This window comes from Sander lucioperca, chromosome 4 (genome assembly GCF_008315115.2).
Source record: "Sander lucioperca isolate FBNREF2018 chromosome 4, SLUC_FBN_1.2, whole genome shotgun sequence".
NCBI lineage: Eukaryota > Metazoa > Chordata > Actinopteri > Perciformes > Percidae > Sander > Sander lucioperca.
In genome coordinates this window covers 43052172-43158589 of record NC_050176.1, presented here as the reverse complement: position 1 = coordinate 43158589, position 106418 = coordinate 43052172, and the positions used below count along the sequence as shown (strand labels likewise).

The following is a 106418-nucleotide window of genomic DNA, read 5'->3' as shown; positions in this document are numbered from 1 at the left end:
CCAAAGTCCACCCCAAAGGGACTTACCATCTCCAACAGAAAACACTGTTCACAAACTGCTCCAAACTCCAAGCTCTATTGTAGTTCAGCCTTTACTTCTGTGACGAACGTGCGTCACTTTGTAACACACGTTATAATGCTTGCCTAGGCTAGCTGCTAGCGTGGCATGTCCTCATACTCTGCTTCTGACTGGCTAGCAGTGCTTACCTAGGTACTGCACATGTGCGACTCCCAACAGGATGGAACAGAAGTGTGATGCCTCACTCTGTAGCTAAAACGGAGAGCTCAACACACAGTGAAAAGACAGCTGCAGCAATGTGCAGTACAACAAAAATGTAGTGTTTTTAAATATTAAAACACATAAACCTATGCTGATACAACCTCTAAATACAGTTATGAACCTGAAAATGAGCATAATATGAGCACTTTAAGTCATTTTTAAAGCAAAAATGCAAAATATTCCCTCTCTTACACTCTATACTTTTGCTGGTTTCCATAGCCTTTATGATAATAAGCTGAATACTTGTGGTGGTTTTGGCAAGCAACTTGAGTATAAGAAAATTGCTATGGGCATTTTTACTATTTTCGGATTAGAGCTAAAACAATGAATTTATTAGTTGATCAACAGAAAATGCGAATCAGTAGCCAACTATTTTAATGAAGTAAGTTGCTCGTGGTATCTATTAGCTTTGGATTTGTCTGAAAAAAATCGTCTGTCAAAAATATAAATTTTAATGGGCATTTTTACCTATTCCCAACCATTTTATAGACCAATTGATTAATTTTGAGAAATGATTACTGAAAAGTGAAATAACAATTGTTAGTTTTTGATGTATGTTCAAACTGAATAATCAGGTAAATAATTGACAGATTAATCAAACTTAAAATAATTGTTAGTTGCAGGATTGACTTTGATTCATATTTTCTTTACGTTATGTAATTTTCTTAAGTGTCACAGCAGATTATTTATCAATAACTGAATGTGACTGCATGTGCAGTATACAGGATTTACTGGGCGTCCTCACATGATGCTTAAAGGTGCAATATGTAATACTGACAGCTAGTGTTTAAAATAGTTACTGCAGTACAAATTCAAAATACTGGAGAGTCATCTCCCCCACCCCCTCCTCCCCAACAATGTTGCTAGATGCTTGTCTCACATAGACAGACATACTTCACAGTACAGCGTAGTAGCTAACGTTAGATGCTGGCTATATTCACAGTCATAAAAGCCTGTGCTCACACGGAGCTCTGTACCTAATTGACAGACACATTTTTTTCATTTTAGGATTATGGTAGGAACCGCCAAAAACACAGCAACCTCGCTGTCCTGGTCCTCCGCTAACATTAGCTAGCAGTTAGCAGGGTTAGCATGGCGGCGTTAGCCAGGACCAGTCGGGATCACTTTACTGGCTGTGTCTCAATTGTTTTTGCAAGTAACCAACTCGGGTACTCTAGCTATGTAATTCAATGTGAGTACACAAATTTTGAAATTACATAAAATGCCCGTCCATTGTAGCCGTGATAAATTAGCCTGAAGCTAATGCTTAGCTACCTGTTCAGGAGGAAATTAGCCAACTCGGCGTCCTTTTGGGCTCTAAGCTGTCTCCATCTTTCAAATACATCTCCAATATTTACCCGGGGTTTGTTACGTCTCTGGTCACGCAACTGTTAGAAACATGCCGTTTTTTTAGGTCGGGTAGAATCTATCTCCGTTGATCCTGTTCGTTTGTATGCTGCTTTCATGGCGTCAACATTACAGCTATAGCGCGCTGGGTTTACGTTTTTACAGGTATATCTGGCAACCCGGCCTGGCTGTCAAACTGGGCAGTTGATAACAACACACAGGCCAAAACACAAACAGATATTCTGTCACAGAACATAAATTTCAAAAGGAGAAAATACTGACATTAGCATTGTTGTCAGAAAATATAGTATTTCAACTTGCATGTTTCCTTAATATCTGATGATGCATTGGGGTCATTTTTTGGATTTATTACAGTAAATATATTACATATTGGACCTTTTAATATACATGTCGCTCATTCACTCTATTTCACTTTGGCAAAACCATTCCTTCATAATGAAAAAATCACTCTTCAGCAGCACATCAACGTTGCATATGAGGGAGAAGAACCCCCCACATACTAATTAACCTGGGCATGTTTTGTCATGATCCTTGTCAAAGATCTTTCTTAACATGATACACTGAAGTAAAACAGAGCTGTCTGCCATTGAAATTTTGGCACAGCATGGGCAGAAAAGTGTGCATCTGGTGGAGCGACACTTCTGTGCTCCTCGCAGTGTAACCTGGCACCGGCTGCAGAGAGATGGCAGCAGGATGGCAGCTTAGCAGGCGGACAAACAGAGGGAGCGGGCATGGTATCCAGGACGAGCAAGGTCACCGGCACAGGTTGATTGAGTGCTTGTAGGAGTGGGTGACCTCCTTCCCTTCCCCTCAGTGGCAAATGAAAGAGGAGAACGACAGGAGGATGGAGCAGGAGAGGAGGGAGTTAAGAGCTGTGTCGCTGCTGTCTGTCCCACTTTCTCGCTCTCTCTCTCTCTCTCTCTCCCTCTCCCTCTCACACTCTCTCTCTCACTCTCTCTTTCTTTGTTACTTTCTTTCTTTCTCCATCTCTGTCCCTGTGGACCCACTCACAGACACGCTCTCTTTGCCCATACACATATTTACACCGTACAATACAATATACTTCCATACATACTTATCAGGGCACAGTTAAACTCTCTGCTTCTATCTTCCACATTTATACATACAGTGTACATGTTGAGTGTACTTTGGTGTGCCTACACACCAAACGCCTTGACCAGGCGTATATAAACGCCTTGACCATTTTTATTATATAGCATCAAAGCAACGCCCTATAATTTAGAGCCTATGTTGAGATTATCTCTGACTTTCTCTTTGTCTCAGCCACCTCATTCCTCTCAGCCAGCTCCTGTTGTACAGGACATATTATTGTACATTAGCACAGACACGTTTACCGCGCAGCATTGATCACACTTAATCACTGTGACAGACGAGCAGGTTGGTGAGTCAGCGGGCGTGCACGTCCATGTGTGTCAAGAGGGTCTACCACTGAAATGTAACAGGCAGGCTTAAAACCTGGCCATCATGTGCCAATGTGAAAAGCACAGCAGGGCTGATCTGTGGAGGGCAGAGAGGAAGAGGGGGAGTAAATCAAAGATTTAAAGGTGCTCTTTGAGTTCAACACAGGGGTCGTAAACGTCAAACACTAAGGGCACAGGCTGTGCACCAAAATACAACAAACCACATTCCAGCCAGTCACCGACAATATGGTTGGGGGAGGGGTGGGATTAGTGCTCACTGTCTTTCTCTTTTGTTTTTCCAAAATGATTGATACCACTCTCATGTCTGTACAGTTACTGTTAGCTTAGCACAAATACTGGAAACAGGTAAATACAACAAGCATCTCTTTCTGAAGGTCGCAAAATCTGCATACCGGCATTAAAGCTCAATTAATTGCTTATATAATTTTCCTTGTTTGTTTAATTCATGCAAAAAGAGTGGCGGTTTTTTAAAACTTTGGACAAAGTCAGGCTAGCTGTTTCCCCTTTGTTTTCAGTCTTTATGCTAAGCTAAGCCAATCAGCTGCTGGCTGTGGCTTCATATTTAGAGTACCGACATCAGAATGGTATGGATCTTATCATCTTAACTCTCTTTCTCCCAAAATGTCAAACTTTTACTTTAACAGTGCAGTCTTTGTCGAAGGTTTTTTTCTTTTTAAATTAAGTTTTTTTAGGCCTCCTCTTTGATTCATGCCTCGTTTTCCCTTCCTCTGTCCTTGTTCTTCAGCCCTTCGCTCCCTGATTGCTGTCGTCTGTCTCTCCTCTCACAAATCTCTCTCCGGTCTCTCTACCGTTGGGCCTTTGAACAAGCCTTTAAACTCCTACACTCACACTCCTTGTTGGACTTCATTGCTGCACGAGTTTGTTTAGCTTGTTTTATCTCCTCATGCACAACCTCCCAGTGAAATTCGGTTGCAAATCCTTGTGTGCAGTGCTCCATCGTCTGCTGGATTCGAGGAGCCTTTCTGGCTCCTTCTCCCCTATCACACATTCACTAACACCTACCTCCAGGCTGGGTTTTTAGGGCCACGACAGGGATGCATGCTTCGTTTGGAATCTAGCCTAGCGGATGTTTCTAACAGGTGCCCTTAGACACCCCTGTATCTATGTCTGCTGAGATATGTGGCTTGGATGACGTGTGTGTGTGTGTCCGTGTGGGTGTGTTTGTGCGCGTTGGCACTGACTCCTGCATCCTCTGTGGGGGGAGGCGGGGGGGGGGGGGGGTCATCAGGGGCACTCACTGAAAGCAGATCTTCGTGGGCATCAGCAAATCCTCTGGCTGGAGCATGTGCTCCATACAATTCTATCATTTTCTCTAACACACACACACAGGCACATAAACATTCTCACTCATGCATTTACACATATATCTGTTGAGCAGAGGTTTCAGTCTCTCTCTCTGCTCTCTTTGACACACAGTCTCTCTCTACCCCTTTCCCTGACAGTGGGGCCTCCCGCTTGTTTTACCGTTTCCAGGAAGCGGGTAAAACTAGTCTTGAGTTTCTCTCCCCTCCATTCCAAGCTTCCAGGTGGTGAAAATAGACTCCGCTGTCACCCTTGTCCAAATCTGTCCTCACGTTGGAGTGGAAAACAAACAGTGGAGCTGCCTGACAGGTCCAGGAGGACATGAGAACCTGCGGACTGTTTGAACAGAGCCCAAGAACTGAAATGTACTTCAAAGCTGCTGCATTTCACCTAGTTAACTTTCTTCTGCCATGCCATTTGGCTTTTCGTCCACCTTCTACCTAATGCCAGACAAACAGGGTAATAAATCTGCCGCCATGACTGAGTCTCAACCTCATGTCTTACGTCACAACCTACTGTTACTGTCACATCACTTTGAGCCACAAAAAAATCTCTTACGCTCTTAGCTGGTACGAAGATGCCAAGCTGTCAGATGGTTTAGTTTCTTTCAGGGTGTCAACATAATGATATGCTGCTAAAATCAGTATAACCTCTTATATTTAAAACTATTATACATGAAGATGTGATGATTCCTGCAAGGTGAGCGATGTTCAGTTGCTACTTAGAAACCATTGTTAATCATGTGACAGCATTGTCTATTTCCTCTTCCAAGCAGCACCTACTGCTGCTGGGTCCCACCTCTAGTAGTAAGCTGGAATGCTGACAGCGTTTACAGGCAGCACTTAAATTACCGTATTGGTCCGAATATAAGACAACCCTGATTATAAGACGACCCCCCCTTTTTCAAGACTCATTTTTGGAAAAATACTTTATAAAGGCCAACTATTGTTTTCATAAAGAAAATAATTTTATTTGAAAATAATTCTAACCACATTGAATAAAACAAGGTAGGCTGTTGTTTTTAACATCTTTTAAATGAAATATTTTCAATATCTCTTTAGTTGAAAGTGTCACATTTAAATTAATGGTAAATATTTTCAAGGCCTTCAGCTGAATGACTGCTCTGGTAATGGGCATCTGATCATTCCATTTTTCTGTCATGTAATCACACACTCTCCTGTCAATCTCTTGGAAGCGGCCGGTTTGAGGACCACGGTAAGATTTTCTCTGGCTGTTTGCATTTTTAGATGGTGTAACATCTCCATGACAACGCCTCGTTGTACTTCTGTTCTACTTCCAACTTCCATGCTTTTTGTAGCTGGATAGATCATTTGTTTCATCTATATATGAATGTGGATAACGTTAGTGATAGTAAGATGCTTGCTACAGTTACATTACTAGTAATGAATCGGCGAAAACACACACACAACTTTGTTCTAATGTTGCCGTGCTTTTAGGCGCTCGTTGAGGCTCCGTCTAAAACTCAGCTTTTTCAACCAGCTGTTTGTAACATTAAAATAAAATGGATTATGGATCATTAACATTAAAATAAAATGGATTATGGATCATTTCATTTCTATAGTTTATAGCTGACTTCTCTATTGGCTGTTGAAACAGGTGACGTCCCTTACGTTCTGCGACTTGAACAGATTGAAAGTCTAGACCCCGATTATAAGACAACCCCACTTTTTCAGACTTTTTTTCTATATTCGGACCAATACGGTATATATTTTAGCCACAGTTGATGCAGTTTAATGGAATAAGTGTACACAAAGTCCTGTTAAAGGTGTTATTTGCAGGCTCCCGGATAGCTAAGTTGGTAGAGCGGGCGCCCATATATAGAGGTTTACTCATCAACGCAGTGGGCCCGGGTTTGACTCTGACCTGCGGCCCTTTGCTGCATGTTGTTCCCCCCCTCTCTCTCTCCTTTCAGTCTTCAGCTGTCCTGTCAAAGTCTGTTTCCGTCTGTTTCCGCCTGATTCCGCGGTAGCTTTTGTAAAAAATTGAGATAAAAGTTGCGGGAGACAGTGAAAGTTGCAAAAAAGTTGCGATTTATTTATTTTATATATAGTTCTTTAAAAATAAAAAGGAAACCTGAAATTTCGGGGAGAATAAAACTACTCTGGGCTGAGATTTCCTAGTAACCTTACCAAAAAAGTTCAGGATGCTGCAAATGTTGGTATAATATGAAAATGGCTAGTGGATTTAAGACAAAAAAGAATAATTTATTGAATGAATCAAATTTAAACATATGTGTCAGTGGCTTGTTGATCTTTGCATTGTTAGTTAATTTCCTAACCTGGCCTGGGACACACATTCATACGGTTTGATAAAGTACTGACTTTAACTTATCATTGCACTTACAATAACGAGCGCAGCTATCCTCAGTTTAGGTCATTGTGTCGTCTCATCTCCGGTTTTTCCTGCATCCATTGTGTGTGTGTGTGTGTGTGTGTGTGTGTGTGTGTGTGTGTGTGTGTGTGTGTGTGTGTGTGTGTGTGTGTGTGTGTGTGTGTGTGTGTGCAAGCAAGCGTCAGTCGCGGGGGGAAAGGAGCAGCAGCCCCACCTGCTGCAGACAGCCGACAGCCAGGATTGAAACGGCAGCAACTTCAGCGACTTTTAAATCGTTACAGTCTACATTGACGTTAAAATGTATACAGGTTGGCAGGACGGTCTGAAATGTTTTGCGCGGCCTTTTGCTGTACGTTTTGTTGGTAAATGTGAGATGTTCGAGTCACACACACGTCTTGTCTTCATATCACAAACAAGGAAATGATCAATCCGTTCTCACTCCCGCTTGGTCATTGGCTCTCAGAGTGTATGTGGGACTGCTGTGATTGGTTGAAGTCGCAGGAAACTTCAGGTTATTGGTCAAATTTGTGGAAAAGTTGCAGTGATTGGTCAAAATTGCGAGTCGCGCCAAATTCGCGGTGATTTGGTTGAATTCGCGAGAATTGGTGCGATCGCGACATCGCGAAATCCTGGAGGGACTGATATAAAGTCTGAAAATGCCCAAAAAATAAGGTGTCATTTGTTTACTTAGAGCTATGTATTTTTGAGGATTAATAATTTTAATATTATATTATATTTTTTTGTCACACGCACCATCTACCTAATCGCTACACTGAGGCAACACTAATCTAACTTGTCATTAGAGACACATTGAATATTATATATTATTATTTTTTCATTTCAGTCACAATGCTTTAGGGAACACTTTCTCATCGGTTTTGTTTTTTGTATGTATGTTTTGTCAGGCATCCAGGCAAAGAAAACAACAGATTCTACGAAAGTAAACTTCACTTTGGCGTGTGTGTGTGTGTGTGTGTGTGTGTGTGTGTGTGTGTGTGTGTGTGTGTGTGTGTGTGTGTGTGTGTGTGTGTGTGTGGGGGGAGTTTCAGGAAGGCTCACTTTGCCAGCGGATCTGAAACAATAGAGCATGGTTTTCTCAGCTTGTTGCTGCTCAGTGTAGGCCTTCGCCTGCAAGAGTGAGAGGGGAACTCCGGACTTGCCACCTCCTGCTTCTCCTCCTCCCCCTTTTTCTTCTTCTTCTCCACCTCCTCTTTCTCCTCCCCCCTCTTTGATGACTCAGAGAAATGTGCTTGGCTCGGCTCCTGCTGCCAAAGCGCAAACCAAGGTCTGCTGAAAATGGAGCGAAAATGACAGAAGATTCCTTTTATAAGAATTTGGCTGGATCAAGGCCTTAAGCTATTTCAGATGTACTGGGCTCAATAAGTGCAATAAAAGAGAAAGATTTGTTGATCGACCGAATGGGTTCATATTTTATGAACTCATACATGTTTATGTGCTTGCGCTGTCATGCTGGAGCCGGTTGCTGCCAAGCACAGTTGCAAACTTCGTAGCACAGTTTCTAGGCTGTGAGTTCTTGAAAAGATAAGATTAAACATAGAGTAATGTTGAGTTTTCAATAATGCCTTTCTGACACAGTGATGTCCATCTTTTCAAATATCTATTTGGCTGGAGAAAAAAACATGGTAGTATTTTATATATTTTATGACTATAAAATAGATATCTCATATTGGTATAGTAGAAAAAGAGCGTTGCTTTCCTTAACAAAAATGTCTTATTTTTCTTTATACTTAATTTATTAATGAGGGCTTCCATTTTTGAAGGTACTATTATCTGTCTAAAATGGTTGACTGGACAGAAGAACGTAATGTAGAATAATCACTGGTATATGAATTTTTGTGTAATACTTTACTAAAGACTAAATAAAAATAACATAATCAGCTCCTAGAACTTTATTTCACTTAAACATAGAAAGAAAAACATAGGCTAAATGCTGTTTGAGCTGAATCATTTAAAAGCTACAAACTGTCTTGCTTTTAATTACATAACCCAGTATGTGGAGCAGACTTTTAAAATGTGTTTTCTCCCGTAAAATGATTCCCTTATATAACTTAAGGAAATGATTGCAGTCTAATATAAAAATTTAAATCATTATTATTATTAAATCTTTTTTTCACTGTTTAATAAGACAGTGTAGGCTATACTTCATTTTCTTATCACAGGTACAATTTGCAATTTTCTTTTCACAGATTAATAACAGTATCAGTTATTATGTTAATAGTAGTAATAGCCAATATATCACACAACATATCTCTAATTGTATCCCATGTGATCCCCATTATACATGCATTTTACACCTATTTATATAATTTAAGTTTATTTTTATTTTTTATTATTAGGTTTAAATTTGAAATAGTTCTAATAAACGAAATGTAAGTATTATATAATGTCCTTACTTTTTTAATGTATGTATGTATATATATATATATATATATATATATACTTTTTTTTTCTTCTTAAGCAATTTCAATGTGATTTCGATAAATATTTAAATTACTCAGACTTACTGGATGCCAGCAGGATTTTAAATGATTTGCAGAGTGACTCACAAACGGTTTTTTGATGACTTCTCATTCATGTTGCTTCTTGTCTGACCACTTGGCTTTTTTATTCAGGTTTAATGTGTCATCGTGGCTAAACTGTAGCTCCGAAATATTAAAATGGTAGCTTTGGCATTCCTGTCCAGTCAGCCTTCTAAACTTTGGCGTTTCTTAATTCAGCTCTGGCACGGTTGGACTGTGTGCCATCAGTGGTGTAAAGGTATGCGTTATGTATTTGTGACGATACATAGTTTTTGTTCTTGTTTGTCCTGTGTGTTTTTGTAGTTATTATTTAGCAGTGAATGAGATGCCTTGACTCCCCTTAATCTGCTGACTGACACACTTTTTTCGTCCATCTCCTCTTTACTCCTCTTTTGATTTCTTCGGCTTTATCTTGCTCTTCTCCTCTCGTACGTTCTGTCTTTCTCCATCTCTCCTAACTGTTGCTCTTCTAAAATAATGCCACTTGATCTTTGTCTCATGTATGATCTTGCAGTCTTTATCTCTGTTTATCTTTTAATTCCGCTCTGCTTTATCTTTTATTTATTTTTATTTTTTTAATTCATCACCCACTTCTGTATGCCACACACTCAACATAACCAAAAGCCCCTGATAGTTTCTGTCAGAAATATCAAGTCCTGATCATTAAATGTGCCAATAATAGCGCAGCAGGTTTTCTTGGCAGTGCTTTATAGTGAATGAGGTTCAACTGTTGGCTGTAATATATTTGGCCAACTACAATAGCTGCTCTGAAGCTAGCATTGTTGGGGGGTCCTCCAGGGCTTGTATGTTGGCCCCGCACAGTTCCTTTTCTGGAACAGCATCTGCTTTGTTCTTATTTCTGAAGTATCATCCTTCAGATCACATATCTAACCACTATACTGATCTTAATAGTTTGAGCCTACGGCCCTCTGATCCACACTCACAGACACACAGTAAACACCCACAGAGACACTATCACAGAAGCTCAGTTCGTCACTCTTTTATAAAGGGTGCACACACACACACACACACACACACACACACACACACACACACACACACACACACACACACACACAGAGTCATGCACAGAGCTAATTGAATGGCTTGTGCAACACTTGTGATATACCTGTTTGATGAAATGACCCACTGTAAAGGTTGGACAAATAAGAAGACATGCTATGTACACAGGTTGTCTTGTCAGTCAGACTGCACATTGGTTTGTTAAGACATTTGGACTTCTCTGATGTTAGCGTATGTCAGGTCTGGAAAGGGATGTAAGTGGAGCGAAGGCATTCAGTGGATTAAGACCAAATAACTACCATTAAAGGCATACTAAGCAGCATTTTTATAAAAAAACAACAACCAATGTATAGACTCATACTCATAAAAGTAATCCCTCTCAATCATCACTTATGACCCACTAGAATTGTGTGGTGGTATCTCTATCTGCTGAGATCCTGCCCTCTGCCTGTATTTTCTTATTTTGCACTGTTCGGGACTTTTCTGGGCGTCAACCATAGTCTTTAGGCCCCACATGAGTGTATAACCCCCAGCCAATAACAGCCCACAGGGTGTGTCCAGCCCATTCACATCGCTGTCGCTGTGTGTTTGTGCTGCTTCTGTTTGACCGACACAAACACAACCATGCAGCGACAGGATGAAGCTCTCTGTTCACACAAAATCCAGCAATAGGGCATCTTACCGCAGGGTTGTGCGGCGGTGTGGGTGTGTTTATTTGTGCTTTAGAATGTAAACGCTGTGAAACACTCAGAAAATAACGTATAATTCCTCTGATTCACTGCTGCCAACTTTGAATGCTGTTTACAAACACCAACAGACCAACCTGCTTAGTACAGTACTTTTTAAGTAATAAATTTAGACACATTTTTTATTTAAATAATTGTCTGATGAAACACTATACTCATAGGAAACTAGTGCAGATTTATACATATTTAGATGATTGCTAATATTGAGTAAGGTGTGTTTTCAGTAAAGCCAAAACTTGTAGGCCTTGGTGCACATGACCTAGATTACTTGATGCCACACATCTCCAATAGGAAGTAGAAAGTAAGAAAGATTGTCTTTGGTTAAAAATATGTCAGGAAAATTCCTTTGTGACTCACACTAAGTTGGTGCTGGCTTGTTCTGAATCTGGGTTGATGTAGGGTTTGGTGAAGTCCACCACCCTCTGGTCTCTTCCTCGCCCTGTCTGGGTGGATGGGAGAGATGGAGAGTGGGTGTGGGGAGACAGGTTTTAACCCCAGCCCTTTGTAGTGAGATACAGTCTGGGTGATGACACTGAGTCATCCTTGCTTTCTAAGCTCTCCTCTTTCTTATTGGTATTCTGCATCATGGCTCCTATTCTCACCACACCCTGCCAGTGTTACACACACTGTACACTGTGCTGTAGGTCTACACAGTCCCCTACAGGCTTTTTTTCTCTAAATCTGGGTCAGGACCCAATTGAGAGTTAAAGGAAGATTGCCTCAAATATTCTGAGAAAATTGGCATGTAAAACTTTGCTTTTTAACAGGGGCCTAAAGCCTTCCTGTACCCCTGCTATGTAAGGATGAAATACACTGTAGCCAGTAGATGTGTATTTTTCATGCGAGAGAGTTGCATCATTTGTATGGTACATTACTTTAAATGATGCAACTCATGCCGCAGATAAGCAAACACAATAGTCTGAAAAATATGTCTGGGTTCACAAGAAAAAATATGTTGAAATTATGTACAGTCAACCACAGTCTCTCTAACTGATTGCCAGCTTTACTCAAACAGTACTGTGCTGCCATTATACTGTGTATAGATCTGTGCTCCAGGGGTACTAACTGTAGACCTTTTCTACACCATGCTGTATATTCATTCAGTTCATAGAAACATAGGCATTCTTTCTTTGGCTTCAGGGATGGTCGTTCCACCACTTCCAAACTGAAATATCTCAACAACTACTGCAGAAATTCCCATGACATTTTTGTACAGACATTCATGATTCTCAGACGACAAATTGTAATAACTTTGGTGATCACCTGACTTTTCTTCTAGCACTGCCATGAGGTTCACATTTGTGGTTTTGTGTGAAACAACTATTGGATAGATTGCTATGAAATTTAGTACGGATTAATTTTAATAACGTTGGAATAGCCTGACTTTTCATCAAGTGCCATCATCACATCAAAATTTCACTTTCTCCAATACTTTGGTTTGTGCCCAAATACCTGCAAAATGAATGACATTCCCATCAACCTCAGCTGCAGTTCGTGTTTAGTTCTAATTAGCAAATGTTAGCAAGCTAACATGCGAAACTTTGATGGTGAAGACGGTAAACATTACCTGCTAAACATCATCATGCTAGCATTGTTATTGTCAGGATGTTGGCATGCTAAAGCAAGCATTTAGCTAAAGCACCACTGTACAGCCTCACAGGGCAGCTAGCATGACGTTTAGCTTATTTGACACAAAAGCTATAACATCTGGACTGTATTACATAAGCGTACACACTCCTAGCACATACATTTTCCTGAGTAAGATCTCCTGCGATTAAATATTTAATTTCTGCCATTAATGCCCATCACTTTATAACCTAGATCATGATTGTAAGGCTGTGCATACACTGGGCCTTAGCCAATGTAAATAAATGTTTGGCTGTGCCGCCGCAGTTTATTGAGTTGAGTGAAATATCTGTAATAACTACAGTATTTCACTAATGTATGTGTTGGGAATTTGTTCTGCAGTATATTCAAACCTTTTTTATATGAATATGAAAATCTGCTATGGGGAAGCTTGACACTTCACATGTAGATGTAGAGACTTAATTGAAATGCTCTTTTATATTAAACATAATTATGTGTAGCATTTGGCCTGTATAAAAGTAGATGATTTTAGTATGTATGTTTTTAAGCAGGTGGCAATAGAACATGCAACGACAGTTACCCTACAGGAATGGATGTTGGCAGTAGAAGCCTTGTGTGTTTGAATAATAATCTAATAACTCACAGGTAGACAGTTTCCCCCAGGGATTGCTCCTGCCCCCGAGCCCCTCCTCGCAATATCAAAGCAAATGTGCTGAATAATCTACTCACTTTTTGACTGGGAACTTGACCCCCATGCCCAGAGAAAACTATCATGCACAGAAGGAAGCTTTTCCAGGCAAATTATCTTAACTGAACTCTTCGAGAGGCCTCTTACTTTTCCATGCCTAATTTCCTTTTGTTTGCGGCTGTCTCTCTTGGGAGCGCACTTTTAGTTTAAAACTGAGCAGCAAAAGATAAACTTACCATTACATTCAAAAGTAAAGTTAATTAAAAAAAAAAAAGTGTCTGAATAATAACATTTTCACCAACTCACATCTGCCAGGATTCCTGTTCAAAATAGAAGGCAGTTCAGAAATCAATCAAAAGGCCATAAAGGTGACAGTGAACTGTCTCTTTATGAACCTATTGTCACAGTCTATATATGGCATACACACTAGTGTGTGACTCAAATATTGTGACCCGCAGAGACACTCGTATATAGACTGCTGATGTGAATAATGGCACAGTGCCTAGAGAAAACATGTTTAATACTGCTGTCACGATAAAGGCAAAATGGTGGAGATCCTGTAAATCTCCTTAAAATAGCACATAGGCCTTTACAAGAATTTGTGATTTTTTTTTCCCACCCCCCCATTAAGTAGTAGTAGATACAGTATATTATCGTTCATATACCATCATTATTATCATGTGTGCAGCTTATCCTTGCATTTACGGAGAAGAAATATGTTTTGAATTTTTCTAGTAAAATTTGGAATACAGGACTATGACTTGAAATTGAGTATTTTTACATTGCGGTATTGCTGCTTTTACTCAAATAAAGGTTTTGAGTACTAACTTCTTCCATGATTTACATTAACATCATTCATGTTGAAACCTTGGTTTTTCTACTGAGTTATTAGATCAGCTTAATATAATACACACTATAAAAAAAACGAGAAGACACAAAACCAGATAACACAAATTCATTTTGGAATCACTAATCAAATATTGCCAAAGGGAAAGAAGTAGAACTTAAAAAAAAAAAAAAAAGCTTAGCTGACCAGCCCTCTGGTGAGTTGCAGTTTTGACTGAATATTTCTCAACGTTGTGAAAATAAGTCAATAAAATGAATGAATCACCCCTGACCAGAGTGTGTGTGTGTGTGTGTGTGTGTGTGTGTGTGTGTGTGTGTGTGTTTTGAATGGAGCTTTTTGTTCCAACGTGACTCAACATGTTCAAGCCACGGTTGGTGCCTGAAGGTAGACATGGAGGGAGGGTGAATAGAATGAAACGAAAAAGAGTTGATTAAGTCATTAGAAGACAAAGCTCCGGCCTACTTATCTGAATCAATAATCAAAAAACTTGCATGTGAAAGCGACACAGAGAGTAAGTTCTATCTTCTGGTTTGCCTGGCACCAGATCATTTTAACTGTTAGCTAACTCCTCCACAGGTTGTGTGTGCTAGCATGGCTGAAAGTACCTTCAATGCGACATCAGTCAAACCAGATGGTGCATGTGATTGCTCACTACTGCCTATACATTTGTCAGCAAAATGTATTGGAGTTCAAGTTCATAAGTCTGTTTGTCATGATTCTTACTACTCACACAAATTCTTATTTATTTCTTAGAAACCACTGTTTGCCATCTGAATCTTTTGAGCTTTAACAAATTTAAACTTTAAACTTTTGGGGTACTGTAAGCAATTTTACCCCACACTTTCCTTTAAAAAATTTCAGTAATACCCATACGTACAAACTTGTACTATACTCAGAGAGCCAAAGTGAATCCTACTTCCCAGTTCTGTTCCAGAAGTAAGAAAACCTTATACAAAATCCCATTGACATTTGTACCAACACTAACAAAAAATCCAGCCTTGGAGCAGAGCCTTTCTCAAAATTATGTTGTCTGGCTCCAGTCATATATTTAGATATGGATGGTAATTTGAAGAAGAAAAAAAAATCTAATATTATAGTTCATTTGATTTTGCTGGTTATCAGCGGCCTTTAAGGAACAGCACGAGCCCTAGACCATTGCGGGCTACACATCACTGCTCCATGGACGAGTCGAGGGGCCAGGATTAGTTCAGACATTTCTGTAATAACAGCAGGACAGAGGGGTACAAGTTTTTAGACAGCAGAGATTACAGATATAAAAAAAATTGGAAAATTACTTAAAAGAGGGTCTTCCTGAATATTATGTTTACGGACGAAACTAAACTTGCCACGCAGGTATATTTTCTTGGGAAGTGTACTTTTTTGTATGCTCTCAAAGTAATTGGTAACTTTTTTTAAATCACGAAAGTTAATTTGTCTAATAACAAGTGCTGAAGTGGATGCTGATTTGTCTAAAAATATAGAAAGTAAACCCCAGTCCTGGGGTTTACTTCATGCTTAATTTTTAGAGTAAAGAAATGCTCAATGAGAGATTGCATTAGGCATGGGCCGGTTTCCAGGTATACCGCGGTTTGAAAAAGTCATGGATTCAAAACCACTAACATTTTCTGTCATACCGTTCTTAAGGTATGAGATGTTTTTTTTATGAGTCTTCAAGGACAGAAAATGCAGTTTAGAAATCCCTCTCCCTTCCAGTGTGCAGTGTGTTCCAAAATAAAATACATTGTGTTCAAAGGGGAAAAAAAGTTGTTTTTTACCCAGACATTTAAAAAATAATACATTTATAGCTGTAATTGCAATACCATAATACCGTGAAACCGTGATATTTTTGCTGAAAGTTATTATACTGTCAGAATCTCATACCGGCCCATGCCTAGATTGCATTGATTTACAGAAGCTAGTGGAATAGCAGCTTACCCGGACGTGGCGTCATGACTTTGGCTCTCTATATATACATGTATATGTTAAAGTGCTCATATGCTTTTTGGCTTTTTCCCTTTCTTTTATTGTGTTATATATCTTTTTTGTGCATGTAATAGGTTTACAAAGTGAAAAAGACCAAAGTCCACTCTAAAGGGACAGCTCTATTGCAGTCCAGCCTTTACTTCCGTGACAAACGTTCGTCACTTTGTAACACACGTTATAATGCTTGCCTAGCTGCTAGCGTGGCATGCCCTCATACTCTGTAACTGTCTAGCTAGCAGTGCTGACCTAGCTACTGCGCATGTGCGACTCCCAGCAAAGATGGAACAGAAGTGAGATGCCTCACTCTGTAGCTAAAACAGAGAGCTCAACACACAGGGTGAAAAGAGGAGCTGCAGCAATGTGCAGTACAACAAAAATATGGTGTTTTTTGAAAATTAAACCATATAAACCTATTATGATATAACTTCTAAATACAATTATGAACCTGAAACTGAGCATAATATGAGCACTTTAAAATGTTATGAATCAAATGCCCACCACCTGTTGCTTGCACACGCACACAATGCCAGGTTTTCTTAGATACTTCCCAGCACTCATTGTTACCAAAGTGTGAAAGAAACCTCCACTTGAGAACCACCCATGACTGCCTCTCTGGCGCTCTCCAAGAGGTGGTCACACACTTGTTGTCCCCTCCACCCCTCCACTCCAGCACCATTTGCTATGGATGTTTCAAAACCATCTGACCTGGCTGTGCTAACAGGTGGCTATTTTGGGAGAGGGATGGCAAAACCGTCTGCTACTCGCGGAGGCCATCAGAAAAAAAGGGATCACTAAGAGACCGTGCTCGCCGAGGGAGTGGGGGGTCCTCCTGTGTATGTGTGTGTGGGTGTGTGTTCACTGCAAACTATACCAGTGACCAAGTGCGGTGTTGGGGTCATGTGTCACTGTAGGCCATAGGGATTGATGTTGAAATTGGAGATTTCATACTCTTGCAAAACCCAGACAGACACTGTTCATTCTCTGGCAACTGCTTGTTGTCAGTTCAGCCTTTCACCCACATCATTATCAACATCTTGCTTTTATAAAGGCAAAAATAGGTTGTTTTGCTTACTGCGGCTCAAAACTCTGCTCACTTTGGTGATTCAATTCCGCGTGCAGATTTGCACAAACTTAACCAGTTTGTAAGTGTTTGATACCTACAATTTGCCCAGCTTATGGACATTTTTAAATAAATGAATCCCTTTTAGCTCTGGGCCCTTGGCAGACAAACCACCTTCCACTTTTAACAGAAACAGTGAAATATGCATTTCAGGCCCTTTTGAGAAAGAGCCTGATTAACAGGTTAGACAATGGAACATGCCAGCGAGTGAGCATTGCACCGCTCTCTGTTTGCATCTGAAACTTCATCTCCCTCTGTGGGACTTGACTAATATAATAATAATAAATATAATGCAAGCAAGAGAATGTGTGATGGTCAATAACTTGGCAAGTTGAAATCAAGGGGGTAAGCCAGCCTCCACAAAGCATACCTCCCATGGAGCCATTTTGATGCTAATAAGCCATCAGGTACCGTTAGCATTCCGTTGACTGCCATTCATTTTGGCGCCACTTTGACAGTGAATAACTTTACATCTGAAGAGTTTAAAGACTCAATTTGTCCATTGTTTATTTCTAAAGAAACACGACAATGTATAAAAGGCTCCATTACCTTGTATCTCACATTATGGCTCCATAGCAGACGTTTTTGAAAAAATAGGCTAATGATTGTGTCATAACCACGCGACTTTCTGTCGCATAGTAGACAAATTACTGTACAGTACAGGAGAATCTTGCAGGCAGTTTCGACTTACCTTAGCTGTTTAAGTTTAATTACTAATGTTAACTAGCATTTTAGTGATAAATAATTAGCCTGTGCCTATGTTATCTCCTTACATATACCTACACTCTCCGTCTCTGGAAGATTCAGAATGATTGAGATTTCTCTTGGCACAGCTACCAGAAGACTTACAACTTTCAGACACGTTGCTCACGTCACATCTACGTAGTCAAGCTCAGTTGGAGGCTGCGCAGTAATGCTCAGCTCTCACCGGAAAAGTGCTTCTAATATACGTCACTGGTCTCCGTTGAAAACAACGGCGTCACTTTGTCCATTTCTTTTACTGTCTATGGTTGAAATTGCATTTCAACTTGCAAGCTAGTTCGCCTGCATTAGTTAATTTTAAATTTTTGCTTTTACACTTTGCAAGCATGTTCTCATCATTTTGACTTGCTATAAGATTTTCATCCTACTTTAAGGATGAGGAAATTTTACATTTAACACTCACAAGTGTATACACACACACACACACACACACACACACTAGGATCTGGTGTGTAGAGTGAGTAGGCCAGTTCCTCCTCCTATTTCTCGTAATGTGTCCCTTGTGCTGGAGGTGTGGAGCTGCCAGCATTGTTCACTAGCTACACTGGATGCTAACAGCTGTGTATATTTACCGATGATAAACACACAAGTTACCGTGGACATTTTAGCCCATTTAGTTATTGTTAACAGCTGGTGTTTTGAATATAGGATACGAGGAACTGTATTTTAAAGTTTGTAGGTGTGAGTTCATCTGGCTTTGCGCCTTTGCTGTTTTATCTGCATGTGTCTGTTCAGTGTCTGGCAGAAAAGCAGCACGGATAAGGCGTGTCTGCATTGTTGCAAATCCTAGACTGGTCCCGCTGGACCGTGTGAGCAGTTCCTCCGATGCAGCTCCAGGGTGTGAATCGCAGGCTGTACGACGGGGCCTCCTGATGCAGCTCCTGGGTCAGGCCCGTAGGCATTATGGATAGGCGTGAGATGCAGCTCCAGTGTGTGGCTCATAGGCTTTATTAATGAGCCACATGATGTAGCTCTTTGGGTGGGGTGCATTACCCGCCTCCCACAGTTAAACTGCTTTTCACGTGTTTGGTGGAACCACTTGTTTAAAAAAATAGATAAGTAGGATAATTGGCAGTTAAATTATTTTTTTCTCCTTTTTTTCTCTTTGAATTCATTAGATAGGTGCTTTCCCACAGTGAGGTTTCATAAGGTTTAATTTCAAAAGAGTGAGGAATTGATAATAAAATCAAAGGGACACTGCTCCCTGTCAAGGTGATGAGATCCTGCTTGTGTCCATCAGCTCTCTTTTTTAATTCAAACTAAACTTCATGTGACATTTCCAAGCAGCTAACAATTTGTTTTGTTCGGAGCAGTTAATAATTTGGTGGAGGGATTTGAAGGAATTTTGTGGTTTGCCTAACTTAGCCATAAGAACAAAACTCACACAAACACTCACCACAGATGCTGAATAACAGTGATATCAGCACATACCAGATAAGTTACTGAAAACTGCTTCAATTAAAAAGTGTCTATTTTAAAACACCTCAAAGTTGCAGTATTTCTGTTGTTCCTCTTTCTCTGAGAAAACAGTAAAGGGAATGTGTTCTGCTGGCAAACAGCAGCAAGTAACATACCATAAAAACTCTAACACAATGACCTAGCTTATCAAACATTTGTGTAAGAGAGAAGTGTATTTTATATGCATGGAATGTCTGACTCATTGTGTGTGTGTGTGTGTGTGTGTGTGTGTGTGTGTGTGTGTGTGTGAGCGAGACATCACACCTAACAAGGTCAGTTAGATCTTTAGACCAGTTGCATGTTTATTCTCCCCACTGAGTTCAGGGGACTGTCTCTTTAGCTGTTACTTTGCATAGAGAATGGAGGCCCAACTACTTTTTTACATAGCATTTGAAGCCTGATAACGTGTATTCTCTGGATAAGCTTCCTGGTTTTACCTCAAATATGCTTGTGTGTGTGTGTGTGTGTGTGTGTGTGTGTGTGTGTGTGTGTGTGTGTGTGTGTGTGTGTGTGTGTGTGTGTGTGTTATACTGTAAACGATTCTTTAGTTGGTCAGTGTTTTGCATGTGACCCAAACTCAAGCAAATGAAGGAATCATACTTGTTGCCTTACTGTATTTAATAGGAGCAGAGGACCCACATTTTAGAGCAGTTATCTTATCAGCAACTCAATAAACTATGTATTTATACAAGTAGAATGTACACAAATGAGCTGATCTATCGGATGTGCTTTTTTCTGGGAGGGTAAGTCTGGTAAGTCTGGCGATATTCTATTTTTTTTTATTGTCAACAAATCCTAAGATTGATCCTACTATCAAGTAGGGTCCTTGTATCCAAAGCTTTATTCCTTTGTGCCATAGAGCTCCATTGTTGTCCGAAAACTATTATAAACACATCAGTGTACTGAATAACATTTTCCTTCCCTTGCCGCTGAACATGAGCACTGTTGTTGGTTTTGAGTCAATACCACATACACCATCCTGCTGCCATAAATACTCAAAGATCACGAAATGTGTATTATTTCGCGGCTGAAAGTAGTGCCCCAACAAATGTGCCATTTACTCCTATTTGAGTGTTTGCTAACAACTATAGTGCCTGTGTGTGTGTGTGTGTGTGTGTGTGTGTGTGTGTGTGTGTGTGTGTGTGTGTGTGTTTTATCTTAATGTGAGGCAATTGAGACATTTTCCATTTTGTCAAGTTAAAAGTTAAAACACAATTTTCTACACAGAGACAACACAGTTAGTTTATTTTTAACAGAATCTTTATTCAACATGTTTCACATAATTAGTATACATAATCCAAGAATCAAACATTTCACAAACCTTATTTTACTCCACTTATTCTTTAACACTGTACACCACACAGTCATTAACTCCTGAAGATAGCCATCCCTCAAAGGGACAGCCATCTATCTTTGCATCTGCCTTTACATCCCTCGATTCATACTTTGATTCATTCCACAATTAGCCATGGTCGCAGCATATACAGTAGGCTTGCTGATTCAAAGCCTTTGCACTTGATTTTTATGCAGCCATCAGCACTGCACCAGACAATCGGTCCTTTTCATATCTCAGTGGATGAACCCAGTAAGCTTGTATAGTGAACACTACACCGATTTAGAGTGCCCTAAGTGGCCAGCTGCCTGAGGACACTCTCTCAATGACGCTACCATGTGATGTGACAGCCGGCTCTCTCTCTCTCTCTCTCACACACACACACACACACACACACACACACACACACACACATATATCTTCAGACATTTCTGCTCAATTTGATTTCACCCTTTTGGTTACACTTTACCAGCATGTTTCAGCGATCAACCAAATCAAAGGGGGAACATTCTGAGAGGATGTTCAGTAGTTAACTTTTAACCCTCATCTCCTCTCCTTTTCTTATCACTGGCCTCCATTTTACTGATTTTCTAAAAGATACCTTGCCCTTGTTGACGAACAATTTGTTTTATTAGCAGTGTGAAACCTACCATGCAACATTAAAATTAGGGCTGTCAGCATTAACGCGTTAATTGCGATGCGATTAAGGGCCAAGCATAACGCGTACATTTTTTTTAATCACATGCCGACATTTATTAATTTATTTTACACTTCGCTCGGCTTCGCGTCGTGCCTAACAGGCTACTATTTTGACCCTTTGCCGCACCTTTACTTAGCATCAAGCTGCCATTCTTCCTCATAACACATCCTACTGCTGCAGGCATGATGGAGAAAGACAGCAGCAACACAATTCTGAATGGTGCTTATTTTCCAAAACTCCCGGACAACTCACAAGTCGAAGCTAAGCATAGTAGTTAACTGCAGACCTGTCAGCATCGTAGAGGACTCGGGTCTTAAAGACGTACTACGGTTGGCATGTTCTGACCCGTCTTATACATTGCCGTCGAGGGGGACAGTAGTTTCACGCATACACAGCCTGTACGACACGGAGAAAGCAGCCCAACTGGAACTGCTGCAAAGTACAAACGCTGTCTCATTAACCGGTGATCACTGGACGTCAGTGAGTAATCAATTATTTAAGTGTTACTAAACACTATATTGACTCTAGATTCAAATGTGTGACTAGATTCACACATGTTTACAGTAAATAAATAAATAAATAATAAACAAATACAAATCTTAAAGTCAACTTCATAAAGTAACTTTCTTTGCATTCATTTGATTCCCAGTCAAGATACACTGGTAAGAATTGCTTTTCATTGTTAATATGTACTTGTCTGAAATGCAAAATAATAGAATTTTAATCATGTGATAAAACATGCGATTAATCGTGATTAACTAAAAAATTAATCGTTTGACAGCCCTAATTAAAATATATAGTATTCGCCCAATTGGGGTCCAAAACTGTTTCAGTGAAAACATCAGTACTGCTGGGAAGTTAGTACTGAGATACTGGTGAGGTATGACTAGCAATGTTGAGGAGGCAAGAAACGATCCCTGAATGATATGACTTTTTAAAATAACATACAGATATTATCTCGTTATGACCGTTAAATGATACAAACTCATCAGTAAGACACTAAAAAGAGATCAGTAAATGAGACAAAACAGTATACACTATTACTTGTAATATTTGCATTTAGCTCTGCATGACTGCATAAGCATGTCGAGGCTTCAGGGTAAATGTGTGAAATACAAACCAACCATTGAGAGAATCTCACTGAGATATTGGGCCCTGTAGGTATGACATTTATAGGACGTGACAACAATATCCAAAGGCCTCATTCTTGCTAAACTCCTTAAAAAGAAGTATTTTGCACTTCCTTTCCCCAAGTTAATGCCGCTCTCCTAAGGCTAAGCAGCTGATTATTGACAACATGCCGCCAAGATTTTATGGTCTTTTAACCACGAGACACGGCGTGGCGAACAGGATCGAGACCTCATGACTGCCGACAGACAGGACAGGCAGGGAGGCACAGTCTCCTCCATCAGCTCTCTCTGTGGGATGCTTTTGTCCGATAAGAGGTCACACACCACACCCGATTTAAGTCATGTGCTCCTCATTGACGAGCAACACAAGACAACAAGGATGTGTTCTGCTGTGTATGTGTGTGTTCGTTAGAGCTAGGGACATCGAATGCAACGACATCTGTGGCTGGGTACTTTTTGTGCTCATCTTCATCTGAGAAAAGTATGTTTGTTGTTTCAGTTCATATCTTGTCTTTCTTCTGTCTGTTTTTTTTTCATGTGTATCCAAGTGTGTGTGTGTGTTTCTTTGCTGCATAGCCAAAGTATGAAAGTATGTGCTTTGCTGGGAGAGAAGTGCTGTGTCCCTGTGAGTGGGTGCGTAGGGTCTGGGTCAAAAGCTTTTTAGTACTTTAAGACCTTAACTCTGCTCCAGGGGCCTCTTACTCCACACCCACGCCTCATTCTATTAAACTCTGGGCCACATCACTGTTCCTGAGATTAATGTAGACACAAGCTCTATAGCAAACCACGCAGACACTGCTATGAGATACATTCAAACAGCGTCCAGCCAAAAAGACGGTTTGTCAGCCCTCAAGTGAGTGTAAATATGATTATGTCAAGATACAGCGCCAATATAAACTACAACTATATTCTATAATTGAAGGCAATGCATCACTCAACCTTCTTCAAGTTTTTTCTACCAGTTTTGTTGTCTAAAGGCCCCGATAAACTCCACACCACACATGTGCACTCAGTGTGTAAAGTCAGTGCATACTAGCCTCAAGCAGAGATGAGGAGCAGCTACAGAGGTCTGGTAAACTCGCTTCTTTTTAACTCCACACCCCCAAATTATTTTAATTTTCAAACTAGTAGTCTTCAGACCCAACTGCCGCTGACTCAAGTAACATCACTTGAGTCAATACATAAGATTTTGCGCAGATCCCTCTGGAGCCACAAAATACAACTTTTTTTCATGTAGTACTCCCCAAGACCTGTAAACAGACTTTGATGTGTAAAATCACATCATCAAGTGTTTTTAGTTACCCAAACTTAACCTCACCCTAACCATGTAGTATATTTACCATGAGTACAATCTTCCCCTAGTCTTAAACAGTTACATAATTGAACCATACATCAACTCTACTACAGTTGCCACAAAAGTTATTGATTGAATAACATTGGCATGGAAAGTTCCACTTCATGTTGTCACAGCAGAAAAAAAAAACACGACCCAATGTGCCTTATTAATGATGATCATCTCATTGTGGTAATATAGTATGTACAATACAATTCATTCTCCTTAGTAAATATGGTTGTGGGGCGGTAGCCACAGAAAGATTTTACCTCATACTTTGAGCTAAGAAAAACGGCCCTTGATTCCCTGTCACTAATTAATTTTCAAAATGAAATTAATTTGTAAGGGCATGATGCCATGGAATGTATTTAACTCATAGGAAACCTGTAAACACATAACTGTAGTACAATATAAACATGGAAATCACCATGGTTGAGTTTACAGGGTAGACGCATACATGTATAATTAATCATTAAAGACTTTTCATTATTATAAATAGACAATTCACTGGCTTACATGTGGTGTGGAAGAACTTTTTTCCCAGGAAAAAAAAAATCGGAAACATGGACACTAAACCAGGAACTTGTGGGATTGATTACCCTCTCTAAACTTAGACTACTTGCTTCATCTCATCATCTTGAGACGGGGTGTAGGGGATCCTGTCTGAGCCATGATGAAAAAAGATTAAGTGAGAAGCACATACTGACACACCTATGCAGCTAAAACATATTGTTTACACGGTATATATACAGTCACATATTGATGCCGTGTGTCACTTACTCACTCGCTCACACACATGCACCTTCTGCTAAGCTCTTGCACTTAACAGTATCTATATAAGTAGCTGTGCATGCAGTGGCCTTCCTGATGCATTGACTGGTCCAATGGGGCAAAATATACTGTTAGTGGGGTATCATTATGTATGAGAATATGGTTGTACTGGCAAGTGTGTGAATACATTTGCATTTATCTGCATTCTTACATATAGGATTTTCTTTCTTTTCTGTCTGCATGTGTGTATAGGTTTATGGTTGTACACATAAGCTTCACTATGTGTTCCACGTATGCCTACATTCATGCATGCATACTGTACATGTTTAAGCTATCCGTATGTGTGTTTCAGGATTAGCATGTGTGTGTCAGGAGCATGGGTTTTAACTCACTCTGACTGTGAGCCGAGGCCCCTGGCAGGGGAAGCTGTGGGTCTGGCAGGTCTCAGCAGCTCTGCAGCTCAGCTCAGCTCCGCTGGTGGTTGCAGGCCCGACTCCATGTCACACTAAAGAGGTATTCAAGAGAACTCCTTACTGGGAGGCCTCCAGCGTGAAAACGGGACAATGTCATCATGTCTTGTTGTTGGCAGCCATGGTGGCTCCACAATAGGTTCTGAGCCACCGAGCTGAGAAGAAGCATGGACATTTATGCCAGTTGATTTGTACAGTGTTTACCATTTTCCCCATGATGAATGGTAGCAAGAGCACTGTTACAGTTGCAGCAAGCCTGCCAGGTCTGCCTTAGAGCAGTGGTTCTCAACCTGGGGGTCGGGACCCCCAAGTGGGTAGCGAGATAATTTCTGGGGGTCGCCAGATGGTTGGGGAGAAAAAAATTGACATACCATTCTAGACTGGGGAATGGTTTTTACATTACTGTGTGCGTTTGTTACATTTCATGTGTTATATTCAGAGCTTCATTTGTAAATCAGGAGGTCCTTGAACACAGAAAGGAGTCTGAAGGCTGATCAGGGGGAGAGAAAAAGTCACAAACACATCAAGAATCCACAGAGCCTGATGCACATTGGACAAGGCTAGGTGCAAGCTGCTAAAACTAAACTCATTAAAGCAAAGTATTATTTGTTTACATGTATTAATTAGAGCATTCACAAAAAAATCACTCAAAATCAGCAGAGGGAGGCGTATAGAAACAGCTGTATACACTGGTTTGTAACTCGAGGGGGATGGGGGGGTCGCGGACACCAACCTTATTATTCTGCGGGGTCGCGACTTGAAAAGGTTGAGAATGACTGCCTTAGAGAATAAGCATCAGTGTGGCACCTCTTAAATCTTGAATCAAACTCCATCACTGGCTCTTTAACAGTTTTCAAGCAGCAATACATCGGATTTCCCAAAATGCAGACTATCTGAAGGACTGGGGTGGTGAATTTACAATTTCATGGCTTAAAGAAATACTCCAGCACTTCAGTCGATAAACGTGTGTGCTGTTTGGCCAGGAGTTGGATGAAAAAAATCTATTCAATCGCTTTTAATACAGGGATTGACATGTTTAGCCTTACCACACCACCTTATCTTACCACAATGTCTGAGAGCAAAGGTTAACTGCTAGCCTAGATGTATTCAAGCAAGTTGAGTTATGTATTGGAGCAATTTACTAACTCACCAGTGACTGTACAGTATGTAGCACCGTTAAAATAAAACTGACATCAATTTTCAAGCCAATTAAGCCTAATTCCCAAATGTTAAGAATTTCTTAAAAATACATCTCATTACCCCACTTCCCACATTTGTTTTGTCTTGACTTGTTTACCAGATAATATAAGTACCTGGATTTTTAAGTCTTGTGTAAGCACTGCAGCAACAGCTGTGCCTGTTTTTTTCTTAAATGTTATAATGTAGAACTGAAAAATTGAGAAATTTTCCTAATTCCTCATAGCAATAGTTTTAAAATCCAAGTTTAAAGTGATATTTTTAGATTGTTACTACATTTTTAAATGAAAGTTCATCTTCTCATTCATTTACAATTCAACTAATATGATTTTAATCTGAAGATGCTGCCTGTGAAACATAACACAGGCAGACGCCAAAGCTGCTGCCTCTCTGGATGTCAAGCACGGCATATGGAGAGAAAGAAAGACAAGAAGTAGTGAATGAAATAAAGATGTGAATATGTAAAGGGAGAGAAGAGATAAAAGTGTATGGAAAAGAAGAAAAGACCAAAAGCCGGTAGTGGGATGAGATGAAGAAGAAATGGGATGCAGAGGAGGGGAGTGTAGTGCAACAGCGAGTGAGAGAAGTTATGGCTCGGACTCCTATGGTCAGATTTTAAATATGGTCTCTGACAACCTGATCTGACCATGCTGCTGTGTGGTCTTCTTTTCTTTCCATTCGTTATGGATGCATGACGACTGCATGCCTCTCCTCTGTGCAGTCACTTGACGAGTCAGAGCACGTTCACTTAATGCAACGTTAAAATGACGACAAGCTTGGGGTCAGAGCCTCACGAGGTTCTTTTACAAGGTTTTTTAAAAAACAAACACATTGCTCCTTTTACCATATGCATGTGCTCATCAAACACGTATTACACCTCAGGCTCACAGAGAGGGGGCTAGAACATGTAGGTTCATGTAATTCTATTATACAGTGTAGCTGCATAATAGAGTTCTTATTCAAGTGTTGTGAATAAAAACATGTTTTCATACAGGCAAAAAAAAATTCTGTGATTCAAAGAAGTAGGCAGAAAATGTCTCTATGTACCACTAAGAGAACACTGGGTGCAAGCTGAAGTCTTTGGCAGAGGTTGTTGGCATTCATCTTTTGCTTTTGCTGGTTTGCTGGTTTGCTGGCAACGCAGACGCCTGTTTGGTTATTTTACGGCCAAGCAGGAGCTACAACTAAGCCAATTCTTTTAGAAGAAGAAATCCAGATTGTGGGTGTTTGGCAGGGTTAATGGGATTATTATTTTTAATAGCCAGTATTAATAAAATCCTATCAAAGAGACACCATATCACAATAGTTTGTTGTAAAGCTGCAATTATTATTATTCACCAACTAAAAAGGAGGATGTCTTTACATTGGGAATTTATTCTAGTCTTGTTAGCACGGCAAAGTGTCGGTGTAGGTTTCTTGAATATATATCCCGCCTGCCTGCATAAACATGAGCATATAAACACACACACACACACACAGACACACACACCTCCTGCACTGTGTGTTAAGATTGTTGGGAGTTAGGTAACAGATGCTGAGAATGCTTGGACCTAAATTAAGCCCACTGCTTCATCAAAAACATCCTGCCTTCCTGCTTGGGCCAAGCTTGCATTGACTTCTTATGGGAAGCGCAGGTAAACTATTGGAAACAACACGTTTTGTTACAGCTTCTTCTTGCCTTTATTTTTAGTAACAGAACAGAATATCACATACTGGTGATTATATATAGTTATATTCTAGTTAATTTCAACATTTCTATTACCACTCCCTATTACTTATATTGCGAAATATACTTCAGGAAGGGACTGCACAACGTGGGCAAATTCCTCAAAATAAATGTACTGTATTGATCCTATACTGTAAATGATTACTTAGGGCTAAGGCTATTCATGCCTCAACACACACACGTATAGTATATGCTGCATGCAGGTATCAGATGTGAAAAGAGCAAGGAGCATTGGGTACATTGTACCCAAGTTCAAAAAAAATGTTTTATACAGCAAGCTCATGTTTGAGTTAACATTGTATAGTTAAACTAGCTAAAACATTAGAAAAACTTCTTACTGGTTAATGAATCAAGGCATCGATTCTCACAATGAGTGCTCTTTTGACACACAAGTACAATTTAACTAAGTTATAAGCATGACCTTTTACTTTAAATGCAGGCACAGGTTTGAGTACTTCTTTCCATACGCTCACTGGAAAAGAGAACTTATTTACCTGCATGTACACACAATCGCAATATGACCCATATGCAGTAACAAGAGAGTAAAAGAAATTGGATGGGAGCAAGGAAGGCAAAGGAGGCCAGGAGGGAGGAGGAGGAGGAGAGCTCTGCACCACTCTGCTCCAGCTCCACTTCCACTGGTGACCCCATGGCTGTAAATCTCAAAGTAGAAGACCATTCCTTACACTTTTTTTTTCTTCTCCCTTTTACTTCCTGGCACTGCACATATCACTGACAAGTAGAGTGATTGTCAGTGTTTAATATGAACTTATAATATCCTTTTGCCAAGTCATAGATGTTAATCTGTCTTTGACAAGTGAGTTCAGAAGGTGAAATCTCGATGTCTGGTTGCAGATGTGTCTGACTTTGTTTTAATAGGAAGTATGAAATTAAGCACATGATGATCTTACTCACACAATAACAAATGTCACTGTTTGTCTCTTCGCGTTAACAGACAGCTTAATTAAGCCACCACTTTGACATTCAGATCAGTAAGCAGAGCTACATTGCTAAAACAAGAATTGAGCCATTTTTACTCTTGCTTATTAAGCATGCATGTCTTCTTATTCACACCCAATACAAAGCTTTCTATGTGACAGTTGCCAGTAAGAAAAAAAAATTAAAGAAGAGGTGAGAATAGAGAAGAATCTCGCTAATACAGTCAACTTCCAGGAAAGCTCGACTGTGACTGCTTAATTATCTTGATGCCTGCAACACAACACATCCCTCTGTGCCTGAGCCAGGCAGATCCTACTAAGAACAAGACAGTTAACGCGGTGGTTACCAGCTTAAGAGGATACAATTTGGTTGAGGCGTGCTAGAGTTTTTCATACAGCCCCCACTTACTTTGACCACCAAGAGTGGATTTGTATCTGCAGCATTGTTACAGGGCCTTGTCAAAGTCCTCGTAATGTAACGTAGTCAGATTAAAATACTGTTGGCTTCTAGATGTGCAGCCAACATACAATTCATTATTTATTCTGACAACAACATTAACTACGTTAACATGTACGTAATATTCCTTTTTTTGCCCTTATTCCAAAAAAAGACGATATTCTGACTAGTTGTTTACATGGAAAGTGAATATTCAACTAATATTCCCGTTTACATGTAGCTGTGCAAAATAAGATTTTTTCAAAGTTTACTTGTTGGACCGTGCGAACACAGCGTCCCTCTTTCATTCCTTCAGCCACCTTTTTGAAAAGGTCGTCGTAGCGATGTGTGCACATATCCAAAAACTTGTTGATATCCAAGTCTTTGATAATGTTTAAAAGTAGTTGTGTTTCTCCTTATCAGGTCTGCAGCCTTGCAAACTGTTGGCTGGTTGGTTTGTGTACAACAAGCAACCATAGCAACGCACAGAGCTGACCATAAGCTGTTAACAGGCAAGAGGCCGTAAACTGCAGTAAAAACCCCGATTGAGAGGCATATTCCGAATGCGCTGTATACATGTCCAAAGAATGCTTCTAAAACCCGAATAATACCGGAATATTCCACGTCTTAATTTGGAAAATGCTATATTTGGAAAAAGGCCTTATTCGGAATATCCAACCGGAATATGCTGTTTACATGACCTGTATCAAATTCGGAATATTGTCATATTTGGAAAATAGTGGAATATTGGTGTGCATGTAAACGTATTCAGTGTGAACACTGGCAATGTGAACATCATATGTAAAGGCTATTTAAATCTTTCTTGCTGACCGCTACAAGTTGAACACTGCCAGGCCGACGGCAACACCTCAGCAGGCCTTTGAAAACAACAAATGGAAAAATTCTATACGTTTTTGAAATAAATCATCAAATTGCTTATTCTCCTCAGCACTTGCTTTATGTGGTCCCACCAAGATCTTGCAGAGATTATTTTGATGTGTGGCTAATGTCCTGGAGGGAAAAAAAGTTACTTTGCAATAAATTTAGATCATTTTTAAAAATGGCAAATAAAACGTTTAATTGTGAGCAGGAGATATAAAAGGTCTTCAGATGTTTCAGCTGGTGTCACATACATGTATGTTGGGATCAGGCTACAGCATACATTATCAGCCCAATAATAGCCCAGTAGAAACCTAATTGAGCTTTGGGTGCGACATTAACTTGTTTTATTCCATGTAGTGTGGCATAGTGGAAGTCAACTCACGCAGCATGGAATGACTCACAGCATCTCAAAAAACACACTTGTGTGTCCGAATTGTTTGGTCTTACTTTACATGTTCCGTGATGGTAAATATATATAAAATAAAGTGCATTCAGCACCACAATTCAAATTAAATCATATATAATCATCCTATAACATCCCTGCACGCCCAATGCAACTCCCAACAAGCTGCATTAATCAAGTAGTTAGCTTCAACAGGGCTCCAGACTGTGACCAAATGGTTTGAGAGTGTGCGACTGAATTTTATATCCATTCGCACATGTGCGACCAGTACATTTTTTACACATTAAACGTGGAAGGGGCGCATCAATGAATCTGGAATCTGTGGCAGGCCAATGAGTGTGGGAAAGATAGGGAATGGCCACTGTAAGTGGCTAATGTGTGGAGGGGGAGGGTCCTAGAGATAATCGAGCGAGCGTAAACATCTGCGGGAAGGAGACAGATATAACAACCTGCTGTGCATCTGAACAATGAGCAAGCGAACTATAGACTCGTTTTTCCGACCTGCGGCTAGTGTGCTAGTGCCAGAGTCTACAGTGCCACAGTCGGATGATGATTCAGAGTCAGAGGTTTGTGTGGCGAAAAAGGCCCGAACCCACCATTTTTGGGAAGACTGGCTGCGAGAATTCAGCCGGTTGAGGTACTGTAAGGAGACGAACTCCATGAACTGCGAATGTTGAGTCACTACCCCAGAACTGTGGGGAACACGAAGTTTGCCGACAGTGCAGGCACTTCGCAGTTTAAACACAATACACTAGTTAAACACAATCTTAGCCTCAAGCATAAAGTATGCCATGACATGTTAATAAATGAAAAAGCAACACCACTGCCGGCTTTTGTGACGTCACACTCATCGTCCACACATGCTGTTGCACAGCGCTGTTGTTACAGTGTTTCCGTGAAAATCATGATGTTGCCATCCATAGTACCTTTACGAGTGGTGATCCGCAGCCGGAGATCATCCATTTGTTTGCTAAAGACATCGAGACGTACATTGGCGAAGAAAATGCTGCATAGTAATAGCCGATAAGGAGTTAGCCTTAGCCTGCCATTAGTCCTCCTCTCTTTCCCTCACTTTGTTTAAGCCTCAACCCGGCTTGCATGCACTTCCGGTCGGCAGAGCTGTGTTGATAGACCTCGGCAGTGCTGTAGTGCATTCACCGATTTATTTGCATTTTTAGCTCCGAAATTTGCCACACGCTGCTACTGCTCCCTCACTTGGGTGAGAGAGGTAGAAATGTGACAGCAGAGAGTGGAGACCGCTTCTATGAAAAAAAATACACATAGGATGCTAAATATATAACTACCTCGTAAAAACAAATAGTGCTTGTGTGAGTGTTGTGAGCTACTCTCTCTCTCTGGCTCCCTCATTACTCAATATTTCCCAAACTGGGTGTTAGATACTTACTTAGCCTAAATACTGGCGCAGTGGATATGACACATGCCTTTGGTGTGGGTGACCCGGGTTCGATTCCCATTGCGATACATCAACCAATGTGTCCCTGAGCAAGACACTTAACCCCTGGTTGCTCCAGAGGCGTGCGACCTCTGACATATATAGCAATTGTAAGTCACTTTGGATAAAAGCGTCAGCTAAATGACATGTAATGTAATGTAATAATACTCCCCATTCCATGGAAGTTTAAACACCTTAGATATGATTATTTCAGTGTAAACAAAAAAAGAGAGGGAGAGCCTGTATGAGGCAATAATACAATATACTGACAATAAAAATACTTTGTTAAGCACCATTCAATTAAAATGTGACTGAACTAAAATAAAACAGCAAATTGTAGTTTCTGTATTTATTACCAAAGCATTTATCAGTAAAACCGTTAACGTGGGGGAAATGTGAAAAATTGCGTTGCAGGTCGGTTAAGTTGTGCGCCCCTAAATTTTCTGCCTGTGCCCCTAAAAAGTTTTAGTTAGGGGCTACAGTGTTCCTAGTAAAAAAAGTTAGTCTGGAGCCCTGTTCAAGTATAAGGTTACAAATGGCTTGCTTTGATTTCAATAGGTAGAGCTTGTTGAGGTTGATTCACAGTCTTTAAGTAAGCAGGGCTTGAGAAGCCAACTTCAGGGGACTGAAAATCCTCTAAAATTAAGTTTGTTTGCCTTTAGCGGTGGTCCTGAATTTGATTATTTTATGTGACAAAATGCAGTCACTTGTAAGATCTGCCAGCGCCCTTCAGACAAAACTGCAAACGTACACAAATAATGTGAGGAATTGTTAAATTAGTGTCTATACTGGGATGGTTTATTGTATAAAGGGGTGCTTATTCAAGCTTCTGACATTTTAAATAATGAAATTAAGTCACTCAGGTTCTTTAATAGCGTCTTAGATACAGACCAAGTTAGCTTGGCACATTGTATTAGATCAGGTTAATAAGGATGAGGGGATGGGGACTAACAAAGTTGAGCTGAGTTTATCCTTCAAACTCTATCACCCTCTGACCCCCATCCTCCTATACAGCCTTGGGAAATGGGGAGTGTTTCTTTTATTATGTACATGTTCCTTTAAAACATGACTGTAGCTGTTGCTAAGGCTCTGCTGGCAGGATAAGGACTCTATGCTTGTTGCATTAATGTTAGCCTCCAAAGTATCTCTTTATTTGATGTTGCCTTTTATCCTCCTCTTGCTTAATAAAGCCATTGGCTGTTTGAAAATGTAGCGCACAGGGAGTTTAAAATGTCACCAGACGTGAGCAAACTGAGAGAATGAGAGATCAGACTGTGATACAGGTGGTCAGAATCTGAACAGACAAAGCATTAGTACAACTCACAGTGTTATAGTTCCACATAAAGGTGTCAGTATGCTACAAACAAAGTTGAACAGTGTTAATCAGTGAGCTTTAGAGGTGCTGGTAGGTGGATTTTGTTACCTTTGGGCAGAGCCAGGCTAGCTGTTTCCAGTCTATATGCTAAGCTTACAACTGCTTGCAGTAGCTTAATATTTACCATATATAGACATGAGTGTTATGGATCTTCTCATCTAACGCTCGGCAAGAAAGTGAATAAGTGCATCTCCTAAAATGTCACGTTAAGAATAAACAAATTCTATATAGGAAAGTAGTCAACGTCAAAAGAAGTATGTACACTGTTCCTGCATATAGTCATACTGTATGTCATACATATTGTTTACATACTGCCCAAAATAACCCACTGTGTGCCGAGTAGATGAGTCAAGATAAAAACATCCAAGTATAACAAGAAAACAGGCATAAAGGAAGAAAAATAAAGCACTGTCAACCCAAATAAGAGAGTCATTAAAGTGTATCTGAATATTTGGGATGCATATCTAAAAGATATTCCTGAAACTGTTGGTTTGGGAGTCAGATGGGCACTGCCCACTGCTCTTATGCCCAAGGAATGAGAAGGAAGTTCCAAGAAGGCACATTACTGGGCTTAAGGTCGCCTCGGGTCTGCCTATTACATTGTGGCTCCCATTGCTCTGATGCAAACGCAAAACAGCTCTTCATTCAACACTTAACCAGACATACTCCACACACAGAGACAATTTATTCATGTCCACATCAGTTAAAAAGGTTATATTGAAAAGCAATGCAGATGCTGATATTTCACAGACCCTGCTGCTAATGTGCTCTGTAGATCAACAATACTCGCATACAAGACTATAGAGTATCAAGGGTATAAAAACACATGCGTGCACGAACACACACACACAATCTCCCTTTCTTCTGAAAACCAACTATGGCGTGATCATGCTGTCCCGTGACTGACAATTCTGCCAAAATGGAAGACCAAAAGAAGCAGCAATTTATGTTTTGCAAGCGGCTTGAAAAACTTCTATTGACAGCTTTTGATAGAAGCGAAAAACCTGTTCTGTAATGTAAGAAGGTTTTGGGGAAGTTGGGTTTTCCCTTTTTGTAATCTCCTCAGAGCCAAGCTTGGCACAGATGCCCTCTGGATGGGAGGATGTTGGCTTGAGCCAGACAATGGGACTTCAAGTGAGCCACAGCAAGGAGAAAAAAAGATCAGAGCAACCATTAGGCTCTGTCATGCCCCTGATTAGCTACAAATGTTTACTTCATCCCCTTGTTAGCTACAAATCTTACATAGAAGTTTGGAGAAACAGCAGCTTACCTCCACTGCTGTCTCTGTTTTAAAGAAACACCACACTGAAATAGGCCGACCACAGCTCACCATTAGCCCCCTTAGCTTACAAAACAATAGTGAAGGAGGTGGGTGCGGGGAAGTAAAATGGCCACCTTTCCATTATGACTATTGAGGAGGTTGGACAGATAAGACACTCACATTTGGCAGTGGAATCATTTCTTTGGCAAATGATCTTAAAGCCAAACCAAACACCAGCTTTTCCTCACCCCTTATACACACACACACACACACACACACACACACACCACTTGCTGACTCCGCACAATGGCGTGACTGTATCTGCAGCACCAAACAGGCATCTGCCAATCGCCCTGCGGAGCTCATTGTTACTCAATACCGGGGCACGACTAACACTGAGCCGAGTTCAGCCTCCAAAAAATTTTGCAATGCAAAGAGAAAGTGCCGAGGACGTCTGCCAACATGCATCGTTGACCCAAAATAGCCAGAAAACAACTTGAAACCGACGTGCCCCTCTGTGGTTAGCAAGGGATAGAGAAGACACTTTTCAAAATATTTAGGCTAAATTCAAGCTCAGGCAGTGGAGCACCTCTCAACTATTTCTCCTCATACTATAGCAAATAGTTTCATATTATACAAACATCAACACTCTGCTTACATATATGCAAACATAATCACAAAGACAAACAGTGGTAGATCAGTCCTGGCTGCCGACTGAACTGAATGCAGGCCAACGCAGAAAAGTTTGACAGTTTGACATTCCATATGAAAAGCAAACAGTGAGTAAAGTAGAGGTCGAGAGGTAGAGAGATAATGTATCTGACTGTGTGCATTTGTGTGAGTGTGTACACAGTGCTGACCCCTGAGTCACCGACAGCTGAATACGGATTCGTGTTTTTTTAAGCGCAGTTGACCTACACTCAATACTGTGCCTGAACGCATCCTACATAGACACAAATGGAGCACTGCAGCTGCTGCATTGCTAACGTGCTGCTTTCGCTAAGCAGGCTATACAATAATTCTAAGGTTATTGGCATAACATTTTGTCATTTTATGTATATTGCGTTATTTTTGAGAAATTTAATTTAAAATCATTCTAGTTTATATAACTTTGTAAACAGCATTTTAACAAGTATCTGGACCACATTTAGCTAATATATTTAATGGCTAATATATTAGCAAGCTAACGTTGGCTTTTTGTTCATTCATTTAGCTACGCAGCAGTTACACCTGGCAGTTATTGGGGGTAAATATTTAGTTACAACTAATTTCTACGTTAGAACTAGCTTATGTGGTGCAATCTGTTTAATTTATTGATTTATAAATGTCCACTTAACGTTAGTAAACACTTATAACTAGACTAAGTTTGTGCTAACAAAGACCTGGTGCAACCAGCCACAGAAGATCCACAAAGGCAGTGAACAGCAACAATGGCATCTCATTTATTTGGCTGAAGAAGGTATTACTAAGATGGGGAAATACTGTACTATCAAAGATATATGATGGCTCACTGCGATATCATGACTTTGCGTAAACATACACGCCACTTTCCTAAAGCCAAGTGGCGTGTTATCTGTACGCATTTTGAGCTACCCGCGTGTATGTTAACGTTGTATACAGCGGACGGCAGTCTGCAACGTCACAGCGTAAACATACACGCCACGTGGCACTTTCTAAAGCCACGTGGCGTGTTATCGCGAGGCTACGGTTGGGTTTAGGAAACGTCACACGCGGGGTGGGTTTAGGAAAAGAAGAACCGGTTGGGTTTAGGAAAAGAAGAGCGGGGTTGGGTTTAGGAAAACAACAAACGTGGAAAGAAAGTCCCCGCTCTCCTGGGTGAAAGTCCTGTGTTTTACCCATCCTCCACCCCGACCAACCTCCCTATTTTCACCCTTTCATACTACTCGCTATGGCGTCAATTCACACGCAATCGCAAGGTAACATATGTCAATGGAGGCCAAACGGCGTTGATAAACATGCTAAAAAACGAGTATGCGTCTTGATAACACGCCAATAATGGCATACGAATTGGCATCTCATACATACGCCACTTCATGAGATCAGTCTGGATGGCTGATTACCCTCCTCTCTGTTTGCTCTAATCATTCCAAAGCCTGGCAGTCTCACAGGCTGATGGGCTTAAAAGCAGGTCTGGAGGGTTCATTCTAATTTTTTAAAGAGGGCTGCTGGAGGTATTGACAGGGAAGGTCTGCTCCAGTTTTTCTTGCCTTCTCGCTTTTGTCTGCAGTGTTTGCTCTGGATTTGAGTGGTTCTTCTGGTGTTGGAGCACTGTCAGTCCACACCCTAATGGCAACCTATGTGTGAGCGAGATCTGGGACTGTGCCGCCACTGGTAAGGGGACGTCTAAACTAGTCTTATGGGTGTGCCCCTTTCACCTGTTGAGTCATGCCACTATGGTGTACTCATCACCATCTTTTTTTTTTTTGCTGCATATGCAAATATGCAAAGTAAAAAGAAAAAGCCTACTAAAAATCTTTGTGACAGGTGTATAATACACATAGGCCTACACATAAAGTATACCTGGGTGCATGGGTCACACAAACTTTCTGCTGACTCCTCCCCCATCCGCCATTGAGCTACATGTTAACGTTTAATTCACCACTACTCACATTAAAGGACATCTGCAGGTTCAGCTGCTAAGTCTCCAGCAGATAAAGAGAAGCCATGTTACATGTCATACCTGTAGCCCTTTCACCCGTTTAAATATTCTCTGTCTTGTCGTCACTCAGTTCAACTTTGTCATCTACAGGCTCGCTGTAGTGTCACATTTATCACTGTGAAGAGAGATTTGCACAGCCATGAAAGAGCTGTTTTGTAAGCCAAGCTACAGAGAAGAAAAGAAGCTACTGGACTTAAAATGTCACCCTCTGTTCCTCTCCATGTACTGTCGATACATAGTCTCAGTTTCAGTCCTTTTGAAAAGTTTCTTTGGTTACATATTTTGACAGTATTGCCTAATTCAGAGAAAGAGCAGATAGGCCTGCACCAACTTGTTGTAATATTAAACCCAAATGTAAGCAGACAGGGACTGAGGTGAAACTCCTGTTTAAAAATGCCTCAATATTTACACTCAATAATACTTATCTTTCTTGATTAAAACCAGGACCTGAGCCAGGCTGGCTTCCTACACTCTGGTGTTTCTATAGCTACTCGACTTGGCCTAAGATTTGACATATTCTATAACACCCAGAATCGGAAGGGCTGTTATAGCCTCTGCTGAAATTCAGATGGTTTTGTTTTCAGATAATGATGCAGTATATTCAAAAAGTACTTGTCAGTCACATGGAGGCTGCAAAAAGCCAGGTGACCAAGACATTTGGGGAAAACGTTGTGTGACTCGGACATGCTGGAGTGGATTCAGCTTTGATACAAATCTATCGTCAGTTTGTGCCTCATGATGCCCTGAGGTGCCCAAATTGGAGAGGATCTGGTCTTTATGAAAGAATAAAAGAAAACCTTCCCGGGCTCACTCTGTTCTCGGTTGGTAAAAGCGAGGCTGATTGGTGTTGAGCTGGTGCCTGAGGGAGTGATGGCTATGTAGCAGCCATGGGGTAAGCACACTGTCAGTCCTGTGATAGCCGTATGAGATTCCACATGCTCTGATGAGTAATTCCCTCCCTCCCTCCATCACCATGTGGTTCGTGGCCCTGAGTCATCGTCCACACTTTCCCTCTCCCCTCGTCTGTCTGTCTGTCTGTCTCTCTCTCTCTCTTTCCCTCGATGTGAGGAGGATTCTTCCTTCCTTCAGCAGCGGCCGTCCCACTGGGAAACTCAACAGAATAGCCTCCCTCCGATGACTCACTGACCAACATCGAGAGCTCCACTCCACACCACCCGCTCTCCAGCCAGGACAGCCCACCTCACCACACCCTGGATCCCAGTCCTCCACGGCCTGCTTACCTCAATGTCTCTTTCTTTCTCTCTCTATCACTGCCAGTCTTTTTCTGTGTCTGCCTGGTTGCCATTTTCTATATCTCTCTGTACGGCTGCTGTCATGTCAAGATGTCTCATTATTTATCTGCCTTTATGCGCCCATCTGCCTGCCTGTATTTCCACCAGCCTGTACTGTGTATCTATACTCTCTGAATTTGTGTTGGTCTGCCTTCGCAGCTTGCCAGCCTGTCTTATTTGCCACTCTACCTGCCTTTCTGTCTCTGTCTTTCAGTCTGTCTCTTGGCACTTGATTGCAAAGTCAAAATACTGAAGGACAAGGAGCGTTGACTCCCCCGTCTGCATGTTAAACTATGAAGTCAGTAATACAATGACAGCGTAATTCATAAGTCTGCCAAAAGGGAAACATTGGTATTGTTAGTATATTGTTCATTGAGCCTGTGCAATTCCCAGATAGAGTTGTTAACATTTCTAACTTTGTGCTAATCTGCATCAGCAAACATGTTGTGAAACCTATGATGAAGGTTACTGTTGTTACTGTTCGATTTCAACAGCTCCCGTGAGACTGCATCATTCCATTCATGTGTTCTGCAATTCAATAAGCGCTGTGACATCTATGGTTGGTTTAACTGAGGTTAAACTCTCTCAATGTAACCTATGCAACCAATACATACAGTACACATTAACTTGTGCCCTGGCCCTGCAGTGCGACAGGTTGTTGATGTGAATCCCTACACGGTTTCCACAGATCCTCTACATGTTGCATCAGGAGATTTGTTGACCATTGCAAGAGCAATAAGGATTTTTAGGGGCATTATGACTGGGTTAATAAAACACAGCTGCCCCTAAAAGTCCCTCACTTTTCTTGCTGCCTTTTCTCTCTCCCTCCCTCCCTAGCTTAATCTTTCTATGTCTCATTCCAGACATTTGAGATCAAACTACAACATTTGCTGGCTTCTTGAGTGCGATTTGGTGCATAACTTTGGTATCTGTTCAATCGTGGCTGAAGAAACGCAACAACCTGGAGTGACCGCACACATCTGAAGTTTGAACTTTTTAAGGGGGGGGGCGGGGTCATGTATTTCACAAAAAGCAAGCCTGCCTTCCAGTATTTATGAATTGTATATTTATAATGGCAGAGTTTTATTGGGATTTGCAGTGACGTTTTTAAAGGGGGTTCAATGAGTTCAGAGCAGAATTTCCGAGAAGGGCTATGTGTGTTCATTAGAAGTTCAGCTTTCACAGAAAAGGTAAACACAATCGGAAGCTTTTACCTTAGCAGAGTTTTCTATATGATGCTAACAATAACATACATATTTATGGTGAATTTGAGAACTAAGTGAACCCAGTGACCCAGAGCAGAAAACAACCTGTAGGAAAAATCTATTTAAAGTAAGTCTACAACCCTGCTAACAAATGGTGTGAGGAGAGAATATGAGACAGCCGTGGTGGAAAATAAAAAGATGTAAGCAACACTGTGCAGCAAGTGGCAAGATGAGTCCGATTGGGCCTTTTAAACAATGTGAAATGCCATTCAGAGTCTTGGCAGGCAGTAGCAGCCAGCACTGTTTAATATAACAACTTTAATCAGCACACTTGGTGACTATCCCAGAGCTCCCCGTAGCCATGCTGCTTATTCAAACCAGGCTCATTCCACCAAGCTTCCCTTACTAGGCCCTCATACTCGCACTGGCTCGTACTCTCCTGCAGCATATATGGAGAGCTTTTAGCTGAAGTGGTTTTATCTGCTTTCTGTGATGTGTCATTGCGCTTTAGTGGGCTACGTTGGAGGGAACCAGTGAGGACAGTTGAGCTCATCTCGTCCGATCTGAGGTGCAAACATTTATCTTTTATCTATATTTGATTTTAAGTATATTTTATGACCTGATAACAAGGATGTTAAGAGTGTTTGAAATATTCTCTACATGTAACATTAATTAGCAGTAGGATATCGCCTACAATCACAATGTATTTAATTAGAACTTAAGGAGTTTAAGTGTCACCTTTCCTTGCAACGCCTTACAGACGTAACAATAAATAGCAGGCTTGTAAAGACAAATGACCTGCAACTGATCTGTAATGCACGGCCTACAAATAACTTATGATCAAACATTAACTTTTCAATAAATAAAACTGACGGAAAGATTAATGTAACCACTTCCCACTTACTGCGATGCCAAGGGAGTCTGTTTCACTTACAGGACTGTTTTAGGAGTGTTTTAATAATCACGGAGGTCTCATGTTTTTAAAATAAAAATCCCATGCTTCAGCGAATGTCTTACCTATGTGTCACTTGCAGCATGGAGATGCCACCCTGGCCCTCCGCTCTTTTAATTACATAGAGCATCTAGTGTCAGGATGCTAAATTCATTAGTGAGGTATGTACAGCATGCTAGGGTCAGGACAGATATAGAAACAGGCCTCCAAAACAACTTCTTCCCCACTTGACACACTTGTTCAACATAATAGAGAATAGCACTTTGGGATTTTGTTAGTTTTTATTCATTTCAGTATATTATCATATATTTTGAGCTGAAGGTTTTACAGAAATGGTTCAATTTTGGATTATATTACTTAAATTTAAGGAGGGTATGAATCCCTTGCTTGTTAATGCAACCAATTGTAAGTTTTTATCATTTGTGCTTTTTGAAGATACATTATATTAATTCAACAAATGAACTGATCTTCCATGTAAATTTAGCTTTTCTCCTTTCTCTAATCTATTTTTGATTAGGCTAAAAAAAAAAAAAAAAAAGCAGAGAAATGCAGCTGAGAGAAATGCAGGGACGCTTTTTTTTTTTTTCCAAGAGAAATGGCATGTAAAAGTTGTTCATCATTGTAAGCATCAGACAGAAACGCCCTCTGCTCTGGGTTTCTGTGACTCTTGAGAAGCATGCTTCTCTTTCACAAGGCAGTAAAGTTCAAGTTTGACTAATCAAAAAGTTTTAGCCGATTATTAAGCAATGACATTCACTGTTTGACCCTCTGAGCTGGTAATTTTACATACCTGTACATTTCCTTTTGTTAAGTACCTGCAGCTGTTTGCTAATGTAGTCCTCTTTTGTGCATTCATTCCTTGTGTAATTTACTGCCTGAAGTGGAGCTCATACATTTGAAAAAAGAAGTGTAATATTCGAATTATTAGTGACTTTACGATGACCTTATTATTCATAATATTTACCCCAAAAAATGATTTTAGATCACATAATGTCAGCGGTACTAAATGGTGTGTTTACTGACCTTATCGAGCTTTATAGTGAGACTTTATCTCCTGAGATATCACTGTGCTTCTTTAAAAGGCCTATTTATATTCTCCGTAAGTATCTATTCCCTATTTATTTTTCTTCAAAGGATTAATATGTAGCAGAAGTGTACTTTCAATAACTTGGTGGTCACATGAGCCAAAAACTGGGACTTTGTAGGCCAGTTGAACGAATTGAGGACTCACCTTGCCCGCAAAGACCCAGCCTCTGACACACCATCATCATCAGTCCCATCGCCGGGGACTCATTGTGGCTGAAACTACAAAGGTTTACCTATCGGATCCTGGAAATGTCTTTTATACCACAAGATTTGACTTCCAGACGAGGTAATGAAGGAATGCTACGGGGTTTAATCTGTGACCACGCCGATACATACCCGCTGATCTGCTGTCTGTCAGTGTCTGCAGAAGTAGGTGATGCTGCCCGGTTATTGTTACCTGCGTACCGCGCAGGTGTCAGCATCCCGCAGCCATATGGGGACTTCGAGGGAAAAAAAACCCCGACTGTCTGGTTGGTTGTCTGGCTGTTTGAAGGAGATCTCGTCTGCAAGCGAAGTTGAACTTCACCATCTATCCTCCGCCACCACCACCGCCCCAGTAATATCTGATCACTTGGTGTTGCACGCATCCCAAATTGAGCAAGATTATCCTTTTAGGGGTGGGGGAACGAATTTTCTTTTGGAAGAAGTCGGACAGTCCCCCCGGCCTATCTTTTCACCTATTTCCAAGGGGGGGAAACATGCAGACGCAACAGTGTCGCGCATTGTGTCAGTCTACCCTCCCCGCCCTCCCTCCCTTAAAAAAACGCCTTTGCGTTTCCCACCGAGAGATTCCCGGTGCGCACCCAGCACCCAACCAGTCACCCAATATCCATTCTGGAAAGAGACAGCCGGGGAGAGAGAACGGAGCCTGCTGTTGCTACTGCCATGCTGCAGCCTCGATATTATGAGCAGGATATTCCCAAACAGCTGGAAGGAGCTGATATATGGTGCTGCGCCCTCGTGGTGGGCCCTCCCCAAAATGGACCGGTGCTAAGTGGAAACCTGGTTATTTTCAGCGCGTCACTGGCTCGTCTCCAATTATAGGTTTCCGTCGGGGGCGCAGCAATGTAGCCCCGTATTTCCAATTATTCTGTAAGAGGACTTTAAAAACGGACAAGACCACTACATTGAGTAACGTCCGAGCATGTGTTTGCCTGTAACTGCACACATTCCTGCGGTGTGTTGGCTCGCCCGTCCAAGCTCAGCTGTGGCTCCGGCTGCTCCGGAGCGGCTCGTCTGCGGCTTTCTCGAGGTGTCCCCCTCTTTTATCGATGCTGTTCAGGAGGCTATAGACGTCCCAGGTTCATCACACCTCTCGTTTCCTCCCTGACCAGCAACATGTTAGTGGGCTGCGACCCCTGGTGGCAGCGACGCGCCACGAGACTTCATTATATGCACGTCTCAAACACAACACTGTTTTAGATCGCTGAGTGTGATCACGTGCAGTTTCGTACAGAGGGTAATAACAGCGTGACGGATAGATCATTTTGGATACATTTAAGCAGTGGCTTCATTCCAAATCTTAGGTCAGCAAGATTTATATTCTATATTGTTATGTTATATTATGTTAATGTTAAAAGTTCCCAAACAGAGGCCACATGACCACACATCAGGGACTGCCTTAAAAGGAACCACCTCCTTAGGTGCAATCACTATATAAACTGCCTTCCTCCCTTTGTGCCATCTTTTCCACCTCAACCATGATGTGTGAGTCCTGTGAGATGATTTCCTTCAAACTTGACTTGAAACCTGCCTTCTGTGAATAAAACTGCTCTGCTTTAAACGCTAATCTGCTGGCTGCTTCTCATTCCGTGCTGAAACCAATTAAGTCAACTCCAGTGATTCCCTTATTTATTGTGCTCAATTACTTTACTCTTCTACTCGATATTCTATCATATTATTTATGCCATTTTGCATTTGCTCTATTCTTTCCATTTTACATTGCAGTATATTCTGTTTCAATCTCTTCTTTCTGCTATTTAGATTTTTTTTCTTTTGTATTTTTCATTAATTATCTACGTTGATATTACGTTTTATTATATCGTGATATTTTTATTTTCTATTCTATTGTGATAGTTTCCATTCTATCCTAATGTATTGTGATATGTTGTTGTCTGTTCTTGTATTTTTCATTACAATATTTTCTGTAATATATATTGCGTTCTATTGAGATATTTTGCTTTATTTTCTACTCTATTCTAATGTGATATTGTGCATTCTATTCAAATCTTGTGATGTCATTTTCTATTTTATTGTGATAGTTAGCATTCTATTATATTCTGTTCTATTGTATTCTATTCAACTCTGTTCTATTCTCGAGGTCATGCTCCACTTTTAGTGCCCGTGGTGACGCTCTCATATGGCTTCAGTCAGCTGCTTCATGTTGACAAGAAGCCCACTATAATTCCGGAAATTGGGAGATTTTCTTATCAAAATAAAATAAATGACCTGATGATTTGTCCTGAAGGACCTATTTATTTATCTTAATAACAACTGTAACTTTTTACGTGGTGTATTTTGGCGTCACAATTATTCTTCCATGCACATTTCTATTCGCGGAGGCATTTTGTTACTGAAATATATTATATATTGTATTTGTTGTAGAATAGAACCATTTTATTTTTACGGGTTGGATCGGAAGCGATGTTTGATTTAGGCTAACTTGACGCCAAATATCAATGTCCGACTTTGTACCTGATAGGAACAAGCTCGGCTTCTCCTAAATAACGCATTTCATTACTACAGCAACAGCAGGATGGATGTGCATCATCTGCATCATCACATTAACATCTGACAGCTGTCGGTGAGTTTTTAAGTTCGTAAATAAATGTCTTCGCCAAACAGCCTGTGCGTGTTAATCTCTGTGTATAACATAATTACCGTCTCGTTCCTTTATTTTCACTAAACTCAGGTTCCTGTTTCACTGCAGAATCTGAGTTTTCTGATCTCACAAGACCAAATGTCAGCTGTGAAGCCAGTTCAGTACTGGACCAAGTTTATTGCTACTGAAATGATGTCACCATGTGTTGGAGGAGTCGGTCGACTATAGAGCAGAGGGAGAGGAATGTAAAGACCCTTTGTGTTTATGGCAGAAAGACACTCAGTTAGGTAGGTTAGATTGCATCTTTTGCTAAAGCAGATAAAAAAAGAATGCATCATACATTACTATAGAAAAACAAGCAACAACTTGCATTTAAAATGTTTACTCAAAAGTAGCCTACTGTCAGCAAAATGTGCTGAGGTATCAAAAGTAAAAGCATCCAGAATAAAGTTTTCAGTGTTGTGTAGGCTATTAAACTATTGAATTACTATTGATGTATTAATGTGTAAGCTGCATGTTAATGTTAAAGGGGGTACTGTACTTAGTATCCTGGGTAGTTCCATCTTTAACTACATATTTTATTAGCAGAATACATGTTTTGTAAGTAAACTCCTAATCTGTTCCGTTCCTAATCATACAATATTTGCTTCTGAAATGCAGTAAAGTAGAAGTATGAAATATCAAAGACAAACACTCAAGTAAAGTAAAAGTACAAAAGTACTGTACTTGAATAAATGTACTTATAATAAAACAATCAAATGGCATCTATAATGTGATTAGAATCATAGAAGCGCTGTGTTGTATTCCTGAATTGTCATAACAGAAAGAGCAAAAGTATATGGCTTTTTAACAAGTTTCACTCTTCCCACAGTTTTGCTTTTATTTTTATATTTTTTACAATCTTCTCAGATGGAGCTTTGCATTGTCTGTTCATGTTTGTAGATGTATAAGTGATTGCTATTTTGGAGGCTATCAGTGTGCCTACACAATGCTCTCTCCTCACTGCACAATGTGTCACCCTCTTCTCTCTCTCTCTCTCTCTCTCTCTCTCTCTCTCTCTCTGTCTCTGTGGTGCAGTGTGGCCAAAAAGCAGTGGATGTGGCTGGCGTCCAGCTGCGGCCGGCCTTCTCAATGGTCTCTCCCACTATGAAAGCATTGGTGGATGCTGTATGGGCGGTGTGGAGCATCGGGGCCTCCATTTATGACTACATCCACACTAATGCTATGGAGGAGCGCATCCATGCTCTGGAGGACGTCATCACCATCCACCAGTGTGTGATTGGACTTCTGTCCGCAGGCGTATTGGTACTCTTTACCTACATCCTTTTCAAGAAGATCTGAAGATGCATGAAGGGGTGGGCTGTGGGCGACATGGGGGGGGGGTGGACTGACCAGAATCAAACATTAGTGTCCAGCGTAGTAAAGCAAACACTGACCAGATAAACAAAGGGGAATTTTTACACGCTGGATACATCAGACCAGCTCATTAGAGCTAGAGGGTATTAATAGCCAGGGGCGTAGCACAACATTTTGGACCATATACACAGGCATTCTCTATGGGCCCCTCCACACATCCTCAGCTATTCATTCTAGTAACTTTGTGGGCCCTCCTCAAATGAGGGCATACTCAGTCCCTTTCCCCCCTTCTTTAAATTTGTATTTAAAATGAATGGCTTTACTTCTAAAAAAGGATTCATTGTTCCCCCCAAAATGTTATCTTTTACAGGCCTCTGATGAAGCAATTAGACCATCATGGGATACTGTGACTCAGTAGCTCATCACAAGTTTTTTTGGCTGAAGCTGTTGACTAAAATATGTTTATATTTTCTTAGGTTTGTTCTCTGATACAAGAACACCCAGTGTCAGCAGAACAGACACTCCATTATATCAGCAGTAAACTGGCCAATTTGCAATTTGTTTTGAGCCCAAGTAGCTGAATGTATCAGCAAACCAGTACATCTGCCAACACACACACACACACACACACACACACACACACACACACACACACACACACACACACAGAACTTCAGATGACAGTATGAGTCTGGGAATTGTCTCAACATAGTAAGTCACACATTTTCTAAAGGGATGTTTATTGAAAATAATCATTCGCTATTACTTTTGCCTTAAAGCATTTGATGCTTGATTTGATTGATTTTACACTCTCTCTCTCTCTCTCTCTCTCTCTCTCTCTCTCTCTCTCTCTCTCTCTCTCTCTCTCTCTCTCTCTCTCTCTCTCTCTCTGTGTTATCATGTTTGCACTCATTTCCTTAAAGCCTGACTGAGATATATGGAGAAACTAATTCCCCTGAAACTAGTGTTGAGTGCAGAGGTACTTATACAGTTGTGTTCAAAAGAATAGCAGTCCAACATCACTAACCTCATAAATCAATTTCTTTGGTAGAAGTGATATTTCTACATGGCAAATAATTTACTAGTAAGTGTTGTAGAGTCATAGAAAACCAACAGACCCAGCAGTCATGACATGCATGCTGCTCATTCTGTGTAATTGAATCTGTAATTGAAAGGGGCATGTTCAAAATAATAGCAGTGTTGTGTTCAATTAGTGAGGTGATTGATTCTGTAAAGAAACAGGTGTCAGTTATGGCCCATATTTAAGGAAGGAAGGAAGCAAATGTTGTGCATGCTGGTTATAGTGCATTTCACACTGAAATACTCAGCAAAATGGGTCGTTCCAGACATTGATCTGAGGAACAGCGGACTTTGATTAAAAAGTTGATTGGAGAGGGGAAAACACATAAAGAAGTGCAGAAAATTATAGGCTGCTCAGCCAAAATGATTTCAAATGCCTTGAAATGGCATCCAAAGCCTGAACGACGTGTAAAAAAATGGTCAACTATCATTGGGATGAATCGAAGAATAGCCAAAATGGCAAAGGCTCAACCAATGATCAGCTCTGTTATTGTTTTCATTTAATTATATTTGTAATTTTTTGCTTTTTGTTACTTAGATTTGTTGGCAGATATTGTTGTATTTTTTTTTTTTTTTTTATTTCTTTTTTGTATATGTTATGAAATGTTTTAATATAAACACACTAAATGTAGTGTTGGACCCCAGGAAGACTAGCTGGTCGTCAAGGTGTCAGCTAATGGGGATCCTTAATAAACTAAACTAAACTAAAGCTCCAGGAAAATCAAAGAAGACTTAAAGTTACCTGTGAGTACTGTTAGGATCAGAAGACGGCTATGTGAAGCAAAGCTATCAGCTAGAAGTCCCCGCAAAGTCCCATTGCTGAAAAAAGACATGTACTGAATAGGTTGAAATTTGCCAAAGGACACATTGACTGGCCAAAGGAGAAATGGCGCAACATTCTCTGGAATGATGAGAGTAAAATTCTTCTTTTTGGGTCTAGGGGCCGCAGACAGTTTGTCCGACGACCCCCATGCACTGAATTCAAGCCACAGTACACTGTGAAGACAGTAAAGCATGGTGGTGCAAAAATTATGTTATGGGGATGTTTCTCATACTGTGGTGTTGGGCCTATGTATCACATACCAGGGATCATGGATCAGTTTCAATACATCAAAATACTTGAAGAGGTCATGTTGCATTATGCTGAAGAGGAAATGCCTTTGAAATGGGTCTTTCAACAAGACAGTGACCTAAAACACACCAGTAAGCGAGCAAAGTCTGATGTTACGGAGTGGCCAGCCCAATCCCCAGACCTCAATCCCATAGAAAACTTGTGGGGTGACATCAAAAACGCTGTTTCTGAGGCAAAATCCAGTAATGCAGAGGAATTGTGGAATGTAGTTCAATCGTCCTGGGCTGGAATACCTGTTCACAGGTGCCAGAAGTTGGTGGACTCCATGCAATACAGATGTGAAGCAGTTCTCAGAAATAATGGTTATGCAACTACATATTAGTGCAGTGATTCAAAGTAAAGCAAACCCTTGAGACATTTTTTGTCAGAGTTTGTAAAGAAAAATGCAAATACTGCTATTTTTTTGAACAGCCTAATATTCATTTTTCTTCACTTTCTGTAAAGGTATAACACAAACTTGATCAATTTTGGTCATGTTTTGATTTGGAATTGAATGTGCAGTGTTCCCAATGCATTGATATTATGGAATTAAAAGCTATTCTAAGGATTTTGAGCGTTATTCACTTTTTTAAATCATACTGCTATTATTTTGAACACAACTGTATATCTCAAGGATCATTGATAGTGTCATTTCTATAAATAGTTTAATTTATATCATACTTAATTGATATAAAGTTGTGTTCAGGATAATAGCAGTGTGTTTAAAAAAGTGAATAATGCTCAAAATCCTTCAACATGATTTTTGCACCACCATGCTTTACTGTCTTCACAGTGTACTGTGGCTTGAATTGAGTGCATGGGGGTCGTCGGACAAACTGTCTGCGGCCCCTAGACCCAAAAAGAACAATTTTGCTCTCATCATTCCAGAGAATGTTGCACCATTTTTCCTTTGGCCAGTCAATGTGTCCTTTGGCAAATTTCAACCTATTCAGTACATGTCTTTTTTTCAGCAATGGGACTTTGCGGGGACTTCTAGCTGATAGCTTTGCTTCACATAGCCTTCTTCTGATCCTAACAGTACTCACAGGTAACTTTAAGTCTTCTTTGATTTTCCTGGAGCTGATCATTGGTTGAGCCTTTGCCATTTTGGCTATTCTTCGATTCATCCCAATGGTAGTTGACCGTTTTTTTACACGTCGTTCAGGCTTTGGATGCCATTTCAAGGCATTTGAAATAATTTTGGCTGAGCAGCCTATAATTTTCTGCACTTCTTTATATGTTTTCCCCTCTCCAATCAACTTTTCAATCAAAATCCGCTGTTCCTCAGAGCAATGTCTGGAACGACCCATTTTGCTGAGTATTTCAGTGTGAAATGCACTATAACCAGCATGCACAACATTTGCTTCCTTCCTTCCTTAAATATGGGCCATAACTGACACCTGTTTCTTTACAGAATCAATCACCTCACTAATTGAACACAACACTGCTATTATTTTGAACATGCCCCTTTCAATTACAGATTCAATTACACAGAATGAGCAGCATGCATGTCATGACTGCTGGGTCTGTTGGTTTTCTATGACTCTACAACACTTACTAGTAAATTATTTGCCATGTAGAAATAGCACTTTTACCAAAAAATTTGATTTATGAGGTTAGTGATGTTGGACTGCTATTATTTTGAACACAACTGTACATGGTTCTCTTATGAACATCTCTTACAATGAATAGGAGACCATTGTCCATGCCTGCAAGCATTTTTTAAATTTTGTATCGGTGTTTCAGATGATTATCTATATAATCGGTCAGAAAGTGCAACTTCATGATCCATTTATATAATGGTTTTTAAATTAACGTTGTTATACCTCATAGCTGTTACATTACTGTAGGTGCCACTGCAGGCACACAAGACATTTGAAGTGTCCTTAAAAAGTAATTGTAAATAGATTTAGATGTTTATGGATAGTTTTTTTTAGCTGGCCATTGTAACATTTCATAGATGTTCAACTATCCCATAGTACTACTGCTGCTTAATGTTTTTTTTTATTTTAAAGGCAACATTTTGTACCATGTAAGGCGGGAATCTAAATGAGATGATTCTTGTACTGACTGCAAACACTGGATCTAAGTGTGAAATGAGAATTTGAGAAGATAAAGGATGTTTTTGTCACTGCAACTTCACTAACCTGCTAAGAGAACTGTTATGGTGGGTCATTGAAAACTATTGCCGTGTGAATCTGAAGTATCTCGGAGGAACCACAGAAGAGAACACCCCAGAATGAAAGACTTTTCAATGTTTTATTATAACAGCATCACAGTTTGTCTTCTCAAAATGCCAAATAAATGTGGAATTTAATAAAACTGGACATCCTTACAATACTATGTGTTACGAACGTCTGGTATCAAATGCAGCACAGACTGCTGTAAATGTAAAGTTGTAAATTACAGCTGTAAAATACGACCGCTTAAAGCTGCAAACATCAGAGGCAACTCAATCAAAAACATTTCCCCCAACACTGCTGAAACCTTTGAAGAAGGATTGGCAAGCCTTTTCCTAATGGACAGAAAACTGCAATACTGGCTTTCCAGTTAAAGGCAATTAAACAATTCATGGATGGGCACAGTACCAATCTTCTACAAGGCCAAGAGGAACACCTGCTCCGAAACATGTACTGCTTCTTCAGCTGGTAAACTTCTACACAGTTGTCGAACACTGGCTGTTATCTGAACTTACTATGCTACTTGGACCTTTCACGGCGACTCATAGGTGTCCCGTCTGAAGCAGAGTATACTTGGAAGTGAACCTCTCCACACTCTCTCCCTCCAGAAACTTCATGGCTCTCCAGTGGATCTTGCCACAGTTCTCCGGCTGTCCAAAGGCTCCCAGCTCCTCCTGGATGTAATGCAGCCACAGATCTTCAGGGAAATAAAAAAAATAGAAAACATTTTAAGATAAAAAAAAAGAAAAGAAAAGTGGAGGTGTGCAAGGAAGATCATTGGGTACATATCTCAATTGATAGCTTTTTCTTTGGCTTAGAAACCAGACTAGTAGTTTATGTCGGCTCCAGCCTCAGTCCAATTTTTATCTTCAAAATAGATCTCAGCTATATCTAAGTATTTGGTATTGGCACATTTTTGGTGCAGTTGTGTTAGATGGAAACTTGGAATCTAGTCCTCGATACTTGATTAACAAGATATTGTGAATAAATATTTTTAACTATTGCTACTTTTCCTTTTCAACTCTTGTTCCTTTAAGGCATTTAAACTCTGTTCACCGTCATCTGAGGTACCAAACTCCTGCAGCGCCCTCTCATAGTAGTCTCTGAGATTGTTCATCTTTGGAGTCTCCTGGAAGAACAAACAACATTGTTATCACAGCTCAGGGTTGTCTCAGCTTATCGGTAATACAAATATTAAAGTCCACTATCTGTCCCCACAATTTCTTCTTTTTTTGAGTTAAAAGTCTTCTGAAACAGCTGTGAGAATGTGTCCATCAAACTTCAGTTCAGAGTATAAAGTGTTGTTAATATTATCTGTTCTCCACATATTGAGCTGCAGTTTACGTAAGAGCTTTCACATCTGACAAACGTACTTGTTCCTTCTCGATCTCAATCATTCGGGTGAAAAAGGCCTTGGACAAAGGACGGTTTTCCTGTAAGCTACAGAAAAAAAAAAAAAAAAGCTTTTACTTAAAATTAAGCTTAAATTTATTAAATTTGCATTCCTTTTGTGTTATTTAAATAAACAACGTGAGCAGATAAAGAGTTTTTAGAATTAGTTTTTACCTTGTAAAGGTCTTCCTACATTTCTTGTAGCCTCCAGTGGAGTACGACCAATCAAGGTAGCGCTCTTTCATCTCCATGGCAACAACCGCTACTGCAGACAGCAGACCTCTCTGGGAACAAACAAGAGAACAAACTATCTGCGAGGCATTCTCGTTTCGGAGGCCAAAACACTGTTCAGACGTAAGGGGCTATTCATCTTTTCTGTTTCATCTTTAAGTATTCACCTGCAAGTGTTATCAAGAACAGCACCTGCTCTTCCTGAATCCAATTTATCTGTATGCAGTACTTTACATTACTGAACGGAAAAGTAACTTGACTTCTGCATACTTCTAAATAGGAAGAACTGGTTTTCCAAGCAAGCCATAAATGTTCAAATGTAAACTACTCCATAAAGGCATGTCATTATGTGCTTAATGTTTACAAACAGCAGATCTCCCTGTCAGTTGTCACTGGGAACACACTGTAAATGCTGTCAAAAGACTTGAGCAGTAGTTTCAAACTGAATCTGGTGGATTCAGGTGGACTACCTTGAACACGGCTTCTGTCTCCTCAGGACTCTGGTTGGCCACGCTCCACTGGACCTGCAGCTGCCAAAGAGGTAGACTCTCCTGTCAAGACAGGACAGAAAGGATTTAGCTAGCAGTTGGTTTTTAATCAGTATCTTGCTCAGTGGGGAGTCCACTTGCTTCCTAGAGCATTAAAGCGATGGTTAGTGTCAATGTCGTATAATATCTCCATCTCCTTTTAGTCTTAGAGCGAACAAACCCGAACATGACAAGCTTTAAATCAGACCCATGCTTGAAGAATCAACTACTGTGTTTTACCATCAAATGCAGACATTTAATAAATGAGTCAGTATCCCAGTGTAGCATCTGAGTGACAAATTACCTTGCTCTGATATAAGCTACAGGTCAATATGAAATAAAAGAGTGCGTCCACTTTTTCTTCATTAATTTATCTCCACTTCTGTGCCGTGCAATTCTTCATACCCTGAGGGTTTATACTATTTCCCAACATATAAGTAGAATGCTGAGAGAAAAGACTTGCCTAATGAGCAGTGTGTAGTAATCCTCACACAGAAACTCAGGGCCACAGTCTTATGAAACCCCCACCACAACAGCAGCCAGCTATTCCGCTGTAAGAGCCTGTGGCCGAGTCAAAGCATGTGCATTCATAGACATTACCATTGGGGAACCCCCACAAGGCCAGAAAAATCTTTTTTACACATACATTGTGTAAAGTGACGCACTGCCATGAGTCTGTGAACGAGGCAACTGTCTGTGGTAAGTTCAGGCTTGATAGTGAATGACTTGTGAGCTAATGTGCTCATATTTGCTGTTAACTTTTCTGGTAGGATGTAGCATTTTATGTGGAGTGAGCACTGCGCCGGACTCCATTTAAAACTATAGTGTGTAGGATCTGTCTCCCCCATGAGGAATTCTATGTAATGACAACAAAACTGTCTGCGCGTCCACATGATACAGCCTTCCGGGATCCCCCACCCATAAACACCCTAAAGCTTTAAATGCTACATTGCTTGTAAGGAAATGACGGTAGTAACAGGTAAATCAGCTCCAAAGTGATGCATTTTCTTTTTAAATAAGTGCTGTGCGGTTGATCCAGTTGATGTGAAGAGTAGTTTATGTGGATTTTGAATTTCAGTAATACTGCCCATTTACCTGTCATATTCAATTAAGATGACATAATTCTGACTTAAAATAATAAATAATTACACAAACCTTATTAATCTCTGGGTTCTCATGTTGTAATGCATTTGTTATGGAAGGGTTACTTTAGTGCCTTTGTACACCTTTTCTGACATATAGAAGGAGGCTGAGGAAGCCACTTGAGCAACTTTGATATAATGAAATAGATCATATTTGGGCCAAGGAGATGGCCCACTTATACAGTGGTGTGTGTGTGTGTGTGTGTGTGTGTGTGTGTGTGTGTGTGTGTGTGTGTGTGTGTGTGTGTGTGTGTGTGTGTGTGTGTGTGTGTGTGTGTGTGTGTGTGTGTGTGTGTGTCCAAGGAGAACAATTATACTGGTACAGTAAGAGAACAACTGTTGTGGTGTGATTGAAAACAAATTTTGTAAATCAAAGTGTGTGTGTGTGTGTGTGTGTGTGTGTGTGTGTGTGTGTGTGTGTGTGTGTGTGCGTGCGTGCGTGCGTGCGTGCGTGCGTGCGTTCTGTGTACCTTGGGATTGACGTGTGTGAGAGCCTCCTGGAATAGCCTGCCCACGTCTCCACTCCCCAGCTGCATTAGCGTTCGTAGACTCAGGCTCCACACTGACACTGATTGGCTGTAGCGCTGCGTGGCTGCCATGGCAACGCTGGCCGCTCCCTCAACATCACCAGATGAGAGCAGGATCTGTAACTTTATTTATAAAACCAAAGAGAAAGTTAAATCAAGATCAGATTTCCTCCTGTTTCCATCTCCTTTTTTAATTATTATTATTTCAGCTCCGCCTCTGCAGGTAAATAAATACAGGATATAGGAATTAATAAATTAATACCCCCCCCCCAAAGTCCTACAAGGCACAAAAAACACTAGGGGCTCCATCTACAGGTGCAATCACACTCACTTTGTTGACTTTGGTTCTAATCGTATTTGTGTTACGATTTTATATCTGGACTTGTTAAAAAATAAATAGGACTTGTAAATAACAGTCAGACTGAGTCACAACTTGTTTACTCAACAGAGTTTCGGCAACATGAGATTTTGGCAGCAAGAGGGTGTTCTGTGTTATTTTATGGACTTCTTTAGTTCCTTAATTAGATGGTTAACAATAGAGAGCAGCAGGAAACGTGGGGCTGGCATACATAAAAAGGTCCAAAACCAAGATGGCTGTATGGTATGAGCCTTTAACCACAATGCCACCAGGACATCCTCTTTTTACACTTTCTTCTAATCAACTGTCTCAGATTTTGAACATCACAGGAGACAGCGGTCTGGTTTAATTTTGTTATGCTAGGATTTCTAAGTATGATAACTCCAGACTACTAGCTTCAGATATAAACATTGTTCTCCTCTTGCCAATCACACCTTGTGTTGTGAGTGCAGTTACATTGTCACTCCTTATGAAGTGCATTTGAAAGAGGACAGAGACTGGCAAGCATTCAAAGACGCTTGTTGGCCTCCCTAGACTTTGACTACCACTGTTCTCAGACAGCCAAACAAGCTAAACTTTTGCAGGAAACATTCTTTGTGTGAACAGACATTTGACGAGTCATTATTCAAATGAAGGTAGACTGAGGGCCCCTATGATTCCTTTTACACATTTAATGAAGCCACTATCTTACCCAGTTCTTATAATATTCCTCCTTCAGCAGTGAGGAATCGTGGGCGCGCTGCAGCACTCCCAGCTGCCTCTCCTGCCTCTGTGACAGACACACACACGCGCATACGTACGTCAGGATTTACCCCTTGAACATCCACGTCAAAAAACACTGAAGCCACTGACATTTTTCAGTGTAATCTCAACTTACCTTTTCCTTCAGTTCTTGGACGTTGGTCTTCCTCTTCAGCCTTTCCAAGCAGAAGGCCACATAGCAAGTCCACATGGGCTCTAGAGCGCAGAGCACACAAGCACAGCAATTGTTTCTTTATACAGACACATCAAGTTGGCAGGGAATATGCAAGCAGTGCAGTAATAAAGGGCACCCATAGGCTAACTGGATTTGGACATTGGCAGTGTGTGCAAGATAAACTAAAGGAATTGAATTAATAAACTTGTTTGGTAATATAGCTACCACTATATTGTAAAGAAAATTACATGTTTCATATTGTAAATCCCTTCTTGTTTTAAAGCACATGCAATGAGAAGAAATTTGTCACGGTCACTGCATAGCGATAAAACCTCAACTGTATTTGTATTTTTTTTTTTTTTACTGCTTTTCTTATTTCATACTTTATAAAACCAAAATGTCCCTGTAGTAAAACGTTGATTGTAACTATTCATCCAACTTCAGTTTTAACAAGGATTTTTGCCCTTTGGAAAATATCCCAAGAGCATGTCTAGTTGCTCTCTGTGTATGTATGAGCACCTACCGGTGCTAAGGCTCTTGACAGCCTCCTCGTAGACCTGGCAGCAGCGCTCCTCTCTGCGGTTGATATCGGAGGCCCGGCCTTTGGCTGTCTGCAGCTCCTCCCCTGCCCCCGGAGCCTCCAGCTCCCTCTTAGCCATGAAATCCCACGTCAAGCTGTCTTCTGTGTAGTTAGCCTGTAAGCTGCAATACAAAGGGAGGGGAGTAGGTACGTTCATGGTTAGTGATAAAGTTCTGATTGAGTTCAAGAACGCAGATTGTGGCTTAGTAAGCTGGTGCCTTACTCTTGCAGGATGAAGTCCTGGAGTTCTTTGGTGAAGTCAAAGATAGCTGCTATGTTCAGAAGTGAGATGACGAACTCTGCTTCTATTGGACAAAAAAAACGGTGATACAAAAGGTAAAGTGACCAGATCTGGGAATTTCTGTTGTTGAAGGAATAGTTGGACATTTGGGAAGAACGCATATTAGCTTCTTTTTTTTTCTTCAGAGAGTTTGATGAAAAGATTGATACCACTCTTATATCTGTATGCTAGCAGCCGATTATCTTAGCTTAGCAAGGGAAACAGCTAACCTGGCTCTGTTCAAAAGTGAACAAAGCATGCCTGCCTGCCAGCACCTCAAAAGCTCTCATTTGTTTAATCAGTACAAAAAACAATGTGTGAAAACAATAGTTTGTGGTTTTTACGAGGGGTTATGTGCGATATCTTTGCCAAGTGCAAAAAAAAATGACTAACAAAATAATTTGACAAAGTAGGCCAACCTTCTCCAATGCATCAGTTTTCTTACTTAAAATACAAATAGACAAAATAAATTGACTAAAATATTGTTTAAATGAGAAAATAAAATGTAAAGAGATTAAAAAAAAAAGCCTACCTTTGATTTTTCCTGTAGCATCTCTGTACACAACCTCAGCCAGTTTGCCACTCAGGATTTCTGGTGAAAACTCATATTCACCCTGAAAGAAGTTAAGAGCGGAGTATTCAGGCACTGAATACAAAATGAGAGCTTTTGTGTGTGTGTGTGTGTGTGTGTGTGTGTGTGTGTGTGTGTGTGTATAGACTTTTTAGACCCCCCCCTCACTGTTTGTGTTTCATTTGTGACACACTCACCAGGTCCATCTCAGCTTTTTCCAGCTCTTTCTTCTGCTTCCTCAGTTTCTCACAATGCAGCAGCTCCATACGGAAGTACTAACACAAGTTGTTGGAGACAATTAGAAAAGAATATTTGACAAATACCCATTCATCACTCTTCAAACAGCAGCTACTGCCCCTTTTAAATGAATTTCGTTCAAGCAAACCAGTGAACAAAGTTTCTCTTTACAGGTTTCATTGTTTAAAAATGGAAGTTATTTGGATATAGGAAAGAAAAACTAATATCTTTACCTCCTGGTAGACTTTTTTGTTGTCAGGATGGAAGCGCAGAGCCCTCAGAAACAGGTGTCTGGCACTTTCAGAGGAATTTCTATCCTCCAGCTCATTCTTGGCTGCCATTATCCACAGGGCTTAAAAGAGAGAGAAGTACAAAGTTCCTATTAATTACAGCTAATAGTGTCTTTGTTACAACTGATTGAAAAGTACAATCTTTTGTACCTGGTTTGTCGGGGTGTATAGCAAGCATGGCTGAGAAGACTTTGCTGATCTGGCCTTTGGTGGCCTGAGGAGAAACACAGAGGAAGAGCATTATTAGCATAAGAAGACCAAGTGTTTGGTCTAAAGCAAATGGTGAGATCATTACATACCCATTTCTTACAGAAAGCAACATGTGAGAGCCACAGCTGCACATCATCCTGTGGGGAAACAAGGCATTTGACTGTTCACTCAGTTATGCTTATAATGATTCAGTCAGTTACAACTAACTATACATTGTATTTTAAAGAAAATGGTAAAAAATATAAGAACTGAACTACTATAATTTTCTTAAAAAAAGAATCATGATTAGTTTGATCGAAAACAAATCATGTCAAGGCAATTTGATGATTTCTTTTAGCAGATCAATGCAGCTCATTTGCCACAATATATAATCGATACAATGATTTCATTGATACACTGCAAAAGTACAATACAAAAGCTTTTTTATACAGTACCTTCCACTTATTTGTTGCTCTTCTGAAGACACTATTTATTCTATGGATGACGGGGAACTCAATTTCCTCTTTTTTGAACTGGTAATGAATGTGCTGCAAAAGCAAAGTTAGGCACGGTCAAACCATGCAACATTATCTGAAAGTAACCATGTTCGCCACTCAGTCAATTTGTTTTGCATGTATGTTAAGAGTTTAACCATTAGACTATCATAAAATGTCGCCACTTACCGCTCTTCTCTTCTTTATCAGTTCTAAAACATTGATTTCATACTGTAATTAAACACAATTTTAAAGTTAGTGTTTAAAACATATCACTCGTAGCTTTTATTTCTTTATTTTTTTTTTTTTAAATGATGGAGGATTAAGGAAAGATTAAGGCACCCTACCTGAATGTATGCAATGAAGTCCTCTTTGTTTACGATCAACCTGTGGAGCTTGTATTCCAGGGCAGTTGCTCTCTTGATTATGGATCTGAAATAGTGAAAAAATAAACGTGAGAAGAAGAAATGTGAGAATCAAAACTTGAATTAGCCGGTATATGTGCAGTTTAGTGTCCCAAATTATTTTCCAAAAACTGAGTGTCCCAAATGATGAGGGTCTTATTTGAGACAGGTTGCCCTAACCATAACCATAACCCAAACACCTGTTAAACAGGTAGTTTAGCAGGTTCATAATTAAGGACATTGTATGGGGAATTTGGGACAGTAAACTGCACGTAGAATCTTCCATAGGGAATTTGGGACACTAAACTGCACGTAAACCGAATTAGCCTACTGTGCCTGAATTATGGACTGACTCTATGCATATATATATATATATATATATATATATATATATATATCTCATTTTATATATGGGATTCTAGCTGTGGATCAGAAAATGGCATTATGTACCCTTAAATGTCCTATGGAGGCTGTTCCATTATTCAGCACCTATAGCCTACAGTTTTATGAAAAACAGAACACACTGTGTGAAGTTTATTTTAGGGTTCATTTTTCTTTTAATCCATTTATATTTCCTCAGTAGTAGTGAGGTCAACGAGACAGTAAAAGATCACAAAACATATGTTCTTGTCAGGTTTACGGTCAGTTATTGCCCACAAAACATAACATTTCTCAGGTGGGTGGTGACAAAAACAATTCAAATATGCACAGGATATCACTTTGTATAGTGATGTGTTTTTCTACTGAACGAACACATCTGGAAACACTCGGTAAGTCTTATGTCGTCTTACTTGACTTCTTTCTTGGTGAACAGACCCACTCTCTCCAGCTGCTCCAGCTCAGGGATTCTCTCCTCAATCCGATGTTGAACGATCTCCGCCATCTTGTCGACGCAGCCGTTCGACTCTTATTTGGTGATATTAAAGTTATTAATGTCAACTTTAAATTGAAATACCATAAGACTGTAAGCACTGAGGAAGATTCTCTCCCACACACATGTGTGGAAGTTGTGATTCGCCGCTCTTCTTCCGGTTCCGTCTGCAAATAGCTCCGTCAGGAAACACGATCAAATGTGAGTGATGGCAATACTTAGTTACAGTCAATGGGCAAAACAAATTAAAACCAGCCAACGTTAATCCACTGATTTAGGAGTCACATACTGTATGTTTTGGTGGCATATACACATCATCTTAACTGGTTTTCAATGACACGATCTAATAATTGTTATTAGTTAAAACAATTTGAAAACAACTCGGTTAATGCCTAATACAAAGACAATAGAATAAAATGTCATTGAACTCACAGTTATATGAAAATGAAGAGGTCCTAAGCCGCTGTAGAAATATACCTGAAGAACCCGAGGACAGAGTATTTCCTCTTAATTTTTGCCGTCTTGTTATCAATTGTACATATTTTCTACGCACAGTGTACTAATTTATGCTGTTCTGAAGTTCAGTTTCAGTGGTATTATTACTTGGGACTAATAACTAAAGCACTTCAGCTCCTGACTGTGTAATGAATTTATTGCAGACTATAGTTTCTTTTTGCATGAAATAAATAAATATTCAAGTCTCAAATGAATAATAGAGTTTTAGCTGCAAGGTCGTCTTGATAAGAAATATCACTGATAATACAATATAATATAATATAATATAATATAATATAATATAATATAATATAATATAATATAATATAATATAATATAATATAATATAATATATACTTGTAGTATTACCAGTAGGTTTCGAGGGTTTACTGGTTGTCCCTCGCACTTGACTAAAAACAAGTGAGCGTGCCTTTGAAGAGGTGGCTCATCCGACCATAGACATATTATGTCCGACACTGTGGAAGGCCCTTCTCATACGTTCTGTGGTCTCTGTTGACGCTTTTAAAAATAGTTTTTTCGGTTTTTATTTTTTATTTCAAATTTTATGGCATTCATTTTTATTGTTTGTTGTTTTTACTGTCGTTGGTCTTATTTTCCAATTTTACTCGTGTGAAGCACGTTTTTAACTTTGTTCTGTAAAAGGTGCTATATTTAATAAACATATTATAATTCTGATAAACTCGATTTCCCGCAAAATCGCAGAGAGCGAGAGCGGGTTGTATGTCATCTCCGGAGGTCAGCAGCCAATCACAGCGCTGGATTCTCTTAGTCCGTCTTCTATTGGCTGACAACTGACTACTGCTCTGTTGTTCAGTACAAATTGAAGGAAAGAACACCGACAATAAATTACAGATAAATAATCAATAATTTGATCCGAAATACTCCAACCAGCTCCAATTCAAACGATATTCGTGATAGCTGAAAGCAGGAGAACCTCAGGCATACAGAGGTTTGTTTTTTTCTAGTAACCATGCTAGCATTGCTAGCAAAGTAGCCAGCGTCTCGTCGCCTCCTCTTCATCTTCATGGGTCTCTGCTGTTGAGTCTGCCAGGCTTGTGCTGGAGGCAGCGAGGCTAACAAATTAATGCCATCGGCCAGGGTGGGTTGCTTTTATATATGCACAATATTTACGACATGCCGATTTTAGGATTTTTGTTAATCGTAGTCTTGACTAAACGAATTGATACTACGATGAAATGTCAAGCTATCTAACATGTTAGCATTGTGCTAGCTAGCCCGACTGCTAACGCTAGTATTTGCCTACTGGCTAAGCTAACATGTTGTATTGCCACCATTTGTTCTGTAATAATTTATGTGTTAGCATGTGCCGTTGTTTCACTCGTAGAACTCCGGTCATATTATGAGTGGGGCGAGTTGCAAAGCTAACGGCGCTGTGTACCCCGCCTCATCAGCAATGATGAACTCTGTGAAGAAGCCGAAGATGGAGCAGATTCAGGCCGACCATGAGCTGTTCCTACAGGCCTTTGAAAGTGAGATTTCACTACTCGTCACTTTGTCAACTTTTCTAGTTCGGTAACACGATAAGAACTTATCCATGCACTCAATAAACATTTAGCCTACCCGCTTAACTTCACTGTTACTTATTTTGTTTTCAATAACTGCTTTTGGTTGACAGGCCTCCGTAGTCTGGCACTCTAGGGAGCTCCGGATATTGTTTGTTATAACTAAAGTTAAACGAATCTAATGTTAATTTTTTTTAGATAGCAATTCTGGAATCAATAAAAACACATGATTTTTTTAAATATATGTTCAGTTTTTCTTTGGTTGTTGGGGTTTTGCCTAATCAGCCACCACCTGTTAACACCCTTTCTTTTGACTTGTTAGCAATAGTATGGAGTAAATTCTCAGATGCTGACACAGTGAAAGTGATTGACAGCAGACTAATGAAGGTGTCGGTCTCACAAACCAGAAGCTGTAAAACAAAAAAAAGCCCTTTTTGTAGTTATACTCGGTATAATAGTTTCATTTTAGTGGGTTCCTGGTTAAACTTTGCAAAGTTATCCAGAAAACGTATTGATGTGATGGGACTGTGTGATAGTGTCCAAACTAAACATAACAATAACACTTTTTTCTATTTCCAGAACCGACTCAGATATACAGATTCCTCCGCACAAGGAATTTGATTGCAGTAAGTGAATTAAAGTAATTGCATTGATTAGTCAGCCTGCTTAAAATGAGTGATTCATTCTTTTTTTTTTTTCATTTCAGCCAGTATTTTTGCACAGGACGCTCACTTTCATGTCTCACAGAAACGGCCGAACAAATGCCAAAAGGTATGAAATCTGATTATGTTTTCAGTTAAGATATATATATATATATATATATATATATATATATATATATATATATATATATATATATATAAAAAACAGAGTTCCTTTTGATATATATGAATATGCACCAATAGTTTAAAATGGTGATTCATACCTGGTATGTTTATAATCATCTAATTGATGTTCTGTTACAGTATTAATGAATTAAGTTTGAACCTGTGTGACTAATCCTTCCTCCCAGGAAAACATTCAAAGTGGATGATATGTTGCAGACAGTTGAGAGGATGAAGGGAGAGCAGGATTCTTCAAGGTAACGAGGCTCTACAAGAGTTAATCTGCCCCTTTTTATTGCTGGATATTTTAGGGACTAAAATACCAGAGAAACCGTATTGACATAATTTATGACCATTCATATTAATAGTTGGAGCTCTTGAGATGACCCAATTTCACCTGTGCATTTTTCTGTTGGTTCTTCAGTTTGTCTTCACATCTACAGTTAACCTTCACTGGGTTCTTCCATAAGGATGGTAAGAAGATTTTACTCAAGCACCTGTGTGTAGTATATTTGTTTAAAGGGAAGTGCTCACAAATGCATCAGAAATTGGCTGAGTAGAAGTTTTTTGTTTTTTAACTTATAGTCATGCTCTCACTGCCGTCAGGCCAATAACCAGTTGTCATTGAGTGCATTTACATGCACACTAGTATCCTGGTTATCATCAGGTCTTTGGAGTATCCTGGTCCATGTAAACACCATATGGTGTACCGGAATAATGTCGCATGGCAACCAGGGTGCAAAATTAACTTTTTTGTCCACCAGCCAAATGGCTATTGAATGTTCAAATTTTACCAGCCACTCAGTAGATTACCATTGTGTTTTTGGCTGGTGAGTGAAACATATCTACCAGCCACTTGCATAGTTTACCAACATTTGGCTGGTGGATGGTGCTGATTTTGTACCCTGATGGCAACACCTCATTCATGTTTCTGATCATTCTCTGTACAGAATATAATGGGTGAGAGGTCAAGACGCAACTGCACACAGAACCTGGATACTGTTAGAATTATGTATACAGGATTGTTTGTGTTCCGTGTAAACATCCAAAATAAGACGAAAACCAGAATAAACCTCAAAACCAGGATACTACTGTACATGTGAACACACTACTTGTAAGTGCTGTTGTCATGATACCACCCAACTTCAGTCATCAACTGCTAGCATGCTAAAGATTTGTGTTGAATCAGTGGTTTGCTTTAAAAAATTGTAAACATGCTGATAATGGTAACAAAAGGAGTGGACACTTTTCCTCAGGAGTGACGCAGAAACCTTTTGTATAGTCTATCAATAGAGCATCAGCCTTACATAGAGATAGCAATAAATTGTGTGTGTTGCACTTAAATGTTATCTGGGATTTTGTTGTGTATCAAAAATGAACAAAGTGATTTACACTGAACTCTTTTTGTTGCCATACAGAAAAGCCATCTCAGAATTCAGAAAATGAACAAAATTCTGTGTCCTTAGAGGTGCTACTTGTCAAAGTCTGCCATAAAAAACGCAAGGTAAATTAAAATATTTTTGAGGCAGTCTCTCACTTTAGCAACAAGTCGTTTCACCTTGCTTAATTAAGTTTGGTTATTTTTCTTTCAGGATGTCAGCTGCCCGATAAAGCAAGTGCCTACAGGTAAAAAGCAGGTGCCTTTGAATCCTGACAGTAACCAAACCAAGCCTGGCTCCCACCCTTCCCTACTGGTCTCCAGCAACGAGTTTGAGCCCAGCAACAGCCACATGGTCAAGTCCTACTCGCTCCTGTTCAGGGTGTCGCGCACAGGGAGGAGGGATACTAATGGTCTGGTCAACGGAGAAGCCAATGAGAACATTGGTAGGAAATCCACGTCGAACCCTTTTTGTGCTCCGTTTTTGCCGTAGTACAGTTTGTATTGGGAGGAATTATTTAAAACTGCATTTTGTTATGAGATCAGACTATAATAGCTTTGGAGTGGGCCACAGTACGCTGCTGGTTGCAAGGAGACTTCCTCTGGGCACATCCATATAATAAAATAATTCTGGATGCAACTAAAACGGTTGCGGGTGGGATATGAATTTTCTAAATCTTATTTTCATTTTCCTTTGTGTGCAAAGATGTAACAGATACTCCTAGTAGAAAGAAGAGAAGTTCATCCCATAGAGATGAGGGAGAGACCACAGAGACCTTTGTTGCACAGATGACTGTCTTTGATAAGAATAGGTAAGGTTTTAAGTTTTAATATCACTTTTGCCATTCCTTTTGACTGTACCTTAAATTCCCCGCTCTTGACTTGTTCTCTGCAGGAGATTGCAGCTGTTGGATGGGGAATACGAGGTGTCGATGCAAGGGATGGAGGACAGCCCTGTCAGCAAGAAGCGGGCTACGTGGGAGACCATTCTTGATGGAAAGGTATGGGAGGGTTTGTACATGTGTCGGCATGAAGCGCGTGAGGGTTTTCTCCTTTTCGGCTCTCCCTTTCATATCTTAAGGAATTGATTGTCCTCTTCACATCACCACATCACTGACCATTATTGGCCGTCCCACAGAGACTGCCACCATTTGAGACATTTTCTCAGGGACCCACATTGCAGTTTATGCTGCGTTGGACAGGTGATGCTAGCGGGAAGTCCACTGCTCCCGTGGCAAAACCCCTTGCTACACGCAACTCCGAAAGCTCCAGCCCCATGGAGACTAGAACCAGCAATCACCGAGCTGCCCTCATGAGTAAGTACAAAAACACCACAGGGTAGCTTGACTGTTTTAAGATGTGGCTGAATTAGGAATATGCTGTGATGTGGAGGATTTCTATCAACATTCTTGTGTGGAAATTGCAGTATTTGCAAAATAATTTCATGACATCTCGAATTACATTTAATGTTACATTTAAGAGCAGGAGGCAGAAAAAATCCATAGATAATGTAGGAGGGGGCATTAATAGTTAACAATTCCACCTTCTGCTTTATAAAATGGCTTCAAACCTCTTCATGAAGGACACCAAGCAATGAACTGAAGATTTATTTATTTCATGCCAGATTCTCTGAGCAAAGTTGAATGGGTCATAGTTTGGGATTTTTCACCCGCTGTGATATTGGTGTGGGATGGTCTATTTGTAACTAAATTGGCAAAAGGCACCCTATGAGTCATAGCTGTTGAATTCATGCACTTCACTCCATGAATGTGCTGGCAACTTTAACATGTCACTCTTTTGAAAAATGTTTCTGTAGAAGTATGTGAGTATCAAGCAAATGTTTGCATACTCCATATGAGAAAATGGGAATTGCATCAGTCATTACCTAGCATATTGTCATGTTTAACTTGGTTCAGGCTGTGTGAAATAGGCAGCCACATTCTATATGTTCTAATTATTGAAGAAATGTATAAGAAGATATAGTGGGGTGTCTACAGGATTGCTTAGGCAAGTGAGAAGTGGGGTTCAGCACCCAAGATGCATGATGGTATTTAAGCCAAAGAAAAACATCAATTCAACTGCAAAATAAGCATACTATTTTCCCTTCCTCTTATTACATTTGAAGAGTTAATTTGCAAAAACAGACAAAAGCCATTCTTAAAATGAATAAACCAACACCAGTTTGATTCATTTAAAAAAAAATAATAATAATAATAATTTGACATATCTTATCAAAACAACCCAACACAAGTTCAATTGATTTTCCGGGGATTGCCAAAAGAAAAAAACAAACCATGATTTACGAAAATAAACTTATCTTTCTTTGCAAATTAACCCATCATTTCAGCTGTTGTGGTAGTAAGGAGGAAGGAGCCAAATATAGCACAAGCATTGCTGCCCTACCTGTAATGGTCCTGTCATCTTTTGAACAGAACCATAATAGAATATTTGCACTGAAGAGACCTGTGTAAGCTAGCATTGTTGCATGTTCCATGTCTGAAAGGGGCTTTAACAACAGTGATATGTGTGTGCTTGTCATTTCAAGTCTTGATGTTATGGGGCGAACTATGCAATTTTTTTTTTTTTACATTTTCTCCAAAACATCTTGAATGTATCAAATCAGATTCATGATTTGGTGATTCACCAAGAAATAACCTGTCCATCTGTTCCCATCAGCAGTGAAAGAGTCAGTCAGCACAGACATTCAGACGAGGAAAGAGCAGGTCCTGTGTGAGCCGCGGCAGAAGCTACGTATATTTTATCAGGTACACCACACTAAAGTAAGAAACACAACTGAGCCTGGGACACTGATTTACTAGTCTTTTGGTGAGATGGCTTTTTTTTTTTTTTTTGCAGTCATTTTAAAAAAGTGTTTGGAATTACTGTTGCATTTTGAGACCGTGGTTTGTAATTGGCCAGCAAGACTAGCACAAGATTCATAAATATAGCTTAAACTGTGACCCTGTTGGGCACTCAAACCTTAGCGTTTGTGTAACAAAATGTGACAGTAACTCTGATGTTATGCTAGAATAGAATCATCCATTTACATCTGCTGGAGGTTTACCTTCTCTAGTTTACCTTGTAACCAATATGATGTGTTTGTGTTCAGTTCTTGTACAACAATAACACGCGGCAGCAAACCGAGGCAAGAGATGATCTTCACTGTCCCTGGTGTACCCTGAATTGCAGCAAACTCTACAGCCTGCTCAAACACCTCAAACTCTCCCACTCCCGCTTCATCTTCAACTATGTGGTAAGGAACTGAGTGTGTTTGTAATAATTGTGTGTGGTTGGGCTAGCCAAAGATACTATGTGGGGGCTCTAGTCTCCATTGGGTGTATGTAAAGCCATATCTCAAATGCCACAACTCTGTAACAAACATGGACAGTTTGGTTGGTGAATGGTAAAAGCAAGGCTAGTTTACTCAGAAGGTTCTTTGATGCTCTCCTAAACAACTCTTGTGTCAGAAGATTGTCACTGCACACACTGAGGGACACTGTTCTGTGTTTACACTGCTAGTTTGGTGAACTGAGAGTAAAAATTTACCTGGAAAACTAGTTACCTAGTTTATTAAGCAGCTACAGTAGTTGCTCGTTCTTCCCCCCCCACCCACCCACCCACTCTTACAGAGCTCCTAGCGTTCGTAGAGAATCCTCTGGATGAAAGTGTCTGTTGAGACAGAGAAACAAAGTAGGGCTGGGGAATGATATGACTATATATCGTGATAACAATGTCCATCGTATATTTTCGTTCCAAACTGCATTATGGATTATATTTACGTCATTTGGACAATGGTTTGTGTTCTCTTAAAGTGCCCATATTATGAAAAAAATTTGGGATTTGGGGTGTTCTTTTGTGTCTCTGGTGCTTCCACACACATACAAACTTTGAAAAAAATCCATCCATGCTGTTTAGAGTGAGATACGGTTCCTGAATGTGTCCTGCCTTCAGTCTCTGGGTGAGCTGTTCAAAATCGGCACGGCTTGTGACGTCACAAGCCGAAACGAGCAGGCTAACCGCAACCATTAGCTCGTAGCGTTAGCATGCTAACGCTATCATGCTAACGCTAGCATGCTACCTCGTTCTCAATAGCAAAGCACTGCTACAACACACACAAGTTCACCATAATCTACAAAAGAACTACTTACACGTGTACCCTCATTTAGAAGTCTCCCAGCTAATCCTGCCTTGTAACTGACCGAAGTTGTAGAAACAGCCTGTCTTTTACTGTCTATGGAGCTAGCTAGCTGACATGATCTACATCTGAGCTACTGGGCATGTGCAGTGCAATCAAAGATGGTACAGAAGAAGACAAGAGGTCTCACTCTGTAGCTAAAACAGAGACCAGCTGAAAAGAGGAGCTGCAGCAGTAAGAGAGAGCACTGCAGTACAACAAAAAATATGGTGTTTTTTGAAAATGAAACCATGTAAACCTATTCTGGTACAACCTTAAAATACAATATGAACCTGAAAATGAGCATAATATGGCTGCTTTAAAAGATTTTGGCCATATGGCCCAGCCCTAATCCAAAGCATAATGTGGCTTTCCCTTTAAGAAATTTCCCTTCTAACCTTGACAGTGAGTTCCCGGTTCCCCTTAATCACAGTAAGTATCAGGCAAATTTCATGTAAAATTTCACTAAGGTTTATTCTTTCTTTTTTTTTTTTTCATAATCTGCAGCCTCACCCCAAAGGAGCAAGGATAGACGTGTCCATCAATGAGTGCTATGACGGCTCATACGTTGGCAACCCTCAGGACATCCACAGCCAACCCGGCTTTGCTTTCAGCCGCAATGGCCCAGTTAAGAGGACTGCCGTCACTCACATACTGGTTTGCAGGTAAACCTGTGACCTTGGTTCAAAAGCAGTTTTGATAGTCAAAGTCAAAGCATGTCAGACAATGTAATGACCTATTTTCAATTTAATTTGGTGATGAATTAGTAATCAATGAATTGACTTTAATGAACTGTTCATGAGCAGTGAGTGGCCTTAAAACCGGTTTAGAACAAGAGCAGTTTGTGGCACTTGGCAGGTAATCCTAAAAAGATCAGCTCTTTTCAGTCGCCAGGTTTCTTATACTGGTGTGGTAATTAAAAAATAAAAAAGTGTGGTGAAAATTAAAGATGTGAACTTCTGAGTCTGATCTAATACTTATTTAAATGTTAATTAAATGTATCCAACACTTTAAAAACCACGGTGGTGGCCTACTTAATCTCACACACCTTATTTTTCACAAACTACCGTCTAAATACTAATGGTCCTGGTTAAAATATAATTAAGTTAAAATGTCTAACATGGTAATATCTAAAAAAAAAAAATAAAAAAAAAAAAATGAGTGTGAAAGATTTGAAATTCCAGCGTTCATAGTGTACTGTACATGCGGGATTTGCTTTCTCGCCCCCATTCTACTAGGCCCAAGAGAACCAAACCGAGTCTGTCAGAGTTCCTGGAGTCTGAGGACGGAGAGTTGGAGCAGCAGAGAACCTATGTCAGCGGACACAACCGCCTCTACTTCCACAGTGACAGCTGCATGCCCCTGCGGCCCCAGGAGATGGAGGAGGACAGCGAAGACGAGAGAGATCCGGAGTGGCTCAGAGAGAAGACTGCCACGGTGAGGAGCCCATTACTCAATGTGTTTGACTTCACTGTTGAATAAAGTTGTCAAACCACTTATGGAGACACCCATAAAGGTACATTTCTTAAGTTACTCTCACTAACTGAAGCGTCCAGAGAATCTCACCTTGGCTGACTTGAGAGGCATTGATTGATTAAAGGTGCCGTAGGTAGGATTGTGAAGATCCAGGACTTAGCCAAAAAAATGTGAACATCGACAACTTCTCAGTCCCTCCCCCCTTTCCGCTAAAGCCCAAAAGTCTCCTAAGCCCCTCCCCCCACATGGGAGAATGAATGCGAATACGAGTGATTGGTGCATCTGAACAGGGAGCTGTGGATTTTTGCAAATCGCACTACAGGCTGTAGGTGGTGCCAGAGGAGCAGGATTTATTTTTAAATTACCTGCTTCATGTAGTTCTACTCGAACATAGGGGCAGTTTGAGTAAATATGACAGAAAGATAGTTGACAGAAATTATAAGTCTTACCTACTGCACCTTTAAAGTCTGTGGTAATGACTGACATGGTTTATGATGTTGTTGAAGTGTGTTTCATTGTTTTGTTTTTTATTTTATTTTTTGAGATTTTATTTTATTTTTATTTTTTTTGGGGCATTTCTGTGCCTTTTTAATGGATAGGACAGCTGAGATATGAAAGGGGAGAGAGAGGGGAGAGACATGCAGGAAACCGTCACAGGTCGGACTCGAACCCTGGACCTTCAGCATCGAGGAATAAACCTCTACATATGTGCGCCCGCTCTACCAACTGAGCTAACCCGGCCACAAGCGTGTTTCATTTTAAGGAGAACATAAGAGTCTACTTTACATCCTGTCGGTATGCAAAAAGACATCTCATCAGTCTCATTGGTTTGACTGTTAACTTGTAACACAATGTACACTTCAGCTTACATCATAATGCTTTGCAGAGATACTTGAGATTGGCTGAAAGCACAGCACTATGACTGGAAAACTGCATCTTGTGTAGTTGGTTATCAGTTATCATTGATTCAGACAAATCAATAAAAACTGAAAACAAGTGTGTTTACCTCACTAATGCAAGTAGCAAGAGCCCAGTAATGAAATCAATCAAAGAAAAAAATGTTTAGTAACCTTGACTGAGGCCACTATTACAATCACTCTTGCAATGTTTTAAATAGAATGTGGTAGGAATAGTGTTTCTGAGGTACCCAGATAATAAAATATTGAAGGGGAGGTGAAAAAATTGGAATACTGATGTTGGTGTTGGATTACCATGGCAACAGCGCCAAAGCTTTTGGGTCAGCCCTGCACGCCATAAATAACTTGGAGGTGCTCGGAGCAAAAACAATTGCCAACACAGAACACTTCTTCAGCTTGCTCTTACACAACATTTGTATCACTTCAGTATTGATTTCCAGAACCCGCTAACATTACTTGCTGTAGTCTCTATCAATATTACAGTAGTGTCACATCAGGGCCAACAGGAAATGCCTAAAATGAATATATCATCATTAAAGTTGTTCCGTTGCTTTCAAGACCAAACTTCATTACAATCTGATCACAGGTATTGGAGTGTTTGCTGACATCACAGCAAAGGTTTTAAACATGACATACATTATAGCGTTAGGGGCCATGGTGCCGAGGTATCCCATCACTTTAATTGTACCATACCGTAATTTGTAAATTTTTTTTTTTTTTTTTTTTTTTTTTTACTTACAGCAACTGGATGAGTTCACAGATGTCAATGAGGGAGAGAAGGAAGTGATGAAGCTGTGGAACCTGCACGTCATGAAGTATGGGTATGTGGGTTATGGTAGACATTGCTCCATCCTCATAAAGTATTCATGGAGCGGAGATTAAAGCAATATAAGAGTTGGGTAATGTGCGTATTTATGCAGTTTTATTTTTGATGGTTAACTTGCCTAAACTGAAGAGAATTTTGTTGCTGTAGAAAACCAAAAATGATAGTGTCAAACAGGAAGGTTGCTACAGATTGAAACCAAATCCAAAGCACTTAGATTCACTTGTAATCCCTCACATGTAAAGTATACCTGTTGGAGCTGTGGCATCAGTTTAGTCACACATACAGTTGTTGTATTGTAGTTACAGCTACTCTTGTCCCATCAGTCTATTGAAACACTAGGAACAAAGCTCTTCATTTTTCCCTGCAGATTCATAGCAGACAACCAGATGAATCAGGCCATCATGCTGTTTGCGGAGAACACTGGTGCTCACATCATCCGCCGCAACCTCTGCCGCAACTTCCTCCTGCATCTGGTCAGCATGCACGACTTCAACCTGGTGAGCACAGCCACCATTGACCGCGCCATGGCCCGTCTGCGACAGATCCAAGAAGAGCTCCCAGACATCGAGGAGGAGCAGCAGGACCAGACTGTGGTATCAGCAGGAGCCTGCAATGGCAATGCCGTCACCTCCACTGGAGGGAAACAGGGCAAGAGGACAAAAAGCGCATTAACGGACTGATGTAGGATGGACGGATGGAACAACGATTGTTGTGTTTTGTTTTCTTCTTCAGTGAACATTACCAACCCTTTGGTGCTTAGATAGGTGGGAGAACTGGTCGGTGCAGAATCTGACCTGAAGCAGACCAGTATACAAGGTAAACAAGTTTTTGGAACTTGAGAACTGAACCAAATATGAACAATATAAAAGTGAATCACCCACATCTACACAAACCAGGAATTTGAGGACTGGGGGATGTAAATGGAACCTACTAAATATGCATTTTGTAGGAGCCGCTGAAGTCTTTGGGTGAGAGAGTGAACAAACTTGTCTTTTGATGTGGCACGACTACCTGTGGTATGTCCATGTTATAGACAACTGTATCAAGACTACAGTTAAAACTGTACTGGTAACATTGTCACTCTTGATTATTTGTACACATACACAATAACCTTGTTGACAACTTATCCTTTTAGCTGATTATTTTAGCACTTGGTGTTTGTATTTAGAAATGTTACCTTGAAATTGTCTTTTTTTTCCTCTTTTTTTTTTTTTTTTTTTTTTTTCAATTCATGCTGCGGCAATTGTTAAATGCAGCTTCTTTACTGTCAGTGGAGAAATGTTAGTGGGTTTGATTTCACTGTTGTGAATGACATTTAATTTGAAGGGTCATACAGTAACAGTAAAAATCTACACTATTGGCATCCATGTCTAGAGTATATAAAGCCTGCAAGGCTTGTGTTAGGCCCCCAAAATGAATTGTGGGTTTTGCTGGTAGGTTGCCATGACAATAGTGATGTACTGTAAGCTTTTATTCCTGAACAAGAGAATAAATTCTGATTTGGGTCCATGCTAAAACTCCTACATGTACTTCATCACCCCTAAGCCTTTTGGCCTGCATTGATAAAGCTCAAGGAAAGCGGAAATCCATTTTTCAGAATGTTTTTTTTTTTTTTGAAGATTTACTGAAACAACCAGCAGCACATCGCCCCATGTTTTCATGCAGAGTGCATAGCATTCAAGATATAAAAGTCAAGTTTTCTTATGACCTGTAGTTTCTTTCAACTTTGAGGTTTGAACATGTTGCAATCAAAATGTTAAACGTGTTTCAAGATGGGTTCTGCGTATCAGTAGCTATTGACAGAAAATGTGTTTCCATGTAATCACGTCAAATGTTTAGCTGTGCCCTGTTCTGAATCCAATAATTAACAGTTTGTAGTTCTTCTCTTAAAGCAATATATAAGTCGGTTTTCTGCCCTGTTAGGTGCAATTTATGCCAAAGGCGGATTTTTTCATCAGTCTTAGTTCTGTATATTATTTAGCATCTTTTCTTTTGTTCATTCCATAACGAGTTTTGAAGATGGGGGGGGGGGGGGGAAGCAGCAGTAGTAGTTGTGTTTTGTAGTGTGCACATTAATTGGTAATCATCACCACTCATTGTTTCATCAGACTTCCCTTGTGGCCAACCAAACAATATATTTTTCCTCCCTCCATTATTCATGGAAGGTTTCTGTATTCATCTGGAAAATGGGAGACATATTCACTATTATTGTTAAAACACCCTGTTAAAAAATTGTGAACTGTACACTCTGGCTAGGGGGATTTTTATATTTAAAGAAATAAAATACATTTGACCTTATTCATGGCTGTAATGTTTAAGCAATTTTGGACACTAGCCATCATTACACTGTCTCCATCAGGGTCTCTGCCTAGCCATATCAGTTTTATCATAATCCAGTCTGAATAATAACATTTCCCTTCAGGTTAAAATCTCGGTTTATAAAATATATATAAACAATTCATGCAGCAGAAAGTTAGATACTTGAACTTAGTATAACACATTTTGTTTTTCAGTAACATAACTTTCTTCTTAAAGAAATGATCAGCTGCATGTTCTGTTGTATTGTAGGTCTTTTAGTTTGACAGCAAAACAATTTGCTTAAAAGTCACTCACTTTTTTTCTAAATCTTTTGACAGCATCATACTGTCCTCACCAGATTGAGATTGCTCAGTTTGATCGCACTCAAAACAAAAACTAACAGGCGAGTAAGTGAACCTAAAGCTAAGACTATTTTGTCAACTGTTTCAAGGTAAAGAATCAACGGTAAAATTAAATTTAAAACAAAATTCCTTTCATAAATGTTCACTAAACTTAATTTTGCTGAGGTTTCATGCGGCACATAACTGGCTGAGGTCAGATTCATAACTCTTACTGTCTGTCATGACAGAAAATAGTCTTTAGACCAACATACAGTGCAAAAACAAAACTGACCATAAACATACAATAGCTTATAAAAATAATGTATACCAGTCCAAATGAGCTTTCAAAATCAGAACCGTTTTTATGAATGTTCACACAAGGCAACACTGAATATGAATTACTAAAGGAAACTTTGCACGTCTCCAGTGAATACCAAGAGAAAGGATTAATCAGAGTGCAGACCTTGCAAATTTCCTAGATACAAGTGTTTTTAGAAAGTGATGATACTGTGATTTTAACAGGAGGGACACAGATCCCGAGGGGTCACAGATTCCGGTTCAACACTCTATGTGCTCTCAGTGTAACCATTTACAAACACAAACACAGGCACACACCTAGTTTAATTTATGTTTAACTTGTCTCATGAATATTAATCTACCAAATAAGCAGTGTACTTTTTAAGGGACCCACTCTTTCAATACAGTGCATTTTAGACATTGCGGAAAGCTGTTTTCTTTTAGGACAACAAAACCAGTAGTAAAAAAACAAAAAAAACAAGAAAAACACACGACCAAGAAAGAGAAACACAAGCTGGTGACAACAGCAGGAGTTACCACTCTGCATTTAATTCTGGTTGAGAAAAAAATGAGGGGTGGGAGTTATGATTTTAGAGGATGTGTGTCATGTGTCCTCCATGATCAGTATAGTTATATTTGTTTATAATGCCGTCGCCACTAATAACAAGGTTTAGGCTTGTGTGATGTGAAGCTTTAACGACTTCGTCATATCGGAATCAGTTCGGTTCACTTGCTAAACTGTAGCTACGTCGTACGAGAAACTGATTTGTCTATACACGATCTTTGGCTACTACACCCAACCTTCTCGCGCACATTTTAAACGTCATTCCATAGCGGTTGAGACTTCTTATATACAGTCTATGGGTTGAGACGTTTTCGATTCAACGCCAACCGTTAAGAGCAGAAGTTGTTTACTTTAGCTACTATGCGAAACAAACTCAGGCGGAACAAGAAAAGTAAAGATGATTCGTGCCCGAGCAAAGAGCAGCCGCGAACCGCCGAGGTGATAACGTTGGAGTTGTCAGAGTCGAGAGTCGATGATGAAACTCCAGAAAGAGCATCAGCCTCGCTGGCAGCGAAATACAGATATGTTGCTGCAGACATGTCGACCCCAACACCACTTCAGGAACAGAGGAAGACTTTTTGCGCAAAAGGCATTCAAATTGCACCCGTTTTCTTACACACAACACAGCGCAGTAAGAGTAAACGGAGCAGTGACGGGAGGCTGGGTCAGCCTGTAGAGAAGCTGCAGGAATCAGTGCTCCCTCCTCAGACTGAAGATGTGCAACTGGTGAAAAGTCATCAGCGTTTGTCAACAGTTTCTCACCTGACAGAGAGAAAGAGGTCGTGGAGAGGACAGCTGTCACCCTCAGCTCTGCACAGCTGTCTGGAAGAAATCCAAACATCCAACCCAGCATTTCCAGTCCGAACAGTGTTCAGCACTTTGCAGAAGAAAGTGGGTGAAAGGCTGCAGGATTTTGGATCCACAGGTTAGACTGAGCAACAGTCCCTGTTATTCTGAGTGTGCATTCAATCCATTGATTTATTCATTCATTCATAAAGCAGGTTGAAGGTTTATATAGCCATCTGAACTTGTGCTGCCATGACCATTTATGCCTCTTTCTCCTTTCCAAAGCAGAACATCTAAGCTCCCTACAGAACCACTTAAAAGAGAAGAGAAAACGGGGGAATGAAAGTTCTGAGAGGGTGCCCAAACGTCTGAGGTCCAGTCTCGCTGCAGAGGGTGCTGTTGGAATGGGCCACTGTCTCGTGTCAGCACAGGGTGTCCAGGAAAGTCCTGTCCTGACAGTCAAGACGCAGGGCAGAAGCAACAAGCTAAGTCGTACTCACAGACTGAGGCAGCAAAGTGGGAGCCCAGCAGGCCTGGCGACCCCCTGTGAGCCTGTGTACTCTGGATTGATAAATCACACAGAATCTTACAGCCAGTCCCTCAAAACCTCTGACATCCACCAAAGAGGTAAACTTGTCATATGCTAATTGTTTTGTGACATGTTTTATGTCCTTTACATTGCAGGAAATTAACTTTTGTCAATTTATTTTGTCTAGATTCCAGTTTAGAGGACGTTCTCTGGACAGACAAATACAGTCCTCAGCATTCAAGTGAAGTCATTGGCAACCCTGCCGCTGTGAATAAACTGCAAAGGTTAGTTGAATATAATTAGCTCCCTCGCCCTTTAACTGATATATTGGACTTGAGTGGACAGTGTGAAAATAGTCTTTGAATGTTTTTTTTTCTCTGGTGTTCAGTTGGTTGAAGAAATGGAAACTAAGGGCCGACTGTTACGAGAGGAGAAAAATGGAGGAGAGCAAACAAGAAGAAAACAGCAGTGGTATGAGCTGGCATTTGTCATTATCTTGTATCGCAGCTCAGGGTCAAATTTGTATGTGGTTTCTAACTGAGCCATGACCACAAGCCTGCTAATTTTTGAGTATTCACATGCCTTTTAATGACTCAGGATTTCGCAGATTTTTCCATGTGTGGGAGTTTTCAGTTAGAATAGTCATGACTGTTCTCCTGTGCAGACTCATGGGACTGTGGAGACTTCCAGGGTGAGGCTGGGGCTGAGGACGACAGAGAGGAGCCGCTGTGCAACACCATGCTGATCACAGGACCTCCAGGTGTGGGCAAGACCGCCTCCGTGTATGCCTGCGCTCAGGAGCTTGGCTTCAAGGTTGGAATCAAGCTGGACCAATATATATGGAATCCATGCAGCCAAAGGCTGATAATCTGCATTCATATCAATGTCTTTAAATACACTGCTCTGTAGCTCACTGACATTATGTCTTATTTAAAGTTAAATAAAAGGAATTATCCTTTTAATGGTTGTTTTCCTTTACAATCAAAGGTATTTGAAGTGAACTGCTCCTCACAGCGCAGTGGGCGCCATGTTCTGTCCCAGCTGAAGGAAGCTACCCAGTCCCACCTAGTGGAGATGCCGGGGAAGGACCCACTGAAACCAACTTACTTCAACAACTACATCAACAGCTGCACTCCTAAATCTGAGACTTTACCTGGTACGACATAGATGACGAAGACACAGCGCTCATCAAATTCCAAATAATTATACAAAATCTCTTGCTTGCTAACTTACTTATTTAGACATGCTTGCAACAGATATTAAGGAAAAAGTAAAAAAAAAAAAAAAAAAAAAACATGGTAACAGGTTTATAAATTGTTTAAATGTGCATATGTCAGAATCAGAATCAGAAATACTTTAATAATCCCAGGGGGAAATTATTTATATTTCTTATTATTATTTCTTCTTTCTTATTATATATTTATTTATATGTAGATAGTTAGGAGGCATATAACATATATTACAGGCATTTATATTCTTTTCTTTAACAGGAAAAACCACACGTCCCAAAAATGTCCCCTCTACCTCAAAAAAGAGAGCAGCACAGAAGTTTGGCCACCCCAGTCGCAAAGGAAAAGTTAATCCAGCCATTGTCACTTTGGCCAACTACTTTAAGATGAAAGCCAAAGCAGATTGCTTACATTTAGGTGGCCTGTCACCATCTGAAAAACCAGAAAGCGAGAAATCAGGCAACCCATCCCCCGGCTCTGATCAAACAGTGCCACAGGATAAAAAGACAGCCACATCACTCATTCTGTTTGAAGAGGTAAACCATCTGGCAACCCTACACTGTAAGCCATATCATTTGATGGATATGAGACCGCACATGAACCATGTTTGGTTTGAGCCTTTTGCATCTGTCTGCTCCTACAGGTTGATGTCATATTTGATGATGATGTTGGTTTCCTCGCAGCCATCAAGACTTTCATGACCACCACTAAGAGACCAGTCATTCTGACCACCAATGGTAAATGCACACACTGTGTAATTTTAGAACAGATTTGAGGACAAGCTGTGATGCAAAATAAATGTCTTCCTTAGATCCCTCATTCAAAGAGAGATTCAACCACAGCTTGGAGGAAATCATTTTCAGAACCCCATCAGCGGTAAGTCGGATTTTTATGTCTACACCCTTGTACGACTTCAGTATGAAATGCACGTGTCCCAAAGTGGCTCACACTTTTCTTGTATGTTTGTGACAAAAAAACGTCCTCTGATGACTGCTCGGTGTACTTTTGAAGAATTATTTGTCATAAACCTACCCCATGTATTCCAAGGTGAACGTCTCTAGCTACCTGCAGCTGGTGGGTTTGGCTGAGAATGTGTGCCTGGAGTTGGCCGATGTTAGCAGCCTCCACAGACTGTCCAGAGGGGACGTCAGACGTTGCCTCTCGCAGCTGCAGCTCTGGGTGCGCAGCGGTGGAGGACGGGCGTCTCGGAGTGGAGGCTCGCCTAAGGAGCCTACTCATGTACAGCGTGCGTTTCTCTAAATAAATCACAATCAAGCCCCCTTATAGACCAACATTTTGTTTCCAAAAACGCCGGTGCAGATTTGCAGGATTCTTCTCAATATTTGCACTCCTCCCTAATATGTACTGCAACTGCTGCACAGCAGTTTCCCTCTGGATGAATAAAGTTCTATTCTATCTTATCTTATTTTATCTTTACTTATCTAGACTCGGGTCTTACTGAAAGAGGAGAAAATGTAGACTCACAATTTCCTGACTGTGACCCATACTGCGCTGCTAGCATGCTGGGTCTCCACCCTGTGACCCAAAGCCAACTGTTAAACCTTCTAAAGGCAAGTATTGCTTTCTTCGCCTGCTGTATGTGAACCTCATACGCTTTGTATCACAGACAATTTACTTCATCTGTTAACATTTTCAGTGTCAGTATTGGTCTGAAATAGACATGGACAAGCTCCTGCGGCTCCTAGCTGAGAGCTGGAGAGGAGGTGTTCCTCTTCTGTACTCCAACCTGGAGCTCCTTCTACCCATCGAGGCCAAAGGGACTTGTGGGTTGCAGAAGGAGCTGGCACCCTCTGATATTGATCTTCACATCACGCAGCTGGATGGATATGTCAGTGGAAAGGCTTCAGCCACCAACAGCAAATCTGTTAGGCATATCTCCAGGCTTAGCAGAAGGAGGAATATCTCCAGGCTTAGCAGAAGGAAATATATCGCAACAATGTTTGACACATCTTGCAGTTTGACACAAAACGCATCATTATCGCCAAAAAGGGCTCATTTAAGAGTCCCTAGTTTAAGAGACAAGACTGAAGAAAACCCAGCCAAAGTCGTAACAAACTGTTTGGATGCCTTGAGCGACTTCTTTGACCTCATGTCATGCCTTGATTCCACAATGCCAGCTGCTGCAGCACCGCTTGGTTCAGGCTCATGCCGACCTGAGGCCTTTCTCTGGACAGGAGCTGAGATAAAGGATGGCTTATTGGATGTGATGAGCGAAGAGGGGGAAGTGGACAGGATTTGGAGCCAGGAGAGGCTGTTGGATATTCAGGCCGCTGTTGAGGGCTTGGGGTGTCACAGGTGCTGTTGGCGAATGTCTGAGGCGTGGACTGAAGCCCAAAACTACAGACAGGAACTGGGAGACGCAAGGTGGGGGAGGCTGGTGGAGAGATTGACATTACCTGTCTCCTCCAAAAAACAGAGCCTCAGCTTTAGTTTGCAACCTCTGTGTGCACCAAGGTAAGCCTATTCTTCATCTCAACTTCTGAATACTGATTCCAATTGTTTGCGGTCTAGTATTTCAGTCTGTTAAATGACTGGTATGTTTTTTTTTTTTGTTTACAAAGCACAAAACAAAAATGTCTTGTTTTTCCACCGCCCCACACTGGTGCCTGTCCCTCCAGTGTGTCTAAAAGGAGGTACGAGCTGAGCAGGAGGGTGCTTGGCAGTAAATCCTTCAGCCTGCTGGGGAACAGACGAGCTGTCAGTGTCGACTACATGCCGGTCCTCCGCTACATCGGTCGCTTTCAAAGAGCACGGCAACAGAAAGAGGAGCCAGCCAGGTGAGCCAAACACAGTACAGGTTTAAATTCACTTTCATTTCAGGAGACCAACTATCATCAATACAAATAGTGAATCATTTAGAATGATAGCACTGTTTTAATGAAATAACAGTAGTTTAACTCCATTACAATAAACCCAGTCACATCAGGATAGGCTGTGTGACTACCCTGATGTGACTTTGTTAGATCCAATTCATTTTTGCATGCCTTATAATTGTATCATTGTTGAATAAAATGTTTGTACATCACAATAATACTCAATATTTGCAGACAAACTTCATATGATTTGTTCCCACATTAGGTGTTTGAATTACCTCAGCAGCACACATCTGGGCCTCTCAAAGTCAACCATTCAACTCCTGGCAGAAGATTTCTCATAGAGAACCTCATACTATCTCACTTTCCTCCAGTCAGTATTTACTTTGCAATCATTTTACCTGAATACTGTCAAATGAATGTAATGCTGTTGGGATGGGAAATCATCTTTTAGTGTGTACCATGAAAAGTAAATAAACATGTTTTATATTTTTGTAAATTTTTTAAGAATGTAAAGCACTTTGATTGCTCAGGTATGGATGTGGGGGTGAGACCAGTGCAGTGTTTTTCATTCTTGTAAAAAAACAAATTAAGAATTATTGCATAATCCATTTTATTACAAACCAACAGTAGTTGAAAACCTCAGACAGCAGGAAGATGGCAGACAGCATTTATTTTATGCAAGTGTCCAAATCGAACTAGATCAACAGCAGCAATAACACTGCAGCAACCCTCGTGCTCTCAGCATCCCCTCCTCCCCCCCAAAAAAAAGAAAAAACGGTATTAAGAGTGTTTTATGTAACAGCAAGAATGTTCAATACTTTAAATGTACCATCAACCACCATCAAATCTGGTCAAGAAGTAAATGTTTGGTAAAAGGCAGAATGCCACTCAGGTTTGTTTTGGTGGATGTAGTGCACGGTTCAGGCATCAGATCGGCACATGTAGTGGCTAACTGGAAGATTCGCTGAGCAGCTCGTAAAAAGCAACAGCCTGAAGCAGAGCATCACAGAGTTCCTCTCCTCCTCTTCTGCTGCCCATCTGGAAATAATTCCTGTACTTTACCAACAGCTCTGGGGGGAAGTTTATCCTGGGAAGCTTCTGTGTCACCGACTCAGTCATCAGCTGTCGCACGGTCTGTGCTCCACTGGTCCGCGACTCGCCCACCATGAGTCCAAAGTGACGTCCCACAGCAGTACGCATCATGTTCAAAACTCTGCGAAGGAAGACATGAAGGAGGGAACGTCATTTCGTGAATCGTCACTGACTTCAAATAGTTGCAACACAAAAAAATAATATCAAAGGCCAAGCACATTTTAAAATAAATGTGTGTTTGTACAGTATTTTGGTCCCTTTCATAGTTGAAAAGTCATTGATATGAAATTGCTTCTTCCCACCTTGGAGGAATGTTGGACTCAGGCGATGAGTTTCTTGGCTCAAGCAGAGCGAACAGCATGGCCTCCACAGTCCTCATGTGGGCCATGACAGGGAACAGAGCCGTATTCTGTACGGAGATGGACGACTTCTCTATTATGTAGAAGTCAGCTGATGGGAGGAGTGCCAGAACAGTGGAAACCTAATGACAAAAAGAAAAATTACAAATTGTGCAGTTGTAAATGGGCTTATATTCAATACCGTGAGTTCCACCCAGTTGCTAATAACAAAGGTGTTAAACAGTTTCTCTATGAAAACTCATTTAACTAGTGACTGTGTAAAATTTACATAATACCATGGACTCTGGCATTTATACTCACGTCATTCAAGTAAGCAGAAGCCATGTATGTTCCCCTCAAGAAATTTGGACATTCCAGCTGTTGCCAATCCAGTACTGTCATCCCACGGTCCACATGAGCCCAGGCGATTTTATTAGTTCCACATATTAGTGACACAATGCTAGTTGCATCCTGCGTAAACAAATACAGAATCATGACAGGTCATGGTCACAGTGAATTATCCTGCTTTGTCTTGTTATATTTGTTTGACAAAAGAAATGAGATGAGAGGAAATATGGACAGGTAGTGGACTGTTTCCCTACACAGATTTTACATAGTCAATTTATCAGTCACAGGGAGTGCTGCACAAAGGTGAAAGCAGTTTTAAAATATCTTCTATGGTTCATGGAAACTGAACTCATTAGTTGAGTATTCTTGGCCTGGGGACAGTTTTTTTTAACACAAAACCAGCATTACAAACGGAGTGTGGAGTTTTAAAGGCAATGGTGTTTTTACAGGCTAGGAGGGTAGAACAAAAGATGCTATCAGTTGTGGGAAATGCAAGATCTAGCATTTTTGGACCTTAACTACTATCAACCTTGCTAGGGACTGTAAGTCAGGATCTCCCTGCTGCATCGAATTACCAGTTTTTTTTTTAAATCTGTATCTCACCAGTCACACAACTTTATAGAAACGCAATATTAAATTGTAAAAGTACCCCTTTCGGCTTCTCAGGCAGACCAAACCCCCCAATGTGTAAGCCTAGTATGACCTAAATGTAATAGAGGGCGGCAGCAATGTAAAGTTGATCAGGCATTCCCTGTCATCTTCAAGCAGGGTGGATGCTTACCAACTGAGAGACTCGAACCCAAGACCCCAGGACAAACAAAGTCTCTGATTGGCCACCCCACTTCATGTTTACAACTCGGGCGCTACAATAAGCACGTATCTCATATAAAGACAACGGTGTTTGAAAATGTACAAGGACCTCACCTCCAACCAGGACCTGTCAACCTCTGGCCTGATAAACTTTGCCAACTGAATCCTCACTTTCCTCTCTTTCTTAACCGGGTTGAGAATGGAGTTGAACACTATTACAGCACTTTTGTGCTTCAGCAGCGGTACATTCACCACACTCTCCAGAGTTTTAAAGGGTCCGTTTTTAGTCCTGTATTCCACAATGTTGAGCGACTTGCGGCCTCTCAGGAGCTTGACGCCTGCCATCTCTGACGGCGTGGCGGTGTTGAGCAGCTGGAGGATGGCGTCTCGTTGCTCGGAGGTGTAGCAGGCATCCAGGGATCTGTTGTCCTCTTTGCAGGGCTCAGACGTGGAGGAGATGGTGGCGTTCAGGGTCTCAAAGCCTGCCACGGGAACCCGGCTCCGCCAGCAACATGTGCACTGGAGATACCGCAGCTCCAGCTCAGGGAGGCAGCCGTGCTGAGGGCGACGGAATAAGCCAGACTGTCCTGCATACTGACCTGCTGGAGAAATAAAAAGAGGGAGCTGACGGGTCAATCCAGCCAAATTGGACTCTCTACAACACGTGAGGGAGCCCTCGTGTCACTTGCTGTGAACGTGTCAAAAATACGTCAGACTCAAAGGCTGTAAAAACTGTGTCTAAAACAGATAAAACTACGAGCATAACGTTACCTGTAACAGTTTAAGGTAAGGTAGCAATGGACACTAGCGAAGTTAAGTTAGTTTAACGTTATTATTGCTAGGCTGCGAATTCAAATGTAGTCCGTATGTTTTGCAAACGCGAATAAAAGACAAAACTTACTTCTCTGAGCAACCGACGACAGAAATCGCCTGGCGACCCACATCGTCGGTGATTAAATACAAATAATCGATGGTTTTAGCTACAACATCATACAGGTTGAACAAGTTTGCCCTTTGGTTGTTGTCCGACGGTTTTCAATCGGTCGGGGTAGAACCACAGCACCACTGTAATAGGTTCCGGTAGGGTCAATAGCCGCTTTCCGACCAAGTAGTTACAGGAACGTAGTTATAGGAACAGTCCACTTCTAAACAGTTCTACTAACTACTCTCCCCCAAAACCGGTTTTGAACTCATTCATGTGGTGCTGATTATTGAGCTCTATTAATAGTTTTTTTTTATGATTACATAACCCATTTATATTAATGAGGGTAGGTTAAAAAACACATTTTAGTATTGTGCAGTACATTTCAATAGCACCACAAACTACCAGATGTGGGAGGCAACTATTTATCAATCAATCAAATCATAGAGATATTATAAGAGCAAATAGAAATAAGAAATAAAATAGAATGTGTGTAAAAATGAAATAAAAATATGTGCATTATACCAAAATGTATAACATCAAAATAGAGATATGAAATATGTAAAAAAAATATATATATAATTAATTAAAATATAATTTGATGATACTATTACATATTTATCCTTTTAATCCAAAACATTTTAGTTTATAAAATATGTTAAATTGATATTGATTTAACTACCCAACCATAAAGTAGTTCAAAATTTTCTTCCACCTCCACCAGCTATATAATCTGAAAATGTTGCATACATAGAAGTCTCACATTGCCAGACCTTCATCCAAAGCGCTTCGGGGGACTTACACAGTAATGCAACACTACAGAGGGGCCATTATGCTGCATAATAATTACTTGTAATACTCTAAATTCATTTAACTGATAATACTTATGCTAAGTAAGATTTTGAATGCATGACGTTTACATTGTGATATGTACTTTTACTTAAAAGATCTTAACATTTCTTTCATTCCTTCAACATAAGGGAGACTGGGGTTGGTTGTCACACTGCTTATTACAGCTACTCTAGAGTCCACTTTGACAATTTATTTGATATTAAAACAGTTGTGAGAAGTTGTGAAAATAAAAGGGATACCGATTTCAAGGCAAGACCTTAATGCTAATTGGTGAAATATCCCTTTAAGCTTTCATTTAATGTAGGAATGACTATTGAAAAATTTTAATGATGAGCAATTTACGCACAAGTAAAAAGTGTGACAACCAACCCCAGTCTCCCCTACACCCTTCAAAATGAGCATCATTTTAAGTCAAAACCCTGTAAAACAGTGTCAAAAGCATTCACGGAGGTGGTTTTTTGTTTGTTTTAAAGGGCTGTTTAGACTGTAGTACCTACCCACTGAAAATAAACTGGCAGTGTGTCTATTAGCTTGCTTTGCAGTTCGCCTGCCATAATGGCAGGCCATAATACACCAATGCAGCTTAAAATTAGATTTAAATACACCAATCTTTCAGCCATCTGTATTGACCTTATGCATTATAGCAACAAGGAAGTGCTCAGACTCCATTATTTTGTCTTTTAACTTCCTGTCTACACAGTGGGAATGTGTTGCATTATTTAATCAGGCCATATGACCTCTACAGAGTTGTGTTTGTGTGTTCCAAACTTTGAAAAATAAAATTGTGAACCGATCAGGAACAGCCAGCAATAGCAACCAGAACCTGAAGTGGAACAAACAATAAATATACACACACAGACACACACACACACACACACACACACACACACACACACACACACACACACACACACAGACACAGACATATAGGCAGAGGAAGAGAAAAGAGAAGAGGTCTAATTAGGCATAATTGTAAACAATAAGTGGGTGGACCAAAATGTGTAGAGCCTTTGAAACGTTACGTACTTAAATAAGTAAATTGTTACAGGTTGTGAAGAGTGGTTGTTTAATGCTTCAATGTATTTATCTACAAAGCCTCCTATAATAAAGATACATTTTTTTGTTATGTATATCCTGCATTTTAATTAATTGCAAACTATTCTTAAATGAACAAACCTTTATTTTAGATATTTACACCTCACACACACCAGTCAAACTTACAGTTATGAGCTACACACAATTCTATCACTTTCATAGTGTAGGTCAATCACTCTGTTACACAGTGACGTCTGTTTCACTTCCTTTCTCTGTTATTTCTGGACCTCTACATTTGTGTGCAGAACAATAAACTTCATGACGCTGTGCTGGTAAGAGGAAATGCAGTGTGCCTGGCCAGTGAGAAGAAATTCAGATTTTTCACCTGCTATAGAGCAGATCAGCTCTGTACCATTCATTGTGTGGAATCAGTATGGAGTTAATACCCAGTAGCTCTTTTGTTGGATTACAACTGTCAATCTGACCGAAGCAAACTACCTTCACCTATGGCCAGTCTGGAGAGAAACAACAAAATCCTACTTGATTTGGTGCAACAGCCAGGTAACAACTTGTGTGCTGACTGTGGAGCTCCTGGTGAGTACATACGCTGACAAAGATTCATAACCACAATACATTCTTTTGATACGATAGCAAGCAGCAACATTGTTTGACTGATTTCCAACAATACATGTTTCAAGGACCATCATACCTGATTTCTGTGTGAGTGAACATGTTTTCTTTATTAAAGTTAAAAGAATGATGAGCAAGAATGATGAACAGTAACCTGTGCCATCAGGTCATGTAATATTGTTGTTAATAGAACTCAGAAAGTCATACTTCATAGCCTAGTCAAATTTTTTAATAAACATTCAAAAGGGGAAGTGGTAGCTGCTGTATATTCTGTGGTATTACCTCATTGTTCCTCCTAACACTTTGTGGCCATCACTGACGAGAACAGTTGAGAGTCTGCGTGAGAGGAAAAGACAAACAAGAAATTAAATACTTAAATTAATTTCACTGTTAAATTTACCCCCAGATTAGTAGTGCACATTAACCTACAAGAAAAACTATCTATTTTTCTTTTTTTTTTATATATATTTTTCCTTTTGCTTACAGAGCCTGACTGGGCCTCCTACACGCTTGGTGTCTTTGTGTGCCTGAACTGCTCTGGGTTGCATCGTAATTTACCTGCTGTCAGCAGAGTGAAATCCATACGTCTGGATTTCTGGGATGATTCGCTAGTAGAGGTATAGGTTTGTAGTTTGTATTCATTTTATATGGGTAGCTAATTACATTAATTATGTATTATTATTCATTCAATTTACGTTTTTGTATTTGCACAGCCTACTTAATACCGGGACAATTTTAATATGTATATATATATATTTTGCATAATTTTTATTATTATTTTTCTAATTCTTATCATTCCTATTATTCTGTTTATTATTTTGTATCTATTGTATGCACATGTGACAGATAAAACCTTTCAAATTTTGAGTCTTGAAAACTAATCTGTCCACCGTGTTAATGCTCTATTTTGCATAAGGTATTTATGGTTTAGGTAAGAGTGCACTTTGTTCTCAATATGTAAATAATTGTTTATAATTTCTTGAGATCTGTCTAACTTGTAAATTGTTGCTGGTTTCAGTAAATCAGTTGTCCTGCTCTGCAAGACAGGGATCTTCAAATATGAAATGAAGGGAATTCATATTATTTGTCTTGTTGTAACTTTTAAAATCTCACATCTTGTGATTTCAGTTCATGCGGAAGTGGGGAAATTCTGCAGCCAAAGCCATTTATGAAAAGTGTGTCCCTGCCTTCTTCTACCAGCCGCAACAGAAAGACTGCATGTGAGTGACCGTCATTCACTATCCATTCATCCTCAGTAGCACAGTGCAAAGTGAAGTACTTTACTTCTGAATGGGTGTGGAGAGGTAAAAAAAAAAAAAAAAGAGGAACAAACAGTGCCAATTACCGAAGTGGAACTATTACTAAAGACAGTATGAATTAGCCTCATTCATCAATGGCAGGTCTACACATTTTCTGGTATTTACTTAAACACTTGTGTTTTATCCATACGGAAACAGTAAAGTTTTTTTTTGCTTTGTTGTAGTGTTCTTAAGGATCAGTGGATCCGTGCAAAGTATGAAAGAAGAGAGTTCACAGGAGAAAACTATTTTCAGCAAGCTTATTACTCAGGTAAATATCCTGCCAGTATACCATCATTAACATGTTCTTCCAAACAGCAAAATAATCAGAATTAGGCATTTGAATTTGGCATGCATAAAAGTTTAGTTGCTCTTCATCTCTTTTATTTATTTGATGTATCCAACCCAGACCTGTTCGAGTCAACACTATGGAAGAAGGGGAAAGACAACAAGCAGTTTTTAAAGAGGATCTTCCTGTTGTCCCGGAAAGACTTCACCCTCAGATACTTCATTAAAGAGGATGTGAGATTTTCCACATCACCATTTAGTCTACAATGTTTTTGAGCATACATGGGTAACAGTCAAGTACCTTTTATTTCTAATCTTTTGAAATCCTTCCTTAATCCTCTTATTCAGTCCAAGCTTCCCAAAGCTGTCATCTCCATGAAGGACCTGAATGCAGTTTTCCAGCCGGAGAAGATCAATCACGCTCACGGTCTGCAGATCTCTTACATGCATGACAAACGCACAAGGAATCTGTTTGTTTATCACGAGAAAGGACAGGTGAGCTTGAGTGCCATAGTGATATTTTATTTCTACTTTAAACAGATAAATGTCTTACCTTTGAATCTCGCACTTGCTGTGACAGTTGTGGACTTGGCCTGTCTGATGGGCAGGGGCAAGAGGGCCCTGCATCGTACTTCCTCCACTAGAAGAGCACCCTAGAGGCCCCTGTGTCACGTTTTCTCCACTAAAAGGGCACCCTAGAGGGCCCTGCATTGTGTTTTCTCCACTAATAGGACACCCTAGTGGGCTCTGTATCACGTTTTCTCCACTAGAAGAGCACCCTAGAGGGCCCTGTGTCACGTTTTCTCCACTAGAAGGGCACCCTAGAGGGCCCTGCATCGTGTTTTCTCCACTGGAAGTACACCCTGGGAGGTCCACAAATGTGCTGTGGTGTAGGCCTACATCTCAAAGACTAGTACAAAGGCAATACATCACAATCTCAACAAAACACCAAAAATACAGTGGTTAGCACAAGAAGAGAGGGACCTGGGTTAGGGTTAAACTAAAACTAACTTTCTGTCATATTTACTGAAACTGACCCTATGTTCGAGTAGAACTACATGAAGAAAAAAATCTGGCTCCTCTGGCACCACCTACAGCCTGTTGTGTGATTTGAAAAAATCCACAGCTCCCTGTTCAGATGCACCAATCAGGGCTTGGGGGGGGGTGTAACTGTGTGTCAATCACTGCTCATGCACACGCATTCATTCTCCCTTGTGGGGGGAGGGGCTTAGGAGAATGTTTTGGGCTTTAGCGGAAATTGGGGAGGGACTGAGAAGTTGACGATGTTCAAATGTTTTGGCTAAGTCCTGGATCTTCGCAATCCTACCTACGGCACCTTTAATTAACAGAAGTCATATCAGAAAATCTCCACACATATGCATCATATTTTACTGGTAAAATATGTGTGTCATGGTCAAATACAGCTTCTATGTTCAGCTGTCCTGGTTTTTCAAGCTCTCTCGTTTTTTAACCTTAATTGTATGAAATTAACCAGACAACTTGCATGATGCAGTTTATGTCTTCCTGATATGCTCTTCTATATCTGATGTCTTACAGGTAATTGTATCCTTGTTCAATGCTATTCGAGCAACACGCTTGGCATACCTCCTGAAGAAACATCCCACTCTTCGAGATAATGATGTGAGACAAAATTTCAAAAGATTTAGCTTGGATAGATTGTTAAAGTTAAAGTGTTAAACTGACACTTTTGGTCAGTTAAGAGTGTTAAATGTGTCTCTTTGCACAGTTAATACCTCAACTAACGGTAAATTGCCTGAAGGAGGGGTACATGGAGAAAACTGGCCCAACGGTTCGTCTGAGTTTATTACAAAAATGAATTTGACTTATGATGATTTGATTTATTATAGCTGACAAATTTATTTGATTTTGATTTGAATTAATTTTCATTTTCTCTTCCTCTGCCTGTGTGTGTGTGTGTCTGTGTGTGTGTGTGTGTGTGTGTGTGTGTGTGTGTTTCCAGCATCGGGAGCCATTCAAGAAGAGGTGGTTCACACTGTGCTCAATGAACAGAAAGCTTTTGTATTATAAAAGTCCACTGGTAATTAACATATAATACCAGTGTCTACAGTGTGTGTATAAAGTGACTGTATAAATAAATGGATAAGTAAATGAGCAACAATTCTAACACTCATTTATAAAAACTACAATGATTATACATGAGGTGGACATTTCCAGGAAAATACGCAGACATTAGCCTGATATGAAACAATACATTTTTTTGCTAAGTGCTCTTCTTTGTGCTGCTTGTTATCAATGTTAGGATGCTACAGAGCAGGGTGCTGTCTTCATTGGCACAGAGAGCCACAGCTACTCTGCTTCAGAGAGCAGCAGGCAGAGCTTGAGGGGAAACCGATGGCACTGTGGCATCAGGCTGGAAACTCCGGAAAGGCAGTTTTTGTTTATGTGTGAGCAGGAGCAGGAGCAGAAAGAGTGGCTGGAGGCCTTCAGAAAGGTCATCTCTCAACCCATGACCCCAGAGGACTATGCTAGTAAGATACTGTTGTTATACCTCATACAGTGTAGGTAATGTCTTCTGGTGCTTATCACATGTGAAAACCCACTCCCAACCTTTTCTTTCTTTGACATAGATGAAGCCAGCATGAGAAGGGGAAAGTGACTGGAGCAGTTCGACCAAGTTGGTTTGCAGGAGTTCAGGATGCAGTAAGAATTGTTTTGGGACATAACAGACTCAAAGCCTCTTCTTCCAAAAGATGCTCCTGAAGCTGTCAGAGGATAAAGAAACATGATGGCAAACTCTCTATTACTGGCAGAACTGCTCGACACCACCGACAAATGATCAACTTCAACACTTTGCATGGACTAAAGGGTCTGTGATTACACCTTGACACCTTGGAGAAGTTACTGTCACAGCTGGGACGTTGCTGCACATCAGAAGCTTGAATTGATTGCATTGTCTTTGCCACTATGACATTGCATCAAAGAACTCTTTGCAATACATTATAATTACACTGGAACCAAATATTGTATTTATTAAAAATAAGTAAAGAATAAGAGAATAACATTATATGTACAATTTGCAATTGTTCTGTAGTTATTTTGTATTTTATGTTTCACTCAATTTGCACATTTTTAAAGGATTAGGTTCATTTCTTTTCACACGCTGTTTCATTTTAGCTGTCTAGTTGTGTGAAACTGAAAGCTCTTAAAAATAAATAAATTGTATACACAATTGATCCCTGCTTTTAATATTTTACCAATTCTATAGATAGGCCTATATACAGTATATTCCTCTTCAGTAGCAAGATACAGAATACTGTAGTGATGTATCACAGATGACAGTTGAAGATTATATCAGGCATGGCAGAGGTGTCTCTATCTGGATGCCTTCATCGTCATAGGCAGGTTATTGTGATATGCAAGGGTGGATTAGCAACCAGGCCAAGCGGATAATGGACCCTTTTTAATGCCTTTATTATTTCCATTTATATCGTGTATATAGTGCTTACATGGTGCAATTTTTTTTAAATAAATAGATGCTTAATAGACACACTATGCAACATTTCTGGTTTCTGCTGTTGGTTTTCTTGCCTGTGACGCGTTTTGACAGGCGCTGTTGAGCTGGGGGGAAAAGCAAGATGTGTCACTCAACGCCATTCTCCCGGTACCAGAAATGTCATCGAGCTAACCAGCCAACGGAGATTATATGGACCTTTTTCACAGCAGACATTTTAGAAAAACACAGCTGAAATTGATAACCTTAACGATGGCTCAATTCCATCAAGTGTCCCAGTAAGCTATTTCAGTGAGTCAGCATGCACAACACCAGGGCCTCTCCTAAGTGGAATGCAGCCACCATTAATGGTTTTGAATACACCTGTGCTTTTCCTACTATGACATGTCAACATGTCTGCCGTGAAAAATGTAGTGTTGGAAGTGTTGGAAAGTACATTTACTCAAGTACTGTTTTTATGTTCAATTTGCTCCGCCAGCTGTAACATTAATATACAATGCTTCTTACTAAAGCATTGATATTTTAACGATCGGTTGTAATCATATGTGGCCATTCTGCTAATAGGCTACTTAGTACATTTTGCTGTTAATACTTTTGCACTTTTAATTCTTTGAATCTCTTCAGTATTGTACAATATACTAACTATAACAAACTATCTATCTATCTATCTATCTATATATATATAACTAAATAAACTAAATATTTAATAAAATAATTAAATTAGTTATTTAATATAATGTGTAATCTATTATTATGTATATATGTATATTACATTAAATAACTAAAAAAAAATAGACTAAATAAATAGACAAACCAGACATAAACTAAAAATAAAGTTATGATAAATTTGTCTAGGGCACTTACATGCATTATGCACAAGAGGTAGAAAAGACGAAGAAACGTCAACGCTATGATATATCAACAAACAGTCCAATGCTCTCAACACTCCTAGCTACAGTGGCTGTTTGTACGTGGTTCAATATACGATCTTTGCTCGCCCTCACTGTCATGAGGGGCGTGGCGGAAAGCACGCATGCTAGCGCCCGCTAATGCTCTTCAAGTTTGTGTGAAGAGCTGGCTGTGGCTGAACACAGCAGCAGCAGTACTGTTTGACTGACTGAGCCTCGCAGGTGGAATATATAGTAAAAACACTGTGTTAGTGTTCCCGGAGATATAACAATTGTCTATCATCTGTTCTGAACCAGTGTAAACCGGAGCTGTCATGCAAACATAGCCGTTAGCAAGCGAGCCAGGCCGAGGAGAGCTGGCTAGTTGTATCCTTCATCCAGACAGGAGCATAAATGTTTCACACAAGCCAGTTTATCGAGTTTGTCTACGCCGAAGAAGATGCGCAAGGACGTGAGGATATTATTAGTGGGGGAGCGTAAGTAAAGCTATAAAACTGTGATATTTAACGTAACTTACAGTGTGTTGGTCAGCAGTGATTGTATGCAGTGTCAGCTTTTAGTGTTGACTTTGCACTGGTGCTACCAGCAAGGCATCATCATCTCATGATGATGGTGTTCATTCAGTCCATTCATTCTTTCTGTGTAACTTCTGATCTGATCTGTTTTGTGTTATTGCTGCATACATCCTGCCCACGATACTGTTGGAAAAACAAAACATCTGCTGTAGCTTTTTGAAACAGTAGATATTTTTATGTCCCCATTACACAACTAACATCAGTCTTTCCATTGTATGTTAGTGGACATAGAGCAGATAAAGGTTGCTCACTTTAAATCTTTGTTTAGTTCCCAACCTATAGAAACATATTGCAAGTTGACTGTCCCATGTTTCCTGACAGAACATTTAAATCCCTACAGTATCCAGTTATGCTCATTTCTGTTTTAAACAGCAAAGCCAAAGGAAAAAAAAAAAAAAAATAAATATATATATATATATATATATATATATATATATATATATATATATATATATATATATATATAGTATTTTACAACTGTGAAGAAAGCTCATTCTGCCTTTGGTAGTTTTCTCTGGTCATTGCATTCATGGAATATCTGGGATTGTTTTTGGGAAGTAAACTCCAGACAGACAGAGAACCGAAAGCCCAGCTGTTTTGGGAATTATGTTTTCACACTGTTCACACACACACATTAACAGAACAGTTAGGAATACATTTACTCTGGCTTACTAATAAATAGGAAGCAATTGTAAAGGACAGTAGTAGCTTTTCAGCCTTTCATTTTTGACAGGACAGCTAGGTGAGAAAGGGGAGAGAGAGGGGGAAGACATGCAGGAAACCAACCCGGCCACAAGTCGTTTTAAAACTGAGCCAGGATGAAAGCTTCAATTCATAGATTGTACACACCCATAAAAAAATTGCCCTGTGGTGTTTGTGATGTCAGTAGTGTGATATCTGTTTCTCAGTCACATGGCCCGGATAGCTTGTTAACTTAATGACTGTTATTTTCATCGTAAATTAATAAATTATGTCCCCCCACAGTTAAAATATGAATATTTATTGTAATGAGTTGTAAGCAAATGTGGTTGAGTGTCTGCTAAGATCTACCAAATAATCTCTCTCTCTCTCAAATAATCTAGTCTCATTTATACTTTCGCTCCTCTTCTCCCTTCCTCCGTCGACAGCCAAAGTGGGGAAGACGTCTCTCATCATGTCCCTGGTCAGTGAGGAGTTCCCAAATGTGGTACGGATAAGTGATTATTATGTCAGATGTTTGATACTTTGATGATGCCTCTCTACCTTGAATATCTAATATTTGTGGCCTTTAACACCATTGATTTAACCATATTATTGGAGCCCTGTAACTAGTTGTAAACATGTCTGTGTAAGTGAGAGCCATGTTGTGTTCATCCTAGGTTCCCTACCGAGCTGAGGAAATCACCATACCTGCAGATGTCACACCGGAGAGAATTCCCACACACATTGTGGACTATTCAGGTAATTTACGCCCATGACTGTTTCTTTGTTTTCAGATTTAACTGCTTTAAGTTGTGGTGACCTTTGTTGTAAAATCATAAATATCACCTTTTCTGCCTGCAAATTGAGAAAGAAGAACTATTGGTATTAACTGTAGTACACTTGTCTTTCTCCTACAGAGGCAGAGCAGACAGATGAGCAGTTGTTTCAGGAGATCTCCAAGGTCAGTCAGTGCATTATGCTCTCCTTTTAGTGCTCTGTTAAGTACTGAGTTCAGGTATAAGCCTAAAAGGGGTCTGTGTTGGTCTCTTTCATAGGCAAATGTGATTTGCATTGTCTACTCTGTCAACAACAAGAAGTCCATAGAAAAGGTGAGCTACCTCTGTGGCTAGGATTTCCATAATTGGTTTGTATTGCAGTTAGACAGTAAAACATTTGAGGCGGTCAGTGTGACACTCGTAAATTAGAAGTTGTCTCTCAAAATGGTAATGATCTTTTACATTTTTATCTTTTTTCTCCCTTTTGTTTTCCATAGGTGACGAGCCACTGGATCCCTCTCATTACTGAGAACACAGACAAGGACAGCAGGTGTGAACTTGTATGGAAATAGGTCAGAGTTTTCATTGTCAGCTCAGTTTTGGACAATGAAATATGGGGCAAATAGGGTTCCTGTTTCTTCATTTCTCTATGAGCACAGTGGGCTCCTAATGCACGATCAACCTAATGGAAAGTCTGCAAAAGACCGTTTTCTGTAGGAAGAGGCCAGTCATGGAATCTTTCTACTAGTCGTTGAAGTGATGACCTACAATCACATGGTGGAAATTGTCTCACAAATGCTTTTCTGTAAGCAGAGAGCTGAACTGGAAAGCAACATTTCACATGAACAGATAGCCTTATTCTCCATTTGTGTTTTGATTTTCACTATGAATTGAGTCACTGCTTTTCTGGGAAGGACCATGTATTAAAGGGAAAGTACTCTTTTGCCTAAAATGTTACATCTGTTAAATTTACAGTTTATGTTTGTATTAGCGTTAATACAATGCTGTGTTTGTTATTTATGCGTCCAGGGTTCCTCTGATTCTGGTGGGAAACAAGTCGGACCTGGTGGAACACAGCAGCATGGAGACCATACTGCCCATCATGAACCGGCACAGTGAGATAGAGACTTGTGTTGAGGTATGGAGCGACAGATCTGTTCACTGTTCGCACGGTTTCTAAACAGTAAAACAATAAAGTGAATGCTGTGAAAGTGCTGTTCTGTTTTAATTTGCCAGACAAAAACTTTCTCATTCAAGTAATGCAGTAGCAATGCTATTGTTCTAGACAGCAGTTGTGTTGCTACGTACACAAGGTCAAAAGGGACATAAACACAAACGGAAATCAATATCTTGTTCTATTGTCATTAAACAGAACATAAATAGGGGAAGAAGTTTTTGTTGGTTTAGGAGCCAAGAGGAACAGGATTGTTTTTAGTTAAACATCCAGACATTGTTTTTTTTACTTTATTGGCAGTGCTTTTAATGGTTGTACCAGCACAGTGAAGATACTTAAGTTGATGTAAAAACATTAAAATCTCAATAAATGCATTTAAATTGTTTTCACATGATGACAGTATACATGTAGATTCTAGAAACAGAATGCTTACAGAATAGAACTGGCCCAAATTAAGAATGCTATTGTCATTTACAGTGACCTCTATTTGTAAAGCCCTTCACACTCTTTGCTGTTACATGTTTATGATCCTCACTATCAACCAAACTGAACACCTAGTTCTACAATACAGTATGTCGAGTTGTCAGTTATGCAATTTTAAACTTGTTGAAATGCCGAAATGTGGAAGTCTGCAGCCTCCCTTGGCTAGCCAATCTTGTCAATTGTATTGATTGTTGTCTTAGTTCGTATAAATTAACCCTAATTGAACCTTTTGTCAATAGTATTGCTATTGCTGCCCTTTTTTTTATACTTTCCATGATGGACTCCATTTATTTGCATATGTTTACTATAAACAGTGTTTACAATAAGATAGCCCAACAATTGTACAAGAGGATTTGATACTTGACACCGGCCATGAGCTTAACTCAAACCTACAACATGATGACTGCTGTAATCTAAGCACGGTGAAGAAGCTCCTAATGGTTGAGAAGTCTGCTGTTCGTGCTGAGTTCACTCTTTTCCTCCTCCTGTGTCACCTTTTAACACTGAGTACTATCTCCTAGCTGGGCAGCGCCTGTGTTTCTTCAGACTGGTTAATTAAACCAGGCGTGTCACTCAGACAGATCCTGTGTGTTAATACCCCGTCTGGCCCTGACTTAGCTCCCGCACACACATACAGTATATACAGGAATATATATACACACACACAGGTACATAAACAGAGAAGGCCCCACTTTGCCATTACACTGTATTTTCACAGGGTAGCAAAGACGTTAAGGTGTTTATATGCAACGACGCTGTATACATGGTGTTTTTATAGCATATTGAAAAATAGTATACGTATGTATAACCAGACTCCGTTCTTCCTTTTTTCATTGTTTATAGTGTTCAGCAAAGAACCTGAAGAACATCTCAGAGCTGTTCTACTACGCCCAAAAGGCAGTTCTGCACCCCACAGGTCCTCTTTACTGTCCAGATAAAAAAGATGTAAGAGCAAACAAATTTACTGTGTGAATTCTACACCAGTGTTTTTGTGATGTGCAATGGTTGTCAGCTAAAAACCTCACTCTATGAATTTACATTCGAGAGAGTTATGTAATGCAGTATTAAACTGAATTTTAGCAGAAGGTGAATTACAAAGTAGTTGCGTTTAAAGTAACTTTTGATTTGCCTTTTGGATTCCCAGATGAAGCCACTGTGCGTCAAAGCCTTGACTCGAATCTTCAAAGTGTCTGACCTGGACAATGATGGGATTCTCAATGATAACGAGCTCAACTTCTTCCAGGTAAGTCAACTGATGACTACTGTCGCTCACAAAGTTAACAATAGGTTTATCGCAGCGACCTCAAGCTCACCCGGTAGAGCGTGCGCCCCATGTAGGTTGAGTCCTTGGCAGCGATTGGGGTTCACATCTGACACGCAGCCCTTTGCTGCGAGTCATTCCCCCCCCTCTTTCCTGTCTACCTATACTATCTAATAAAAATGCAAAAAAAGGCCAAAACACATTATTTTATCAAAAGCTACTATTTGCACAGGACCTTTCTTTGGCTGCTTTTGACAACAATGATGTTTTTGTCTGATTGCTCACACAGCGGACGTGCTTTAACACCCCACTGGAGTCTCAGGCGTTAGAGGATGTAAAAAATGTGGTGAGGAAGAATTTGAGTGACGGAGTGTGTGACAACGGACTCACTCTGCAAGGTAGACATGGATGGACTGGCTTCCTCCTTGTGTGACGTACACACACATCTCTTGTCACATTATTCCTGACTGTGTTTTTTGGTATTTCTGTGATATCCTCTCCAGGCTTCCTCTTCCTCCACACCCTGTTCATCCAGCGGGGGCGCCATGAAACAACGTGGACAGTGCTGAGGAGGTTTGGGTACGACGATGACCTGGAGTTAAATCAGGACTACCTCTTTCCTCCGTGAGTCTCAGTCTTCATTTCTTTAGACACCCACCACCAACTGCATCCTGTGTGCATGCCTTAATAAAAGCCTCATTATTTCCCTCACTGTGTGTGATGGACACAAGTATTTGTGCTCTTTTTAGCATAATACTTTATTTCTTCAAACATAATGTTCTGTCTTTCACTTTTGGTGCCTGTGCTCATTTTTACCAAACTGTCAGTGTTGTTAAGCCCTTAAATTAGATACTAGATTCAGTACTTTACATTGATGTTATTACCAAGGAAGGATTAATAGGTAGATTGAATATGCACATTTTCACAACACCTACTAAAATATCTACTGAGGACTACTGAGCCACTTTTATAAGTAAACTGTAATATTTATCCTCTTATTTATATTCTTTTGTAGTAATGTTTTCTGTTTATCACTGGTTCTGCTCATTGACTATAACATTTACTTTGAAACATTTCAATGTCTTTAGGTTGAAAGTTCCTCCAGACTGCACCACAGAGCTCAACCATAATGCCTACCTCTTCCTTCAGAGCGTCTTTGACAAACATGACAAGGTATAATCCTGTAAACCTGGTTCTGTATTTACTTTACCCTCTGCCCTGGAGAGGCTTTTACAGAAAGCTGCTCAGTACGGAACACCGCACAAAACCAAACAGCCAGCGCTGACCACCTGCTGAGGCGTGATTTAAACGTCTTGTCACTGAGGAGAGATTGACAGGAGAATTAGCCGCGAGGTTAGACTGGAAGTCAAAGAGTAAAAGTGGCAGCTTGTACCATGATCTGCTTTTTGTCATAGTGATTAGTGTCCTACTGTGAATGTGTGCTTCAGTCATGTTTTGTTTTCTCAGGTAGAAATGACAAACGGCAAACTATTTCCTTCTTCAAGCACCATTTTCTATAGGTTACCGTAGTTCACCGTCCTGAACAGTAACCAACCTTTGTGTCTATCAGGACCGTGACTGTGCCTTGTCACCAGAGGAGATGAGGGACCTGTTTGATGTTTTTCCCTACATGCCCTGGGGTCCAGATGTCAATAACACAGTTTGCACTAATGACCAGGGCTGGATCACCTACCAGGGATATCTCTCCCAGTGGACGTAAGTGGTGATTATGTAAAGGTTCTGTACTCGACATTCAGAACATTAAAGCTATAGTGTGTAGTTTCTGTCACCCCCATGAGGAATTCTAAGAAATGACAACAACACTGTCGGCCCACCCCCACCCCTCCTCCACGCAGTTGCTAGTAGCCGAAGAGGACACAGAGAATTAAAAAAGTAGTAGTAGTAGGTAGTTATCTTCACTCGAGCTTCTGCGTGGGAAAGTCACCGGACGACACAATCTTCTGAACATAGCCATACTGAGAAATACAGAGAGAGTTGTGTGGAGCTGATAGTCTTAATTAGCTTTGTAGCAACTCATTTGGCAATGGCTTGAATGTAACGGACGTTCAATAATAACAAAAAGTTACGCACTAAAGCTTTAATATAGCAGCAAACAAATATTTGATATGTAAAAATATAGTGGAGTAATGGTGTCCTGAGCAGACAATGAAGTCGCACTCTCTCTGTGTCTGTTGTAATCCGGGCTTCTCTGTTTTTTGTTTTTTATGTTGTGTGCATGTGGCCGTGACAAAACGTTGGTATTTCACAAATTGGGGAACAGCCCACTACTTGTTTCAGTATTTCAAGTCTAGCCACTCTAGGTTAAAGCCAGTATACTAGACTTTGAACATTTCTGACATTGACATTGATTCTGTGTCTCACATGGGGTAGTCTATATCCACGACATTCCACTTCCGGGATTGCTCCATTGCCGTCGGAAATTCCGCCGGATTTCACTCTTTTCAGCTGGATGTCTGTCACCTGCCGTTTTGTTTGTGTTGGAATTTTACACTCTAGTTGATTTATGAGGACTAATGTTGACTGCTCCTCAGATCTCTGCAGGGTAAATCGAGACAGCTAGCTAGACTTTCTGTCCAGTCTCAGGGTGTTTTCACACCTGAAAGTCTGAACCAAGGTCCGGACCAAGGTTCATGTTTTTGTTACATTGTAACATTTGATCCTGTAAGTTTTTTGGTTTCACACTGCAGTTATGCAAGCGCACTAAAGATCTATACGTGACAAAACTACGTCCTGCCGTCATGACATACGTGAGCTGCGTCTCCAGATACTGATAATTGATTGGTTTGACTGCTGCTCTCCCCTACTGACTGCTGCTCTCCCCTACTGCCGCGGCTCTTTTTGTTTTGTTGTGATGTTGAGAAGCAAGACACGGGAACTTTCTTTCTGGAGAATTTATTCAGAGACAAACGGAAACCTACACTGTACATTTACTACCACTTAACAAATAAACTGCTGATGTATTCTCTGCTCCGATAGCCGACAGCTGTCTGCTCTGAGCACATTCACCGTCACTCTCACTCTCTCATGTAGCCTACACACTAAGCACCGAGCTATTCCTTAAAGGAGCTATTCCCCGGTCTTGTAACACAAGGAGAGCCTGCCAGAGCTTCTTGTATTTAGTCTGAAAGTCCGAACCATCCAAAAAATGCTTTCACACTATAAACGAACCGGACCATGGTTCAGTTTGGTCCGGACCGAGACCACCTCTTTTTATCGGACCAAAATTTGGTCTTTTGATCCGGACCGTGGTCCGGGGGAGGTTTCACACCTGTAATTTTGGTTCGGATCAAACTGAAAAGTCCGAAAGTCCGGACCAAACGAGGTATGTGTGAAAACGCCTTCAGTTTTCTGTTGCACGACTAAGGGCGTTTTCACAAGGAAGCCCGTCTACAAACCAATCAGTTACAACTGTCGGGAGAAGCAGTGCACGTATGTGATGACGACAGGACGTAGTTTTGTCACGGATAGTTCTTGAGTGCGCTTGCATAACTGCAGTGTGAAACCAAAACTTTCCGCATCAAATGTATACAATATAACAAAATCATGAACCTTGGTCCGGACCTTGGTTCAGACTTTCAGGTGTGAAAACGTCCTAAAACAACTTTGAACATACACATGTTCCACCAAAACAAGTTCCTCCCCGAGGCTATTTTGCAGCGGGGGCTTTTCCCGGTGCTTAGCGCCGCCCCATGACAATTGTGATTGGTTTAAAGAAATGCCAATAAATCACAGCACGTTTTTTCTCCAATCCTGGAATGCTGTGTGGACTAGCCAGTCTGGCAAAGCGAGACTACGCATGGGGCTGCTGAGCTTAATAGGCTGAAAGACGGTGCAAAGATGCCACCAGTTGTCTCATTTGTCAACAAACACAAAACTTGTGCCACCATTAGGGCTAGGTATCAAACATACTTAAAATACTACACATAGTGGCTTTCAACTAGTCTTTGTTGGTTTTTAGTGAACTTTTTCAAAGTTGTTTTCAGGAAAACACCAATGTACACACATTTCCCTGTCGTGTGTGTGTATATATATATATATATATATATATATATATATATATATATATATATATATAATATATATATATATATATATATATATATATATATCATTGTCATTTTGGCTTCAACTTACATTTGTTCAGGTTAACAACATATCTGGATGTCCAGCGATGCCTGGAGTATTTGGGTTACCTCGGTTACTCAATAATTGCTGAGCAGGAGTCCCCAAGCAGCAGGAATTACAGGTGAATGAAACCATCACATCTTTTTTTACATATTCATATTAAATGATGAGTTGTAGATCCCTATAAAAGTCTGTTGTAATATCACAAATATAGTCATATACATTCATAGATTATAATGTTTGAGCCATTAGTATTATTCAGGGTCATAAGCTGATCGGAAGTTGCTTTACACGTCATTGAACTACTCGACAGTCAGTAATCCCATCAGTAAATCAACACCATACAACACTAACTTTTGGACAGTTGAAGCAGCAGTTCAATCTTAATATTGTCGCTGACTGACTGCAGGTATGTGTTGTCTGAGCTGATGCTCTGATACCCGTGTATGGTTTGCCCCCTCTGCAGTGACCAGAGATAAGAAGATTGACCTGCAGAAGAAGCAGACGCAGCGCAGCGTCTTTCGCTGTAATGTCTTTGGAGACATTGGCAGCGGCAAGAGCGGCTTCCTCCAAGCCTTCTTGGGTAGAAACCTCATGGTAAAAAATAAAAAATAAGCAACAGTAATGACACATTTGAATGCATACTTAGCTCAGCTATTTCACGATGTCCCATATTTAAATCGACCGGCAAACATTTTCCTCTTGATGCTTTCAATCATAGTTTACAGTTTCATGTCCTGATGTGCTTTTACATGATGTTTCTTCTCTTCTCTCAGTGTCAAAAACAATTAGAGAGGAACACAGATCCTACTATGCCATCAGCACAACCTATGTTTACGGCCAGGAGAAATATCTTCTTGTGAGTTTCAAAGATACCTCTACTATTACTTGAATTACTAGAATCATTTTTTGCAGTTATGACTTGTGTTTAAATAACGCTTTTTTTTTAATCAATATTCTAATAATAATAATTGCCAAATTGTGTGTGTGTGAATATTTTTTCACGATATGTTTTATATAATATTTTTTTCTATTCATATAAAGACATGATTTAAATGTATACGTACCACTACTACGAGGCTGTCAGCTGTGAACCATCATGTGAACTGTGAGCCAGCCCAGCCTGAGGTTGGCTGTGCTTACATGTACCTGGCTGTTTATATAAGCTTCTTATCATGTTCACCCAGTGCTTTTGTCAAGCAAGCCTTTCTACTTGCTTAACAAAAGCACTCGCATTGCACCACTCACTTGTAACAGCACATGCAAAGCCTACAATACCAGCCATAGTTTAACATAGTATTAGTTTATACAGGCACTTAATACATCACTGCACTGTTTTTTGTTGGCACTTGTTTGTCTTTTAAAAACACACAGGCACTCCCTCTGTGCTGGCATCCACAGTGAAACACCTTGCAGCACAGTGACTCTGCTTCTGTTGGCACTCCTAGGCAATTTGAGCACAAATGTGGTGGTAATGCTCCTGTGTGGTTCAATCTTTAGCCACTGTGACTGCGTCAGTAAAACAGCAGCCATGTGATTCTCTTCATTGAACATCCTCAACAGAAGAATGCTTTGTTTAAGTACATTTCATTTCTGACGAGATATTATGGAATTTGCAGTAATCCATATCATTTCATCCAAGTCAACAGTATGCACTCTCAACTGTGATTGCTGACTGAGCTACACTGTTGTCCCCATGAAGTCGAGAGAAAAAAGACAACCTGCAGTTCTTTTCACCATCCATTATTGCCAGAAAATTATGGCTGTAGTAAACCAGGCCACTACAGCTGGCCACAGTGATGCAGAGAATATTGGCAATTATCTAGCATGGGACTAATGTTGGAACTCAGCAGTGTTGTTCTAACTCTCTCCCCTCCTCTCCTCCTCTATCAGCTTCATGAAGTATTCCCTGACTTTGACTATCTGTCTGATGCTGATCTGGCCTGTGACATTGTCTGCCTGGTCTATGATGTCAGCAACCCTTACTCCTTTGAATACTGCACCAAAGTCTTCAAGGTAAAAAGGTGTAACTGCATTATTGTTAACTGAACCACGGTCATTCATCGCCCTCTTTCCCTCCTCAGCAATACTTCATGGACAGCAAGATTCCATGTATGATGATAGCAGCGAAGTCAGACCTGCCAGAGATCAACAGATCTACGGCTGCAGTCCTCTGGAGTTCTGTAGGCGGCACAAGATGCCACCTCCCCAGTCCTTCACATGTAACACTGCAGCTGCACCCAGCAGAGACATCTACACCAAACTTACCACAATGGCCATGCACCCGTAAGTATGGAGACACTTGATCTAGATTTGTTAAACTGCACTAGTCATTTTTGCACATAGGATCCCCAATGGTAGCAGAGTTAACTCATTTTAAGAACTTTATTACTAAAGGCTGTTTAATGCTTCTGCGTTGAATCGACGGCGTACCCCCCACAGACCCCTCTGCGTCGACGCAGACCGCAAGGACTGTGATTGGTCAAGTCGTCCTGTGTGTTGATAGTCTGTGTTTCAAGCAGCCTACTGTGGGGAGTAGCAACATGCTAGTTCACCCGACATAAGCTTTGCAAATAAACTCAGACATATTTTGGTTACAATGACGGGGTTATCCGTTTGTAAAATGCCTACATGTCAGTATGTTTTGAAATTAGCACTTCACCTAGCAGCAGTACTTGTGGGCAGTTGTGCTAAAGTTTGCTTGCTAACATAACATAAACTGGCTCTCTCTCTTTCGCTCAGAAGAGCGGAACCAAAACAAACTATCACCCACCCGCGTTCTGGCGGGAATGCACTGCGATGCAAAGAAACGCGTTCAACCCCGACGCAGACTCCGAAGGGTCACAACCCGCCGTAGGAGCGACGGTGTAGCTATGTGCGTGAGTTGACCGCAGAAGCATAAAAAGCCAAAGGAAATCATGCAAGTAATGTGTATTGGAGCTGAAATTCATACCCACCCAGATCCCTTCACTTGTTTTTAAGCAGAGGACGTTGTCCATTTCTTAATGAAAGCAAACGACACCTGAAGTTTAGCCATTCTCTGTTTATCTCAGATATGCGATTACAGAATGCCTATGTTTTATAATATGTGGTTGATATCACAGCTGAAGACAGGAAGGGGGAGAGAGAGTAGGATGACATGCAGCAAAGGCCGCGGGTCAGATCGAACCCTGGTCGCTGTGGTAAAGACTGAGCCTTAGTACATGGGCGCACGCTCACCAGGTGACCAACCGGGCGCCCCAGGGATGTCCTTTTACATCTAAGGTTTTAATTTGTATTTCCTTAACCTGAGATTCATTTCTGCAGTTGGGTCGTATTTGGCAGTGAATCCTGTGTGAAACAGGTGGAATAGATGGATGCCTTTTTTCTTTTGCAGTCCACTTTATCTGTTAGTTTACAAGCCCTACTGTGTGTTATGTCTGTGACTTTACTCCACGCCTCAGGATAACCCGCTCCCATGTGGGATGCTCCTACTCTCTGCAGGTGTCAGTATCAGACATGATGTACTTCAGTCTAAAAATGCCTTCGCTGCTCTCTGAACAATTCGTTGCTTTCAAGTCTGATGCTACAGTGATGTGCACTGTGGGTACTGGTTTCCCTGTCTGAGCATAAGGTGATCCTCGATCTCTCCCAGAAGCTCACACCGTCGCCTGAAGTCAGTCAGCTGCAGTGTGCTGTCAACACACGTGCCTCTCTGCACATCACACCTCACACAGGTACATAATGACATACAGCACCCGCCCTGATTGATCCACAGCCTAGTCAACTACTATTCAGATTCAGAATATAACTTTAGTTTAAACTACTATTGTATTACATCCTTCTGTGGAGAAGAGTTTCTATTAAGTACTGTTTAAGATGGCTGTGATAGAGTGATTGAGAGCATTGTCATATGTCTGACGGAGCACACAAACATAATGAGGTTGAGTCCACATAAGAAATGTGCTATAATCAATCTGCATTCATAGAAAAGATTGCAGTTAAGAACAGAACGAGATTGCATTAGTTCAATTAAAAAATGAGTCAACAGCGATTGATTCTAAACAAAGAATACTGTCGCTGAGAATAAGCGAGATTAGATCGATTAGCTGTACTTGCGTCCTTTTCCAATCGTTGATACTCCACATGCAGCTCATCGATAGATCCTCATTTGAGTAAGTTTTTTAATCTGTTGTCATTGTCGTTCATGTATTCTGTCTCTTATGCGTGAGCCCGCACTCACTACTTATTTCATGTGGTGGCCATATTTAACTCTTCGTCTTCCTCTTGTGTGTTTTTATATATCTAAACTGCGTGTTTGGTGTTTGTCTGCCCAATATCTCGCCTCAGGTCCCCGCGGCTGTGCGCGCGCATGTGCACTTGTAACCGTTCACTTTCTGCTTGTGGTCAAACTTCCTCAACTCGGATTCTGCGGCAGACGTCATGGCCAACTCTACTCTGTTGTGACTCATAAGGTTCTTTTGTTTACCTTTTACAACCCTCTCTTTACCTCTGCTCACTTCTCAGTATTTGTGCGCCATCGTCACCTCAAGCATTGTCCCGTTTATTTCTCCTCATTTTTGTTTTTTTTGTTGTTTTTGTTTTGTTGTTTTTTTTTTTTTTTTTTTTTGTTTTTTTTTTGTTTTTTTTTTTTTTTTTTTGCTTGCCATCTTTTTGCCAGTGTGTGTGGTATTTTAAGGCAAAGATTTCCAGAACTAGAATAGAAAGAAAGTGTGCAATCACTCCCATTTTCTACATAGTTATTTTCCTGCCACAATTACGTCGTTATGTCATATGCTGTACAAAGTCCTTTTGAGTTTGTGAGGGCTTTTCTATCTAAAAAACTCACTCTTCATCTTCTGTCTACCTTTTTCTTTGATATTGCTTGTGAGCTCTTCTTGTACAACAGTAGCTTTACAGCATTTCCTTGGCTCTATTTTGATCTCAGTCCCATTGTCATTCGTTTGAGTCCACTTCATGGTTGTCATCTTGTTGCGCTCATGTCACTGTGCCTCAGAGTGTCATAGCTAATTGGTCATAACTATATCCTACGAGTGTCCCTCATCTGTTCGACTGTCTTTTTCTTCAGCATATACAGTATATCCATGTTTCTAC

The 106418-nt window shown here is 40.3% G+C and overlaps 6 protein-coding genes and 3 long non-coding RNA genes across 15 annotated transcripts; 5 read left to right on the top strand and 4 right to left on the bottom strand.

Moving 5' to 3' along the window:
* Positions 1 to 2009: 2009 nt before the first annotated feature.
* LOC118494939 lies at positions 2010 to 3193 on the bottom strand. The gene is made up of 2 exons (XR_004897140.1): positions 2600 to 3193; positions 2010 to 2554 (listed from the first exon to the last, which is right to left on the bottom strand). It is a non-coding gene; the product is annotated as an uncharacterized LOC118494939 (long non-coding RNA).
* A 19276-nt stretch (positions 3194 to 22469) lies between these two features.
* Positions 22470 to 43517, bottom strand: LOC116040437. The gene is made up of 2 exons (XR_004102667.2): positions 42478 to 43517; positions 22470 to 25410 (listed from the first exon to the last, which is right to left on the bottom strand). It is a non-coding gene; the product is annotated as an uncharacterized LOC116040437 (long non-coding RNA).
* An 822-nt stretch (positions 43518 to 44339) lies between these two features.
* LOC116040436 lies at positions 44340 to 46904 on the top strand. The gene is made up of 3 exons (XR_004102664.2): positions 44340 to 44944; positions 45053 to 45249; positions 46040 to 46904. It is a non-coding gene; the product is annotated as an uncharacterized LOC116040436 (long non-coding RNA).
* A 3612-nt stretch (positions 46905 to 50516) lies between these two features.
* utp6 (UTP6 small subunit processome component) lies at positions 50517 to 59900 on the bottom strand. Of its 2 annotated transcripts, XM_036000185.1 has the most exons (20): positions 59824 to 59872; positions 59619 to 59733; positions 58771 to 58855; positions 58613 to 58654; positions 58385 to 58477; positions 58040 to 58087; positions 57891 to 57954; positions 57684 to 57802; positions 57411 to 57488; positions 57175 to 57256; positions 56586 to 56667; positions 56306 to 56484; positions 55744 to 55823; positions 55558 to 55635; positions 54452 to 54631; positions 52783 to 52863; positions 52256 to 52365; positions 52063 to 52129; positions 51746 to 51818; positions 50517 to 51386 (listed from the first exon to the last, which is right to left on the bottom strand). In XM_036000185.1, exons 2-20 carry the CDS (start codon positions 59708 to 59710, stop codon positions 51232 to 51234), a joined length of 1788 nt encoding a protein of 595 aa, XP_035856078.1. In that variant the 5' UTR covers positions 59711 to 59733; positions 59824 to 59872; the 3' UTR covers positions 50517 to 51231. The 2 variants fall into 2 exon arrangements, with proteins under 2 accessions (XP_035856078.1, XP_031141613.1); XM_031285753.2 differs by having other exon boundaries at positions 59619 to 59900.
* Positions 59901 to 60983: 1083 nt separating this feature from the next.
* On the top strand, positions 60984 to 73630 carry suz12b (SUZ12 polycomb repressive complex 2 subunit b). Of its 3 annotated transcripts, none has more exons than XM_031285762.2 (17): positions 60984 to 61313; positions 61560 to 61704; positions 62317 to 62363; positions 62444 to 62508; positions 62750 to 62818; positions 62986 to 63035; positions 63980 to 64065; positions 64154 to 64385; positions 64646 to 64751; positions 64835 to 64940; positions 65078 to 65255; positions 66616 to 66704; positions 67049 to 67192; positions 68621 to 68778; positions 69352 to 69550; positions 71248 to 71321; positions 71700 to 73630. In XM_031285762.2, the coding sequence occupies exons 1-17, from the start codon at positions 61299 to 61301 to the stop codon at positions 72010 to 72012; spliced, it is 2076 nt and encodes a 691-aa protein (XP_031141622.1). In that variant the 5' UTR covers positions 60984 to 61298; the 3' UTR covers positions 72013 to 73630. The 3 variants fall into 3 exon arrangements, with proteins under 3 accessions (XP_031141622.1, XP_031141621.1, XP_031141620.1); XM_031285761.2 differs by having other exon boundaries at positions 60985 to 61313; positions 66619 to 66704; positions 71248 to 71327; XM_031285760.2 differs by having other exon boundaries at positions 60985 to 61313; positions 71248 to 71327.
* A 1486-nt stretch (positions 73631 to 75116) lies between these two features.
* atad5b (ATPase family AAA domain containing 5b) lies at positions 75117 to 80689 on the top strand. Of its 2 annotated transcripts, none has more exons than XM_036000183.1 (14): positions 75117 to 75758; positions 75908 to 76246; positions 76336 to 76432; positions 76537 to 76619; positions 76813 to 76961; positions 77136 to 77304; positions 77639 to 77913; positions 78021 to 78114; positions 78189 to 78253; positions 78425 to 78623; positions 78824 to 78948; positions 79035 to 79852; positions 80017 to 80175; positions 80477 to 80689. In XM_036000183.1, exons 1-14 carry the CDS (start codon positions 75194 to 75196, stop codon positions 80553 to 80555), a joined length of 3216 nt encoding a protein of 1071 aa, XP_035856076.1. In that variant the 5' UTR covers positions 75117 to 75193; the 3' UTR covers positions 80556 to 80689. The 2 variants fall into 2 exon arrangements, with proteins under 2 accessions (XP_035856076.1, XP_031141619.1); XM_031285759.2 differs by having other exon boundaries at positions 75905 to 76246.
* On the bottom strand, positions 80677 to 83892 carry tefm (transcription elongation factor, mitochondrial). Of its 2 annotated transcripts, none has more exons than XM_031285765.2 (5): positions 83704 to 83892; positions 82917 to 83401; positions 81966 to 82115; positions 81609 to 81787; positions 80677 to 81427 (listed from the first exon to the last, which is right to left on the bottom strand). In XM_031285765.2, exons 1-5 carry the CDS (start codon positions 83744 to 83746, stop codon positions 81163 to 81165), a joined length of 1122 nt encoding a protein of 373 aa, XP_031141625.1. In that variant the 5' UTR covers positions 83747 to 83892; the 3' UTR covers positions 80677 to 81162. The 2 variants fall into 2 exon arrangements, with proteins under 2 accessions (XP_031141625.1, XP_031141624.1); XM_031285764.2 differs by having other exon boundaries at positions 82917 to 83404; positions 83704 to 83879.
* Positions 83893 to 85770: 1878 nt separating this feature from the next.
* Positions 85771 to 90870, top strand: LOC116040495 (arf-GAP with dual PH domain-containing protein 2). 2 transcript variants are annotated; one of them, XM_031285905.2, is made up of 12 exons: positions 85771 to 86205; positions 86728 to 86858; positions 87370 to 87461; positions 87725 to 87810; positions 87949 to 88061; positions 88176 to 88322; positions 89385 to 89468; positions 89575 to 89637; positions 89809 to 89886; positions 90109 to 90337; positions 90437 to 90509; positions 90762 to 90870. In XM_031285905.2, the coding sequence occupies exons 1-11, from the start codon at positions 86118 to 86120 to the stop codon at positions 90463 to 90465; spliced, it is 1140 nt and encodes a 379-aa protein (XP_031141765.1). In that variant the 5' UTR covers positions 85771 to 86117; the 3' UTR covers positions 90466 to 90509; positions 90762 to 90870. The 2 variants fall into 2 exon arrangements, with proteins under 2 accessions (XP_031141765.1, XP_035856073.1); XM_036000180.1 differs by having other exon boundaries at positions 85773 to 86205; positions 90437 to 90870.
* Positions 90871 to 92321: 1451 nt separating this feature from the next.
* rhot1b (ras homolog family member T1) lies at positions 92322 to 103650 on the top strand. Its single transcript, XM_036000182.1, is given in 20 exon segments — positions 92322 to 92704; positions 93931 to 93989; positions 94162 to 94243; positions 94402 to 94445; positions 94540 to 94593; positions 94758 to 94810; positions 95290 to 95398; positions 96761 to 96862; positions 97062 to 97160; positions 97468 to 97576; positions 97682 to 97802; positions 98267 to 98351; positions 98749 to 98894; positions 101344 to 101425; positions 101427 to 101445; positions 101791 to 101935; positions 102111 to 102183; positions 103218 to 103340; positions 103409 to 103469; positions 103472 to 103650. Coding segments are annotated over 20 exon segments (1746 nt in total). The 5' UTR covers positions 92322 to 92667; the 3' UTR covers positions 103615 to 103650.
* Positions 103651 to 106418: the final 2768 nt, after the last annotated feature.

What these genes read in the sequence shown, in the direction of transcription:
- utp6 (XM_031285753.2), bottom strand. Translation starts at nt 59,710, where the DNA reads ATGGCGGAGATCGTTCAACATCGGATTGAGGAGAGAATCCCTGAGCTG. An exon ending in TTCACCAAGAAAGAAGTCAA is followed by an intron (nt 58,856 to 59,618) that starts GTAAGACGACAT and finishes TCACTATTTCAG; the next exon opens with ATCCATAATCAAGAGAGCAA. An exon ending in GTTTGGTACCTCAGATGACG is followed by an intron (nt 51,387 to 51,745) that starts GTGAACAGAGTT and finishes ATTTCCCTGAAG; the next exon opens with ATCTGTGGCTGCATTACATC.
- suz12b (XM_031285760.2), top strand. An exon ending in GCACAAGGAATTTGATTGCA is followed by an intron (nt 62,364 to 62,443) that starts GTAAGTGAATTA and finishes TTTTCATTTCAG; the next exon opens with CCAGTATTTTTGCACAGGAC. An exon ending in AGACCATTCTTGATGGAAAG is followed by an intron (nt 64,941 to 65,077) that starts GTATGGGAGGGT and finishes GCCGTCCCACAG; the next exon opens with AGACTGCCACCATTTGAGAC.
- atad5b (XM_031285759.2), top strand. Translation starts at nt 75,194, where the DNA reads ATGCGAAACAAACTCAGGCGGAACAAGAAAAGTAAAGATGATTCGTGC. An exon ending in ACAAGAAGAAAACAGCAGTG is followed by an intron (nt 76,620 to 76,812) that starts GTATGAGCTGGC and finishes TCTCCTGTGCAG; the next exon opens with ACTCATGGGACTGTGGAGAC. An exon ending in TAAATCTGAGACTTTACCTG is followed by an intron (nt 77,305 to 77,638) that starts GTACGACATAGA and finishes TTTCTTTAACAG; the next exon opens with GAAAAACCACACGTCCCAAA.
- tefm (XM_031285764.2), bottom strand. Translation starts at nt 83,746, where the DNA reads ATGTGGGTCGCCAGGCGATTTCTGTCGTCGGTTGCTCAGAGAA. An exon ending in GTCGTCGGTTGCTCAGAGAA is followed by an intron (nt 83,405 to 83,703) that starts GTAAGTTTTGTC and finishes TTATTTCTCCAG; the next exon opens with CAGGTCAGTATGCAGGACAG. An exon ending in CTTCTGCTTACTTGAATGAC is followed by an intron (nt 81,788 to 81,965) that starts GTGAGTATAAAT and finishes TTTTGTCATTAG; the next exon opens with GTTTCCACTGTTCTGGCACT.
- LOC116040495 (XM_031285905.2), top strand. Translation starts at nt 86,118, where the DNA reads ATGGCCAGTCTGGAGAGAAACAACAAAATCCTACTTGATTTGGTGCAA. An exon ending in TCAGCAAGCTTATTACTCAG is followed by an intron (nt 87,811 to 87,948) that starts GTAAATATCCTG and finishes TATCCAACCCAG; the next exon opens with ACCTGTTCGAGTCAACACTA. An exon ending in TGGAGAAAACTGGCCCAACG is followed by an intron (nt 89,638 to 89,808) that starts GTTCGTCTGAGT and finishes GTGTGTTTCCAG; the next exon opens with CATCGGGAGCCATTCAAGAA.